Below are 144179 nucleotides of genomic sequence, written 5' to 3'. Positions count from 1 at the left end.
TTTTTAATTTGTCTATTGTTTGTTTGCAGTCAACTTCTATATGAATAAACAAATCTGTCAGTTTCATGAAGAGTGTTGGCGCATTTTCTAGAAAGTGAGATGTTGATTTTTTTCTTTCTTTTTTGATAATAGATCAATGAGGGTGATCAATTAATGTGACAAAAGGAACTCAAGGTCAAAGAGTGTTAGATTTGATCACAGTGTCAGAGGATATTTCAGTTAAAGAAGTAACTATTCTGCCTCAGGTTGGTGACAGTGATCATGTGGCACTCACTTGGGAAGTGACTAAGTTTATGAAAGTTCCATTCCCGAAAAGTTTACATGCTGAACTACAAAGCAGGAAATGATGACCAACTGAGGAGTATATATACCGAATCCAGTGGAATGGGATCGGCTGCTGGATGGGAAGAATATCGACAGTGCATGGCAAGCATTTTAATAACACTTGAATGATGCGATATCAGAATGTGACCAGAGAGTTCGAAGAATAAATAGAGTAGGAGTAAAATGGATGTGCAATCTTATTAAGCAATAGATTCGTAAGAAAACAATGATGTGGAAGGAATACCGTGTGCATAAGAATGATGTCCGTTGTGAAAATTATAAGCAGCAGACTAGAACAGTCACAAGTGTTGTACGGAAAGCAAAGTCTGAGTATGAAAACAAACGATCTGCATGCTGAAGACAACCCAGAAGAATTCTATTAATATGATGCAAGTAATGAATATGAAAGAATAACTCTTCTAAATGCAGTTGGCGTGAGGGTAACAGATGCAGAAGAAGTTGTTCAACTAAGGAGTACCCATTTTGTTAAAAGCTATTAACCTGGTGTACACAACATTGAGCTCACTGCTACCTCTTCACTGGATGAAGAAACAGGTGTATTAGGACGAGGTATTATAGCTGTTGCGCAAACTGAATAAGAATTCAGCAGCAGGAACTAATGGGATATCAGCACGTGTGTTAAAGAGTGTTCAGCTGAACTGGCTATTCCTTTGACAAGGATGTTTAATATTGGTCTAAGAACAGGGAAGATTCTGTAGGAATGGAAAGAATGTATTGTAATTCCATTGCACAAGGATGGTGCAAAGACCGATGTATCCAACTATCGACTAATCAGTATCTCAGGAGTAGTGGCGAATATTTTTGAAAAATTGGTCAGGGTTCGCATTCAGAAATGGGTTGACAGTGAATCTCCACTTTGCAATGAGCAATGAATTTACCAAGGAAATGTCATATTTTATCAGTTTTCTCACATTCTGTAACAATGTTACCATTGAACTAGACAAGGGGAATGAATACTTTTGACAGAATGCAGCATAGTAGACTGTTGCATAAATTGTAGAATTTGGATTATAGAATATTAGCGTGGATAAGAGGAATGGCTGACTGACAGATATGAAAAAGTAGTATACGTGGGATGTAAGTCTGCAAGATTCAAGGTAACCAGTGGTGTACTACAAAGAGCAGACCTTGGTCCACTGTTATTCAATATGTACATTAATGACATTGGGAAGGATTTGACAGGCGATGTACAACTTGTTTGCTGGTGATGCAAAAATAGGTAGGGTAATCAGCAGTGCTGCTGATATGCAGTATTTTAAGAATTATTTGAATAGGCTGGAATTGTGGGCATGGGAAAATGATTGAGAATCCTGATATCATTTTTAACACTCTCCTTTGCACTCTCTCCACTATATCAGAATCACAACGGAAACCAGGAGACCAGACCTGCGCACAATAATCCAAGTGAGGTCTTATCAAGGCCTTGAAAAGAGGCAAAATGACATCCTTACATGCGAATGTTCGTTTCAGCATTGTAATTATTTTTTCAGTTGTATTTGCAATCTTTGCTGAACATCAACTTCTTATCTACTAACACTCTAAGATCGCTAGCCTCATCAGTTTCTTCTATCATAATCAGACCAATATAATACGACATTGGATATATAATCACGCTGAAGTGAATGACTTTACATTTATTGGCATTGAAATGATTGAGATTGAGACAGATTGAGAATTTGTGGACTACAGACACTAGGAAACAGGAGAAAGAGGGATAATATGATTGAGACTTACAAACTTCTGATAGGGTCATACAAGATTTCAATCGATGAAAATTTTCAATTTATGGAGGGTGAGGAAAGAGTGAGAGGGCATCCTTGGAAGGTGAGAATGAATGACGCTAAGGGGGTGAGGGCTAGATTTTTCTCTCATAGGGTGGTGCATGATTGGAATGGATTGTCATTGGATGTTGTGAGTGCAAGCAGTGTGAATGAATTGAAGAACACGTATGATAGCTGGTGTGTGTGTAGTATGTGGCCTCCCTTGATGAGTCCCTGACTCCCTGGAGGTCTCTCTTAATAATAATAATAATAATAATAATAATAATAATAATAATAATAATAATAATAATAATAATAATAATAATTAGAAGTAGAAATAGATGCAAAAATTGCACAATGAAATAATTTTTTCTTACCATTACGACAAAGATAACAGCAAGTGCTACTGGGAAAATACGCAGCTTATTCTTCTGGTAAAAGATAACAATCGAGGATAAAACTCGTTCAACACAGAAGTACTGTTTGCCGTCTTTTGAAAACATTTTCCTTAGACCTGTAGTTAGCTTACTGTGCCACAATGGTTTATGAGAACCTTAAACGCAATAAAAAATTTATTTATATTTCGATTGGAATCGTCCTTAAGTTACATAATACTCTTTTGGGCTGCTGTTACAACAGGTTCATATCGTTCATCCAGAAAAGCGTTATGTAACTAATGGATGAGGCAGCATTAAAATAAAATTTAAAAGAATAATAAACACAGTAGGTTCTTTAAATCATTCAAACAGTTGGAATCCAGATTAACCAATTTGTGAATTAGCTAAAATATCTGATTTTCAAGCGCCTCCGTAGCGCAATTGGAATAACGACGGTACATTGCGCCCTTCGATTGGAATAGGCCTAAGTTCGATTCTCGTCGCGACGGGAGGAATCTTTATCTGGTCTATTTCAATCGAAGGTGAGTTAGCCGATCTCATACAGAGGTAGCAGGGTTTTTCTCCCGGAAACTCGGGTTTTTCATCCCGCATACATACAAATCGGCCCTTCAGAACACACGCAATTTACAGACAAAAATTACTAGTTGAGGTGGTGTTGGAGGTGGGCGGAGTTAGCCGATCTCATACAGAGGTAGCAGGGTTTTTTTCTCCTGGAAACTCGGGTTTCTCATCCCGCATACATACAAATCGGCCCTTCAGAACACACGCAATTTACAGACAAAAATTACTAGTTGAGGTGGTGTTGGAGGTGGGCGTTAGATGGCGTTGATGGAGATGATTCGTAGTAGAGGTTAGGTGTAGAGATAGTTGTAGATGTCCTCCCGCGATGAGTCTTCGGACTCCTTGGAGGTATCAGGAATAATAATAATAATAATAATAACATCGATTGTAATAATAGATATCAATTGCTTAGAAGCAATTGATATCCTAACAGCGTGTATGTAATAAAATTTTACTCACGTGATCTCATCAACAAACCGCTATTATCCATCGAATATGGTAGATGATAAGTTATAGGAAGATTTATATCTACTGTCTCTTTGTCCTCTCTAGATTCCGGAAATTATTTATAGACTGCCAAATGACTCCACAGTTTACAAATTAATTTTTCTCGTAACAATATGTGAATTAGAAGTTTTTGACGATAAGCACAACTCTTACAACATAAATTTCCATATTCAATTGCGATGAATCATTTAATAAAATCATAATTTAGTATTATTTAATAAAATCTAACACTTACTCGTTAAATAAAAATGCCAAATATTGATGGTCTTCCACAGTAAAACCGCGGAAATACAGAAGAGAAATCCAACATAAATTCCTTTAATATAAGAGAAATTAATAAAATTTGAGTTAGAAAGCTAATGAAATCAAAACACATGTAGTTAATTTTTTTTTTCTAAAAATAAACTGAATTTAAATATAATTGACATTTTGATAGTGTTGCATCTCAAACAATAATTCAAAGAAATTTTTTCCATCAGCATTATGATGCCGTCATCAGTGATTCTAAACGATAACTTTATACAAGGTTTTTTTTTTTTTTTTTTACGTCTCAAGCAATTTTGGTTTATTTTGAAGGAATATTTACTGTAGAAAGAGTGTTTATGATGATAAGCACAACATTTGTTTCAGAAGACATTAATTGTGCATTAATTCACTAACATTTACTTCTTCTTAGACAAACCATTGGACAAAACATTTATGCGGAACGTTTGTGAAGAGTGACTCAATATCAAGACTAATTAAGCAATCAAACGTGCCATGATGAAGTTTCATGATTTTATCTTTAAAATAACTATTAATTTATAAATACTATTAAAATGACTATTACCGAGAGAAAAGATGACAAGATATGTTTAAAAAAAAAAGATCATCATCATCATACGTATCAAGGATTTAGGCCTAGTATGGCCTGTTCCGGCCTTCGAAGTCATCGTTGAATCGTTTAAGAGGACGTCCTGGTTTTCTTTTTCCTAATGGCTTGTACTTTAAGGCTTGTTTTGGTAATCTTTCTGTTTTCATTCTTTGAACGTGTTCCATCCATCTATGTTTATATTTTTTAATTTTTTCAATTACTGGTTCTTGGTTTAATTCTTTCATAATATCTTCGTTTCTTTTGTGATCAAATAGGGTATACTTTGCAGTTTTTCTCATAAACTTCATTTCTGCTGTTGTTAATCTTTGTTTGTCTTTTTGTTTTATTGTCCAGATTTCGCTTCCGTACATTAAGACCGGTAGGGCTAATGTATTGTATACTTTTAGCCTGGTTTGTTTTTGAACTAGGTTTGGTTTAAATATAGAGTTAATTACTCCTGTTATTTTTAAATATTTTGCAATTTTTATGTTTATATCTTTTTCATTTTCATAGGTGATCATACATCCTAGGTAGTTAAATGAATTCATCTGTTCTAAGATCTTATTATCTAATACTATTTTAGTTCTTGCTGGATCTTGTCCTTCAAAGGCCATAGTTTTTGATTTTTCCGTTGATATTATCATAGCATAATCTTTGGATATCTCATTTAGATTTAAAATAGCTTTCTGTAAGTTATCTTCAGAATTTGTAATTATTATTTGGTCGTCTGCAAAGAGGAGAGTGTTTAAGTTAACTGTAGGTGAAAGTTTAATTCCTTGATGTAAATTTTTACTCCATTTTATTATTATTTCATTTAAGTAGATATTAAAAAGAGTTGCTGAGAGGGGACATCCCTGTCGGACACCTTGGTTTATCTCTCTTGTATATGATAGCTCATGATTTAATCTTATTTGTATTTGATTATTTTCATATATACTTGTAACAGCTTTTAGGATATTATTTGGTATTTGTCTTTCTTTTAATATGTTAAATAATATGTTTCTTTTAACTTTGTCAAATGCTTTTTCGAAGTCAATAAATGCAATATGTGTTTCTAAATTATATTCTCTTCTTTTCTCTATTATTAATTTTAGGCAGAAGGCTGGGTCTATACATGATCGTCCTTTTCTAAATCCATTTTGTACCTCTAGAATAAAGTTTTCGGAATATTTCATTAGTTTGTTATTTAAGATTCTGCTGTATATTTTGTAACATGAATTTAGTATACTGATAGCTCTATAGTTTTTAGGGTCATCTCTGTTACCTTTCTTAAAGATAGGAACCACAATTGCTTTTTTCCATTCTGTTGGGGGGGGGGGGATACCAGTTGAGTAAATTTTATTTAAAAATAATAAGAGTCTTCCTTTGAATCTTGTTCCTGCGTATTTATATAGTTCTGAACCTAGCTTATCCTCTCCAGGTGATTTTCCGTTTCTTGTTTCTTTCAGGCTGATTTCTAATTCTTCTTCAGTTATTTCCTTTTCATTTTCGTTAATTGTTTGCCAGTTGTCTTTTTTAAAATATTTGTCTGTCCACAGTTCTGTGTAGTAATTTAGAAATTCTTCTAATTTCAATTCAGTGTTTAATTTTATGTTTTCTTTGGCATCTGCATTTAGGTGTTTCAAAATCTTATATACATTGGGTCTTATTTTATATAAATCATGTTCTAAATTAGAAATTCATTCCATGATTCTCTATGTCTTTTTCTGACTTCTCTTTTAGCTATGGCTCTTATTCTTTTATATTCTATTTCATCTTCTAATCTTTTACTGCTTAACCATTTGTGATAGGCTTCTTTTTTCTTTTTGATTATTTCTTTGATTGTATCATCCCAGATCTTCAGTTTTTTTCTTTTATTGAATTTTTTGGTCTTTCCTAAGCTTCCATTTGCTGCTGCATTTAGTATCGTTTTTATATTAAGCCATTCTATTTCTATTTCTTCATTTTGTTTTATTTTATCTAGATACTGGTTAATTCTTTGTTCATATAGCCATTGTACATTTGGGTCATTCAGTAGTCTAGTTTTATAAACAAATGTTTCAATGTTTCTTTCTGTTCTTGTTACTTGTAGCCATTTAGGTGGTAATCTTAATTTTATTTTAACAAGGAAGTAGTCACTGCTTATTTCGTATCCTCTGTGAAAACATCTAGTGAAAATTTTGATGTCTTTTCATTTAATATGAAGTGATCTAATATTGATTTCCATCCTCTTGCTGCCCAAGAATATTTATGTATGTCTTTATGTTTATAGAAGGAATTCATTATTTTTAGGTTATTATAAACTACAAAGTCAATCAATTTTTTACCATTTCTGTTTAGAGTGTGTTCTCCATGTATTCCTATATTATTATTAATTTTCGTGTTTCCAATTCTTGCATTTAAGTCTCCTGCTAAAATTATGTAATCATTTTTATTTATTTTATTATATATGTTTTGTAGCTGATTATAAAAATCAATATTATCCTGTTCTCTTCCTTCTTCTGGGTCATATAAACCAATTATTGTTAAATAGCCTCTATCTATTTTTATTCTAGCTTCTATTATTCTTTCATTCCATAATTTATAATGTTTTAACTGTTTTGAAAGGGAGTTATGAATCCAAATCATGACTCCTTTAAAAAAGATACTACTAGTTTACTAGTTTCGTTACATGAACATCCTCAGGTATCACAATCAAAGAAGTATATAAAAAATTACAGAGACTTAAAATTGTACTAACAGAACAAGTATAAAAAACAGTAGCGTGTTTGAAAAAAATGCAAATATGAGTTCCAAACAAACGAATACTACGCACTGTCGCGAGTGCGCCAGTACTGAACAGAAGCAACGTGTGCATCACAGATATTGTAACTCAGGCTGTTGTTGATATGAGAGGAATCTAGAGAAATTTCCCTAGATTCAACAATCTTTCTTTCGAGTTCATCGTAGCACACATGGATGTTAGCAGTTTGAGTCCAGAATCTAGGGAAATTTCTCTAGATTCCTCTCATATCAACAACAGCCTGAGTTACAATCTCTCTGATGCACACGTTGCTTCTGTTCAGTACTGGCGCACTCGCGACAGCGCGTAGTATTGGTTTGTTTGGAACTCATACTTGCATTTTTTTCAAACACGCTACTGTTTTTTATATTTGTTCTGTTAGTACAATTTTAAGTCTCTGTAATTTTTCATATACTTCTTTGATTGTGATACCTGAGGATGTTCATGTAACGAAACTAGTAAACTAGTAGTATCTTTTTTAAATATATCTTGTCATCTTTTCTCTCGGTAATAGTCATTAAACCTTTTTTTATAATATTCCAACCGAGTAAAAATGAATTTTGAAAAAAAAAAAAAAAAATATATATATATATATATATAGCATGGACGAATATTCCGGGAGTGCGGTGCTCATCCACGAAATATCAGTATTAGCCATATTATATTTATTCCCGTTAAAGATTCCCCCAATTGTTTGCAGACTTCGCGTGATTCCTAAAAGTGAACACAATATACTGTACTAATGTTTCATTATCCTCTTCACGAGGATAATAAAGGTGCTTCATGAATAAGGCACTTTCGGCAGCGTAAACATTGCGTCACATTCTCGTTAATAGCCCGGGTGTGCTTTCGAAATGCATACACCTTTTGAGCCATTCGAACATATGTAAAGAGGGTCAAATTCTTAGTTTTCTAATATTTTTAAACCGCTGAGAAGGCGAGACCAGGTAAGCTAAAATTTTGAGCTCACTAACCAATCAGAGACGCTAGGTGCTCACTCAGCACGTAGCGTCTGTGATTGGTTATTGTGTCAACCAATCCAGTTGAACTTTGTCACATGTCATGAGTTGAGTGCTTTTCGTATCCGATTTATATCACAAACAGTTGTTATGCATTCTTTCTGGAACTGAAAATTTGAAAGTGGATGTTAGGAGAAAAATGCTAATTGTTTTTTCTTTTACTTGTGCAGTATAGCATCTGTTGAGGTTGCAAAGTTTTTTAACGGTATAGAGACATTTTTATTCTAGTCTTCGGAAACAACAGACAGTAAAAAATATCTATTCCTGAATAAAAATGAATATTCTGTGTATTATAAGAGGTTGTTGATCTACAACAAAATACCAGCATATGTGAAATTGATAAGACAGAAGAACTGCTGATACTAAAAAAAAAAAAATAATAAAAATAAAATATAAATAAACTGATGAATTTAGGATTCCCGAAAGTATGGATAATTCCGATAATGATTGGATGTTACGTATACTGAATCTCAGTAAACAAAATAAAATTCTTGGAAAACGGAGCGAAATATACAGAAACCAGAGAAATACACATAACATGTGCAACAAATTAAAGACTTATTGTTACATAGACCATATATTTATAACGTACTTATGTTCTTACAAATTGCCTACCGGTTTCGCTAGTAACTGACTAGCTTTCTCAAGGCTTGCATAGTACAAAAAAAAAAAAAAAGGTAAATGCAAAAAAGGTTTAAAAATACAAAAAACCGTTGGTATCTGTTAGGTAGCTAGGGTGACACGTTCGCGTGACATAACTACTCAGCATCATGAACACGCGTTACATGCAAACGCGTAATATGATTATTCGCGTAGTAGCTCTGTTGAACTGAGGGAGTTAATTAGATTTTTCCAGGTATCGTTCAGAATGGCCCCTTGATTTCTGTTTAGGTTACTTCCCGTACGTAGTACAACTGCCGCTTCTTTAAATACTCGATATCTGTAATCCTCGTCTACGTAGGGCATGGAGCTGTTATTCCAGTCTATAGTGTGGTTCGAAGTTGAAAAGTGATGTGCCAATCCTGAGGTGATCGTTCTGTTGTGATGTGCCAATCCTGAGGTGATCGTTCTGTTGTGATTAACATCGCCTACATGTTCTTTCTGTCTTATTTCCAGGCTTCTCGAAGTCTGTCCAATGTAGGAAAGACCACACGTGCATGGAATATTATACACACCTGGATATTTATAAAATGGCACACTGACTTTAGGAGATCTTAGGACCTGTCTTATGCTATTTGTTGGTTTAAATACCACCCTGATGTTATGTGTCTTTAACAAACTTGCAATTTTTGTGGAAGTTGAACCTATAAAGGGGATGACTGCTGTTGAGATTTGCTGGGTGACTGTTCTTTCTTGTTGGTTATCTTTGTATAGAAATTTGTCGATGATGATGTATCTAGGATAATCATTTTGTGATAGAGTTGTAGCTATTTGAGACAGTTCTGTTTGAACTTCTTCCTCGTCAGAGATAAATTTTCTAGCTCGATTTCTTAGCATGTGTATGATGCTGTGTTTCTGTGACCTATGATGGTTAGAGAGTAATGTAGATATCTTCCAGTGTCCGTTGGTTTTTGTAAATCGAAAGTTTGATACTGTTTCCTTGTCTTTTTACTAGTAAGTCCAAGAAGAGTAGCTGTTCGTTATTTTCTACTTCTAGAGTAAATTTTATTTTATTGTGGAGTGCATTAATTCTGTTAACAAACATATGTAGGCTTTCTAAGTTGTCTTTCCATATGATGAAGATGTCATCCACATATCTCCACCATATAGAAGGTTTAGGAGTAATGGTGGTGAACATTTCATCTTGAAATTTCTCTAGTTAGCTCTACACCGTGACAGGCCCACCCCACCACCGAGCAGAGCTGCTCATTAGCAACAGCCGTGCCTCAGTTAACTTCGCGGGATACAGCATTGCCATTCATCCCCCACACACACACAGACACACACACACACACACAGGATCTGGGTGACAGCAACAGCCGAGCCTCAGTTAAAACTTCATGGGCTACACCCAGGCTTCCAACCGGTTTCGACCTTTATTGAGGTCTCGTCAGTGGGAGACAGACCCAGAAGTGATGATACTAAGGCAGAAGCAATGGAGAAGTCATATTTACCTATACGAGTTGCCAAAAGGTGTATCACCTTATTATTAAATTATTCTGGATTTAGAGAAAGATGTTGGAAGTTTTTCCCCACTTGATTAGACTATAACAAATTTAGTTTAATCCTTTATCCAAGTGTAAGCAAACAAAGTTGCCTCAGTCCTGAGGCAACTTTGTTTACTACGAGTTGCCTCAGTCCTGAAGATACTTTACCTGACTTTACTACGAGTTGCCTCAGTCCTGAAGTATCTTCAGGACTGAGGCAACTCGCAGTAAAGGTGGACCAAGCTCTCATCACTCCTTGTCTTAGTATCTCCCATAATGCAAAGCACATCTCCTTGCGGACATGTATAATGCTATGCATTAAGGGAAGGGCAACTACCCAGCCTCGTTTCGACCTTCATTGAGGTCTCGTCAGTGGGAGTCAGACCCAGAAGTGGTGATACTAAGGCAGAAGCAATGGAGAAGTCAAATTTTATTTTATTTCATTTGTGTAGGGTTCTCCCCGTTCCTCGACCGCCCCTTATGACTGGTTGAGCCCTAAGGGACGGTTGATAAATACTATATCCTATAACTGTAGCCTGTGTGCACACGGGCCGGTTTGCCTGCTTGCGGGATGAAAACCTCCAGATAAACTGGAGGGGGAAACTCTGCTGTTCACGCCCAAGACCGACTAGCTTGGCTATGGCCAAGAAAGATTCTTAAGCTCCTTACATCGTCGACGGATAGCCAGTAGGCTAACCACTCGACTCTTCATAAAATGAAAACATAAAATAGTTCAGCTGCCACGAATTGAAGACAACATCTGTATTATATTATCACACGCAGCACGTGTATAATGTAGAGAATGTGTAACCTTTGGCAGGAGGACGTGTGATGTATTTTTTCATTTTTTTAAAGAATGAGCTGCGAAGGTACAAATGTACCTTAATAGAGAAATAATTGAGACGATCAACAAATGTGAGTATCTGTGATCCAGTATTAATGTGAAGAAGTGCAGTTCAGAAGTCATCTGAATAGGAATGGCCAGAACAGTAGTTAAAGATTTATCTAAAGTCTGAAAGGACAGATCTGTACAGGTACAAAGGTGAGGATTCTGTAAGCTGTTTTTTTCTTCTTCTCCAGTAAACTACCTATGGATGTAAAAAGGATAGCTACTTTTGAGATGTAGTGTTACAGGAGACTATTGAGGATCTCATATACTGAAAGGCGGATAAACATTAGTCCAAGAAAGGGTCAGTAGAACTTTAAGACGGCTTAAGAGCATTGACAGAAGAAAGCCGAAATATTTTGAACACATAAAAATAATGGAAAGTAGACTTCTCAAAATAGCAATAGAGGGTAAAGTTCCTGAGGGGGAAGGGAAAAGACTGATGGATGGATGTATCTTCAGCGACTGGTCGTCAGGAAATTGAAGCCTCAAGAAACCCAACAGTACGACCACTTGGGGAGAATTCGTGTACCACATCACCATACGGCATCTGCTGATGTCTAGTGAAATTGTCATTTGTTATATGTTATACGAATATTTTGACATGATATTAGCATTTTTTCTTTATGTAATCATACCTTGCCATATATTTTTCCTTTTCTTCTTGATATCCGAATAAAGTAACTGTAATGGAAAAAATATTGTTTTTAGGTTAATTTACCGGAAATTGAAATAAACCGTGATTACATAAAGCATTTCAAACGCATTAATTTTATTTATTTCATACAAAATGCGTTAGCGTAGGACTATCAACCTTTCTTCCGTCTCGAAATATGCATTTATAGAAAATATATATATATATTTTTTTGGAAGGCACATTTTTACTTTTCATGTTCAAGTACATATCATATGTATACTGATGTAAACAAAAACAGATGGGCAAGACACTTCCTCACAGGTTTCTTGGTCAGTTTTTCAGTGAGATGAGACTAATAATGAAGGTGGTGTGTAAAACACGCGCGAGCGAGCGGAAACAGTCAAAATTAATAAAGGAATTAAATGAATCAAGCATTTTTCAGTAAAAAGTGTAATGAAAAGGCATCGAAATCGAAGAAGTAAGAAAAATCTGTAAGTATTTAAATTTTTGAATTTACTAATTAGCATATCATTAACAGACGATACCAAAGATTTAAATATGCATCACAAGTTCGATAGAAAAAATTATAGACCATGGTAATAAGGTAATTGTAGAACGTCATAGGCCAAAGACGGCTAGCAAATGTTTGTCTGTGCAAATAAGTTGCACAGACAAATTCTGTAAACGTAGGAAAAACACATCAACGATGTGTTTGAACGATGTTAAACGATGCTTCGTATCGTTTAACACCGTTCCATTTCAGTTTATAGTGAAATGGAACGGTTTTACATTACATACATTTCAGTAAATGTATGTAATGATTTTTGTGACATACATGTATAAGAATGTCACCAAGAAATCAACATAAAGCACTTTAGTATCGCAGATGGGTCAATCGTTTAAATAATCCGAAAAACCCTACCCCAAAGATCACAAAAAGGTACTTTTTAAAGTCGTTTTCTTCTTCATACATCCAATAAACAAATTGGTGGTTAAAGGCAAGATGATGAACATCATCTACCACCTAAAGAAATTCATAAACATGCATGGCATAGTGGGATTTGTATCAACAGCTGTAGCGAAGAGACGCTATCCACTCGCTAGTCAACCCGATTTTATGCTATAGCAGAAATAAATGGATATACATTTAGTAATAAGGTGGAAAATAGATAATTTCATAGTGAAAACTAAATTTTAAGCTAATGTTTGGATAAGAAATCCCCTGTTTATAACATCATTGCTACCTGAGAAGTAGGGGGGGGGGGAAGTGAATTATGTAGCCACTATTAGAACTGCAACTATCACGTGATTCGGGAGGAAGTATCTGAATTTTTTATTTTTATTTTTTTTTTTTTGCTGGGTGAGGATCAACCTTCGCACACAAAAGGTTGTTGAACACCTATAATACAATAGTAGCGGGCGTGAGTCAAGAATGTGATCAGGAAAATCTGTTCCGAAGAACCAACATATATTACCTGCATTAGGTTTCCATTAAGCAATATAGGATTATACTGAGCCATAAAATTATTTGCCACCTAGTTTTTAGCTTATCAAGGGCAAAGCGAATTTTTTTACCTATTGATCCACCAAAGCTGACATTACTGTTGTTATTATTATTATTATTATTATTATTATTATTATTATTATTATTATTATTATTATTATTATTATTATTATTATTATACCAAGTATGTTAAAGACTGCCATAATCACGTCCATATACAAACATGGAAAAGAAATTTAATCACCAATTACAGACCGATAGCAACACTACCAATTATCAATCAACTTATGGAGCAAATTGTACTAAAGAAACTCACAGCATATACGGAGAACTTTCATATTATCCCCAAAACACAATATATTAGTTCAGGCTTTCCAGTTCAGCAACACGTCAAGACATTCCAAATTATCATGTAAGTGTGTGTGTGGGTGTGGATGGGTGGGTGTGGGCGTGTATATATATATAATATACAGGGTGTTCGGGATAAATTTGACATATTTATAATTAATTATATTTTTCCGTAAGTTACATGTATTAACACACACTTCTCTTCATTTAAAAGTTTGGACCCTTCTTCATTCATATACAAGATGTCAGAAAGGATGGATAGCTGGAACCCACCTGAATCATGGAAGAGAATAACTTGTATCATGATGATTCGTGCCCGCCATCAAAATAAGGATATTACGACTGCTGCCCAATGCTCCCTGAATACAGTAAAAACAATCAGGCATGAACTAGAGACTTGCAATGGTGACTACGAGGATGTAGCAAGAAGAAAGATCCCTAGCAGACGATCTGATTGCGTTCGTACAGCAGAATTCCTCGCAAATCTGCAGGAACAGGTGTTGAAGAACCCTGGCATTGGAATTCGGGCTTTGTTCGTGGAGTTGCTAACTGTAGTCAAGCCCTGGATAACAAGGGTAGCCAATGGTAGGCCGTATGTATGGCAGCAGGATTCGGCCCCTTGCCACACCTCTGGGAAAAGTCAAAAATGGTTGTCTGAAAATTTCTACGACTTCACCAGTCCAAATGTTTGGCCTCCAAACTCCCCAGACCTTAACCCCATGGATTATTTTGTATGGGGCGCAGTTGAAAAAGACACCAATCGCACTTCCAGTAATACAAAAGCCCAGTTAATGGATAAAATTAAAACAGTTTTTGCGGCCCTTCCCAGGGAGACTGTAGCATCAGCTTGTTCAAGGTTCCGAAGCAGAATTGAAGCTGTGATCGATGCTAATGGTGGTTATTTTGAGTAAATCTTGTTGATAGTATTGTAATTAACTCTGCCTGTAATGTTTTTTTGTCAATTCATTAAATTTAATAGATACAAAGAAGATTTTCTTTTTCCTTACGAAACTGTCAAATTTATCCTGAACACCCTGTATATATGAAGCTGCAGAAGAAGTTGGCCTGAAGATAAACTCCGAGAAGACAAAATACCTTTTTTATGAGTCGACATGCTGCTCAAGATCCAGAGGGAGCTGCACAGTTTGAGAGGGTGAAGGTATTTAGGTACTTGGGTTCTTTCATGCCTGAAGACAACAAAGTTGAGGCTGATGTCCAGAGTCAAGTAAATGCTGTGAATGTGGCCTATTATCAGGTGCTTCCTCTTTTTTCCTCGCGCTTGCTGTCTTCAACTACAAAGCTGGGACTATACAAGACTTTGATCAGGCCTGTTCTCCTCTACGGTGCTGAAACGTGAACTCCCATGGCGAGACAAGCCGATCACCTGAGAGTATTCGAGAACAAGTAGTAGGGGTGACACTAGTGACCAGATCAAGATAAGAAGAGGAATCGTGACGTCACTGGTTGATAAGATGATGATGTCATTGTGTGTGTGACGTCATGGGTTTGGAATTTCCCTGGGGGTAGATGTGTCAGTGACGTGAGTTCTTGTGTTTTGGTTCGCGTATGGAATTATGGGTGATCTGGATAGTGGCCCTTTGCCTTTAATACATAGCATCATACATCTCCTCAAAGAGATGGGCTGTGCATTAAGGGTAAATATTAAGAATAATGATCAGAGCTTATTCTACCTTTACCATGAGTTGCCTTGACTTGCACTACTTTGAGGGTCAGCTAGACTTGAAAATACGTGCAGGCGCAAACTTAACTTGTTTGTCTGTCTGTTTGCTTACTTGGAAAATGGAGTAAAACCAGATTTAAAGCTTGGCATCTTTAACATATATATATATATATATATATATATATATATATATATATATATATATATATATATATATATATATATATATATATATATATATATATATTATTTTATTACGATTGCGGTTAAATGAATAGAAAATCCTCGACACCGCAAGGTAAAAGAAGAGGAAAGGACTAATAATAAAAATAAGATATATAATATTCGTTAAAAGACGTGGATTTAGAAATATTTCATTTAAAAATGAAGTGGTTATTTTGTTCCTTAGCGTTTCCTCTTCGCTGACAGGTAACAACAATATGTGTGCATCACTTATTATGTCTTTTTCGTAATGGATAAGTCGCTCTAGTTCAGCACACTTTAATGTTAAAAAAAAGGACATAAGATATACAACAATTAATTTAATCTCTCTCTCTCTTCACGCCCATTAAAAAAATAGTAATGCAAAAATTACAAACAGAAGAATTTGAAAAATGCACAATGCAGGCGAATAGTGACATTAAATTTTCATAATTCTTACTTAAAATACTAAGAACTTTTTGTAAAAATATATCCTACCTGCATCCGCTTAATCGTAAACCATACAGTTAGCAACATCGTAATTATCAACGGCATATCTATATGAGACGTCAGTTTTCTGAGAAGAAAATAAATACTGCAACGTATGAAGGAAATTTGCTGACAATCTTTTTCAAAGTCAGAATCAGTTTCTGTCAAAATTTTTTTTAGACAATCATAATTCAAAATATGTCTAAATTTGTGGCAGTATGGTTCGTTAGTAAACATTGTGGACAATTTGCTGGAAATATAATTAAAACGTTTTCTTAGCCATCCTTCTGGTGCTGGTTTTCCCGTTAATTTGTTAAACTGATTGGCTAGAAACAGTGGGATAGAGGACATTATCCGGACTACTTCGCCAATTATTTTTTCTATGTTGCCCTGATCCTTTGTATACCAAATGGAAATAGGTTCAGGACTGCAACATGCCTGCAAGCATTCCATGATCTTCGTAAAACACGTTTTTATCTGATTATCCACAAATTTTAACAGACCATAATCTTTGCGTCCATTATATAAAAAAGATGCCTTTATTTTGGCTATTCGTAAAAAGATGCCTACAAAAGAGAAAATAAAAATGCTTATTAGGAATATTGGCAACACAATAAATTTGAATACTGAATTAAAATTTCAGCTAATAGGGTGTGGGTTCAAATTGCACTATGACATGTGTATCAAAGTTTTATTATTATTATTATTACACGATTAATAAGGACGTAAGTTGGCGTAACGAAATAAATAATTATGAACTGCGGAATAGTTACGTCTTATTTAGCATTTGTTTTATTTTTATTTTTATTTACCTTAATAACTAGAGTATCAGTCGGCAAACTACGGCCGCTCAAGCTAAGGACGGTCTTTAAATGAATTTCCTGACAATCATGAAAGTTTCATTATCCAAAGAGTGGTGTTAATGTGACGCAGTTATTCCCATTCGTTTGTGCATTGTCTAACAGCGACTGTATGTTGCACTGTCGTTGTTGTGTTGCATTAAAAACAGAGCATCTTCTGTATAATGCAAATTAAACAAGTAGAATAGATAACCTGAGTAGTTAGGTACACTGATGGAGAAGTTTTAATTGGGTTAATTGGATTTTTTTATTTGCCCATCCTTATCAAAAAGTAATTAAATCCATCCCCTTTGAGTCATTCTGAACTGGTTTCGTTTTTCAGGACAGCTGATGGCATCATACATGGGACAGCATCATTTTCTAGCGTAGTTTTAATGTATGTTTTATTTCCTCTCTTATTAAAAGTAATTAAATTCATCCCCTTATCAGTCTCTGTGGTTGGTTGTAGTTAGGTCACATGATAGATCTCCATCATGATGTTTCTCTTTTAAAGCGAATAATGTTCTACCTAAACCATGTACCGTTATCAACGTCCTAGTTCTTTTGAAAGCTTTTAGGGTAAGTTATCTACAGTGAATGAATTGTCGGCACCCTCAGGTAACACATTTTGTGTGTGTGTGTGTGTGTGTGTGTGTGTGTGTGTGTGTGTGTGTGTGTGTGTGTGTGTGTGTGTGTGTGTGTGTGTGTGTGTGTGTGTGTGTGTGTGTGTGTGTAGATCTATCATGTACATATATATATATATATATATATATATATATATATATATATAAGTCAAGAGGACTGATATCAGTCATGTACCATTAACAGTGACTGAGTTCTTCTGAAAGCGTTTAGGGTACTCAGGTGGTAATTTTTGCAACCAGTTATGGAACCCTCAGGTAATACATTTTGTATATACAAGAAGTTCCAGAATTTAATAAAATTCGCTTTGCTATGTTAAGTGACAGTTTAACATACTCTGTTAATTTACCTCTAATGCCTGTGATTTCTCTATAAAACGTTTATTGCATAAGATAGAGAAGATAGCCCAATCGAATAAGTCCTTTTTAAATAACTTCACGCTAGAAATGATTACAATGTTTTTTCCCGATAGTAAAGGCCGTATGAAAGCTCCACATAGTTTAGTGGACGAAATCGATCTGTTAACCGGTGGAATAACGCATTTTGTAGCTGTGGCTCCTAAAAATTATGCACTACGTTTACAAAACGGAAACACCATAATCAAATCAAAAGACTTTAGCCTGAGAGGACACGCAACCAATATCATTACTTTTGACTTCATGAAAACAGTTTTAGAAGAACAAAATTCAGTTTCCATTCCTGCTAAAGACCAGATAGTTCGAGATAAATATAGTTCGAAGTTATTAAATAAAGCTTCAGTGAAGAAATTCAGTTATTCATATGACGAACATTACGTCGAATCTACTAGTCACATCACTTATCCGTACAGATGGCAGGGTTAATTCACCCGGCAACAGTAATCGTCTACGGACTAACCTATAGCAGGCAATCAACTCTGATTGCTTCACTACTGCGAAATCGGAATACAATCATCACTCTGAACATACAGAGAATATTTTTTTTTTATACTTTGAAGATCAATCCCTATACAAGTTAATGAAGACAGAAATTCCTCATATGGAACTTTATAGAGGTCTGCAGGACATCGAGTTTTCTCTGGAAGTAAGAAATCTCTTAATTATTGACGATCTGTTCTCCGAAGCAAACGCGTCCTCCACAATAGCAGATTTGTTTACAAAAGGATGCCACCATCGTAATCTCAGCGTTTTACTGATCACTCAGAATTTGTTTCCTAAGGAGAAACAAGCAAGAAAGATACGTTTGAATGCTTCGTACATACATCCTCTGTCCAAAAAGAAACCGAACCTTTGATAGAAAATAAAACACAGACAATTATAATTATTCAAATCATTTATTTCAATCAATATACTCTCCCTCAGCTTTGATACAGCATTTGGCATGGTCAATTAATTCGTTAAATGAGTTTTTTATATCGGTTTTTGGGATACAGTTGAGGGTCATGGCTACTGCCGCTTAAAAGTTTTCAATGGTGTCATATCGCTTTACTTTCATCGGCAAATGAAGTCGGGGGAAGAGTAAGAAGTCACAGGGTGCTATATCAGGTGAATACGGAGAGTGATCCAACCAACACACAAACTTGGTTTTTGCTCAAAAACTGTCTCACAATGTTCGAACGATGAGACGGTGCATTATCGTGCAAAAGTGACCAGCTGCCGGCATCATAATATTCATGCTGCACGCAATTAATTTTCGCTATCAATTGCTTCAAAACTTCGAGATAAAACTCACCATTGACCATTTGGGCAGGCGGAAAGAATTCTTTGTAGATAATGCCCTTGGAATTGTAGAAACAAAACCAAACAGCATTGTCTTTACTTTTGACTTCTCCAAGCGACTTGAGGTCCTTGCAGTGTTCAATTTGATACATTTTTTAGTCGTTGGTCAACTTGTGGGGAACAAATCGTGAATTGAATTTACAAAGGTCCAAACTCTTGGTCAAAATGTTGTGCACAGTTGATTTAGGAATCCCCAATTCATCTTCAATCAATCTCATGGACGATTTCGGGTTTCTTTGATGAAATCATGCACTTTTGGGATGTTAACTTAGCTCAGTCCAGTTTTTGGACAGCCCGGTTTTTCGTCGTCCTCAAGCGTCTCATGACCATTTTGAAATCGCTTAAACCATTATTTAACTTGAGTACGGGATAAGCACTCATCACCGTATGCCATTTGATGCGTTTTGGTAAAACGTTTACCATGTTTAACACAAAAGTCAATTGCAGCTCTCTGTTTGAAACTCATTTTCTGACTGTTCGTCAAAACACACTCTTGGCACTATAACTCGGCTTCTAATGAAAGAAATGTCATAAACAATTGACACAACACTAATTAAGGTTGCCGCTTTCGACAACAAAAAGATACAATAGGCAGCGGCATTAGTTTCTTCTATTTTCGAAAAGTTCGTTTCTTTTTCTACAGAGGGTGTATTTCTTCTATCCAATCCGAGAGATAAGTTTCAGATTTTTTACCTTGCACGACAAATTTAACCCGAATGTCCTTCTATATTAGTACAGACTTACAAAGATGCTATTTCATCAAAACCACATGCATATCTCCTAATCGATCTCAAGAAAATGTGCGCAGAAGTTTTGCGATTACGGTCAAATATATTCCCTGAAGAAAAACCTGTAGTCGTTTATTGCCGGGTGGAAAGAATATCGACAGTGCATGCGGAGCATTTAAAAATGAGTTAAATCATGCAATATCAGAATATGCCTCAAGAGTTAATGAAGAATAAATAGGGTAGTGTCAAATGGACGTATAACCTTACATATCGAGAGATTGACAAGGCCAGGGATTTGGGAGTGTTGGTGGATAGGGAGTTGAAGTTTAGGGGCGCACATCGCAAAAGTGGCTAAATCAGCTCATCAAATCACTTGGTTGCTGAAAAATACTTTAACAAGCAGAGACAAACAGGTTATTGTTACTCTGTATTGAGCCTTGATAAGACCCCATCTACACTACTGTGCCCATATATGGGCGCCAGGATTTCTTCTAGGTGGAGAGGATCCAGAGACGAGTGACCAACATGATAAGAGATCTATGGAATGAACCTTATGAGAACAGGTTGAAGATTTGTGGGTTGCAGAAATTGGTTGATAAGCAGAAAAGGGGTGATATGATTGACACATTCAAATTACTGAAGAGTTTCTATAAGATTAATTCAGAAGCTGAGAATTTAGCTGTAACGAATATGACCACGTTGCCACCAGTTGGTGAGAATGATCACAGGGTCGTGACTTGGGAGGTAGCTAAAGGTGTGGAATTTACAATTAAAACAGGGTACATGTGGAATTATCGGGCTAGTAAGTATGACAAGCTTAAGAGATTGATTGGTTCATGCCATGAAACAATCAATCAGTGCCATGAACCTTGCAGTTGTACATGCCATGGCATGTACAACTGCAAGGGCTAGAAGTTGATACTGCATGGGAGGCGGTTAAGAAGTGTTTGCATGAAGCAGTGGCTGACTGTATACCTAGAGTCCGAATAATAAATCAAGTAGGGGTTAAATGGATTAATAACACCATTAAGCTTGAGATGCAGAAAAAAAAAAAAAGAAACAACTATGGAGGGAATTTAAGGAGAAAGGTGACTGACATGAATGGTATAAATAAAGCGCGGGCCAGAAGGGTAACGAGTGTGGTAAGAAAAGCAAAAAAAGGATTATGAAAGAACATTGGCCATGCAGGCTAAAGAGAATCCTAAAGAGTTTTTTCGATATGTTGCAAGTAAAAGAAATAATGTATATGGCAGAATGATTTTAAAGAATGCCGATGGCAGGAAGGTAACCGAATCAGTTGATATAGTTGAATTACTGAGCGAGCAGTTTGCAGGAATATATCTTCCAGGTGGTAACATTGCAGAAATGAATGAACCAATAGATTATATGGGAATTGTGGTGAATGAAGTGGAGGTGAGTAGTCTATTGCAAAACCTCAATGTCAATACATCTGTGGTATTGGGTGGTATACCAGCTCGCGTCGTACGTGAAGCGGCTAAAGAATTGTCAGTACCCTTGACCATTTTGTTTAATTTGAGTCTCGGGTCTGGGTTAGTCCCGAGGGGATGGAAACAGGGGGAAAATAGTTCCACTGCATAAAGGAGGTTCCAAGACTGCTGTTGTAAACTACCGACCGATTAGCATATCAGGAATCGTTGTCAAGGTCTTGGAGAAATTAGTCAAGAGAAGAATACAGGATTGGATAGATGAAAATGGGATACTATATGGGGACAACATGGTTTTTTTGAAGGGCATGTCATGCCTCAGTAACTTGCTCACGTTTTATAACACAGTGACGGCTGAACTGGATTAGGGTAATGGGTTTACAGTGATTCTACTGGACCTTGCCAAGGCCATTGATAGGATACCACATGGAACTCTAATCAGTAAACTGGAGCAGATGGGAATGGATATAGGGTTAGTGAGATGGATAGGAGGGTGGTTGATGGAGAAATACCAGAGAGTGGTTTATTCAGGAGTGGAGTCCAAAAGACGGTTTGTGACTAGTGGTGTGCTGCAGGGTTCTGTTCTTGGACCACTACTTTTCAATTTGTTCATCAATGATATAGGAAAGGATCCGAGAGGAAGTGTTCACTTATTTGCTGATGCAAAGTTGGGTAGAGCAATTGTGAGTGCACAGGATGTAAAAATTTTGCAGAATGATTTGGATAGTTTGGAGGACTGGGCTAGGGAAAATGGATGTCAATTTAATGTGGCAAAGTGTAAGGTTATGCATTTTGGAGTGAAAAGATTAGCAGCAGTATATCACATTGGTTTAACCGTACTCCAGGAGATTGATGAGTCCAGGGATTTGGGAGTTGGAAGATAGGGAGTTGAAGGTTGGGGGGGGGCACATCGCAAAAGTGGCTAAATCAGCTCATCAAATCACTTGGTTGCTGCAAAATACTTTAACAAGCAAAGACAAGCAAGTTATTGTTCCACTATATCGAGCCTTGATAAGACCCCATCTAGACTACTTTGTCCAGATATGGGCGCCAGGGTTTCTTCTTGATGCGGAGGAGGTGGATAGGATCCAGAGACGAGTGACCAAGATGGTAGCAGGTCTGTGGAATGAACCTTATGAGAACAGGTTGAAGATTTGTGTGTTGCAAAAATTGGTTGATAGGCGGAAAAGGAGTGATATGATTGAGACATTCAAATTACGGAAGGGTTTCTATAGGATTAATCCAGAAGATGTTTTTGAGAATAGGACTGGCGGTGGGAGAACTAGGGGCCATACATGGAAGCTGGGCAAGAATGTGGTTAGCAGGGGTGTTAGAGCTAGGTTTTTTAGTTGGAAAGTGGTGAATGAGTGGAATAAACTGCCAGAGTCTATTGTAGGTGCTATGACCGTGAATGAGTTCAAGGCGATGTATGATAGATACTGTGTGAATGTCGAATAATTGTTCTTGACATGATGTTAGGGCCTCCTTCGATTAGTCTGTCGACTCCTTGGAGTTGCCCGAAATAACAACAACAACAACAACAATAACAACAATAATAATAATAATAATAATAATAATAATAATAATAATAATAATAATAATAATAATTTTGAGAATAGGACTGGTGGTGGGAAGACTAGGGGACATACATGGAAGCTGGGCAAGAATGTGGTTAGCAGGGGTGTTAGAGCTAGGTTTTTTACTTGGAAAGTGGTGAATGAGTGGAATAAACTGCCAGAGTCTATTGTAGGTGCTATGACCGTGAATGAGTTCAAGGCGATGTATGATAGATACTGTGTGAATGTCGAATAATTGTTCTTGACATGATGTTAGGGCCTCCTTCGATTAGTCTGTCGACTCCTTGGAGTTGCCCGAAACAACAACAACAACAACAACAACAACAACAACAACAATAATAATAATAATAATAATAATAATAATAATAATAATAATAATAATAATAATAATAATTTTGAGAATAGGACTGGTGGTGGGAAGACTAGGGGCCATACATGGAAGCTGGGCAAGAATGTGGTTAGCAGGGGTGTTAGAGCTAGGTTTTTTACTTGGAAAGCGGTGAATGAGTGGAATAAACTGCCAGAGTCTATTGTAGGTGCTATGACCGTGAATGAGTTCAAGGCGATGTATGATAGATACTGTGTGAATGTCGAATAATTGTTCTTGACATGATGTTAGGGCCTCCTTCGATTAGTCTGTCGACTCCTTGGAGTTGCCCGAAACAACAACAACAACAACAACAACAACAACAACAACAATAATAATAATAATAATAATAATAATAATAATAATAATAATAATAATTTTGAGAATAGGACTGGTGGTGGGAAGACTAGGGGCCATACATGGAAGCTGGGCAAGAATGTGGTTAGCAGGGGTGTTAGAGCTAGGTTTTTTACTTGGAAAGTGGTGAATGAGTGGAATAAACTGCCAGAGTCTATTGTAGGTGCTATGACCGTGAATGAGTTCAAGGCGATGTATGATAGATACTGTGTGAATGTCGAATAATTGTTCTTGACATGATGTTAGGGCCTCCTTCGATTAGTCTGTCGACTCCTTGGAGTTGCCCGAAATAACAACAACAACAACAACAATAACAACAATAATAATAATAATAATAATAATAATAATAATAATAATAATAATAATAATAATAATAATAATAATAATAATAATACTTTTGAGAATAGGACTGGTGGTGGGAAGACTAGGGGCCATACATGGAAGCTGGGCAAGAATGTGGTTAGCAGGGGTGTTAGAGTTGGGTTCTTTACTTTTAAAGTGGTATATGAGTGGAATAAGCTGCCAGAGTCTGTTGTGGGTGCCATGGCTGTAAATTAGTTCAAGGTGAAGTATGATAAATAATGTGTGAATGTCGAATAGTTGTTCTTAACATGATGTTAGGTCCTTCCTCGATGAGTCTATGGACTCCTTGGAGTTGCTCGTAATAATAATAATAATAAATAAGCGATTTGTAAGAAAAGGGTGATATTGAAGAAATACCGTAAGGATTATGCCCGTTATGAAAATTATAAGCAGCAGGCCAGAAGAGTCAGAACAGTCGTATGGAAAGCTAAGACTGAGTATGAAAAGAAACTGATTCTGCCAGCAAAATATAATCCGAAACAATTCCATGGATATGCTGCACGTAAAAGAAAAAATAAATATGAAAGGGCATCCCTACTGGATGCCGATGGTGTGAGGGTGACAGATGTAGAAGAGGTTGTTCAACTAACGAGTGCACATTTTGCTAAAAGTTATCAACCTGCTGGATGCAACATTGAGTTCACTGCTACCTCTTCACTTCACTGGATAAAGAAACTCAGGTGATGAGCAGGAGGTATGAGAGTTGTTGCACAAACTGAATGAGAATTTAGCAATAGGGACTGATGGGATATCAGGACAGGTGCTAAAAGAGTATTCAGCTGAACTGGCTATTCCTTAAACGAGGCTGTATAATCTGAGTCGCAGAAAGGGGAATATTCTGCAGGAATGGAAAGATTGTATGGTAATCCCATTGCACAAGGGGAGTGCAAAGACCCATGTATCCAACCATCCACCAATCAGTATCTCAGGTGTGGTGGTGAAGATTTTTTTTGGAAAAGTTGGTTAGGGATCGCATTTAGAAATGGGTTGACAGAGAATCTCTATTTTCCAATGAAAAGCATAGGTTTACTAAGGGAACATCATGCTTTAGCAACTTGCCCACATTCCATAATAATGTTACCATTGAGCTAGACAAGGGAAATAGATGCACCATGATACTTTTGGATTTTGCTAAGGCTTTTGACAGAATACAGCATGGAAGATTGTTGCATAAATTGGAGAATGTGGGTTTGGATTATAAACTATTAGCGTGGATAAGAGGATGGCTGGCTGACTGACAGATATTAATAAAAGTGGTTTACGGGAAAGTTAGTCCGCAAATAAGGTTACCAGTGGTGTGGCACGAGTATCACTACTTGATCGGCTATTATTCAATTTGTACATTAATGACATTCAGAAGGATGTGACAAGCGACATGCAGCTATTTGCTGATGATGCAAAAACAAGTTGGGTAATCAGGAGTGCTGCAGATATGTAGTACTTGCAGAATGATTTGAATAGGATGGAATTGTGGGCATGGAAAATGGATTTCAATTCAATGCCAGTAAATGTACAGTCATGAACTTTGGAATAATTAGATATCCAATGCAATATTATATTGGTGGCAGTTTGCTAGAAGAAACTGATCAGGATAGGGATGTTGGAGTGTTAGTAGATGGCAAGTTCAGGGGCCGTGTAGCAAAGATTGCAAATACAACTCAAAAGATAATTACAATGCTGAAACGAAGGTTCACATGTAAAAATAAGGATGGCATTTTGCTTCTTTACAAGGCCTTGATAAGACCTCACTTGGACTATTGTGCACAGGTCTCGTCTGCTGGTTTCCGTTGTGATTTTGATATAGTGGAGAGAGTGCAAAGGAGCGTATTAAAATTATATTGGTATTGTGGAATACTGATTATGAAGGAAGTTTGAGAAATTGTAGATTTCAGAACAAAAAGGCATCCTTGGAAGCTGAGAATTAATGCTGCTAAGAAGGGGGGTATGATCTAGAGTTTCTATCATAGAGTGGTGCATGGTTGGAATGGATTGGATGTTGATTCAATAAACATATCAAATGTGTCAGTAAAAATAAATGACTAATATGAAGTGCAAATAAAGAGAAATGAATTTCAATTTCTTTGATATTGATTGGAGATTTTGGAATGGGCCATAATAGCCTTTTTTACTGATTCAATTAGACTTTGCAACTAAAAACATGCCAGAGTGAATGTACTGGACCCAGGTACTCGCCGTGGAACTTTTTGATGTGATTAAACTTCAGGTTAAATCACTAAGAGGTAGATCATAATATTCTACTTTGGAATATTTCTTAAGAATTCGCAAGAGTAAAAGGTTAACGAAAGAAATTTATTTTTCCCAACTTTTATGCTGGTATCAGGGAACTAAACTGGACGAAGTAATCGAGTGGGTTAAAAGTAATGTTAAGTGAGGGGTGTTTAAGGAAATTATGCTTTCTACTGCCAGGAGCGTAAAAAGGTATTTCACGCGAAAACATGTGAGAAATTGAATGATTTGTCTATCAATGTTTGCTTACATCACAGCTCAAGATTACAGAAATAAACACCACTTATAAATGTTGTTACACAGCAAAAAACACATCTCACATTAGTCCGGTCTTTCCAACCAAAGGGCATCATTGAAACCGATTGAGCTACTGACGCTCCGAAAATAAGGCAAAAAATATACTTTTTAAAACGTACAAACGCTAACGCAGTTGGCTGGACTGGGATTAGAGTCAACGTGAAATCCTAGCAGCGCGTGATCGATCTTTGGCTCTTTTTCTTTTACATGGAAAGAAAGCTGAAGATACAGACAGGTTTATGTAATTCATTAGATATTTTATGCTTATTTAAATATTTTTTTTCTTAGAACCTCCGTACCTCAGTCGGTTTCGACGATACCCTTTGGTTGGAAAGCATGGGTTCGAATCCGTCCAAGACGCAAAAGTCCTTTATGAAGGCTTTTCAATTGAAAATGAGTTAGCCGGTCTCACACAAAAGTGGAAAGATTTTTTATCCCGGAAACTTGGGTTTTTTCACTCCACAGCTAGCAAACTGTCCAGGAGAACACATGCAATTTACAGACAAACATGCATTACGACCAATAGTTTTATATTGGTTTCACAGCATAGTGCCGTATCTACCTATGGGACAATTGTATCACTACCCTATTTTACTAAACATCTGAAATTTATTCATAATTATTCTTTTATTTATTTTGAATATTTTTGTTACTCTTCTGGTTTCAATGCATTAAATTATCAGCGAAAATAAGCAATTCAGTTAAGATCATTCAAAATTAAACAAAAAAAAAAAAACCTATTTGTGAACGTCCTTGTCAATTTCGATTCATTCAAAATGACAAAGGTGTTCACTAATCCTAATTTTCTGTGCTGTAAAAATAATTGCATTCTTTATTTTTCAGTTTTCACTTAAACATTTATGAGAAAAAGTGTGGATAGGATGTCCTGTATATCAGTGTCTACTTACATCAGCGATTATATAAAATTCGTGTACTCGAAGTTTCCTGTAATGTTGGCCTGGTTCACCAAGTGAATAGCGTCAGTACTCTCTAACCAAATAGTTGGCTGAGGATTCGAATCCCGTAGTGGGTGATTGATACATGAAGTGACTTGAAAAAGTTCTAAGTTCGGTCTCTAGAACAAGGTTTCCAAATTATCTAAATTTAGCCCACCCAATGTATTACAGGCTTACACCTTTTATTATTATTATTATTATTATTATTATTATTATTATGTGACACCTCCAGGGAGTCCAAAGACTCATCGAGGGAGAGTGTGCCAACAGCATCGAATGATTGAACTCCTTCCAACTACTAACCTCGCTCAAACTTGCTTAACTTTTTGCATGAGCCATTAGTAGCAGAGGCTCTTTTTTGTGGGTACAATTCACATTAAAAAAAAAATAATAATAAATTAATTAAATAAATTAACATATGCAATTGCACGTGTGCAAAATATTACAAAGATTAATTCTAAACGTTTTGTATTTAGAATTAATCATTTTATAAAATTAATCAAGCATCTGACTTCAATTAATTCACGGAAAATTACTCAAATATCTTCAATAAACGGTTTCCTGCTTTTGTGAGGGGGAAAAACTTAAAGGGAAAATGGAAAAATAACAAGCAAAGTTTTTTTTTTAATTTTTTTTTAATGGAACTATAATTTAAACCAATTACTCAGCAAGATTTGATAAATTAGCGATGACCCAATGACACTTTAACACTTGAACTTCATCTCCCCATAATGCATTTTTGATTTTAAAAAGTATACTAGTCCATTGGTTCAAAACACCTGGATTAGATTTGTCTGGAACAAAGAAGCATATAATTATAAGCTGAAAAGCTGAATAACTCCTCAGCTGGTTTGTTATGGAGGGGGGGGGTCCTGTTTATTTAATGTCAGTGGACCAGACGTTAAATAAACCGGACATCGCGCTACAGATCAAACGTTATAATGTTTTTTTCATGACTCCAATAAGCACTGAAGAATTTTACACTGAGCGACGAAAGTCATTTACAGTGTGAAGACCTTCACAACATTAATACCACCAGGAATTCAAACCCATTGGTTGGAGAGTGGAGATGCCATCTATTCATTGGTTCTTAGATTTACAAGTCATTTACAAGCTATACGTATATGAAGATGGGATGGGGTGAAAAATCTAGTAGTTGTATCAAAAATGCAGCTACACACTAATCTGTGGATAAGATGTATATAGAATAAGATAATCTTATTGATTCTCTTCATAAATGACCATTTATAAAGAGATGATAACTTACATGCTATTTTGTATATTATATGAATATATACACTAACTGTCACACATACACACACGCATAATATTTTTACAAATATATCTATTATTTAAATATCTTTTATGTATGCCAACCAAATGCGACGAACAAGTACAAAAAAGTGTCACCCGGTGTAGAATTAGCTAACTTACGCTATAAGCTGTCGATTGCAGTTTAGCGTAATTTATTTGATTTGCGAGTAAAACTACAGAGTTTTCTTATTTCGTTTTTTTTTTTTTTTTTTTTTAAACCATGTTTGTTTTGAAATGGGTTAAATGATTTATTGAAAATAACATTTTCATAGAAAATTACAAACGATCTACAATGCTATTCGCTGGAACGATTCTAATTAAACTCAATGGGAGAAGCTATTTTGGGTAGAATTTGCATTAGTGAGATTAAATCTGTTATAAAGTAAACCAAAAATGCTACAAAACCTGAGTTCTTGTATCCCCAAGTAAGCTGGGCCAACAGTAGTAGGACAAGAAGAAACTTCAAGATTTTTTTTTTCATGTCGAAGCTGCCAAAAAAAATACAAATAATATTTCTAACGAACTCTGATGACTTCGTTGCCAATGTTATTACAGTGACAACATGCCATCTGCTGAATTTTATAAACAATTATTAGTTAACCACTGTATTCATTTATTTAGTAATATTTTTGTTAACTTAATATACTGATACAACAATGTACAGATTATTATAATTATTATTATTATTATCCACACACACACATGTCAAAACAGGATTATATCATCATTCAAAAAGCAATTTGACTGGTAATAGAGAAATTCAGTTTCTATCCAAGAATCTAAGAACAGTCTGTCAGGTAGCGTCGTAAAATATGGACTGTTCCTAGCATAACATAACATAACATCATTGGCCAGAAGGGTGAAGCAAGATGCTTTTATTCCCCGTTGTCTGATAAGGAGGATGAATTGAAGGAAAGATTTATGAGCTGAGAGCTCGCCCTGGGGGGCACGGAGATTAGTCATTGTTGCAAGTATTTAGGATGGCTTTTGGCCTCTTGTATTTGAAGAGGTCAGTCTCTTCATAGTTTGCTGCTTGTTTAACTAGATCGTTGGGGTGTGTAGAGATCTTTGAGAAAAAATTTTCTGCTGTAGTTAATAGGAAGGAGTAGATGTAAGGGATGTTTGTATCTCTATGCAGTTGCACGTTCCTTACAAACCACGGCGCGTCCAATATCATGCGTAAACACCTATTTTGCACTCTCTGCAGTCTGAGGATGTTGGAGTTGGATGTGTGGCTCCAGGCTGGAGAGGCATATGTCAACATTGGGCGGATCGTCAACAGGTAGAGGAGCACTTTGATTCTGGTATTCAGTCTACTTTTTCTATTTATTAGAGGGTAAAGTTGTGCAATAGTTTTAGATGCTTTCGTACATAAGGCTTTGGTGTGTGGGTTGAACGTTAATCTTTTGTCCAGAATTACTCCAAGATATTTTGTTTCTGTTTGCCAGGGGATTTTGATGTTGAAAAGATAAAGGTCCCCCATGGGAGTTGCCATTCTTCTGGTGAAAAGTATTGCTACACTCTTCTGGGGGTTCACTTGTAATCTCCATTTGGAGAACCAATGTTCTAGTTGTAGCAGGTTTTCTTGCAACTTTTTAGTGACAAGATGAGGTCGTAGAGATCTGGCAAGAACTGCTGTGTCGTCCGCATAAAGTGCTAAGATGGATGACATTGGGTTGTGTGGGATGTCTGCCATATATATTGAGAATAAGATCGGAGCCAATAGGGAACCTTGAGGAACTCCCGCAGAGATCCGTCGCTGACTTGAAACTGTACCATTTATTTTGACTTGTATGTGTCTGTCCTGGAGGCAAGATTTAATTAGGTGGACGATACTTGATGGTATACCTGCTGAAATGAGTTTGTGTAGTAATCCCAAGTGCCATATTTTGTCAAAAGCTTTCGCTATGTCAAGGAAGACTGCTCCGGTGTGCTGGTGCCAATTGTATCCGGTGGTGATATACTCAATTATCCTATAAATTTGTTGAGTAGTACTGTGATGTTGTCTGAATCCAAATTGTTCCTTAGGAATGATATTTAACTCATTTACTGAGGCGTGGAGTTTAGAGAGAATGATTTTTTCAGCAATTTTGCCTAAGTTTGAGATTAGGCTGATGGGTCGATAGCTTTCAGGCAGGTGTGGATCTTTACCTGGTTTATGCACTGGGACTACATCTGCGACTTTCCAATAGCTGGGGAAATAGTTAAATCGGAACATGGCGTTGATTATGGTGGTGAGATGTACAACAGCTCTTCGGGGCAGCAGTTTTATTACTCTATTTGTTATGCCATCTGGGCCAGGGGCTTTTTTATTCTTTAGCTTCTTTAGAATTTCATAGATTTCTGCTGGTGAGGTGTTTGGAGGTATGTTGTTGCAGGTATCGGTGACTTTCAGTGCATGTCTGACATGGAGGTGGATTTTATAGACATGTTTGAAGTCCAAGTTGTCATATGTAGGGCTACATTGTTTTTCTAGGTGCTTTGCTATCTCTTCAGCTTTTTCTGCGTCCGTGTGTACTAGTCCCGTGTCTGACTTGAGTGGGGGAAGAGATTTGCTTTTGTTTCTGAGACTTCTTAATATGTTCCAGATGGAGCGATCGCCGGGTGATACAGAGGCTAGTTTGGCTTCCCAGTAGTGCATTCAGGATTTCATCTTGGAGGGGCGGGGTCCAATTTGAGAATACACACTGCGCATCGCATAAGCCCTATGATTGAGCATCTGCAATGATCGCTAATTCATAAGTAGTATAGAAATAGAAGACACAACACACAACATAAATTTTAAATACTTTTCCTATTTAAAATGAATTTAAATTAGGAAAAGATTTTTGGAAAATTTTCTAGTGTTTTTTTTTTTTTACTTTTCTTCGGGAGGGCAGGGACCGTGCCCCCCCCTGGGTGCGCCACTGGGTCCAAGCAATGCTGTTTTTTGTAGATCATATGTGGTCACTTCGTTGATGTTTAATTCTTGTAAACAGTTAGAGCTTTGTGTGGTATTCTTTCTTGACTATTATGCATATAAACTATTACACTTTTTTATAATGTTAGTCAAGTGGCTTTTAATTTATCGTCCTACATGTTTCGCCAATTTTTCTATCGGCATCTGCAGAGAATACAAATTAGTAAGTTATATGAAGGTTCACAGACTAGGTTATAACTGAATGGTTCTAATTCATACAAAAAAAAAATAGTATTATGCGAGACAAACTAATCTCGCATAATACTAATTTTTGTATGAATTAGAACCATTCAGTTATAACCTAGTCTGTGATAGCAGGTCTATTGTGTTCCATATGCCGATCGGTTTGTGTTCTCAAGTCCCAGAGAATTTTTGCTGTTTCGTTTTCCGTTACTGTCTCTATTTTATGCTGCCATCAGTTATTAGAAGTAGGAAAACCATATTTTTTGCCTACACGACATTGAATTATTTTGGCCACTTGATCATGGTGGTATTTATAATCAGTTTGAGCTATCTTGCTGCAGGCACTAATTAGATGCTCTACTGTTTCATCTTTCTGATTGCATAATCTGAATTTCTTGTTATTACTGATGTTCAAAATTTTAGCTTTCATTGCATTTGTTTGTAAGGCCTGTTCTTCAGCTGCTGAAATAAATCCTTCTGTTTCTTTTTTAATATATTCATATCCATATCCATATTTAATATATCCATATTGTAGGCCATTGCCACGTCTTGTTTGCATCAATTTTTTGAGGAAAAAATTGATGTGAAGAAATTGACCATGCAAGGGTTTATTTTTCCAGCTCATATATGAGTTATTTTGCTGTTCTTTTTGTACTTGGATTTGTGTCCTATTGCTTTTACAAAGCCCTCTTGAGAAATGGCTTGAACCATTTGCTCAGAGCTATTGTCGATGTAACTTTTTAAACTAATTTCTTCTTTTTCCACAGTCTGTCTCACTTATAGCAGACCTCATCCGCCTATTCTTCTTAGTGGTACAGCCGGTCAACATCACTTCATGAATGTAATGCATGATGCATAGTCATTAATTTTCTAATTTTGCGGTCGAATTTGTCCAGGTTATCTTTTGTCTAGTCTATTATACCAGCTGTGTATCGGATCACTGGTATAGCCCAAGAGTTCATTGTTCTAAGTGTGTTTAATCCATTGAGTTTTGTTTTCAGAATATTTCTATCTCTTTTCGTGTATTCTGCTGCCTGTTGTTTAACTTTCGAGTGAAGAATATCACCGGCTTCTAATATTCATAGTATTTATAGTGTTCGTTAACTGATTGTTTTTATTTATTTATCTTTATTAAAATTGATAGTGTCATTAATTTTTCCTCGTTTAATTGCACATTTATTTAAACCTAATTCCATTTTCATGTCGTGACTGAAAATATTAACTGTGTTCAGTAAAGAGCCTATTTGCTGTGTCGATTTTCCATATAACTTTAAGTCATCCAATAAACAACAGATGAGAAATTTTAATATTATATTTAGGAATTTCATATCCAAGTTTTGTTTTCTTCAAAGTCATAGACAAAGGTATTTCAAAGGTATGCCAAATGTTCTTCAACATTTCTTTGAAATGCTGAAGAACAATGGTGGCAAGGAATCACCTTGGAAATTTCCACGTTTAATGCTAATATCTCCGAATCGTTCATTATTGATTATTAAAATTGTTTTCTATAATTTCATAGCAATAGCCAGAAAGGAACGTTTGTTTATGCTAATTCAAAATATTTGTAGAATCCAAGAGTGTGGGAGAGAATCGAATGCTTTCTTATAGTCTATCCATGCCATGTTTAAGTCAATTTTTCGCCTTTTTGAATTTCTGAGAATCATTTTCTAAATACAGCTCTCGGCTTTTGAAAATTCCAATTGTGTTCAATCAGATAATTCTGATTATCTGATAAGTAGTGGTATATGGAATTTGCTATGATTGCAGTGAACAGCTTAGGCATAGTTGGTAGACATGTTATTGGGTCCGCACCCCTATCCTTATCTTTCATGAAGAGAAAAGTGCGCCGAGATATCATCCAGTCTTCAACTGAACCTGTGCAACAAATACTGTACTTAAATTGTTGTGCCATTCAATCATGTAGACTGGATAGATGCTCTAACCAAATTCCAGGTAGTTCGTCTTTGCCAGGTGCGCTCCACTGTTTTTAATTTTTTAGCTTGTGTACACTGACTATTTCTTTAGTGATAATGACATTTTGCATTTGTTTATGTTTCATTTCTGATTCTATTTCCTTAATCCATGGGGTATCTTTATTATGTTCAATACGATTAGCCTAAATTGACTTCCAAAATTTGAGTGTTTCTTCTTTTTCTAGTGAATGATATTTTGTGTTCGTATTTCTCTGGAGAGACTGAATGAAGTGACGTTGTTTCAGTCGAAATTGCATATTTTGCACATATTGGTTTATTCTTGCTTCATATCTTTTAATTTTCTGTCCAGTAGCTATAATTCTTTGCTTTAGCTCTTCATTGACTACAGCAATTGTTTTGTTCGCCAAATTATGTGTTTAGGAGTTTGTTTTTGAGACCTTCTTTAAGACGCTTTAAATTGCTCAGATCAGATCGAAGTTTGTTGACTTTTCTTTCCAAACGGATTTGCCATGGTGCAGATTGCTTCGTCCTCAGCTTTTGCAACCAAGTTTCATTTTAATGATATATGCTGTTCTGTATAGGAGCTGATTTGTTTCCTTTATACTGTTATTTGTGATAGTTTTTTTATTTATACTGTTAGTTGTGATAGTTTTTTATCACACCATTGGCGTCTAAGAGGAGCTGTTTTAGCTTAGATTTATATGAAGTTTTTAATGGAGGTAGTCTTATATGGTCATTTATGGAGTTTATATCTTCCAATATCCCTGATTTTTTTAAACCCCACTTCTGTCAAAACATTCCGAGATATGTCGTCAGCTTGATGCTCACTGAGTTGAATTCCAAAGTAAGATATAGTTATCTCCTGATGATTTGCTGTTACTGAAGTTGTTGGTTTATTACGTAACTCTTGTAGCTCAAGTTCAGTAAATATTTTGTTGAGGAAAATGAAATTCTTTTGTTTCTATAAAAACAATTCATAACTTCTCTGTCTTCTTCTACAGGTGATTTTTTACGTTTGGTTTCTTCCAGTCGCTTTTCAGCTTCCTGCCCTAGTTGCCCAGCAAGGAGAGCTGGGTCCTTTAGCCCACTTGTCGCCTGATGCCCATGATCTCCAACATCGGATGCAGTTCTTGATGATCCATGCACCGGCTGACTCAGTATGGATTTCTTCTTGCTTTTCACCATTAAGTTGGGGGAAAGGAATTTATTATTATTATTATTATTTTGATAGACTGATGTACTTTTAAGCTTCTTTGAATAACCACATTCAATTTTTATTAGTTTGATGGATTACAATCAGATTTTTTAAAAATGTGTGTGTTTGTGTGTGGTTCGAGCCCCCCTCCTACTGGGGTAGTTTATATTTCACATCTATATGCGTTCATTGTATGCAATGCATACATTACATTTGTTTGCATAAATTTTAATATTTTTGTTTATGTATTTTACACATATAGAATTATGATATTATTAATAATGTTACTTTGCTACTAATGTATTTATAATTTCCCATTTAATTTACTATATGCTATGTTAATTGAAAATCGATGCGACTGGCAAAGATGAAATATTTTAATAATTATTTTTGATAAGTTTTTGTTATGAAACTGGCCATTGAGTGCCTAAAGTCATTATACATTATATCAGAGGAATTTGGATAGATTATAAATAGCACAGTAAAATATTTGCTGATCAACTGATGTTCACCATGTGAACAACAAAAGTAAGATTTTGATTCCGAATGTGAAATCTGTGTAGATTACCGATTTTTTTTTTTTTTTAATATCCCGTTAGTAGCATGGTTAATCCTGAATGTGTCTGCTTTCGTCTGGAATCTGCTTCTGACAAGTGGTAGAAATTATTTTGCTTGACCTATTTCTAGACTTTCTTCATTCTTCTTAGTCGATCTCTGGCACGGGCAAGCGTTTTTCTTCAGAAACTCGGGTTTTTCGTCCCGTAAACGCAAGAAAATCGACGTTCGAACCCACACTAGTTTCAGACATTAAAACTATTGTGGTAGGGTTAGGGACCATGGGATGACGGCACTTCTTAGCCGTCTCTTCACTGCGTGGCAATTAACTTAGTGATAGCCTTGGGCCAGCTATCTCTGATTGGGTAACAGTGGAAACTGAACTGCCCACTCAGTTTCCAAAAGTTAGATAGGGCTAAAACGACCTCGACTATTCTCTTACGTGAATAAAAGGTCAGTGATTTTTTTCCTGCATTCTTCTTCCCAGAAGGTTAGTCTTAATTTTTCTGCATGTGTTTTATGGCTAGTTTTGAAAATTTTCCATAGATTGTTTCTAACTGTTCATTAATACTTCCATCTGACATTTGCTCTGTCATTTCTCATTTTGGTGTGTGCTTTTATTCACCAGAATTCAATTTCCTTTCCTATAGAGTGAAAATCCTCACCAGCTTTCTTGGTCTATTTAATGCTTTTGTTTGGGTTTATTACCTCATATATAGTGATCCGACTGTCAATATAAATTGCTACAGTGTTTTGTTCAGAAGTACATCTCTAATTCCCGGAGATATGAAACTGAGTGTAAAGAGCAAGCTTTTCTGCCTGATTATTTGAATAGGGGAGATGTAATTTAAAATCATCGTTTTTTACAGTGGTTTTTCCACGATAGACTGTAAAATAACTTCCGACACTTCCCTCTGTTTTGTTCCCATCAGTGTAGATGCTGCATTCTTCGTTGCTTTCAGAGTTTTCCTTCTCCTTAAATGTATATCTGGTTAGTTTGGTGAGTCCACTTGGTGTAGCGAAGCGGAAATTCGTACAGTTTTGGATGAATGATGAATGCTAGCATTTCTGTCGTAATGTGACCAAGCGATGTTATATTTAAGGCAGAATTCTTGCGTTTTCAAACAGATCGGTGTCAAACCGACAATATGGCAACCTGCTTGGAAATATATTTTCCTATATCTTCTAATTGTACATAATGCAATAACGGAGGTTCTAGGTTTTTGTCGATTGTTCTTAATGCGTCTTTCTATGCAGCAGTTGCGGCAGACATCAGTAGTAAAATTGTTTACAGCGCCTGTTGGCCTAATTCCCAGTTAATCATTGCCGATTTGGCTAGAAGATTTACGACTCGCAAGCTTTTGTCAGCATCATATGATATGAACTTGTTAAAGTTAAGTTTCTTGTCAATATAATTATCTCCAAGTATTTAATTTCATCGACTACTTCTAGAATCTCACCGCTTAAGAAAATTATAAATTATCGTTTTGATTCTTAAGTGAGATATTGAACACTTTGGACTTCGTGCTGATAAATATAACTTTCCTTCAAGCCCCCATTTTGAAAGTTTAAAAAAAGTTCTGTTCTTCATCGATCATAGGTTCCAATGGTTCTAATTGGCAAAAGCTATAACGTTTGTTTGCGAAAGTTCCAATAAGGAATCTTATTGGATATTCCAGAATCCAGGTCTACTACGTCTGCCTTGTGGATAGCCTCGTTTGAAGGTTTCATTGCTAATGTGGTATATGGTGTTATAGTCAGGCATAAATTCGTAAAGGTATAATTTCATCAACTGTGTCTAAATGATAGCATTCTTTGTCTGCATATGTAGTGAATTTCTTCCTCTACGATTCGTCATCAAAAATAAACTTGTTCATAATAATGTCTGTTTCCACTAGATTTTGAGTATATGAGTGGTGTGTACACATATATATATATATATATATATATATATATATATATATATGGACAAAATATTGTTTTTATTTAATAATAAAAAATAAATAAAATAAAGTGACTTCTTAGACCACGGTACAACACTTATTAATCATTTTGTGGAACGCCTGTTGATTCATTGTCATATAATTAAAAATGGGGTCTATTATTATTATTATTATCATAACACCTCCAAGGAGACCAAGGACTCATCGCGGGAGGGTACTGTACTCTTCTCCCCTACGCATTCTCAGCACTTAATTCTCGCTACACACAAAGCCATCTACCACCACCAACAACAACATATTTTGTCTGTAAACTGTGTGTGTGTTCTCACGGCCGATTTGCCTATACGCAGAATGAAAAACCCGAGTTTCCTGGAGAAACTCGAGTTTCTCCAGTTATTATCAGTTCATTTTTTCCCTCATTTTTAATGGGTGGTCAGTTTCATTTCACTTGCCCGTTTACAACCACCACTTGATTTCTTGTAAACATTAATTTTATTAATGATAGTGCAGTTGATCATATCTCCACAGTTTATTGTTTTCCAATGCATATAATCTCTGAACTGGTTTCCGTGTTTGTTAGGGAAGGTGGGGATGACCAAAAGTTCTAGGAGAAGAAACTGCCATCTACGTATGAGGTTAGCGCTTATCTGTGAAAAATAATTTATTACGATACCCATCCAAGCCATTGCAAATGCAGTGTTGCTCGGATGGGTATCGTTCATTGTTATACTAAGTCACAAATTAAAATTTTTATTATGCCTTGAAATCAAAGCAAGTGATTGATTAATATCGAAGTGGTGAATTAGAATATGAGCTTAAAATATATCCGATCACTCTATGGTTTTTCAGGAATGAATAAATAAAGTGCAAATAGGTTAGGTATTATAGTTGGCATAGTAATTGCATTTTACATGAAACTACTGTATATGCGAATTTACTTCGAATTTACAGTTTTTCTTGAAGCATGGGCATCCACAGAAAATTTTCTAGAGGGGGGGGGAGAGCAAAGCTTGGAGAAAAATAATTACATCAATAAATTTTTATTTAATTTTTGGGTGTTTTTTTTTTTTTTTTTTTCACGAATAGATCCCAGGGGTGGCAGGTGCCTCGTTTGTTCCCCTCTGCGAACGCCCATGTCTTGAAGTATTTTGCTAAAAGCTGACACAAGTGGTTTCTGTGATTGGGAGTCGACAAAAATCAGAAAGCATACTGGACTTCAAGCATTTGCCTGAGTACCATTGTTATATACAAGAAACCCCCTAATGGAATCTTTCGTCACTAGCAGCATTTATGTCCAGAAGGAAGAAATCCAACTGTGAATACAGGAAGTAAATATTTACTGATATATTGCATTCCGTTGATATAACAAGCTTGTATAGCCCTGATTGGTGCTAGGCCATTCAAAGAAAGACCACTACAAGTTGTATTCCAGTTGCCAACTATAGAAACTTTTTTTTGACTGGTTACTGTGTTAATCGATCTATGCAACGGTAAAAACAGGATTTAGTTCCAAGAAATTAAAGTTTTTAATCCAGCATCACAAGAAAATCTACCGTAGAATTGCAGACGATAATCGACTGTTATGGTTCAAGCCATGAAATTGCAGCAGTTGTCTGTTATCCTCTCTCTCTCTCTCTCTCTCTCTCTCTCTCTCTCTCTCTCTCTCTCTCTCTCTCTCCCCTAGAAGGCTTTGAATCATCGACAGCCTTTGCTCACTTTCAGAGAATCGCTACCAATCAGTCTTCAAAAAGGTCATTTTGAAAGGCGCAGGTAGAAGCTAAAGAACTTCCATCTGTTCCCTTTGGGAAATAAAGACTTAAAGGTTTTTTTTTTTTTTTTGCTTTGTATACCTATAAGATATAATAATTGTAATTTTAAAAGACACTAAATAATTTTACTTGACCATGGTGGTTCACTTTCAGGTCCATCGGTAGTTCTCTTCATCCAAAGTCCATATATGAGATGAATTAGAAACTGGTACCGTCTAATCAAGAGATCATGGTTGATAGCAAATATGTGTGTATATTATACTGAATGTTTTGACTTTCCAGAAAAGACGAAGATGCTTGTTAAACAGCAGTAACACTGGCTTCATACCACTGGACAACAAATGACATTTCAAACGATCCCCCTTTGCATGATCTATATCTGCCATTTTATGTCCAATATACATTTACTATGTTATTTTGTGGAGGGAATGCTTGTTTCGTAGAATTTAACGACACGTCGCCATGCACACTGGAAAATGAGTGCATTGTTCTTACATTTAGGAGACATCCTACAACTGCAACTTAGACGGCGGTCAAAATCATGCAGTCTACCCTATTGTGTTCCGAGAACTAAGCAACCACACTACACAACACTTTAAATGTACAACATTGGTTAAAAAGAAAGCAAATTCTGAATCATGCATGCGAGCAAACAAGACATAACACTCAGAGTGTGCGACATGTTCTAGCTCCTCTTGGTATATGGTATAGAGAGAGAGAGAGAGAGAGAGAGAGAGAGATCAAGGTTAATTAAGGAAGTCTATCTCATTGTACAGTATCACATACACTGCTCGGAAAGAAATCAATGAACACCATAGTATGAGTAACAACAAGCCATGGTGCCCACCTTAATAAGATGTAGGACCTCCTTTTCCTGCGATGACTGCAGCAATTCTACGGAACATACTTGCCACAAGCATGCAGTAGTGATCTATGGGAATTTTGGACCATTCTCCCCATAGGCATGTAATGAGGTCCTGAACTGTTGTGGAGTGGTCACTCAATTTCATCCCCTAGATGTTCAATCTGGGTTGACATCAGGACTCTATGGAGGCCAGTCAAATGTGGTGACGTTCATGTTCACAATCCACTCAGTTATAGCAGCAGTTTTATGACGCGGTGCATTGTCTTGCTGAAAGAGACAATGGTCAGTTCCGTAGAAAGGCCACGAAGTAGGAAGCATTGAATTGTCCAGAATGTTCAGATACCTCTCGGAGTTCAATGTTCGTGGTACCATAAGCAGAGGTCTGAGGCCATACCAGGAAAAATAGGACCATACCATCACATCACATCACCACCTCCGAATTTCATAGTTGGGGTTACGCACTCTGGTAACAGGCGGTCACTGGGTGTAGCGTGATTCGTCTCCATAACACAGTTTTCCATGATTTCATCTCCCAAAGTACATACCATTTGCACCACCGAAGACGACGTACATGTTGGTTCAGGTTATGCGGGGCTTGCCTGTTGCGGTCCTATCATGGCAACACATGTTGTGAGCTTCGGTTCTGAATGTTTTTGTGCGGATTCGTGTTCCAGTCGATGCAGCCATTCGTCGGCCGACGAATGGCAATTTTTACATATTATCCTTCGTAGCACCGTACAGTCACGTTCAGTGAGTGTGGTGGATTCGTCCACTGCGAGTAGCACTTGCAGTTGGCTCCCTGAGCTTCCATCTCAGTATAGTATCACTGATTGTTGACCTGGGATGGCCCAATATGTCAACAATTTGCCGAATAGATAGGACTGTAACATGGCATCCTATCACAACGCCCCTTTCAAACTTTGTTGGTTCCCTTCTCGCAGCCATTTCACCAGCACTGATTTGGGAGCCTCATATTCTTCTAGTTTATACTAGCTACAAATATGTGACTCGTTACATGGCACGATGCACCTTGTCCAGGAGCAGGGGGGGGGGGGGTGTCCGTTGAATTCTTTCCAAGCAGTGTATACCTGTTATGGTGTCTGCCAAAAAAATTGTTTCATAACCAACAGCACTTTATGGGCGATGGAACAATATGGTGTTATTTTTGTATTCGACGTACATAATTATATTTATATAATTGTATGTGCCATAAGACAAATTTCAGTATTGCACAGTGTTATCAGGATATGAGCAGGCGCTGCGATTAAGAGCTAAGCCACAGTCACAGAATAATATTTTGCAAGAAATGTATTAACGGGGACTACATTAGTAAAGATTTCCTTATTACTTCTAGTTGATCACACTGCCATCGCTTTCTTTCTCAACACAAACCCAGGTTTTCCACAGCTTCCTAGAAATTAAGTTTTCTCTTTCGTTTATGACGTCATTTATCTATGAACGACTAGTAACTATCCGAATCACACATCTCTAAATCTCGCATCTGGGCGGACCCCTAAGAGTTCCCTTTAAATGCTTGACTCAGTAGATAAGAGGGAAATTAATTAATATAAGCCATATGTCACCAGTTTAATCTACTCTTTCACACATATGTTGTTCATTTGCTGCTGCTTGCATTTTATGCTGATATTCTCATGGCCTCGTGACCTGTTCATCAGAACCGCCATCAGTAAACCCCTCTCTCTCTCTCTCTCTCTCTCTCTCTCCACTCTCTTCTAAATCTGTTAATACACGTGCTAAACTACTTCTCTTTATATCTCTACACTTCTTCACACAACTTCAAATTCACAGAACAAATATTTCTTCCTTTACATTCCTTATTCCGCTACTTCTTTTATAACAGCCTAGGTTTCCTAAGGAATACATCATCTGTAGGTGGTTTTATAATCGAGTGTGCATACGTTTCTTCTGCTTCCGCAATTCTTACTCATTCACGATACTACTCTCCATATTCTTACCAGAATTTCCTTCACACAGTTGGTGAAAAACTTGAATGGAGCAATCCCAAAACAACGATTTTATGCTATAGTGTGATCATCTTAACATTAGACACTTCGCGATATGTAGTAGCATGGGTGTGGGAAGGGATGAGTCGGATTTCTTTCTTTCTTCTTCTTCTTATTTTTTTCTTTTGTGTGTGTGTGTGTGTGTGTGTGTGTGTGTGTGTGTGTGTGTGTGTGTGTGTGTGTGTGTGTGTGTGTGAGAGAGAGAGAGAGAGAGAGAGAGAGAGAGAGGGGGGGGTTCTAATATTGAGGAGTAATTTTTGTCCGTGTTAATTTACGAAATATATCAAAAATATCGAACTATATCAGTAACAAAATGTTATTGACAGTAAACACGTTGGACACAGTGTTTATTCATTGGACTATTTATATACTAGATATCAATAAGATATAATAGAACCTCCATAGCTCAGTCGGTGTAGACGAAGTCCTTTGGTTGGAAAGAAATGGGTTCGATTCCCGTCTATGACATGAGGAACCTTTATCTGGTCTTTTTCGACTAAAGGTGAGTTAGTCGGTCTCATACGGAGGTATGAGACCGGGTTTTTCGACCCTCAGAAAAAGCAAACCGACCCCGTGAACCCACACATGGATTTACAGTTATAAATATATTTACCTAATCCCTCATTAGGAAGGCTCAACTCCTCTCCCCAAAAAGAGGAGAAATTCTATACCAGTAATTAAATAAATGATTAAGATATAATGAAGACATTAGTAAACTCCAATTTCTATATGATTTTTAATAATTTATTACTAATATACTATAATATGTGTATACATTTTTTAAATATTTAATAACAAACATTAATTATTAATTTAAGAATTTAATTAATAATGAACGAGTAGCAAGTTTATGAATAAAAGCATCTCTGTTCATACAAGTTATTCCACCTCTACTGAAAATGAGTACTGCAAAACAATGACTTCCTTGTTAAAGCCCAGGAAGTGACTGTCTTCCCCTCCCCCACCCACACACATTCATTTCGCTCTTTTCTATTTAACAATATCTTTGTTCAGCGTTATGTTGCACTGACTACTTCCTATTCGTTTCTGGCTGTAATTTTCCCTGTCGTTTTTAATGGCACCCAGTTGCAAGCCATCCACCGCTACCTCATCATTTTCAGTAAAGTACAGAACAGTACTAACCAGACATCCTTACAGGAAAACTGGTAAGTTTTTCTTATATATTCTTTCTTCCAATAATCCTAGTTCGAGAACAGAGGTGCACTTCATCCCCAAGCTTACTACTTGTTATTCGGTAATTACTTTAAAATGAAAATCTCATGCTAGAATAAATACCATAACATATACCATATGAGATCCGACGATTTTCTATGAATATATCGAGCTTTTACTTTAAACGAAAAAGGGTAAAACAGAATTTCGATATAGTGTTAGCTATATCGAAATTCTGAATCGCTAATATCAGTTTCCCTCCCTACTGTCGAAAAAAAAAAAAAAAAATCAATGAATCTAAAACTATGCCTTCTAATAGGCAAAAAATGAACTAATGAAAGACAATCATGCAGACACTTTTGATTTGTCGTCTCTTAGGTGTTATGACTGCGCATGCCTAGGCTGGAGCGTCTGTAATAACAGGATTTAACAGCTAATATCTGTTCGCAGAAATTTCTAGGATCTCAAATGGAATGTTAGTGGAGCGGCAAGCAACGAAGGTGAATCCGTGTACAACTGACACCAGTAGCGCACTCAGAGTTTAATCTTGGGGGGGGGGGGGGGGGGAAGAAGCCCAGCCCGAGTTGAGTAGACGATTTGAGTATACACACTACGCATCGCACACGAACCATGACTGAGCATCAGCAATGATCGCTAATTCATAAGTAGTATAGAAATAGAAGATATGACACAACATAAATAAAAAAAAAGAATTTTAATTAGGAAAAGGTTTGTTTGGAAATTTTTCTAGTGTTTTTTTTTCCTCTTTCTTTGGGGGGGGGGAAAGACCCCTTTCTCCCTCTCTGGTTGCGCCACTGACTGACACGGTAACTTCATCATGAAACAAATTAATTTTTTATATTATAAATCCAACATTTGAAAACAGCATCCTTTACTCTTTTTTTTTTGTTCGTTTTTTAGTAAACATATAAATCATGAAAGATGGGGATACTTTTCCCATGAACAATTTTCGATAATAATTTTTTTGAAGATTGATTGTTCTTTGCGGAAATTTGTGACAACGAGTAAAGGTGTAAAAATTCCGAAAATGGAAACGTGATTCCGAATGTGACCTTAAAACAGATAATGTTGTAAGTCAACTTTTCATATTCTCAGAATATGAAAACGCAAGTCGTGTGCTTATTTCATGTGCTGATTGTTGCTTGTGCTAAGGTAAAATATGGATGAAAACAAGAACACTTTCTAAACAGTGTTCAAGTATAATCTAAACTGAATTTATAAAATTCAGTAGTAGTATAACATGTCATTAAGTTTACCGATAAATAAGTGACTTTTTAAAAAAACAACTTGCTGTTTATTTTTTTCCCATATTTTAATGCGGTGCAAAGACGACGAACTGTTTTTAAGATTGTCAAAATTACTGATAGGTTTATGGAAAAATACTGCTGCGTACCTGCTGAAATTCTGAACAGCAATTATTTTTTATTCTTAAAATCAGCACCATTTTATTTTATATATATGAGAGAATAAAATACTTGAATGTTCAATTTCATACCTAGTAGGGAGAGTCTTGTTCCGTTGTATAAGGCTTTGATTAAGCCACACATGGACTATTGTGCCCAGGTTTGGTCACCTGGTTTTCAGAAAGATGAAGAGATGTTGGAAAGGGTCCAAAGGCGACTGAATAAGGTAGTTTCTGACCTCTGGAATGTCGAGTATGAGGAAAGATTGAGGAGATGCAATTTGCAGAGTCTGGTGGACAGGAGGAAGAGGGGGAGATATAATAGAGACCTACAAATTGGTAAGGGGGTTGTTATAAGATCAATGCTGGAGAAGTTCTACAGAAAATAGTGGGAGATCGGGAGAGAACCAGAGATCATCCCTGGAAACTATAAAGAAGGTGTGAGTAGGGGAGTGAGAGGCAGTTTTTTTTTCGTGCAGAGTTGTAAATGATTGGAATGCCTTGCCTGAGAGTGTGGTGTCTGCAGGGAGTTTGAATGTGTTCAAAGCACGGTATGATGAGCTGTGTGCAGTAGCGCACTCAGGATTTAATCTTGGAAGGGGCCGAGCATTCAATATTTAATCGGGGGAGCACTCGTGATTTAATCTTGGAGGCGGGGGGGAGAGTTGAGTAGACGAATTGAGAGTGCACACTACATTGCATACGACCTATGACTGAGCATCTGCAGTGATTGCCAATACATGATACCCGTGATCTCCTCTGGCCCGACTCGGGCAAACGAAGTAGCGCTCCGTCCGCAAGGGCACTACTTCTTTCGCCTTGCGTTCACAGCGACTGGGATTCCCGTGAGCTATAGGGTATTCCCACTTTATGTGACCGCTAATTCATAAGTAGTATAGAAATATAAGACACAACATAAATAATTTTAAAAAAATTAATTTTAATTAGGAAAAGATTTTTGTAAAATTTTCTGGTGTTTTTTTTCTTTTTTTTTTGGGGGGGAGGGGCAGGGCCCCTTGTTCCCCTCCTTGTGTGCACCACTAGCTGTGTGCATGATAAAAGGACCTCCCAGATGAGTCTTTGACTCTCATCTGGGAGGTCTTGGGTAATAATAATAATAATAATACCTTTATTTAAAAACGATAAAACCTCTGATCTAAAGTACAGTAGCAGAATGAAATCATTGCTAATGCCTTTTTATTCCCCTATAGGGAGCAGGCAAGGCCTATTAAACCCTATCTATTTTTTGGAGACTGAGTGGGCAGTTCAATCTCCGCCGGCATCCAATCAGAGATTGCTGGCTATGATTAGTGATAGAACGTAGAACGTTACTGATTTGTTGGGTGAAGCATAAATGCTTTTAGCCAATTTGGGGCTTAGAGATCTTCCTAATAAAGAAGTATCATCTGCATATAATGCAGTGATTGGAGCTTGGGTTATGAGGGATATCAGCTATGTAGATAGAAAACAGCAAGGGGGGGGGGGTCAGAAGTGCCACAGGGTTCACTTCTGACCCCATTCACTTCTGAGAGAGAAGTTCATTGAGTGGAGAGTTGTTGAGCTTTAAGTTCTCCCTGGTAGTGAGATTAGCTGTGTTCAGCTGAGCATAGAATTGACTTGGGTCTTTTGTATTTGTAGAATTCTGCTTCATTGTAATCTGAAGCTTGTGTGATCAGCAATTTAGGATGATTGCTTGTCTTGCTGAAGAATGTTTCTTCTAGATCATGAAGGAGGGATGTGATGTAGGGAATATTGACTTCTCGGTGAATCTGAGAGCTTCTAATACCATGGGACATCCAGAGTCATTCTCAGGCATTTATTCTGTACTCTGCAGCTTTTGAATATGTGTATTCGAGGTATGGCTCCATGCAGGAGATGCGTAAATGATGACTGGGCGTATTACCATCCTGTATATCAGTAGTTTGTTCTGAGTATCTAGTTTGCTTTTTCTGTTGATCATGGGGTAGAGTTGCGCGATTACTTTGGATGTCTTCGAGCTTATGTGTTTTATGTGACTGGTGAAATGGAGTTTTTTGTCAAGCATCATGCCAAGATATTTGACCTCAGTCTGCCATGCAATGTTGACTCCTAGCAGGTGTATATCCTCCTTAGTCTGGACCTTCTTTTTGGAGAAGAGTATGGCTTAACTCTTCTGAGGGTTTGCTTGAATCCTCTAGTCCATCAGCCACTTCTCCAGTGTATGAATACTGGTTTGGAGAGTCTTGTGATAGCCAATTTGGGGTTGAGAGATCTTGCTAATAAAGCAGTATCATCTGCATATAATGCAGTGATTGTGGAGCTTGGGTCATGAGGGATATCAGCTATGTAGATAGAAAACAGCATGGGGGGGGGGAGCAGAAGTGAGCCCTGTGGCACACCTGCCAGGATCTTGTGACTCGTTGATACAGTTTCATTATTTTGACCTGCATGTATCTGTCTGAGGTATGTGTCAATTATTTTTACTAGATTAATTGGTATATTGAATTTGATGAGTTTGTAGAGAAGACCCTGATGCCACACCTTATCAAAAGCCTTTGAGCATCTCTAAACCACAGCTGTGTGGAGGTCCCAGTTGAAACCTTTACTGATATATTCAACCAGCCAGTGTATTTGTTGTTCAGTGCTATGGTTTCTTCTGAATCCGAACTGCTCGTCCGGAATAATTCCTAACTTATCCGTTGCTGTCTGAAGCCTTGTAAGGATGACTTTTTTCTGCTACCTTTCCGAGGCTGGATAGAAGACTGAGAGATCTGTAGCTTTCGAGGAGTTGAGAGTTCTTTCCAATCTTTTTGATTGGCGTGATATCCGCCGTCTTCCATGTTAAGGGAAAATACTTGAATCTGAGGATGGTATTGATTATATTGACTAGATGCACAATGGCTTTTCTGTTGAGTAGCTTGATTATTCTGTTTGTGATTCCGTCAGGACCTGGAGCCTTGTTGTTGTTGTTCAAATGGGTGATGATATTTATAACTTTTGCTGGAGAAGTGGGTGTGATAGGTTCTCAGTTATCCTTTTGTTGGGTTATGACCTGACTTGACTCAATCTTATCTTGTAGATAAGATTGATGTTCAGATTTTCATAAGAGGGGTTGCATTGAGTTTTCAAACTGTCATCTAGTGCTTCTGCTTTTTCTTTGTCAATGTGGGCTACTCCCTTCTTGGTCTGAATTAGGGTGTAAGTTGCCTTTTAGTGCGGAGGGTTCTCAAGAATTTCCAGACGAAGTTATCCTCTTGGTTTAGTGATATCAGTTTGGAGTCGTCAGTTTGGTTTCCCAATTTTGGTTTCGATGTTTTTGTAGAGCATCACGGACTTGTCTATTTAGATTATTCAGAGTTTTATCTTGTAGGGCTCTTGTGCCATGGTACTTCTTTCTGGTTTTGTTTTTCAATCTGATTAGATCCATGATATCCTGAGGGATCTGACCACTAGGGTGAAAGACTGTGGTTTGTGTGACTCATATTAATGGTTTTTAATTTGGTTGGTAAGGTTGTTACGGCTATGTCTATCTCCTCTTTATTATGGATAATAGTTACTGTGCCTATGTGGTCTGACAGAGTTCTGAGGAGAGAATTGCTCTTGTGTACTTAGCTTAAGCAGAATGGGGTTGTGATCAGATGATAATTCGTTTAACATTTCCAGTTGGTATTGGTATCTGATGTTTCCGAGAATTGCGATGTCGAGTACATCTGAGCTTTCAGCTGGACTGTGATGGGTGGGCTCTGTGGGTCGGGCTATAACAATAGAATTTTGCGTTGAGTAATGGTTTAGAGTACGGCCTTTGTCATCGATTGTGGACCAAGTTGTATTCTTGGCGTTAAAGTCTCCAGCTATGATGATGGGGTCTGTGGAGCCGAGAATGGAGTTCAAGTCAGATACTAGTAATGGAATGCTGGTTGGATTGTATACAGCATAGATCTAGATACTGCCAGCGTTGTTTGTATGAACTTCAACGCCTGTTATCTCTAGGTTCTTGGTTTGCAGATTGGTCAGGACATTGTGGCTTAGGTAGTTTTTAATGTATACGGCTGTTCCTCCTCCACTGGTAGTGAGTCTGTTTGTTTTGTACAATATGTAGCTCCATAATTTAGGGTTATTAGTTGGCCTGAGATGTGTTTCATTTATTAAGATGATATCAGGAGTGTGTCTGTGAATAAACTGTTGCAATTCCAGGATTTTGTTGCTTAGTCCATTTGCATTCCACGCAGTGATCATGAGAGAGTTAGGCTTGTATTTTCTTTTATTCATTATTGAGGGCTGTCAAAATTGAATGGGTACCTTGCAGAAATCTTTTCGTGGAGGATGGTGAAGGATTTGTCATGCTGAATTCTTGTAACATAGTAGCTAGTGAGGCAGTTAATACTGACGTTAGATTAGAGCTTATTTGTTCATGGGATGGAATAACCTTAGTTCGGCCACTGCATAAGTTTTGGTCATTGCTGCAGGTTGTTTTCTTTCCTGAGTTGTCGAACTGGAGATTGTTTGGATTGGGGTGCAACCTGCATGACTGCCTTGAGCGTCGATGTAGGGTGTTGGAAGGGCAGCTTTTGCTGACCCGCGGTTCTTTGGGTATGCAATGCGCCCCTTGTAGCTGGCAGGGTGACGTCCTCCCCAGTTGGCGCATTTAGCTGGCATGTATGTTGGCTTGGTGCATATGATGGTCTGGTGGCCCTCGTTGCAATTTAAACACCTGAAATTGACCTTGCATAGTTTTTGAGCATGACGAAAACTTTGGCACCCATGGCACTGCCCAGCTGACGACTTTTCCCTTAGCAGCTCAGTAGAAATTCGGAGGCCACAGATAGGGGTCAGTTCATATATCTTTTTCTGCATTTTGTCAATCTCTACCAGCACCAGTGGCATAGGCCGTTTATCTGACCTGAGCATCCTTCTCACTTTGACTTGGGTCAGGCCCTGACTCATAAGGTCAGCAGTGATTTCTTCAGAGGTGACACCTTCGGTGAACCCACGATACCACCTTCAGATTCTTTTCACTGGGTAAAGCAAATGTGTGGTAAGGAAGACTTTTGTTATCCATTAGCTTTGTCATTTGTCTATAGTCAGTTACTGAGGCTGGTTGGATTTTGACTCCTTCATCTTGGTTTTTAGCCCAAGAATATGAGATTTTATGTTCCCTAAGAGCTGATGAGACAGTGGTCCATTTGTTCTTGTTCCTTAATATAACAGGTGGAACCTTTTTAGTGTTTCCTCGTGACATCCGGTGTTGGTGAGTCTTCATCCATCTGTTCCTCTGTAGTTCTGCATCTTTTGTAAGAATACCCCCCCCCCCGTGAGTTGTTTTGACAGGGGGATTTTGGTGACAGAACAGTAATGAATTCTCCTTGTGATACCTCCTCCTCTCCATCCTGGTCATTCCAGTCGGATTCTAGCTTGTCCACTATGAGCTTCAGTATCTCTAGGGACTGCTCCTTATTAAGGAATCCGGATCTTCTCCTTGATGTTTTCCATATCGGGGAAGGTTCTCCTGCTGGCTGAAAATGTTTGAGAGCAGTAGAGAATATGGGAGACTTCAGAGTAAAGTGTGCCTGTTGACTTACTAATATAATCCTGCAGGGCTAGGGGACCTGCCAGCAAAAAATCCTGTAGACCAAGGTAATCTACTAGCAATATTTAAACTTGTATTGTCTTACTAAATGAGGAAAGGAGTGTCAAGAATTCGCTTGGCCACAGATTGAAATCCTACCTCCCTAAAATATCGTAAATCAACCATGATCCTCATAGCGGATGGAGCATACATGGCTATCAGGCCTCTTGCATGTTTCATGCAGAGGGGGGAGACAGTTGGAATCAAACTATGTCAGTGCCAGTGCAATGTGAGATTCTTGAAAAACTTTGTATGAAATCTAATCAGGCTCAATCTAAAATAATACGGCTGTTCTCGTCAAAAGTCCAAAGCAAACTCAAATTTTAATCCCTCTTCCATTCATTTGTGATAAACATGGGTCTATCACTAATTATAGGCAGCCACCAATGAAGAAACCCGGAAACAAGTGCTGCCATCTCTTGATACCTAACCCTAACAGGATATGTTACTGTCTAAAATACTGTCCGTCGATAGTGTACGGGATGAAAAACTCGAGTTTCCGGGAGGAAAAAAATCCAGCTTGCCCGTGTCAGAGATCAACTAGCTCGGGAACCGATGGAAGAAAGGCTTAGAAAAACTTCCCCCAGTCGGCAACTGGACTCGGACTATAAGTCTATCTTCGTGCAGCTTAGTGCAGAGGATGTCAGCTTAACTTCCACTGAGATACACAGGCCTCAATGTGTACAATACAACAGCATGTCTGTACGTTCTGTATAACATATTCGAAATTTTAAACAGTTAGGAAAAATGTTAGCAAAGCGTGTAAGATATGACACGCAATGCTAACTTTTTTAACAGCCATATAAAACCTTCTTCTTATTATTATTATACATTAAGTGCGGATATAAACCTTATAACTCTTCGGATCTGATAGAGCTTCTTTTGGGGTCTACCCGTTCTTCTATTGCCGTTTGGTTTATATTATATTAATTATTTAGGATAACGAATGTTGGCCATTCGGTTTGTATGTTATATCCAGTTTTGTTTATTTTCATTTAGTTTTTCTTCTATTGATTTTATGTTTTTTCCTTTTAAAATATCTTCATTCCTTTTTTTGGTGACACACACACACACACACACACACACACACACACACACACACACACACACACACACACACACACACACACACACACACACACACACACACACACACACACACACACACACACACAAAGAGGTCTAGAGGAATCAATAAGCACGTCAGCGCCGTGTGTAGGGTACAAGTGACTACTGAGATAATAGAAGTCACGATGACTTTTTTTTAAATTTTTTTTTGAAAAGTTTAGGTTGTAGTTGTTTAGAAATATTTCATGAGGAAGGCTGTTTCAGAGGATGGAATAAGAGGAAGCGGAGAAGCAGGTTCGGTGTATTTGTACTTTGAGAAGGGACACTGGGCAGCCTGCTGCTCTTGTTTTAACTGACCCAACAGAAAGTGGAGGAATGATAGTTGCCATTTCGGTGGAGGCAATGACCATTGAAGTACCTTTAGAATAGACAGTGCCAAGACATTGCGTCTGTGAGATAGAGGTTGAAGTGGATCTGTAATTAGAGGAATCATCTATAAGCCAAACTGCTCCCCTATTGACAGTATCAAGAATTTTTATGGAAGTTCTAGGAGCACCACTCCCAGCATGTGAGCAATATTCTAAGGATGAACAGATTTGGGATTTACGAGGAATGTGCGGGTGTAAAATAGCATCTTAAACGAAAGAGAGAATCCCTAGTTTTTTGGATACTAAGGAAGCTATTGATGTGATATGTTTATGCCAGGAGAGACTGGAGGTAAATGTTAGCCCAAGGAGATATCTGATCCTGTCTGGTAATTTGTGATTATTGAGAGTACGTTTAGTTGAGCCGAGGTCTCTTTTGCGAGAGGAAAGACATGACTACGTTTTGGTGGATTGAACATGATAAGATTGTTCTCTCCCCATTGAAGGATGATACGTAGATAAATTTTTAAGGCATTGGTAGTAGATGATCTTGAAGCTTGCAAGGTCTGAGCACTGCATGATTTGTCAGATGAGTAGGATGAGAGTATCTTCCTTTGCAAAGCTGTGAATATGATTAGTAGTGATTGAGAGTAAGTCATTTATGTACAGAAGAAAGAGAGTGGGCGGTAGGACAGAGCCCTGAGATACTTCTGCATTGGTAGGGAGCGAAGCGTGAAGACAGGGGGGGGCATCCATCATGTCAAACAGCGAGCGACCAAGCAGAAAATAAAGAGGGTAGCGAGTAGACCAAAGGAGAGCAATTTGTTTAGCAGACCTCAATCCCACACACGATCAAAAGTTCTGGAATTGTCAAGAATAAGTATTTCGTTAATGCTCTTGAGTCAAAGAATTCGAAGGAGGGAATTGAAAATTAATTGCATCATTATACAATTATAGTCTACCCTGATGTACAGTCTTATAGTCTACTACAGAAAGTCTACTCTCCCTGCCACACATCCACATACCAAATCTTAAACTCATTCACACTCAGCATTCACAACACATTCAGGCAATGCACTCCACCAATCCCCTACACTTGACGTGTAAATATCTATGTGTGTGTGTGTGTGGAAAGTTTTTTAACTTGGGTGATACTATGTTAAAGATACCAAGTAATTTTATAAGCTAGGTTTTAATCCTTTTTTCCCAAGTAAGCAAACAGACAAGTCAACTTTGCGCCTGCACTTAGTGCAAGTCTGAGGCAACTCGTGGTAAAGGTCAAGTAAGCTCCAATCACTTTCCTTAGTATTTTCCCCTAATGCAAAGCACATCCCCTTGCGGAGATGCATGATGTTATGCATTAAAGGCAAGGGCCACTACCCAGACTGGTTTCGACCTTTATTGAGGTCTCAGCAGTGGAAGCCAGATCATAAAAATGCCAAGGGTGAAGTAATGCGGAGCTTATAAATTTTACCTAAACAAGTTGTCACAAGGTGCTTTGATCTTATTAAATAAAAATCTCCGGATGAGAGTAAGATGTAGAAAGTTTTTTAACTTGGGTGTACTATGTTAACTTTCTAACTTTGTATGCAAACTTTCTACATGTTACTCTCATCTGGAGATTTACAGACAAAAAATACTATTGGTGGTGGTTGTGTGCGGTAGATGGCGTTGATGTAGGTGATTGGTAGTAGAGGTTCTTAGTAGTGGAGATGGAGAGTTGTACACTAGGTGTCCTCCCGCGATGAGTCTTCGGACTCCTTGGAGGTGCACGCATAATTTTTTTTTTTTTTTTAAACATTTTATTATGTCTCAGTATACGTTACATACAATAATAATATTTACAGTATTTACAATAAGGATTATATAGAATTTTTTTTTTTATGTCTCAGATGAATTGCATACATAGTTGCTGTAGTAATTATATATATATAATATTTATAACGCATTACAAGTGTGTATAACAGATACTTGCAAGTTAGTAATTTTCTTCCTCGAAGCTTAGCAGAGCTTATCTGAGGAAGATAATAGATGACAGAGGGTGGTTGTGTTCCTATACTGGTCACAAGCCAGGTGTTGATTTTACTGTTTGTTGGTACGTGCTTGAAAGACTTCGACTGCTATTACAGTTTAACTCTTTTTTTTTTGTGTGCAAATAGGGTTGGATTTAGACATGGTGTGTTTGTTTCTTTGTGTTCTTGTAGTGATAGTTTTTGAGAGGGGAAGGGGGTTGTCATAGGTTTGTGTGTGGTGGGGGAGAGAGAAACAGGAATTGCTCTAATTTTCATTCTCGCTATAATATTTATATAGAGCCTGTTTCAGCTCTCTGTATGTTCCTAGGTTTCTGTTGTCGAATGGCAGTTTGTTTATCATGTCAGGTACATAGAAGTGTCGGGTGGCTTTGCCGTGGTGATTGTTGTACTTATATGTTATGTAGTTTGTTGACTGTGGTCTTGTTATTTGATATGTTGTTCTGGTTACTCTATATGTTGGGCTGTAGTAGTGTTTTAACATGACTGTGTAGTGGCGTAAGTGTTTCACCTTAAATATTTTGTGTTTTGCCCGTGCTTCCTGCATAAGAGTGGGTTGTTCCCAGAATATCAGGTTTATCATTTTATCTTGCAACCATTGTAGCCTGTCAAGTCTGTAGTCTGCGCAGAATGCGTATGATGTGATTGCATATCTTAAAATGTTTTCACATAATGCTTTATAGATTAGTATTTTTATGTGGGTTGGGGCAATATCTTTTAATCTGTATAGTTTGCTTGCTATTATCCTAAGCTTGGTATGTTAGGTAGTTTGTATGGCTATTCCAACTTTGATCAGCATCGAAGTGAAGTCCAAGGTAGCTTGTTGTTTTCACCTGTGTGATGGTTGTGATTTTAGGTTCTGCACTTTGTGTATAGGAGGATGAATGTTTGATAGTGAGATATTTAGTTTCTATGAGCAGGGTTTATGGGGTTTTGAATATCATTAGCTTTGTTTTTCCAGGGTTTATATACATGCGATTTTCGATTAACCAGTTAGTGATTTGATTGATGTCGTGTTGCATATTTTTGTAAGCGATATTTGCATTGTTGTGAATGGATACTATGGCAGTGTCGTCTGCATACTGGAAGATTTTACTTTTTAGGGGGAGTTGGCTTATGTTGTGTGTGTATATGTTAAATAGAATGGGAGATAGGACAGCTCCTTGCGGTACTCCACAGGTTACATGTACCTCTTTGCTGTGTGCTGATCCTATACGTGTGATGTGCTTTCTGTTTTTCGTGTATGCTTTAGACCACTGGAGTAGACGACCTCCAATTCCGATATAGGTAAGTTTCGTTAACAAGGTTTTATGTGTTAGTGTGTCAAATGCTTTTGTTAGGTCAATGAATACCACTAATGTTATTCTGTTTTTATCCAATGCAGCGTTTATTAGATCTGTGAAATCTTCCAGGAGTGTTACTGTTCCTTTATTTTTTTGAAAGCCATATTGTGTTTTGGGTATGATTTGAAATTTTTCAACGTATGTGGAGAGTTTCTGATGTACAATGCGCTCCATGATTTGGTTGATTACAGGCAGCGCGTGGCGATAGGTCTGTAATTACTTATTATGTTTCTTTTTCCCTGTTTGTGTATGGGTGTGATTAATGCAGTCCTCAGTGTTTCAGGTATGTGTCCCGTTTCGAAGATTTTATTTAACAGTTTTTGTATAACTGGAAGTAGATCGGTTGAGTGTTTCTTGATGTCTTTTGGTCTGATTCCGTCTATCCCCGGTCCTTTGTTAGGATTAATTTGTTGAATTGCCAGTGATAGTTCTTCTTTTGTTACTGTGGGGAACCACATCGACTGGGTTGCTCGTGGACCTAGTGGAGAATGTTCGTTTGTGTGAGGAAAGGTTGTTTCTTGTAGCTTTTGGACAGAGTTCACGAAGTGCTGATTAAAGTTGTTTGCCAACTGTTTGAGGGATTTGGGGTCGCAGGCAAAGCTGTGTTTTATTGTTTCTGTGGCAGTGGTTCTGTGTATATTGTCCAGCATTTCATTAATCATTTAAATTTCAATAATAATAATAATAATAATAATAATAATCATTTTTGTAAACTGTGCATTCTAACAGCGATTTTTCCAAGTTGTGAGGCTTAAAACTTGAATTTCCAGAAGAAAAAAATCTCTTTACTTGTGCCAAAGCTGGTTAACCTAAGGTTAACCTGATTAGAAAAAAAAAGGAAAAAAAAGAACTCAATAAAAGGTCCTCTAGTCGGCAACTAGCACCAAACTAATAGCAACTGTGGTTTAGCATTTAAGTGCTTGTGCAGCCTCATGGTGATTACTATGAGGCTACTCAGATACCCTAAACAACAACAATAATAATTGGTCATCAACATATTAGGCTTAACTCTGGCTAATATTATATCTGTCAGTGGTGAGTTTAGGGAAAGGCTATCAAAACCAAACTAATTCAAATTTTCTGTTAAAATAAAAGGAACTTATAATATATACCTGGAGTTCTCTTCAATGTGTGCGCATATGTAGAATTGTACTAGAAATTTGAATAAATATTACTGGTAAAAAAAATGAGGTAAATTATATACTCTCATTATTATTTGACACCTCCATGAAGTCAGGCGGACTAATCACGAGAGGCCCCTCTTCTAATTACCCAACTCCATTTCACTCATTAAATGCATTTTTGTATATTGTGGAAGGAAAATTTCCAGAGTTTCTGGAAGAAAAATTCTTTTTATCTCCATGTGAAGACTGGGTAACTTGCATTCAGTTGCAAAGCTCTTATGAAGATTCTCACACTATGACAAGAAGTGAACGGAAGTATTTTCCATTTCAAGGATACCTGCTAAATTGTCTTTTCACCTCCTCGGGTTTTTCATCCGGTAAACTTCAGAAAATCTACCATAGTACCGACATTATTTCAGACAGTAACATATCTTGTTAGGGTTAGGTATCAAGAGATGGCAGCACTTGTTTCCCAGCCTCTTCATAGGTGGCTGCTATAATTAGTGATAGACATGGGCTAGCTATCTCTGATTGGCAACCGGTAGAGACTGAACTGCCCACTGAGTCTCTAAAAGCCAGATAGGGTATAAAGGCCTCGCCTACTCCCTATAAGGGAATAAAAGGCGTTAGCTGATTTATTTATTTTATTTATGCTGAAATAAGTGATTAAGGAAATAACTGTGGATGGGACTATAATAATAATAATAATAATAATAATAATAATAATAATAATAATAATAATAATAATAATTATTATTATTATTATTATTATTATTATTATTATTATTATTATTATTATTATTATTATTATTATTATTATTATTATTGAATGACAAACAATTCCAAAGAGATCAAGCTGAACACCTATACTGTCCGCATGTTCCTTCCTTCCCTCCCCCTTCACTCGTTTCACGATCACACATATAATACTAGAGAATGTAAGAAAAGAATGTTCTCATTTCTAAAGTTGGCTACTGTATACTAAGTAAGTGTATTGTGGCCAAATTTAAAATTTTTTGGGTGTCAGTATAGGCACAGGACTACTTAGACACAACAAATAAATTATGTACATGCTACGGCTGTGTTGGTAAACGGAATGGATAAACTATGAGAGTGTTGGACTTTGCTAAGGCATTTACTAGAATACCACATGAAAGATTGTTACACACATGAAACTAGAGATTACAGGATTAGAATATAAACTATTGGCTTAGATAAGTGGACGGCTGATAGACAGGTATCAGAACAGTATTGGGCATGTGAATCTGCCAAATTTAAGTTAATCAGTCCTTGGACCATAGTTGTTTAATCTATACATTAATCATATTGGAAAGGGGTTGATAGGAAATCTTCAGATGTTTGCTGATGATGCAAAGCAATCAGAGATGCTACTGATATACTGCATTTACATAGTGATTTGAATAGGCTAGAAGTGCGGACAAATGATAATGGCCATGAATTCCGTGTTAGTTAAGTGTAAAGTTATGCACTTTGGCATGATGCGATATCCAGCAGCATATTTTATGGGTAGAGGAGTTAGTCTGCAATAAAGGAGTAAAATAGTCAATGATGTGGGAGTGACGTTTAGGGCTGGAGAGGAGTAATATCAGTGATGATAGGTAGGAATGGACGTGAAGAGTGTGGAGGAGTCATATCCGAAAAGTGGTGTTATTGTGACCAATGCTAGAAGTATTCTACACAAGGGGAATGAAATTGAAGCACAGATAGAGTTCATTCACTCAAAAATTGTTGGTATAGGATGGTTGAACGAAGATGGTATTCTGACAGGAAGAGAGAGATGAAGAGATATGTAGTCTTTCATGCAGACAAAGGAAAAGGGAAAGAGAAGTGTTATCGATGAAGGCAGAGAAGTTGTTCCCACCTAGGATGGTGATGCAAGCAGCAAATACTGATAATGGTTTTGAAGCAGTATGGTGTGAAGTGCAGGTAGACAGGATGAAATGTTTAATAGGGTGTTGATATAGACCTGGTAATGTGGAAGGCAATGAGATGGAAATGTTTAGACAAATTGGTCTGACTAATAAGAAAATGATAATCATTACGGGCGATTTCAATTAGGGTAACATAGACTGGATTAGAGAGACGGCATCAGGAACCAAACAAGACTAATTTCTTGAGGTTTTTTTTAAGGGACAACTACACTGAGCAGTACGTAACAGTGTCCACACGTGGATCGATGGTATTAGATTTGCTTCTCTAATCAGAAGATGTTGTAAATGAAGTGTCTCATCGTCCTCCAGTGATGATAGTGACCATGAAGTGATCACTTGGGTGGTGACCAACCATATCAGGACTTTTGTGAGAAAGAGCTATATGTGAAACTATAAGTGAAGTGATTATGATAAACTCAGGGGATAACCTGGAGCAGTAGAATGGAATGAGGAACTGCATAGGAAATCAATGCTGCTTGGCCTCTACTCAGGAATTATGTGGCAGAGGGAATGACTCAGTGTATTCCAAAGGTAAGCATATTAAATATGATAGGTGGAAAATGGATGGCTGAAGTGGTGAAGCATGTAGTTTGGGGATAAAGGCATTGCAGAGGCGGTACAAGATGAGTATAGATAATCAATTATATGAGGAGTACAAAGAGCAAGCATGGAAGGTGACTCACTTAGTAATGGTAGCAAAAGTACAGTTAGCAAATGACACTTAAAGAAATCCTAGGCAGTTTTGTTTTGATATGTGGCCAGGAGAAGGAAGAATGATGATGGGAGGATGATGTTGGTCGGTGATAATGGAGAACAATAAACACTGAGGACGATATGGTGGTGTTTAATGAACAGTTCATTAAAGTATTCCATCCCTCTGTTTATAACATAATGCAGAACTTGAGAGCAGTACGAATGGGGAAGAACCAATGATGGTGAGTGAACAGAAAGTATATGAGGAATTAATAAACTCGGTGTCAACAAGGCCATGGGACTTGATGGTATACTACCACCACCACCATCATGTGTCTTGAGAAAATGTTTGTTCCAAGGAGTTAACAACAGCTTTAACTTACCTTTTTACATGAGTCTGAGATTAGCCCAAGTTCCAAAGGAGTGAAAAGATGGCAAAATTGTTCCACTTCATAAAGGGGATGATAAGCTTATGGCTTCGAATTATAGGTCAATCTGCTTGTCTGGAGTTGTGGTCAAGGTGTTGGAAAAGCTAGTGAGGACAAAAATGGCCAGCATGGGCTTGCTAAATGAAGATCATGTTTTTTTGCAATCTGCTTACTTACAAGTATTATAACAAGGTGATGAATACATTGGACAGGGGAGATACATATAGAGTACTGTATTTAGATTTTGCAGTCTTTCAATAGATTGCCACATGACAAACTAGTAAATTGGAACAGACGGGACTGGATAGTAATTTAGTGCATTGGATTGGAGAGTTGTATGATAGATATTAGCAGTTGTATAGTGGATTGATATTCCAGAAGAGGAAAGTCATTAGTGGAGTGCCCGAGGGGTATGTTTTTGGACTATTGTTGTTGTTTAATTTTTATGTACAGTTGTTTGCATATGATGCAAAGTTGGGGAAAGTTATTAGAAGTAGAGCTGATGTTGTAGCTTTGCAAGAGAACCTAAATAGACTGTCTCAATGGGTGAGTGTATTGAGATGTCCGTTTAATGCTGCAAAGTGTAAGGTTCTAAAATTTGGGAAGCAAAGGTGGGATGATGAGTATAGGATTGGTTGGCAAAATATAGAGGAGGTAGAGGAGATAAAAGATCTGGGGATGATAGTGGATATGAACATGAAATTTCGTGGACATTTCGCTAAAATTCTGAGGATGACACAGCGGAGTTTAGGAATGATGTGGGGACTGAAATGGATTAAAAAACATCTTACTTCTGGTATGTAGAAATAAGAAGCTCTGAACCCACTCCAACAATCATATGTTGGAGTGGGTTCAGAGACGATAGACTAAGTTGATTTCTGATCTCTGGAATATGGAATATAACAGGACAGATTGAGAGAATGCAAATTACAGAGCATAATAGATAGGATGAAGAGGATTGAGACGTATGAGTTGGTAAAGGATAATTAACAGATTAACGTCGACGAGATTTTTCATTTAAGTCGAGGTATGATGAGCCGTGCGTGTGAGTGGGACCTCCCATGATGAATCTCTTGACTTCATGGAGGTCTGTTGATAATAATATTAATAATAACAAAATTTGCAAATACAACCCAGGGGATAATTGATGCTGAAATGAACATTGATATGTAAGGATAAAGAAGGCCTTGTTACGACCACATCTTGACTACTGTGCACAGATTTAGTATCCTGGGTTCCATAGGGATAGAGCTGTGGAAAAACTGCAAAGCAGAGTTACAAAGATGATATTGGAGTTATGAAATGTAGATTAAGAGATAGATTGAGTATGTGGACTGCAGACTGGTAGACTGAGGGGAGATGTGGTAGAGGTCTGCAAACTTTTGAGAGGACATTATAGGATATCAGTTGATAAAATCTTTCATTATATGGAAGGTGGGGAGAGCACAACGGGCAATGATAGAGCGTGAGTGGAACAGTTTGTCTGTTCAAGTAGTGAGTGAGTGGGTTAAAGAAAGGCATGGGAGCTAGTGTAGGTGGTATATGGACTTGCTCGATCAGTTCTGGACTCCCTGGAGGTCTAAAAATAATAGCAATAATAATATACACAATAAATAATGTATTACGAAACGTTACAAATCAAATGCCGATTCTCTCCAATTAAATATGAAAATTGAATTCGTTACTGACATGATTATGATAATTCTAGTTACCGTGACGTTTTGTTCCCGCGATATTTTACAAACATGAGGTACTATCATTAAATGCATTTAACAGGTGGTTGTTGCTGTGAAAACAGAGTGGTCTATCAAAATACTCGAGATTTAGATTATGGATTTTTAATATTTATTTGCAGTTTGTTATTTAATATTTGCTTTAATTGAGGAGTAATTGTAAGTCTTCATCGACGTCATAAGCAGTTTTAATTTTTTAAAAAAGGTGAAATGATTACCGCCACATTATAGTATAAAAACTAAGTAGATAAAAAGAAAAAGAAAATATATGAGTTAAATAAAGATTATTGGGTTTTCAAGATCTCTATTCAAATAAAGAATGGATCTTTTGGCTTTGTGGAGATAGCATAACTGCACATCTTCCAGAGTAAATTGCACGTATCGAATGTCCCTACCCAAGTAACGAAATAGTTGGGTTATAAGCACTAGTTTTTATTAGAGCTAGGCTACATCTATAGCGGAGTTTTTTTTTTTTTTCGCATTTTGCGAGACTGAAATTTAGCATTGGAATTATTGCCATTTTATCTCAGTATAACTACTTGGGTAAATATTTACAAGTACAATTCTAGGAATTGTACGGCGCGGAGGTTGAAATCGGCTTCAAGGAAATTGTGGAGCCTAAAAGGTGTTGGCTTGCAGGTTTTTCTCCCCTTTTTTTTTAAGTATGACCACATGTTCCTTGAAGCCGATTACATAGATACAGGTCATCATACCATGCATTAAGCACATTGAAATTCTCTGCAGACACTACACTCTCAGGCAAGGCATTTCAGTCATTCACAACTCTTCATGCAAAAAACCTGCTTCTCATTCCCCTGCTCACACTATCCTATACAGCTTCCAGGGATGTCCTCTGGTTCACCCCTGATCTCCCACCATTTGCTGTAAAACCTCTCCAACAATGATCCTATAACAACTACTTACTAACTTGTAGGTCTGTATCATATCACCCCTCTTCCTCCAATCCACTAGACTCAGTAAATTGCATCTTCTCAACCTCTCCACATATTCGACATTCCAGAGATCAGAAACTATAAGCTGTGTCGTCTCTGGCCCCTTTCCAACATCTCTTCATCCTTTTGAAAACCAGGTGACTAAACCTGTGCATGAAATCCCTTATACCTTAATGCCTAATACAATGGAAAAATGCCTTATACAATGGAACAGGAATCTCCTTACTTCTACAAATCAGTGTCCTCTGCATCATTCCCAGAATTCTTTGTGTTGTCTTCACAATTTTGGCAATGTGTTCCCTTAATTTCAGATCTTTATCTGCCATCACTCCAAGATCTCTAATTTCCTCCACATCCAACAATATATCCCCACCAAGCATAAATTTTATATCCCATCTTCGTTTCCCAAATTTTAAAACCTTACATTTTGCAATATTGAACTCACATCCCCATTTCTTTGCCTATTCACTCAATTTATTCAAGTTTTCTTGTAAGTCCACAACATCTTCTCTACCCTTCATAGTTTGTCCGAACTTTACATCATCTGCAAACAACTGAATATCCCCATCCAAATCTTTGCCAATATTAACATACAGGTTAAACAGCAATGGCCCTAAAATAGACTCCCACACACACCACTAGAGACATTCCTCTTCCTGGATATTGCTCCCCCACACCCAACTTGCTGATACCTATCAGATTGCCAGTCTCTGATCTAATATACTAATCTAATATTCAACAACATCTGCTCTAGTTTGACTATCAGCTTTTCATGCAGTAATCAATCTAAAGCCTTTGCGAAATCTAAGTATACTACTGTGTATCCCTCTCCTCTGTCCAAGAAAGCCATCACCTTATTGTAATAAGTAAGTAGATTACATGATTTCCCTTTAGCAAATCCATGCTGTCCATCAAAGATAATATCATTGTTGTCAACCCACTTCTGGATTCTAGTTCTCACCAGCTTCTCCAACAACTTAACCACAATACCTGGCACACAGACAGGCCTATAATTTGATGCCAGAGTTCTATCACCTCCCTTATGAAGGGGGCACAATCTTGCCCTCCTTTCCCTCCTTTGGAACTCAACTCAGTGCAAGACTCATATTAAAAAAATATGCCAAGGCAGATATCAACTCCCTGGCACATTCCTTCAGAACACGTGGTGATATATTATCAGGTCCCACATCCTTATTAACGTCAAGTTTGCTCAATTCCCCAAGAATTCACCAAGAATTCACCTCTTGCTCACTTATAGTCAGTCTCTCCTCCTCATCATCAACTGCTCTCAATCTCTCCATGATGTCACTTCACAAGAATGAAAGAACTTTATGAAGTGCTCATTAAGTATCTCCTATAACACAATATCTTCTGCAGCAGTTGTCCTTATACCATTTTCTGAGTCAATATCATCTTTTCATAATCATCCTTTTTTTTTGCTGGCTACATATCGAAAGAACTCCCCAGTATTTTTTTTTGGCTTCATTAGCTAACTGCTGCTTATACTGCACTTTTTGTACCCTTACCAACTAAGTCACGCTCCTTGGCTGATTTTTGTAATCCTCATGGAATTGGTTATTTCCACTTCTCTTATACCTCCATAATGCCTTTTTTCTCTGTACCACATGCTTAATCTCTTCATTCATCCATTTCACACCTACCTTGTTTAACCTTCTGATCCATGGAATACATTTAGACATTGATTCTACTAGATAGTTCTTGAATATCCCCAAAGCTGCATGTTTCAGTTATGTCTCAGTTATGTAACCATCTTATCTCCTATCTACATATTCTCCTTAGCTGGCCTTGTACTTAGCATTACATAGACTCAAAACAATTGCTTCCCTCTAGACCTGACTTATCATTCCAAAATCTAAGTTATCAGATCTGTACAAAGATCTGTGTTGCCATATGGCCTCATATAGGAAAAGTACATCAGATTTCTCTGCCATTGTATTCCGCAATTTCAATCTTCTGCAAATAATTGAATATCTCCTTTCAGACTTTGAACTATATAATCAGTATATAAATTAAAGAACACTCCCCCCCACCCACACCACCACCAATACATTTCCTCTCTATACACTATGTGCTGGCTTTTATCAGCCAACCATACCTGTATCTATGCTACAAAGTGACTATGCATCTCCATTCCATCAATAATAGTTTTTAATAATAGTTTTATGTGATATTCTATTGAATGCCTTTGCAGAATCTAGAAAAACCATGATATAACCACATCCTCTGTCCAACACAGTTGTCACTATTATAAAATATAACTAGGTTATATGTTATAATGTGTTGTGTGTTGAAACACCTCCATACTGCAGTTGGAAGAATGATGGTACATTGTGTCCTTCAATTGAAAAAGGTCTAAGTTCGATTCTTATCATGACATGAAGACTCTTTATATAGGTTTTTCATTTGAAGGTGAGTTAGCTGATCTCATACAGACGTAGCAGGATTTTTTCCCAGAAACTTGGGTTTTTCATCCCACATACAGGTAAATCAGTCTTCAGAACATGCAATTTATAGATAAAAAATACTGTTGGTGGTGGTGGTGGCGATAGGTGATAGGTGACTTTGATAGTAGTTGTGTGTAGTAGGAGAATTAAGTAGCAGGGGAGACAGTTAGCTGTATGTAGCAGAGTGGAGTAGAGTCCCTTCCTGTGATGAGTCCTTGGAGGTGTTACATAATAATAATAATAATAGAGAATAAAGAGACAGAACTTCATAATAACAGATGAATACTGCCCTTCAGAAGGATTCCTATTTAACAATCAATTTAACATTCTCTTCCACTTTAGCTTTTGTAGATGATTCATTCATTTCACCTCCATTTTATTTATTTTTCTGAATCTAGAGATAGAATCTGACATTGACATTCTGATCTTGATTGAAGTTCCTGGCAAATACCAGTTTTACTTCCCTTCAATTGATCATGCATACAATAGTTAATGTTCTACTTGTAAAAATAAAAAATGAACTTGATCCTTGTTAGATATTATTTCTTTAAATGTTTGCATTAATAGTTATTAATAAATTATTATTATTATTATTATCAGGCCTCCATGGAGTCAAAAGACTCATTGTGGGAGGTCCTTTCTAAGAAACACAAGTCTATCAAGACTCATCAAGGGAGGTCCCTCCTAGGAAACACAAAGTCTATCATACCACTCCTTAAACGCATTGACCGTTCTCGATCTCACCACTCCATCAGGCAATGCATTCCATGGTTCAACCACCCTCCATGCAAAGAAACTACTCCTCACCCTCTTTCTCACAGTTTCCTTTCATAACTTCCAGGGATGGCCCCTTGTCCTGACTCCTTCCCACTGTTCAACCAAGCGAAGGAACTCCCCAGTGTCAACCCTGTAACCACCTCTCAACAGTTTAAAAGTCTCTATCATATCGCCTCTCCTTCTATCCACCAAACTCTGCAGACCACACTCTCTCTCTCAGCCGATCCTCATAACTAACATTAGACAGTCTTGACACCATCTTTGTTATTTGACTTTGTACCCTTTCCACAGTTAATTTATCCCCTTCAAATCCTGGGGACCAGATCTGAGAACAATAGTCTAAGTGTGGTCTGATCAGAGTCTTATACAACGGAATGATAACCATTTTATCTCTGCAGGTCAATGTCCTTAAATTTAATTTAATCCTTTATCCAAGTGTAAGCAAACAAAGTTTGCCTGAAGTATCTTCAGGACAGGTGCAAACTTTGTTTGCTTAACTTGGATAAAGGATTAAACTAAATTTATTATAGTCTAACCAAGTGGAAAAAAACTTCCAACAAATAACAGATAATCCTGTAAAATAACAGGATTATCTGTTATTTGTTGGAAGTTTAAAATAAAATTTCAAGTACATTTCCAGTTCAGATAGAAACTAGGCATTAGTTGGAAATAAACATGTACATAAAGTAAAACTACTTAATTTTTGCAAAATTAAAAGAATTAGTGAATGGAGAAGGAACACCGGGCAGGTTGAGAGGCCATATGCGATGCTCGCTTGTTACTGACTATTTATGTCATTTTTATTCCTGAAATAAAATGACATAAATTCCTATCATTTTTATTATTACTATTATTATTACAATTGCACCTCCAGAGAGTCCAAAGACTCATCGAGGGAGGGCACCTACTCCACAACTCTGTCTCCACCAATTACTATGAACTGCAACTACCATCATCATCATCTACACGAGCATTTCCCAGATTTTTCCTATGACGGAACACTTCACAAATCCTGAAATTTTCACGGAACACCTTGGTTATATTGTAATGTATTAATATTTAATAATGGCATTATTATTATTATTAAGCCAAAACCTCATGGAGTCAAAGAATCATCTGGGAGGTCCTTTTATCACTCACACACACACACACACACACACACACACACACACACACACACACACACACACACACACACACACACACACGCACACACACACACACACACACACACACACAGCTCATCATACTGGTTCTTAAACACACTCAAACACCTTGCAGACACCACACTCTCAGGCAAGGCATTTCAATCATTCACAACTCTGCACAAAAAAAACCTGCCTCTCACTCCCCTACTCACACCCTTTTTATACAGTTTCCAGGGATGACCTCTGGTTCTCCCCCTATCTCCCACTATTTTATGTAGAACTTCTCCAGCATTGATCCTATGACAACCCCTTACCAAGTTTTAGGTCTCTATCATATCCCCCCCCTTCCTCCTGTCCACCAAACTCTGCAAATTATATCTTCTCAATCTTTCCTCGTACTCGACATTCCAGAGGTCAGAAACTACCTTAGTCAGTCGCCTTTGGCCTCTTTCCAACATCTCTTCATCCTTCTGAAAACCAGGTGACCAAATCTGGGCACAATATTCCATGTGTGGCCTAATCAAAGCCTTATACAATGGAACAAGAGTCTCCCTACTTCTACACGTCAGTGTCCTCCGCATCATTCCCATAAGCCTTTGTGTTGTCTTCACAATTTTGGCGATGTGTCCCCTAAATTTTAGATCCTTATCCACTATCACCCCCAGATCTCTTATTTCCTCTACCTCCAACAATATATTCTCACCAAGCATAAATTCTGCATCCCGTCTTTGTTTTCAAAATTTTAAAACCTTACATTTTGCAACATTGAACTCACATCCCCATTTCCATGCCCAATAACTCAATTTATTCAAGTCTTCTTGTAAGGCCACAACATCTTCTCTACTCTTCATGGTTCGTCCCAACTTTGCTGCATCATCTGCAAACAACTGAATATCTCCATCCAAATCTTCACCAATATCATTAATATACAAGTTAAACAGTAATCCTAAAACAGTTTCCTTCCCTTCAGTTGATCATGCATACAATGGTTAATGGTAATGTTCTACTTGGTAAAATAAAAAATGAACTTGATCCTTGTTAGATATTCTTTGTTTAGCTGTTTGCATTCAGTTGTTCCATAGCTAAATCTCTATACTTCACATACGGATTCAGTTATGGATTGACAGTGTTTGCTGCTCAGTTCCATAACTAAATCTGTATACTCAGTATACCATTTCAGGTAAAAAAATGACATAAATAGTCAGGTTAGGAACATCAGACCAAAGCTGTTGGCTTGAATTGTAAGTGCAATCGTATTTATTGTCTACGGTAATATCCACACTGTTGCTTTCCTAACACAGATTTTTAACTATATATTCAATGAATATTTCATTAAGGCGCTACTTATTATTATTATTATTATTATTATTATTACTCAGGCCTCCATGGAGTCAAAAGACTCATCGTGGGAAGGTCCCCCTAAGAAACACAAAGTCTATCATACCACTCTTTAAACGCATGGATATTTCTCGCTCCCACCACTCCATCAGGCAATGCATTCCACAGTTCAACCACCCTCCACGCAAAGAAACCATTCCTTACCCTCTTGCTCACAGTTTCCTTTTGTAACTTCCAGGGATGGCCTCTTGTTATCACTCCTTCCTGCTGTTCAACCAAGCAAAAGAACTCCCCAGTGTCAACCCTGTAACCACCTCTCAACAGTTTAAAAGTCTCAATCATATCACCTCTCCTTCTTCTATCCACCAAATCCTGCAGTCCACATTCCCTCAGCCGATCCTCATAACTATCCTTGTACAGTCCTGAAACCATCTTTGTCATCCATCTTTGTATCCTTTCCACAGTTAATTTATCCCCTTCAAATCCTGGGGACCAAATCTGAGAACAATAGTCCAAGTGTAGTCTGATCAGTGACTTATATAACGGAATGATAACCCTCTTATCTCTGCAGGTCAGTGTCCTTCTCATAATTGCAGCAATCCTCTGTGTTACCTTCACCACCTTTGCAATATGTCCTCTAAACTTCAGGTTTCTATCAATCATCAACCCCAGATCTCTTGTCTCCCCTACTTCCTCCAGTATAACTCCTCCCATAGAGTATGCAGCATCCAATCAATGTTTCCCAAACCTCAAGACCTTACATTTTGCTGCATTAAACCGACATCCCCCATTCATTTGCCCATCTGTCTAGCTTATTTAAATCCTCTTGCAGGGCTTCCACATCTGCACTATTATTAATAATCCTTCCCAGCTTCACATCATCCACAAACAACTGAATATCCCCTTGCAATCCACTGGCAGTGTCATTGATATGAAGGTTAAACAATATAGGACCTAATACTGAGCTCTGTGGGACCCCACTTGTAACCCTCTGCCTCCTTGAAACTGCTCCACCATACACAACTCTCTGATACCTATCAGACAGCCAATCCTGAATCCAGTTGACCAATCTGACATCCAGACCCATGTGCTGCAACTTAAATATCTGCTTATCATGTGGCACCCTGTCAAATGCCTTCGCTAAGTCAAAGAAAATTGCAGTATATGCCTTTCCCTCATCTAATGTTCTTGTAACTTTATTATAAAAGGCTAGCATATTGCTAAAACAAGGGTGCCCTTTCACAAATCCATTTTGACTCTCACAGATAACATTACCCTCATCTGCCCAATGTTGTATAAGGTCCCTCACTACTTCCTCCAAGATCTTAACAACTACTAATGACACACAGACTGGCCTATAATTAAACACTTCCAGTCTGTTACCACCCTTATGTAATGGCACTATCTTACCTTCCTTCCATTCCCTGGGCACCTTTGCCGAAGCCAGACTTTCATTGAAAAGCCAGGTTAAAGGCAGTGTCAGTTCCCTAGCACATTCTCACAAAACTCGTGGTGAAATGCCATCCTGTCCCAAAGCTTTACTGACATCCAGAGTACGCAGTATCTGAAACACACTCTCCTCCTGTACCTCTAAACCTCAAACCAGCCCTATCCCTCTAGCATTAAAACTGACTCCTCTAGGATGAAATACTCCAATAAAGTGTTCATTGAACAATTCCACTATGTCCTCTGCATCAGTCATTCTATTCCCATTTTTATCCCACAATATCATTCTTCCACAGTCATTTCTCCTCCTACTGGCCACATAGCTAAAAAATTCCCCAGAATTTTCTTTGGATCTTAGGGCCAATCTCCTCTAATATTCCAGTTCTGCTTTCCTTACCACACTAGTAACTCTTCTGGCCTGTGTTTTATATTCTTCATGCATCTTCTCTTCACCTGTCTCCTTATTTCTCTTCCATAGCCTCTTTTTCGCATGCAATTCCTGTTTAATATTATTTGTCATCCACTTTACTCCAAATTGTGTCCTCTTGTTCACTCGTGGTATACAACTTACCATTGCTGCTAACAAATATTCTTTCACAATTTCCCACGCACTAATGATATCCCGGCCTTCCAATTCCTCCCTCCATGAAACTTCCTGAAGTTGACGTCTAAAACTATTATAATCACCTGCATTATAATGCCACATATGTTCCCGTCTTGTTGATACTCCTGCATGTCTATTAATTTTCCAAGTCAAAACTATATGGTCACTCTCTCTCCAACTGGTGGGAGAGATGTCAACTCAGTTATTATCAACTCTTCTGATGCTATAACCAAATCCAAAAATCTTGAAACTCTTGTTCCCTCTGTTACATGTTGCCTAAGACATTTGTCCCTCAAGAATTCTAGAAATTCCATTCCCCTATTGCTACGTGTATCTTCCTCTCTCCAATTTATACTACTGTAGTTAAAATCTCCCATAACAATCATTCTTCTTGCACTTGCCAAACTTAGCTGTCTAAACATTTCCTGGTCCCCATCCTCTGTGCTCCTGAGTCTGTAGCAACACACCACTAAATATCCTGTCTTGCCTACCTCTACCTCACACCATACGCTCTCAAAATCATTTGTCTCACTTCCTTCCAAAGCCTCCACTCTTAGAGGACATAGGTCATTACTTATCATAAGCAGTACCCCACCACCACCACGCTTTCCCCTCCTATCCTGACGAAAAATGTTATATCCAGCGACTTCTATTCCTGTTGTTATATCCCCTTCTGTCAACCACGTCTCAGTGATCACAATAATTTTTACTTGTTTGATTAATTTTGTGTAAAGTAAGGATGGAATGACGAAGAAGGATGTAGAGGTCAGTAAACAGTTGGTATATCTGGTATTAGTAAACCGAATGTTAATGATGCAAAAGGACTTCATGACACAACACTGTGTGTGTTTTCAGAATTTCAAGATATTTAAAGTGCTTTGGACAGTATGCTTGTTTAGGGAAGGTCTCAAAAAAAAAAAATTCAGAAGAAAGTGAAATTGTTCCACTGCACAGAGAGCAGGGTGCAAATTCAAATTATAGGCAGTCTTTGTGTATATATCTGGAATCCTAATTAAAGTGTAGAAGAGAGAGAGAAGTTGACAAAGAAGAATTGGGATATGGGCTTCAGTTATTAGTAGCAACACTTTTGTGGGTGTAGGTAGGATTTTTTATGGATAGTAGATCATGTTTAGCTTTCACCTACATATTAGTGTGTGGAGAAAGATTGATGCTCCGGAAGAATCTCAATAGATGTGCAGACATAAAGGGGGAAATAGCCTGCACGGTAGGGAAAACAGTTGGATTCGAAGAAGGTTCTGAGATGAGTAAGCAGAAAAATAAATGGTTCAAGGAAGATATGTGCCCAGATAATGGAAATAAGGTAAGATAGTGCCATTGTATAAGCGCAGTAGCAGACTGGAAGTGTCTAATTATAGGCCAGTTTGTGTGTCATCAGTAGTTGTTAAGATCTTGGAGAAATTAGTTAGGGACCGTATACAGCATTGGGCAGATGAGGGTAATGTTATCTGTGAGAGTCAACATGGATTTGTGAAGGGACACACTTGTTTTAGTAATATGCTAGCCATTTATAACAAAGTTGCAGAAGCAGTAGATGAGGGAAAGGCATATAGTGCCATTTTCTTGGATTTAGCGAAGGCATTTGACAGGGTTCCACATGATAAGCTGATATTTAAGTTGCAGCACATGGATTTGGATGTCAGGTTGGTCAACTGGATTCAGGATTGGCTGTCCGATAGGTATCAGAAAGTTATGTATGGTGGTGCAGTTTCAAGGAGGCAGAGGGTTACAAGTGGGGTCCCACAGGGTTCAGTACTGGGACCTATATTGTTTAACCTTTATATCAATGATATCAGTGGATTGCAGGGGGATATTCAGTTGTTAGCAGATGATGTGAAGCTGGGAAGGGTTATAAGTAATAGTGCAGATGTGGTAATCTTGCAGGAGGATTTGAATAAGCTAGATGGATGGGCAAATGAATGGGGTATCAGTGTAATGCAGCAAAATATAAGGTCTTGAGGTTTGGGACACATCGATGGGATGCTACATACTCTATTGGAGGAGATTTACTGGAGGAAGTAGGGGAGACAAGAGATCTGGGGTTGATGATTGATAGAAACCTGAAAATTCAGGGGGCATATTGCAAAGATGGTTAATGTAACACAGAGGATTGCTGCAATAATGAGAAGGACACTGACGTGCAGAGATAAAAGAGTTATCATTCCGTTGTATAAGACCCTGATCAGACCACACTTAGACTATTGTTCTGCATTTAATAAATACAGTTTCAGGACTGTACAATGTTAGTTATGAGGATCGGCTGAGGGAATATGGACTGCAGAGTTTGGTGGATAGAAGAAGAAGGAGAGATGATATGATTGAGACTTTTAAACTGTTGAGAGGTGGTTACATGGTTGACACTTGGGAGTTCTTTCTCTTGGTTGAACAGCAGGAAGGAGTAATGACAAGGATCCATCCCTGGAAGTTATGAAAGGAAACGGTGAGCAAGAGAGTGAGGAGTGGGTTCTTTGCAATGAGGGTGGTTGAACCGTGGAATGCATTGCATGATAGAGTAGTGAGAGTGAGAACAGTCAGTGAGTTTAAGGGTGGTATGATAAACTTTGTATTTCTTAGGAGAGACCTTCCATGATGAGTGTCTTGATAGACTTGTGTTTCCTAGTAAGGACCTCCCGTTATGAGTCTTTTGACTCCTTGTAAGCATAAATAATAATAATAATAATAATAATAATAATAATAATAATAATAATAATAATAATAATAAAAAGATATTTAGAAGTCACATCAAATGAGTGGTATCAGTGAATCTTATAGATACAGGAATGAGCTGTTATGCTTGGTATGAATGCTAGAAGCAATGAAATGGTTGCATTGAATGACTTCATTCATCCAAAAATTGTTGGAGTAAGCAAGATATAGTTGGATGAAGATGACAACCTGACAGGAATAGAGATGGAAGGATATGATGCACTTTGAAGATAGAAAGAGTAAAATGTGAGTTGGAGTGCTATTGATGATGGAGAAAGAGTTATATCCATAAAAGGTAGAGATGCAAGGGGGGAAACAGTGGCAGTGGTTTTGAGGAAGTATAGTGTGAGATAGAGGTGAATAGAATGAAATACTTAGTTGGATGTTGTTGTAGACCTGGTAATGTGGAAGGTAGTGATCATGAAATATATAATCAAATTAGCCAAGCAAATAGGGAAAAGGTAATAATTATGGGTAATTTTAAATATAGCAATATAGACTAGAATTACGAGATAGCAACTAGAAGTAAAGAAAATTAGTGTCTCGAGTTTTTGAGCAACTACCACAGTCAGTATATTGACAGAGGGAATACAAGGGATCAGGGTCTTGGATTTGATTATCTCATCACAGGATATTATTATAAATAAGGTGTCAAGTTTCCTTCCAGTTGGTGAAAGTGACCAAGAAGTGATTACCTGGATGGTTGCCAACCATGTGAGAAATTCTGTGAGGAAAGGGTATATGTGGAACTACAAGACTTGTGATTATGAAAAACTCCAGAGACAGCCTGTAGCTGTGGCATGGAATGAGGAGTTGAGTGTAAAGGAGATCAATGCTGCTTCATTTATATTCAAGAACTATCTAGTAGAAGAAATGACTGAATGAATTCCGAAAGTCAGAAGGTTGAATAAGGTAGATGTGAAATGGATGAATGAAGAGATTAAGCATGCAGTACAGAGAAAGAAGGCATTATGAAGGAAACATAAGACAAGTGATAATAATGAATTCCATGAGGAGCACAAAAAACAGGCAAGGAGGATGACTCAGTTGGTAAGGGTAACAAAAGTGCAATATGAGCAGCAGTTAGTTAATGAAACCAAAAAACCTCATAGGGAATTCTTTTGTCGTGTAACCAGCAAAAGAAAAAAAAAGGATGATTTTAGTAGGATGGCATTGATTGGAGAAAATGGTTATAAGTACAACTGCTGTGTAGGATACAGCTAAGATACTTAATGAGCTGTTCATAAAGGTCTTTCATCCTTGTGAATGTGACATCATGGAGAATTTGAGAGCAGTGGATGATGAGGAGGAGAAACTGACTGTGAGTGAGCAAGAAATATATGGGGAATTAAGCAAACTTGATAATAATAAGGCTGTGGGACTTGATGATAATATTGCCATGTATTTTGAAGAAATGTGCCAGGGATTTGACATCTGCCTGGGCACATTTGTGATTTTAATGTGATTCTTACATTGGGTCAAGTTCCAAAGGAATGGAAGTAAAGCAGTACATATAGGAGATGACAGAACTCAAACATCAAATTTTGGCCAATCTCTGTGTTAGGTGTTGTCGTTAAAGTATTGGAGCGGCTTGCAGGATCTAGAATTGGGTTGGGAACAATGGTATTATCTTTGACAAAAACCACAGATTTGCTAAAGAGATGGCATGTTTTAGTAAACTACTTACTTATTACAATAAGGTGAGGGCTTCATTGGACAAAGGAGATGGATACATAGTAGTAAACTTAGATTTTTCAAAGGCTTTTTTGATAGATTAATGCATAATAAGCTGATACAAATTGCAGTAGTTCTATATTAGACTAGTGCATTGGGGAGATTGGCTGTCTGATAGGTATGAGCAAGTTGTATATGAGAGTGCCATATCCCAGAAGAGGAAGTCACTAGTGGTGTGTGTGTCTCAGGGGTCTGTGGTGATTGCTGTTTAATCTCTATGTTAATGATATTGGGGAAGATCTGAATGAGGATATTCGATTGTTTGCAGATGGTGCAAAGTTGAGTCAAACTATAAGGAGTAAAGCAGATGTTGTGGCCTTTCAAGAAGACTTCAAGAGATTGAGTGAATGGGCATGGAGTGGGAATGCCAGTTCAGTGTTGCAAAAATATAAGGTTTTAAAATTTGGAGAACAAAGATGGGATGTAAAATTTACTCTTGGTGGAGATATATTGTTGGAGGTGGAGGAAATAAGAGATCTTAGGGTGATAATGGATAAAGTTCTAAAATTTTAAGGACAACACAACTAATTCTGGCAATGATTTGAAGGATGTTGACTTGTAGAAGTAAGAATATTCTAGTTCCATTGTATAAAGCTCAGATTAGGCTACATTGGGACTCCTGTGCACAGATTTGGTCACCTGGTTTGCAAAAGGAGATGAAGAAATGTTGGAGAGGTTCCAGAGGCAATTGACTAAAATAGTTTCTGATCACTGGAATGTTGAATATGAAGAAAGGTTGAGACAATGCAATTGCAGAGTCTAATGGATAGGAGAAAGAAGTGTAAAATAATTTAGATGTATGTGTTGGTAAGGGGTCATTATAGAATTAATGTTGAACAGGTTTTGCATAAAATTGTGGGAGATCAGGGAGAGAACAAGAGGTCATCCCTGTTAGAAGCAGATTTTTGCATGGGCAGTTGTGAATGATTGGAATGTATTGCCTGAGAGCATGGTGTGTGTGCAGAGAATTTAAGTATGTTTAAGGTATAGTATGGTATAGTAAGCTCTGTGTGTGTGTGCGCGCGCGTGTGTGCACACACACTTCTCAGCTGCCGGTGTTATTGTACACTTAGCAAAGTGTAGGGTGATACCAGTTCAGTGGAACAGACTTTTCTACAGGAAGTACCTGCACTAAAGGCATAAAGCGAAACAAATCATCTCTGAGACTGTATTTGAAGTCAGTCCATTAGAGAGGGATCATTAGTTGAACTACTCTCTTCTAGACAACATCAAGCATTTTTACAGAGACTTTGAGTGCACACTTCAAATCTAAGTGTAGTAGTAGAGATCACATCATGTCTGTCACTTCCTCGTTCTCCAAGTTTTTTGGAGACAGGAATTGACAAACGTGATGTGATGCGTTTGGCATAGGAAAGATTAAATGTCTCAAAGAAAAGAGAGCATGATCTTGTGGATGAGCTAAGGTATTATCATTGGAATGTAAACTATCTTTTTTTATGACACAAAAAAAGGCATGACTGTTGTACCTAGTTTATTGAACATTCTTATGATGTCTTTCTAACGAAAGGCCAAAGGGGTTTCAGGAAATGAGAGAGCGGATCAATTGGCTAAAGAAGCAGCTAGAAACAAGTTACCAAAAGTACTCGAAACCTGCTATAAAAACACTTGCAGAAGAAAGAAGCCTAGACTTGTGGGAAGAAGAATGGAAAGCATCAAAAAACGGATCATCAACAAAAGAATTCTTTCCTAGCATCAGAAGCAGACTCTGGCTGAAAAAACATGCCATTTCTTCAGGTTTAACCACGCTAATGGGACATGGGAAAACTAAGACACTACTTACACAGATTTCATATCCCGGAATCACCATCATGTATTTGTCGTTCACAACTTCAACAGACTGTTGACCATATGCTTTACGACTGCCAGCTACTTGACTCCATACGAATGCCCCTAATGCAACACGTCATTACTTCTGGAGACAAGTGGGCAGTGTCAAAACAGAGACTTATTGAAAAGTATTACTCAGAACTAATTAAATTTGCCAATAAGATCAACTACCAGTCATTGTAAAGTAACATAAATTACTGATATTGTATGAATTGTATAGTGTAAATATATGTATATATAAAAATATAAATATGGATGTAAAAGTCGGAATATGTAGATGTTAAAATATAAAGATAAATATGAATATTAATACAAAATTAGAAATGTAAATGTTAATCAGTACTTGGAAGCTACATGTAATATATGCATTGCATGCAATGGAGCATGTAGGAATAAATTACCTCCTGGTAGGGTTTAAACACGCACGCACGCACACAGAGTTTTCTTTTGCTATACAATCTCAAGCATGAATCTCAGATCTCTTGCCACCCAATTCATACTGCCTGTCAAGTCATTCCTGCCCACCTTCACAATCATCTCATCCATCCTTTCACTCCCACTTAATTTCCATAAGCCACTTTTTATCGTTCTTCCTGGCAAACACTCCTCAGGCCAGGCATCCTATTTTGCACACCATGGATCATTGAGTCTCCATTCAAGACACCTCTTATCACCCTGTTCCTTTAGTGCTCACTTGCATCCCTTACTCTCTCCTTTAACACTTCCTCTCTTGGTTCCACTACTTACCTGTCATCCTAGCATCTCTCTATCCCTAGTTCCAGCACTCCATCATATTACTCCCATTCCCTCTCTTCTGCTGTTTCTATTTTCTCCTCTTCTATGATTCCCATAACACTCACTCTCTCATTCCCTCTCTTCTACTGTGTCTATTCTCTCCTCTTCTATCATTCCCATAACTCTTTCTCATTCCCTCTCTTCTACTGTTTCTATTCTCTCCTCTTCTATTATTCCCATAACTCTCTCTCACTCCCTCCTACTCTGATTTGCCTTGCATTCATTGCTTCCATTTGCTTAATCTCATCTTTCACACTTCTCAACTCATTCCTGAGACATTTCACTTCCCCTTTCAGTGCATCTATCTCCTCTCTACAAGCCACCCACTCTTGCTTGACATTCATCCTCCCAACTAAGACCATCTCTGAAAACTTCATAATGATTCAAATTTTCCACACTCCCCACTTTTATTTTTTCATTTATATTTTTCTCGTTATCCTCACTCTCTATCACACTACTCATCTCTCTAGGTCAATATTTTCCCACCTCTGATGCAATGCTGCCAACGTCCGTTATGCTAATCTCCAACTCACAAAGTTCTTCCCATTTGCTACATTTTCCGCATATATGTATTCCCCTATCTCTCACCTGCCACATATCCAACTGCCAGGATTGCTAAAACATGACCTTCTTTTAGTAAACCCATGCTGCTCCTTGCAGAGTATAGCTTGTTTGTCTACCCATTTCTGTATGTGAGTTCTTACCAACTTCTCTAAAATTTTCACTATCACACCAGAGATACTGATAGGTCGGTAGTTAGACACATCTGTTTTTTCACCACCCTTGTACAATGGAACTATCATACATTCCTTCCATTCCTATGATATCATTCCTGAGCTGAGACTCAAGTTATACAAACATGTGAAAGGCCTAGTCAATTCAGCTGAACATTCCTTTAGCAAACAGGATGATATTCCATTCCATCCCTATTGATAATTTCTTATCCAGATTTTGCAACAGCTCTTCAACCTCATTTTTATGCATCTCTAACTTTTCATCGAATGTAGCACTTCCACTATGCACCATGTTACATACACCTGGTTGATATATCTTAGCAAAGTGAGCACTCATTAATTGAACAACCTCATTAGCTTCCGACATTATAGTACCATCTCCATTCATTAAAATTATTCTTTCACATTCATTCTTTCTTTTGCTTGCAGCATAACGATAAAATTTTGTGGATTGCATTTAGCTTTTTGATTTAGCTTTCCGCACAGTACTCGTTATTTTTCTGGCTTTATATTTTTCATAACTCCTCTCACTCTTATTCTCACGATATTATTTCCACATCATCTTCTTGTGGATCTCTTGCTTAATAAGGTTGCACATCCATTTCACTCCCAACTTATTTATTCTTTGAACACTAGGGATATGTTCAAATACCACCTCATTTAAGTGCTTTTTTCAAAGATTCCCATGCATTGCTGTCATTTTTCCCATTCATTAACTGATACCATGGGGCCAAAGATAGTATTCTCCTTTGCTGATCATAATTTCCAGCTTTGGAAATTATTATATTATTATTATGGAAATAATATAGATACAAAGCATATATTTTTGATATATTTTATCCATGTGGCCATTTGAGTGGTTAATCCTTTATCCAAGTGTAAGGAAACAAAGTTTATGCATGAAATATCTTCGTTACTAGGCTACTTGTATATAGAGGCTGATAACTTCACATCAGTTGCCTTAGTATTCCATAATTCCAAGCACGCTTCCTTTTGGAAGTGCATAATGCTATGCATTAAGGGAAGGTCACTCCCAGACCAGTTTCGGCATGTACTGAGGTGTTGTCAATGGGAGCTAGACTCAAGAAGAGCAAGGAACAGGGAAACAGTAATAAATTGAGAGAGAAAGAGAGATATATACTTTATCAGCTAGAGTAAGAAGGGATAGCGTTGGTGGGTTAGTCTCAAAGAGGGAGTAAGACTGAGTTTGTGGTATAAAACATACAGACAAATTGGCCTTGAGAACACATGCGATTTACAGACAAAAAATAATAGTGGTGGTGGTGGACAGTAGATAGTGTTGCTGTAGTTGGTTGATTTAAGTGGTGAGACAGAGAGTAATAGAGTGGATACCCTCCCTCGATGAGTCTTTGGACTCCTTTGAGGTGTCACATAATAATAATAATAATAATAATAATAATAAGTGAAACTTGGTTGATTGAGGATGAAATACTGTTGTGAATAGAAATAAAGGTATATAGGATCTTCCTGAAGGATAGAAAGGAGAAACTTAAAATTTCTCTTTCTGCACTCCCAGTCTAATACTTGCTAACCCAAATACTTTTTGTATTGTTATCAGCTTTAACAGAGTCAAAATACAAATCATCTTCACTATCAAATACAGCAATCATTAAACCAACTCCCTTATTTGCTGTTTCTACACTCATCACTCTCTCTCAAGCAATATATTCCATTCATGTATCACTTTCCATGCAAAAAATTTGTTATTCCCATTTCCCATCCCTCTTGATACAACATCCAGAGATTTTTTTTTTTTTAATATCATATCGCATCAGAGTTGTGTACAGTTGGAGATTGAAGTAGGAATAAGGTGATGTTTTTGAATGGCTGAAGGCTTGGGGGGGGGGGGAATGAATGCTGTTCCACGTAACAGCAGATAGAAAGAAGAGGCAAAAGTGAAGTTAGTTTGCTAGGTTTGAAGCTGGAAAGTAAATGGAGATTCACTTGTAGTTGTTCATGCTCTTTACAGTTTTAGAGAAAAGTTCTGGAATGATGGTGACCAGTTAAGTAGAACACTGCACATGAAAATATCTGTAGAATAGTCAGAAAAGAAAGCAGGAGAGGGAGAAGAATAAATGGAATGAAAGAGGAGTCATTTAACTAAATTATCCTTTTTCTAGATGTCATCAAGTATTTTTTAGGGATTTTTTTGATGCACTACCCCAAACATGGTAACAGTATTACAATATCAAGCAGATTTGGGATTTATATAGTGTTAGCAGTTGTAGAGGTTAGGTTCTTGAGGAAAAAAGGACAGCCAAATCTATTGGAGGAGGAAGAAGTGGATGGGATGTATTTGCAGCAGGAAAGCCTAGAGATATTAAGTCAGCCAAGAAGACAAACATCTTTTTCATCAGCAAAGTTATTGATATATTTTGTGGCCAACAAGAAAAAGGTCTTTTATATCTAGGAAGGAAGGAGAGAGAGAAAGCAAAAGTACAGATGCCTGAGGTGCACTGGAATTGGTTTGGAAATCTGAGGAGATGAAGGAAGACATCTGTTCATTCCCATATTGAATAACCAGAAAGAAAGTCGGCAGCTCAACTGCAAAGGAAAACCTAGAGATATTAAGTCAGACCAGAAGACAAACGTCTTGTTCATCAGCAAAGTTATTGATATATTTTGTGGTCAATGAGAAAAGGTCATTTGTATCTAGGAAGGAAGGAGAGAGAGAGAGAGAGAGCAAAAGTGTAGATGCCCTGAGGTGCACTGGAATTGGTTTGGAAATCTGAGGAGATGACTGTAAAACCCAAGAATATATATATATAAACACCTCAAATGAGATTATGGATCTGAGTTACCAAGAGAAATGATGCAGAATTGTGAGGTTATTGATATTCTGCTGAATAGATGGACAATTTGAGTTAGGGCATTATTGACAGCTCATGCTTCAGCTTCTCTTTTATGTTGATCATTGAAAATGTGAACTTTGGAAAATTGAGTTGAGTGATAAATTAAAGAGGGTGGAGTGGCTGTCCTAATTTAGATTGATAAAGACAGTGCACAAATGCTACAAAATACAGTAAGGATACTGAGAGAGAAGATCAAAAAGAGTGGGAGGTGGATTCCAGGTTTGGCATTCTCTGACATAGGATGTAAGATTTGACAAACAGAAATGTGGCAAATATATTTAGGTAGTTGAGGTGTATGGTAGTTGTTGATGCTACCAGGTGATGTTCCATTATGAATGATAGGTCAGGTTTGGATAATTGTAAGTGGTGATCTCAGTAATCTCAATCATGATCTTAATACCAGCATCATATATGTTGGTATAAAGACCATGAATGTTGGTGAAATGCATGTGGAATTTTTTTTTTTTTTTGTATACATATGGGTTTTGATTGGATTTTTATTTTATTTTATTTTGGAGGGGGGGATTTTTTTTTTTTTTTTGTTTAAAAGATTCTTTCTGATTCACAGAATAATAATAATAATTATTATTATTTTTTTTATGTGACGTGACACCTCCAAATAGTCCAAAGCATTCATCAAGGGAAGGCACCCACCCACTACTATACAACTCTCCATCACCACCACTCAATCCCCCAACTACAGCAAACTACCCATCTACACAAATGCCATCTACTGCCCACCACCACTAGTATTTTCACAGACAATCACAAACATCCATGCCCCTGTGGGATTCAAACTCGCAGCCTTTTGGCTGGAGAGCAGATATGTTAACCACTCAACCAACCTGGTTGTCTTGCATGGTTAATGGAAAAGAAGAATAGTTAAATAATAAGTAAGAGCATACAGTGGGTGGAGAGACTCAAGAACATATTGTCTGCACAAATGGAACATATTCTCCTTTCCATGTGTGGCCTTAGCATCTCATGTATATCCTCGTAGTCGGACATTTTTCTGGCATGATCTGGCGTGAGTAAGGATTATTTGCTAGTCAAATGGTAAGATTGATTCATTAGCATTAGAGGACCAATGTGTGGAACTGTTTTACTGCTGTATCCTTGATTGATGAAGAGGTTTCTTAAATTGCATGCAATTTAAGAAAAGCCTGCAAAATTTTAAACATTATATATATATAATACATATAATATTACATATAATAAATGTATAATGTTATTATATATAATATATATATTCATTTATTATCTACTCTATATGTATAAAAAAGATAAGCCAAAATTTGAAGTGTTTTTATGTCACGTTTTTTGTCTTACCGGCTTATCAGCTGGAACTCGGGCGGGGGGGGGGGGGGGGGCATCATAGGCGCCGGGGGGCGGATCCCCCTAGTTTATATATATATATATATATATCATCAGCCATTGTCAATCCACTGCTGGATGAAGGCTTTCCAAGAGTCCTCCAAAACTGTCTGTCCATGGCTCTCCTTTCCCATGACACTCCTACAAATCTGTTGATATCATCAGTTCACCATGATTTAGGTTGGCATCGTGGTCATTTTTCCTCTTGTGGAATCCAATAGTACATCTTTTGTCCATTGCTGATCTCATCTTCGAGCAGTATGCCCAATCCATTGCCACTTCAGATATTTCACTTTTCTTATGATGTCAGAAACTTTGATTTGATTTCTTATCCACATAATCCTTTTGTGATCCTATCTTGTGATACCAAGGATACTTCTTTCCATTCTAAATTGTATTATTCTTAATTTTTTGAATTTCCTTTGCATTTAGTGTCCATGTTTCGCAGCCATATGTCAATATAGGAAGAATACATTGATTCAAAACTTTTCTCTTCTGTTATAATTGCACACTTCAATTGGAAAAGATCTAAGTTCGATTCTCATGGTGACGAGCAGAATCTTTATATGGGTTTTTTCCAATTGAAGGTGAGTTAGCTGATCTCATACAGAGGTAGCAGGGTTTTTCCTCCCAGAAACTTGGATTTTTCATCCTGAATACAGACAAATCAACCTTCAGAACACATGCAATTTACAGACAAAAATACTTGTGGTGGTGGTAGGCAGTAGATGGTGTTGGTGTAGATGATGATGATAGTTGTGGTTTGCTTTAGTTAGTGGATTAAGTGGTGGAGAGTAGGTGCCCTCCCTTGATGAGTCTTTGGACTCCTTGGAGGTTTCATATAATAATATTAATAATAGTAATAATAATAATAATAATGGTAGTTGTCTTTGTAATATTGACTGTAATTTTCTAAATGCTTTCGACCCATGCATCGTGTTGTCTTTTAATTTCTTCCATGATATTTTGTTTCGTTGATATCTGTTGTTATTATTTATTTAAAATTATTATTATTAATTATTAGTCATTATCGATTTTTATTATTTCTGGTTGGACATTGCTATTGAACATAACTTGGGTCTTCTTTAGGTGTATCTTTAGGCCATCTGTTTTGCTAGCAATTTGTAGTTTATGGATACAAGTCTGTAATTCATGTGCAGTTGAAGTAAAGATATCTATGTCATCTGTGAAGTGTAAATGGCTTAAATATCTTCCATTTATTTTCGGATCTTTCCCTTCTAATCAAGAAGTTTGAATACTTCTTCTAGGCATGCGTGAATAATTTTGGAGATATTGTATCATCCTGTCTTATATCTCTCTGTATTTCTACAGTAGAGATGTTTCCATAGAAATTAATTGCTGCTGTTGCATTGGTGTATGCTGATTTGATGGTCCTGACATATGGCTCCTCTACTTGTTGGTTTTGCAATGCTTTAAATATTGCATAAGTTTTTACTGAATCAAAGGCTTTCTCATAATCAATAAAACCAAGACATAATGGTAACTGATATTCATTATGCCATTTGATAATCTGTTGTACAATTTGAATATGGCCCATTACTAAAGCCACTTTAAAAGCCTGCCTGTTCTTTTAGTTGTGCTAGGTCTGGAATTGTACAGAGCTTATGGGCCAAGACTTTTGTGAACACTTTGTAAACTACTGATAGTAGACTGATGGGTCGGTAGTTCATCAAGTCTTCTACTTAACCTTTTTTATGTATCAGAATTAGGGTAGTGCTTTCTTCAGTGTTCTTGGTACATCATTTTTCTTCAGATGTAAGGTAAATAGTTTTGCTAAGATTTTGTAGGTCATTTCTCCATCTGCTTTCTCTACACACACACACACACACATATATATATATATATATATATATACGAGGATTGTTTGAAAAATTTGGTAAATTTCCAATAGACGGCAACACAATTCGTTCATTCATACTAGTGTTGGCATGTATCATCTTTTTCATGAAACCTGGCAAAATTTCAGCCATGTGTGACGCGTAGTTCTCATTTGGCAAACATTTAAAATGACTGTGTTCTCATTTTTCATAAAAATGGAGAAAAACGAGTTTCGTGCAGTGATAAAATATTTTTGTTTGAAGAATTTGACGGCTGAGCAGATCAAAACCAAGTTAGATGCAGTTCATGGGGACTCTGCACCAGCATTAAAAACTATTTATTTTTGGATAAATGAGTTTAATCGTGGTCGTAAGTCCATCAAAGATGAAGCGCACTCTGGACGCCTGACTAAGGTCACTACAAAGGAAATGATTGACTATATCCATGGTATCATTATGGAAGACAGCAGAGTGAAAGTGCATGAGATTGCTAAGATTGTAGGCATCTCAACTAAATGGGTGTATAATATTGTGCATGAAAAATGCACATGGAACAGCTGTGTGCGCGATGGGTGCTGCAATTGTTGACTGTCAATTAAAAACACATGCGAAAAGACATTTTAATGCAGCGTTTGGCGATGTTTAATCACAATTTACAGGATTTTTTGTGTCGATTCATGACTGTAGATGAAACTTGAATCCACCACTACACACCTGAGTCCAAGCAGCAGTCAAAACAGTGGACAATGCCTGGTGAAAGAGCACCAAAAAAAGTGAAGACCGTTTTGTCAGCTGGGAAGGTGATGGCCACTGTTTTTTGGGATACCCAAAGAATTATTATGATAGACTATTTAGAAAAGGGTAAGACAATAACAGGAATCTATTATGCGTCATTGTTAGACCGTTTAAAAGAAGAACTGAAGAAAAAACATCCAAGATTGGCATGCAAAAAAGTGCTCTTTCATCAAGATAATGTATCATCCCACACATCAGATATCGCAATGGCAAAATTGCACGAATTGAGGTTCGAATTGGTTCCGCATCCACCATATTCTCCGGACTTAGCCCCGTGTGACTTCTTCTTGTTCCCAAACTTAAAAATTTGTCTCAATGAGAAAAAACTTTTCTTCGAACGAGGATGTCATCAAGGCTGTCAATGACTATTTTGCACAGTTTGACAAATCCAATTTTTTAGGTGGGATGAAAAAATTGGAAATTCGCTGGACCAAATGTGTAGACCTCGATGGAGACTATGTTGAGAAATAAAGGTGATTTTTTAACAAAAAAATGTGTTTAACTTATTTTTTTACCAAACTTTTCAAACTACCTTCGTATGTTCATACTCCAGATGTTGATCTTATTGGTCAAGATGTTGGGAAAGGTAATTATTCTTATCATGGTACTAGTCTCCATAATTTATCAAAATGAATACTGATCACCATACGTTAAAAGATAGTATCATATCTATGGAATTCTTCCTATGAGGATAGGAAGCATTCTGTATTCTATGCCTATCAACCAGTTTGAATTAAAGCAGCTTGTCAGTAGGCAGAAAGGAATGGATATGATAAAAACACATATGTTATTATTATTATTATTATTATTATTATTATTTAGGCCTCCAAGGAGTCAAAAGACTCATCGCAGGAGGTCCTACCTATGAAACACAAAGTCTATCAAGACTCATCGTAGGAGGTCCCTCTTGGGAAACACAAAGTCTATCATACCGCTCCTTAAGTTCATTGACTGTTCTCGCTCTCACCACTCTATCTGGCAATGCATTTGCATTCCATGGTTCAACCACCCTTCATGCAAAGAAACCACTCCTCACCCTCTTGCTCACAGTTTCCTTTCGTAACTTCCAGGGATAAAGGAGGATTATTATTATTATTACCGCAACCCTCATGGAGTCAAAGACTCATCTGGGAGGCCCTTTTATCACACACACATCTCATCATGCCGTGTCTTAAACACACTCAAACTTTTTGCAGACACCACACTCTCAGGCAAGGCATTCCAATCATTCACAACTCTGCATGAAAAAAACCTGCCTCTCATTCCCCTACTCGCACCCTCTTTATACAGTTTCCAATGCACTAATCTAATATACAATCTTGCCCTCCTTCCACTCCTTAGGAACTTGACCAAGTGCAAGACTCGTATTAAAAAAATATGTCAAGGCAGATGTCAACTCCCTGGCACATTCCTTCAGAATATGCGGTGATATATTATCAAGTCCCACAGCCTTGTTTACATCTAGTTTACTCAACTCCCCATACACCTCTTGCTCACTTACAATCAGTCTCTCCTCCCCATCATCTACTGCTCTCAATCTCTCCATGAAGTCACATTCACAAGATTGAAAGATCTTTATGAACTGCTCGTTAAGTATCTCCGCCACACGTTCTGCAACAGCTGTCTTTATACCATTTTCTCCAATCGATGTCATCCTTCCATAATCATTCTTTCTTTTTCTGGCTATATATCGAAAGAACTCCCTAGGATTCATTTTGGCTTCATTAGCTAACTGCCGTTCATACCCCTCTTTAGCTACTCTCACCAACCAAGTCACCCTCCTCGCCTGGTCTTTGTAGACCTCATGAAATTGGTTATTTCCACTTCTCTTATGCTGCCTCCACAATGCCCTTTTTCTCTGTATCGTATGCTTAATCTCTTTATTCATCCATCTCACACCTACCTTATTTAACCTTCTCACCCTCGTAATACATTTAGACATTGCATCTACTAGATAGTTTTAAAATCCCCCAAGCTGCATTGATCTCTTTTCCAGCTAACTCCTCATTCCATGCTACACCCACAAGCTGTCTCCTGAGCTCTTCATAATCACTGTCTTGTATCTCATAGGGGGTCCTCGCACTGCTGGCAGCCACCCAGGTAATCACTTCATGGTCACTCTCACCAATTGGTGGATGATTTGACATCTCATTTATAATTACATCCTCTGATGAGATGACGACATCCAAGAACCTTAATCCTCGTGTGCCCTCTGTTACATACTGTCTGAGGTAATTATCCCTCAAAAACTCAAGAAACTCATTTTCTTTACTTCCAGTTGCTATCTCATCATTCCAGTCTATATTGCCATAATTAAAATCACCCATAATGATCACCCTTTTCTTATTTCCTTGGCTAATTTGACTATACATTTCGCTATCACCACCATCCACATTACCTGGTCTATAACAACATCCCACCAAGTATTTGATTCCATTCACCTCTATCTCACACCATACTGCCTCAAAACCACTGGCACTATTTCCGTCTTGCATCTCTACTTTGTATGGACATAACTCTTTCTCTATCATCAATAGCACTCCCCCTCCCTTTTTACCCCTTCTATCCTCACGAAATACATCATACCCTTCCATCTCTATTCCTGTCAGGATGTCATCCTCTTCCAACCATGTCTCACTTATTCCGACAATCTTTGGGTGAACAGACACAATTAGTGCAACCATTTCATCTGCCTTGTTTCTTATACTTCTTGCATTGGTATACAAACACAACAGCTCATTTCTGAATCTACAGCTAGTTCCACTGATACCACTCACTCGATGTGATCTCTCCATGCTAGACTGGGACTATTCCCTTTCTGCTTCTTCATTTTAGAACCCTTTCCAATTCCGACTGTTTCCCTGCTCCTCTTGCACACCCATTCTCTCATTTTCTATACTCATACCTCTCACTTCCCCATTCATATCCACTTCTTCAATCTCTCCTGTCTTACTCTCCTGCTCTTCCACATCACTCCCCCCCCCCCCTCTCGATCTCGTTCATTCTATCTAGTCACTTCTCTACCTTCCAGCAGCAGTCTCTCGAAGCGACTCACACCATGACCACTCAAATGCTGTCCGTCGCTCCCATACAGCTCACTTCATCCCTCAAACTCATTCCACACATTAACAAACTGTACTCCCATCTCCTCACACATTTCAGCCAGCATATCATTTATAATCCTTGCTCTCTGCCTCATTTCACCACAGTCATACCTAGGCAACACACTGACTACCCTTCCTGTCACACTATTTTCTTTTATCCTTCCAAGTAGATGAGAAAAATTTTTCCAGTACATGATTGGAGGTAAAAAACAAGGATTCACATCTGAAAGTTGAGTAAGAGTGGGGTTGTCTGGAAGATATGAGAAATTTTTTGCTTGGTGGGTTTTCTGAGTTTAACGTATGATAGGGCCATTTTGAGTCTTGGGACTCCAAGGAGATGCTGGTTAATAATAATAATAAATAGTAGCTTCTATTGTTGTAGCACGCCACACCACACATACAACCCACCATCTACGCTACTTAATCCTCCATTTCCATCAGTTTTAGAGAATAACTCTATTAATTAAATGTTAACTCTGAATATTAATCACTATGTCATGGTCAAACTTCAGAATGAGCATTTAATCGAATCCTGGTTTAATACACAACATGATAGCATAATACAGTCTACTCTTGCTATTTCAAACTTGCTCACTCACCCTCTATAAAGTGAGTGTCACTACTTATAACAAACTCACTCACTACTGAAAAGTCCCTCAAGTATAATACTGTGCTAAAAGAAATTCACTATAACAAACTATTTCTGTGATTCATGTGAGTTTACTACATTGAGAATCAAGTTTAACTTTGTGTTTCCTGGATTAGTACACACTAATCCTATGTTCCACTACTCCTGAGAATAATCATGATATAATGATCAAAATGTGAAGCCAACAATTAATTAATAAATTGTTCTATAAATTAGTGTAAGTACCATTAAATCAATTTCTATGATACTATTCACAATGTATTCTTTTTTTTATTTAAAATTTTGATTAGATTGTTAATATTCATTCCCTATCATCTCTAGCTCCCATAATATTATATTTATGGCTATGGCAATGGTCCAGTATGTAACCAGTATTTTTCTTATTGGGATATCAAATGTTTTAGGTAAGTACCTAAGTATTTATATTTTGGTCATCTAGAAATTTTTTTAAAAAAAATGTTAAATTTAGCCCTGCTTAATTGCCTTAAATAGATCATTATCAAATGTGTCCTCAAGGGGTGTACAGGATACTATGACAGTACTATTACTGGAAAAGTTGTTTACATTATTACTAACTTCCTATCAGCAATTTCCCTCTAATTAATCTGTTATCTATCAAGATTCCAATATTGTCAGTACTAATTTATTTTATTTCTGCAAAACCAAATTTTGGTTTTGCAAAAGGGATGATTTCTTATTATCAAATACTCTTGTTTTTTGGTGGGCAACACACTAATGACGTTATCTGCTGCAACAACTTCCTTGAGTCTCTATCAACATTCGTTTTTTCACCATCTAAGTCATTTGTGTCTGCAACCACCACTAATTCTGATGTTCGCTCTTTCCTTCTCTGCAAAGTCAGTTACAGTGGTATCTCGTTAATCCGAACTAATAAAAAACGTGCTCGTTCGGATTAGCAAATTTTTGCATGTATAACTGCAAATCCAGCCCTTGCAGTTATACATGCCATGGCACTGATCCAAGCAATCTCCTAAGCTTGTCATACTTGCCAGCATGGTAATTCCACATATACCCTGTCTTAATCGAAAATTCCACACCTTTAGCCACCTCCCAGGTCAAGGACCTTATGATCACTCTCACCAATAGGTGGCAACATGGTTATATTCATTACAGTCAAATTCTCAGATGCTATTACCAGGTCAAGCACTCTCACACCCCTAGTATTTTCAATTACATGCTGTCTCAGATAGTTATCCCTTAATAATTGAATAAAATCCTTTTCCTTCCTCACATGTGTCCTCTCCTCCTTCCAATCAATGTTACCATAGTTGAAATCCCCCATAATAATTACCCTCCTTCCACTCATTTCATCAATTTCCCTATGCATACTATCTCCACCATCTATTCCATCACCTGGTCTATAGCAGCACCCAACTGTATATTTTATTCTGCCAGTCTCAATCTCACACCAAATAGCCTCAAATGAGCTCCTTTCACTATCCTGCGATACAACTTCAATTCTCCTTGGCTGCAGTTCATCAGCTATCATCAATAATACCCCTCCCCCCATTTTATTCTCTCTGTCCCTCCTAAACACACTATAACCTACACATTCTATCCCACTAACTATATTCATGTTTTACTTTTTTTTCTTCGAGTTCTTTATTGTCATCACTGTCTTCTGTAGCGTCATTCTGTAGCGTCATATTTATAATTTCAGCATCTGATTTGATTTCGAATTCACTTCTGGTTCTACCTGTAATCCATTCACCGGCAAAGGTTGGTTGATTGATAGAGCCTCTGCTACTAATGGCTCAGTTAAGTAAGTTTGAGTGCGGTTAGTAGTTGGAAGGGGATCAATTGTTCGATGCTGTTGGCACACTCTCCCTTGATGAGTCTTTAGACTCCCTGGAGGTGTCAGATAATAATAATAATTCCGTAACATCTGTTTGACATTTCAACATCTGGATTTATATTTTTAACCAAATTATGCACATTTTGAATTTCCTCATTTTGCATATCACTGTAGTTATCTTGGTAAATTCTAGAAGGCCACAGTTCTTTCCATAACGCTCGAATTGCTTCAGGCTTGACGGCTTCCCAAGCAGCAGCAATTGAGCATGCTACATCCTTCAAATTTATATTTTTGTATCGATGTGGTAACATCATAATCGCAGGAAATTACATTTATAATAATAATAATAATAATAATAATAATAATATGTAATAATAATAAAATAAATAATAATATTTAAAATAATTATTAAATAAAAATAATAGTACAAAATAATAATACGTAATAAATAAAACTTTTTTTTCTTTCAAACCAGCAGTTCTGATTACTGGAGGGTTCGAACTAAAGAGTTTCAGATTCAGATAAAGAGGCTCAATTCTAGCTCCCATTTCTAATCACTTTAATCTATCAATACACTTTTCACATACACAAAAAATGCTTTCCTTTTTTTTTTTTTTTTTGTTCACTAACAGTCAACAAATCTTACACATTTTTCGGTGCAAACATGAAGCAATTTTCGCAATTCATCCACTGGGAAAAATTCAGGGCAGAACTTGACTTGCATGCCAAAGTTTTCCTTGCCACTGACGTGTGCCTCTTTACAGATTCCATTTTCAGAAGCAGAAGCAGTAGGGACAAGTAGCAAAAAAAAACACAATGAACAAACTAAACAAACATTTTTTCATGCTGGATACAAGTGTATCCAGCATGAAAAAATGTAGTACAGTTTATGATAAAAAGCCATACTATACACTTTTTTAGCACAGCCCAAATATACTGCTGTGTTCAATCGTGACACTTTTATCATTTTATCATTAGCATTAGTAATGTTGTATGTCTACTTACAACATTATTACTTAAGTTAGCCTGATTGCCAACTTTATTAATTAACATTAGTAAAGCTAATGCTAATTAATAAAGTAAGACTAAGTAAAGTGAAGCTAAAATCTAGCAGGTTTTAGAGCAGTTAATTCCTGCTCTAAAAATCAAACATAGAATTCAGATCACCACCTAAGGACATAAGACTCATATGCATTGTGGTGGGATTTGAAGTGATGGCCTATTAGTATCAGTGCAGATACATTATCCACATGCCAAACAGGCTGGCCAATCAATGGCCCTCTTACCGATTCACTCCAGTCACTTTCTTCAATTCTCTTTTTTTTGTCTTATGCCTCATCTGTAGGTATTTTCATGGACACTGTTCTGCTGAACATGCACTACTTTTCATTAACCCTGTAAGACTGACTACTAATGATCAACATCCATTAACTGCCTAGCTTCAGCCTTACTGAATCAGCTTCTTGTCCTATTCTTTCATTCTTCTTCAGACTGTTTTTCCCAAGAACTCAACTGCCAGCTATTCAAGAATTATATCAACAAAATAACATTGTGCTGTATATATTTTTCAACCTCTGTGTGCTGGGAGGGAAGGGGGGGGAGACACACACACACACACACACACACACACACACACACACACACACACACACACACACACACACACACACACACACACACACACACACACACACACTAAACAAAATTTTGGCTTGCAACGGGTAATCTGTTGTCACCTGTAATTGTGAACATCTATTTAGAAGATCTGGAAGTTAAAGCTATCTCTTCTTATCCTTTAAAACCAAGAATTCGGAAAAGATGTATTGATGACATTTTCCTGATTTGGAGCCATGGTTGTGAATCTCTCCAAAACTTCCTAGAACATCTAAATAATCAATATCTGAACATAAAATTTATGGCTGAATTTGAAGCTAAATGGTTCTCTTCCTTTTTTGGACATCAAACTGACCTGTTCCTCAGAGAAATTAAAAATCTTGATTTACAGAAAAGCTACCCACACCAACAGATATCTCCATGATCACTCCCATCATTATCCTCTTCAAAAGTTTGGATCCATTTCTACACTAGGACATCGTGCTCGCTCTCTTCTTGATGATGAGATAGAACTTAATAAAGAACTCAATTTTCTCAGGTCTACTTTTCAACTAAATGGTTATTCACAAAGCAATTGATAAATTCCTATTAAATCCACCCACTCGCAATAATGAAGAAAGCAATAGGGTGAAAGGTAATATTGCTATACCATACATAAGTTCTGTCTCACCCAAATTGGAAATACAACATAAGAACTTTATTTACTCCTCTTCCGAAAATCTACTCCTTAGTGAGCCGTCCAAAACCTAGACATCACAATCTTAAATATCCCAGTATGTATCAGATTTGCTGTGATATACCATACTTTGGCCAAACAGAGAAATCGATCGAGTTACCCATTGAAGAACATAAGAGAGGTGTCAGTTACAGGAGAATGCGAGCCAGTGCTTTGTCTAGTCATGTTCTGTTCTCAATTTTGCTGATTCTAATGAAGAAAACCTTAGCCATACAGTCCTATGGGACAAGTCTGATAACATTTTCTTGTTGCCAGGATGAATTAGAAAGAAAGATATTAGAATCAAAATAAATCATTCTCAATCCCACTACATCTCAATAACATCCTGAGTTACAACCTATCAGACTGTCATTGTGCTACAATCAAATACTGGCATTCACGAGATGATATACGCATGCATACGCCCAACAATGAAGCCAACGAGAGAACAGTTTTGAACGTGCAGACTTCAACAGTTCTACATTGAATATATATACACTAACTTTCCGTTTTGTTTACGGTTATTTCCTCTATGTTTTACTGGTTATTTCTTTTTTAATGTGCACCTGAAGAAGGCTGATACAAGCTGAAACTAGTTGTGCTATTAAACTTTGTTTTTTTTTTTCTCGGTTTCTAGTGATTCAATATTTTTTAAAAATAATAATAATAATATATATATATATATATATATATATAAATAAAAGGAATGAATATTGCTGATTATAATCAATTAAATAACCGAATTAATAATAGCTTGAATAACAGTGGTATAAATTAATATTCATTCAATTGGATTTGCATTCACATAACTTACTATGGTTATGTTTGCTACATTCCTTGTCTAATGGTATCCTATGTCTACAGACATAAGATACTGTTAGACAAGAAAGGCAACAAGAAACTGTCTTATTCTATAATAATTCCCTAGTAAAGTGGCATTGCTACCACAACAGCCATTAGGTTGAGGGAAAACACACACAGAAATAATAAACAGAGACTGGAGACCACAGATATGAGAAAAATTAGGTAAGTGAGCAGATGACATCAATGGCAGAATCGTAATAAAATTTATGATATTAGGAAAGAACTTGACATTGTTAGTATTCAAGAATGTGTGAGCAGAGCTAATTTAAGATTGCATAGTCACTTAAACAGAATGAGAGAGGAAAGGTTAATAAAATAGGTGTTTAATGCCTAGATGGCAGAAAAACAACCAGAGGAAGCCCAAGATATGCAGGTGAATTGATGCAGTCCAAAGTGTCCTAGAACACGTTCGATTCCCGTTGTAGATGTGAGGAATTTGAGGATCTTCCTCAGGCATAGCCAAGTTAGCCGGTCTTGGGCGTGGTCAGTAGGGTTTTTTCCGCCAGTTTATCTGGCATTTTTCATCCTGCAAACAGGTAAACCAGCCCATGAACATACGCCTCTACAGTCAAAAATATATCCCACCAGCGGCAGACCAGGCGACGGGTCGGTTGGGAGTAGTACTAACAAAGAAGTTGCATCTAAAGTAACATGCGGACCCTGCATGGGAAGCGGGAATAACACGTAGAAGAAGAAGAAGAAGAAGAAGATGTCAGTAAGAAAATTAAAATCCATTTATAGTGATTAAGGCATTGGATATGAGGAGTAACCGACTTGGTAGTGGTAGTAGAAACAACTGACTTGACTGGAAACAAGGAACACATAAGACTGAATATCAGCAGGGTGTTGAGATGGATAAAAGATAATAGTGTGATAGGAAAGGTAGTCAGTGTGCTGCCTAGGTATGACAGTGATGAAATGAGGCAGAGAGTAAGATTGTGATTGTGAATTGTAAGATTGTTAGAAAAAAACGTGTGAGAAGAAAGGAGTGCAGTGTTAATGTGTGGAATGAATTTGAAGGACGAATTGAACTGTATAAGAGATGGACTGCATTTGAATGATTATGATGTGAGTCATTTAGAGAGACTGCTTCTGGAAGGTAGAGAAATGAATAAAGAAATTGAAGAAGTATGGAAGTAAAGAAAATGAGTTTCTCGAGTTTTTGAGGGACATCTACCTCAAGCAGTATGTAACAGAGAACACATGAGGATTGAGGGTCTTGGATTTGATCATCACATCAGAGGATGCTATTATAAATGAGGTATCAAATTACCCTCCAGTTGATAAGAGTGACCATGAAGTGATTACCTGCGTGGTTGTTAGCATTGTGAGGACTTCTGTGAGGAAGGGTATATGTGAAACTACAAAGCTGGTGATTATGAGAAGCTTGGGGAAACAGCTTGCAGTTTCACAGAAGCAATGTCTAAATGTATTACAAGGGTCAGAAGATTAAATAAGGTAGGTATGAAATGGATGAATGAAGAGTTTACCCATGCTATACAGAGGGAAAAAGGCATTATGGAGGCAACATAAGAGGAGTGTTAATAATCATTTCCATGAGGTTTATGAAGAACAGGAAAGAAGGGTAATTTGTAACATATTGAAAGAACTCCCTAGGAAATCCTATGTAGCCAGCAAAAAAAAAAAAAATGATTATGGAAGGATTGAGCAGTTCATAAAGGTCTTTCATTCTTGTAAATGTGACATCATGGAGAGTTTGAAAGAAGTTGATGATGAGGAGGAGAGACTGAATATAAGTGAGTAAGAGGTATATGGGAAATTGAGCAAACTTGATGTTAATAAGGCTATGGAACTTGATAATATATCACTGCATATTTTGAAGGAATGTGCCAGGGAGTTGGCATCAGAATTGACATATTAGTTTAATATCTCAGTCTTGCACTGGATTGAGTTCCTTTGGAACTCAATCCAGTGCAAGACTGATATTAAGACTGATATTATTCAGTGCAAGACCGATATTATCCAGTGCAAGACTGATATTATTAGGAAGGCAAAATTTTGCCACTTCATAAGGGAGGTGACAGAACTCAGGCATCAAATTATAGCTTATTTGTGTGTGTCAGTTGTTGTGATTAAAGTGTTGGAAAGGCTGATGAGAACCAGGATCCAGAATTGGGTTGACAACAGTGCTATTATCTTTGATGGACAGCATGGATTTGCTATAGGGAGGTCATGTTTTAATAATCTACTTATTACAATAAGGTGATAGCTTCATTGGACAAAGGAGATGGATATACAGTAGTATACTTAGATTTTTCAAAGACTTTTGATAGATTACTGCATGATAAGTTAAAAGTCAAACTATAGCAGATATTGTTGGATTGGCTATCTGATGGGTATCAGCAAGTTGTGTATGGGGAGCAGTATCCCAGAAGAGGAAAGTCACTAGTGGTGTACCTCAGGGGTCTGTTTTATAGTAATTGTTGTTTAACCCGTGTGTTGATGAGGATTTAGATGGGGATATTCAGTTGTTTGCAGATGATGCAAAGTTGTGATGAATTATCAAGAGTAGACAGATGTTGTGCCCATTGAGTGAATGAGCTTGAGGAGGGATATCAGTTCAATGTTGTAAAATGTAAGGTTTTTGGAGAAACAAAGATGGGATGTATAATTTACGCTTGGTGGGGATATATTGTTGGAGGTGGAAGAAATAAGAGATCTTGGGGTGATGGTGGATAAGGATCTAAAGCTTAGAGGACACATTGCCAAAATTGTGAGGACAACACAAACAATTCTGGGCATGATGCAGAGGACCCTTACTTCCACAAGTCAGTGTCCTCTGCATCATTTCCAGAATTCTTTTTTTAACATACAGCAATTACCCTAAAACACACCCGTGAGGTACACGACTTGCTGTTACCTATCAGATAGCCAATCTCCAATCTAATGCACTAGTATAATATCCAACCCCATCTGTTCGTTTGGCTTTCAACTTATCATGTGGTATTATATCAAAAGCCTTTGATAGATTAAATGCATGCACAGTAGCCACATATGGACTACTGTGCACGGATTTCGTCACCTGGTTTTCAAAAGGATGAAAAGATGTTGGAAAGGGTCCAGAGGGGACTGACTAAGGTAGTTTCTGATTTCTGTACTGTTGAATGTGAGGAAAGGTTCCGAAGATGCAATTTACAGTCTAGTTTATAGGAAGAAGAGGGGATGATATTATGGACATACAAGTTGGTAAGGGATTGTTATAGGATCAATGTTGAAGAGGTTTTTCATAAAGTGGTGGGAGATCAGGAGTAAATGAAGGGTCATCCCTTTTAGCAATCTTTAATGTAATTGCTTGAGACATCTGCAATATTTATTATTGCAGATGTCTCAATTGGGGTGCTAGTGTCGTTGGTGAATGTAGTGGTCGTGTTCAGTTAGGCTAGAAAACATGTTTTTAAATTTAAGTATAGTGTGGCTTTTTTTCTCAAATTGTGCTGCAGTTTGGATCAGTTAGATACAAGTGTCCTTCAGTGGTGTTATTGTTTGAAACTTTGTTGTATATATTGTGTTTTCGCTGCTGTTTGTTTCACTACTTCAGTGTCTAAAGATGGCGTCCAACAAGAAGCATCCAGCGGCGCGCAGGACTTCTACACGAAAGGCTGGCTCATCGTTAGATTTTTCGCAATGTAGCAGAAACTGCTACATGTATGTGCCAAAGAATGTGAAGGATCTGCGGACGGTCTGGCTAAATAAAAAGAATGAAAATGTCAACATATGTGAGAAATGTTGGGATAGGCTGGAGCGTTTAGGAATGGAAGTAGACATCGGGACCGTAGCAGACGAACTTCGGTGGGAGTTCATGAAAATGAAAAGTGACCTCACCATCTGCAAGAGGAATTGGAAGTGCTCATTAAGGTGGTACTGGAAGTTAAAACTGAGTTAAATGTGTTGAACAGGGAAATTAGGACTATAGAAATTACTTTAGCTGAATTAACTAGAACAGGATTACATATGGGAGAGTCTTTGGTGAATGATGAAGTAATAAATAGTATGGGAGTGATTGGGAGTCAACAAAATAAAAGCACAAGAGGTCTAGAAGAAACGAGATGTCGTGAGAGTGAGGGGGTAAGTAAAAGAGCATTGAGTAATGAAACTGGGAGAGTCATGCTGAATAGCATAGAAAATGAGGTCATGAGTAATTCTTGTTTGGACGTGAATGAAGTTAAGAGTGGTAAAATATATGGTGATTCTATGATTAAGGGTATGGAGAGCAGTATGCCTGAGGAGTGCTTGGCTGGTGGGACAATAGAGAGAGTGGCTTTAGCAATAAAAAGAGGGCATGTGTAGACAAGATGATAGTTATGGTGGGTACAAATGACCTGAGTGGTAGTATAAATTGGGTAGCAAAAGATTTAAGAACATTGTTAGATATTGTGAAGAAGAAATGTGTTGGTGGGAAGATAGTGTGTGTGTGTGTGTGTGCTGCCTCTTTTTGACAATTATGAGTTAAGTAGATGAGCGATGATAATGAATGCATATGAATGCAAGAATGTGCAAAAAAAGAGGTCTGGTCTGGAATTTGTTGATGTCTGGAGTGTTTTTGAAGGAAAAAAACAATTGTATGCTAGAGATGGGTTGCATCTGAACATGGAAGGTCATAAGCGATTGAAAAAGTTAATGTTTTCTGAACAAGTTGAAGTAATTGGGCACGGAAACTAAAATGGAAAAGGTTGAGTAAGAGAGAAAAACTTTAGCAGTGATTGTATATTTGTTGATCTTTATTTGCAGAATAGAGGGGATAAAAATCGGCATGGGACTACTGAAATTAGTGACATGTATATCAGTTTTAAAGCCAGTACAAGAGCTAAAGCGAATCTGCAATTTTTGTATACCAATGCAAGAAGCGTTCAAAATAAGAGAGAAGAATTTTTGGCATAAGTCAGTACAATCTCACCAAAAGTTGCAGGTATTAGTGAAACTTGGCTGTCAGCAGAAGATGTGGTCACTGGAATTGAATGTGATCAGTACAGTATTTTCAGGGAGGATAGAGAAGATAGAATGGAGGAGGAGTACTGTTGATGATAGCTGATGTGTTGCAGCCAAAGAAAGTAGTATATCAAGATGATAGACATGTGAATGAGAGTTCATTTGAGGCGGTCTGGTGTGAAAGAGTGACCAACGCAACCAAATATACAGTTGGTTGCTGCTATAGGCCAGAGGGTACAGGGGGTGATATTGAATTCATGCATCAGCAAATTAGTGTAATGAGTGCAGGGTGTGATTATTATGAAGGATTTTAATTATGTTGATATCAATTGGAAGGAGGAAATATCACATGGCAAAATGGAAATGGAGTTCATCAATGAGAGTTCATTTGACACGGTCTGGTGTGAAATAGTGACCAACGCAACCAAATATACAGTTGGCTGCTGCTATAGGCCAGGGGTTACAGAGGGGGGATATTGAATTCATGCATCACCAAATTGGCGCAATGAGTGCAGGTTTAGTGATTATTATGGTCGATTTTAATTATGGTGATATTAATTGGAAGGAAGAAATATCACGTGGCAAAAAGGAAATGGAGTTCATACATCTTCTGCGAGATAATTACTTGAAACAGCACATAACTGAAGGGACACGTGGTGTGAGAGTGTTGGACCTGGTCATTGGTTCAGAGGATATATGCATAAGTAAGGTGTCCTCGTTACCTCCAATTGGTGAGAGCGATCATGTGGTATTGATCTGGGAGGTTGCAAAATCTGTGGATTTTTCTGTTAAGGGTATATATGGAACTACAGGTTAGGCAATTATAACAAGCTTCGGAGTGAGCTTGCAGCCATCCCATGGCCGAACATATTGCAGGGGGAAGATGTTAGCAGTGCATGGGACAAAATCAGCGGGTATCTGAGAAAGCAACATCAGATTATGTCACCCATGGTCAGGAAGACAAACAAGGTTGGCGTTAGATGGATGAGCAGTAGTATCAAGCTTGATCTGCAAAAAAAAAAAAAAATGTTATGGAGAATGTACAAGGAGAAAGGTGATCAGTACACCCATGAGCAGTACAAGGCTCAAGCTAGGAAGGTTACCAGCATAGTAAGAAAAGCTAAATCAGATTATGAGAACAAGGGTAATCCCAAAGAGTTCTTCTGCTATGTGGCAAGTAAAAGGAAGAATGACTTCGGAAGGATAACTTTAGTGGGTGCTGATGGTATCGAGGTGACAAATTCCGATGTAATAGTCGAGTTACTGAGTGATCATTTTTCAAAAGTCTATCACCCAAGTGAAGATATTTCTGTACTTGTAGCAAATGTGAGTATTGAAGTTTAGAAATCAGAGGTATTAAATATATTGCAAAATTTAAATGCAAACACTGCTGTAGGTTTAGATGGAATATCAGCTTGTGTGTTGTGTGAATGTGCAAAGGAATTGTCAATGCCTCTTGCTTGATTATTTAACTTAAGTTTGAACTCTGGTATGGTCCCTAGGGAGTAGAAGGCAAAGTAGTTCCTTTGCATAAAGGTGGCTCTAAAACTGTGGTCGTTAATTACAGACCAATCACCATCTCAGGAGTGGTGGTAAAAGTATTGGAAAAGTTGGTTAAAGACAAAATTCAAGAATGGGTGGATCAGGATATGATAATCTATAGGGGTCAACATGGTTTTGTTAAAGGTAGATCCAGCCTTAGCAGTCTATTAACTTTTTATAATAGAATGATGACATCTGAGTTGGACAAAGGAAATGGATACCCCATGGAACGCTGTTACGCAAATTGGAACAGATGGAATGGATACTAAACTGGTGATATAGATAGGAGAATGGCTCAGGGAGAGATACCAGATGGTGATGTATGGAGGAATAGAGTCCAGGATGAGACAGGTGACCAGTGGTGTGCCTCTGGGCTCTGTGCTTGGGCCATTGTTGTTTAATTTGTACATAAATGATATAGGAAATGGCTTGAGGGGAGATATTCAGTTGTTTGTCAATGATGTAAAGTTGGGTAGTGCAATAGAAAATCAAGCTGATGTTGAGAGTTTGCAGGATGATTTAAGTATGCTGGCAGCATGGGCAAAGGATAATGGATGTCAGTTCAACGTGGAAAAGTGTAAGGTTATGCATTTTGGGATTAAAAGATTACCGGCTGTGTACTACATTGATGGAATGGTACTCCAAGAGATTGATGAGATGTTGATGCATAGGGAGATGAAGTTCAGGGGACACGTTGCTAAGGTGTCCAAGATTACACATAGGATTACGTGGTTATTGAGGAACATACTAACATCCAGAGATAAAGAGGTTGTTATTCTCCTTTATAAAGCGTTGATACTTCCACATTTGGATTACTGTGCTCAAGTCTGGTCACCTGGATTCCTTGGAGATGAGGAGGTTATGGAGAGGGTTCAGAGGATAGTGACTAGGTTGGTGAGTGATGTAAAAAATGTTCCCTACATTGATAGATTAAGGGCTTGTGAATTGCAGAGGTTGGTTGATAGGTGGAGAAGAGAGGATATGATAGAAACATTTAAATTACTAAAAGGTTTTTATAAGATTGATTCAGGGGAAATGTTTCAGCTGTGTGATAGTGATGGAAGAACAAGAGGTCATCCCTGGAAATTAAAGAAAAGTGTGGTTAACAAGGGTGTGAGAATGAGGTTTTTTACCTGGAGGGTGGTGAATGAGTGGAATTCATTGCCTGGCTCAGTTGTGAGCTCTTTGTCTGTAAATGAATTCAAGAAGAGATATGATAGATATTGTTTTGCTAGTTTGGGCCTGCTGCGATGAGTCTACTGACTCCATGGAGATACCCATAATAATAATAATATCATTATTGTCAAGTTTTATATCACCTTTATCATCTCTGATCTTTTCTTTTTCCAGTTTCATTTCCTTCAATTCAAAACTTCTTCAATGGCCTCCAGAATATTTTCTCATATTCATGATATTTGTTTTCTATATTTTTACCAGTCTTCTGTTTTTACCAGACTTTTGTTTAGCTACTTTTACACCTAACTTAGATCTCTTACATTTTTCTCTTTACTCTTTACTTTTTCTCGAGGCATCTGGAAACTTATTTGTTAGGAACTTTCAGTTTACTTTCTTCTTTTCCCGACTGGCTGTCTAACTTTTTGTGTCTACCAATGCAGTCATATTTTTTCTGTCCTAGCAAACTTCACCACATGCCTTCCTATCTGAATCAATCAATGTTTTCTTCTAAGTTTGCCATCAAGACTGTATGGTCTCTGTTTTTTTTTTTTTTGTTTTTTTTTTATATATGTATAGTTGAGTTTTCAGATAGCCTCTAAAATACCTAGCTTTCCTGTTAACTTTTTTTTTTTAATTGAAGTTTGTCTGTTTTGAATTAGCCATTAGGTCATGTGATTTTCATTATTTTTGTGTGTAGAGATAGGGTTAACCATAGTTTGATACTCTGGCAATCTGAGAATATAAATTGCTGTGAACATTGTATGTATTGACCAGAACATGGAAATTTTGAGCACCATTCTTGTTTAAATTTGGTTGTTTGTTGAAAGTCTCTCTCACAGGCCTCTTTAAATTTTCTTTTGTATTAAGTTCTTATCTGATGGAAGAGTTGTGTGCTCTTCCAATCAATCCTATGAAATGTCTCCAGAGCATGATCGGAAAGGCCTGTTTTCCCATGGTGGATTAGGTGGATGTGGTTTTTGAGTTCTTTTTTTATGATAAATACTGTGGTTCCATTTCACCAATGTATGGAAGGGAACATTTTATTTGGTATACACCTGGATGTGAGAGGGGGTGGGGACTCCTATCTAGGAGCAACTTTCTCTCCCATCACCATAATTCTTTATTTCCTCCATCCAACATCTTTCTGCAGTCATTAATTCACTCTCTGTAGCATACTTTTTGCCTTCATTTCTTTGCTTGTTTTGTTCATCTGGTCCCTCATGTCATAATTTCTCTCATCCTTGTGTCTCCCTCCTTTCTTAGTCTTCTTTGATTCTTTGACTTTCTTGGATTTATATAAGTGAATGAGAGAGAGAGAGAGAGAGAAGATGAACAGAGTGATTTTTGATATCCACACCCTATATCCATTTCTCTGTCCATCTTCTACATCCATACTAACTTTAGCCATCATCTGTATGTTCTCTCTCAACAATAGTGGCCCCAAATGCCCAACACCAAGCCCATTCAGATGCAGCACATCTCTCCTAAACTACTGCAGCTTACCTTCAAGTTCATTCATACATTTACAAACTAAACACTTTTTTCTTCATACTGTTCAACCATCTTGTCATCCACCATCTATGCTCTCTTCCTCAGTTTGCTACTCTCATATCTAGCAACATATTTGAATGTCTATGTTTCTTTGCTGGTGGTTGTGACATCCTGTAGAATGTGTAAAGGGTAGGAAGGAAATAAAAATATGTAATAATGGTGTGCATGCGTATGTGTAAAGGTAGGAAGGAAATAAAAATATATAATAATGGTGTGTGTGTGTGTGTGTGCATGCATGTGTGTGTGTGTGTGTGTGTCATAAATATGAATAGAAAAATAGGATGTCAAGAAGGGAATAAATCGAAGGAAAAAAGTAAATTACAACTGAATGACCAAAGTTGTACAACCACAAGGTACATACAAAAAGTAACTGTTTTCTTCATCAGCTTCTAACTTTAACGAAAATCAGATCATTGGATAAAAATGTGAACAGAGATGTATGGACACAGACAAAAATTTTAACTTGTACTGAAAATATCATTATAATCACTCTCTGCATACACCTACCAAGTTTAAGGAAACCAAAAATTAGTAAAGTTATAAGCCTACCTACACACATGCAAATGAAAGAGAAGTGTATGCATGCGATCTAATGATGTGCAGATAACACGTCATAATCCTGAATATTGATAATACTTTTCACATAGCTTTAACAACAATAACTTATGTTTATGGCAATGTAAAGAAAATTTGCATTTATATCTAATAAATTAAACATATTAATTGACAATAAATACTTCCAATCCATATTTTGATGACTTACGATTTAATTAAATCCAAATCCACATATATACACACTTTAGAAAAATGATATATTCTTTACAAAACACGAAAAAAAATATAAAATGATTATAAAGGAGTCACTCCAGATCTTGCTGCCTGGCGAATGATGCAACAACTGAATAGGACAAAACTTGTACGTCAGTATATTGTAGAGATAGCCTTGGAAATAGGTTGTTTTGTTTCATTTTCTTATTACTTGTTATTATTACCAAAGCAGTTGATAGTGTTTATTTCTTTATTGCATTTTTATTTGGTATTGCTCTACTTTATAAAATTGTATTCTATTAAGTTGAAATATGCAACTCAGCAAAGATGTTGGATATGTATTTTTTTTATTTAATTATTTTTTAAAGTGAGCCCTGGGTTGCATGCCGGAAAAAAGTCATTTGTGTGCCACGTTTGGCACACGTGCCAAGGGTGTCCCTGGTATATCATTTCCTGTATCCCTGGTATAGAATGTAGTAACATCGTTAGAAGCATTAACATAGACAAAGAAGTGCAAAGGCAGAAACAAGTAGAAGAAGAAAGACATTTTAAGATGAGAATACAGCAGGATTTAGCAGATAGCCCTTCAGTAGCATTCTTCAATAGACAGTTCACAAAATTTCGCAAAGAAAGGACTATCACTGAAATCTGGGTTGATGGAGAAGACATGTCCACCACTCAAGATATCCTTGACTAATTTCAAAAACACTACAAAAATCTGTTTGAAGACAATAGTACTGTTGGAAATTATAACTCTTGAAACATTAATGGCTTTCCTGTTCATATCCAAGATGAGCTTGACAGACCCATTACAGTATCTGAAGTTACCACAGCCTATGAAGAATGCCAGACAAGAAAATCTCCAGGACCTGATGGTCTAGAGATAGAACTTTATCGCAAGGCATGGGATTTTATTCTTCCCATTCTAGTTACACTATTTAATTCCTTTCTCTCATTAGGACACATACCAAGTGAATTTGTAGCAAGCCATACTGTCCTCATTCCTAAACCTAATAGAGATCACACCTTAATCAGCAGCTGGAGACCTATTTCTCTAATACTGACTACAAGATATTTTTCCACATTATTAATAATAGGCTCAAAGTGGGAATGAAATACATTATTAAAAGCACACACAGGTGTATGGAGTACCAGGTCGAGCAGTAGAATCTAATCCGTTTCCACTATGTGATCTAATCTGCTTAGTTAACACAAAAAAAAAGCAATCAACAGCAGTGCTATCAGTAGACCTTACTCAAGCATTTGATAATGTCTGGCATCCCTTTCTATTCCACATCTTCCTGCCATACATTATCAAAGGAGTCTATGACAATTCAACCACCCTCCTCCTAGTTAATGGGTTCCTGTCAGACCCGGTAAAAATTCGAAAAGAAGTCAAGCAAGGTTGTCCTCTTAGTCCACTGGTTCTTGAACCTTTCTTACAGGAAGACAACAATACACATGCTGTGTGAGAATAACAGTTCCTTCAGGTATAAAGGAAAATAAGGTATTAGCATATGCTGATGATGTAGTGGGAACTTTGAAGGATAATGATTTCATATATATATATTTTTTTGTTTTGGAAAAATTCAGCAAAAGCAGTGGATTAATTATTAATGCAGACGAAATAAAATTAAAAGTTTATGGAAAGTGGGATCTTGTAGGCATTCCTTTTGGACTAACCCCTCATTATATTTGGAATTCCTTTCTCCACTTATCCAATATTACCAGTCCAAGAACTTATACACAAGAACTTTGAAATGTTAGAAGACTGGAAAATAGGGCCACTCTCCTTTTCTTCGAACGCCATTGTACTCAAAATCATAATCTTTCCTGCGTAGTTGTATATAATAAATATTACAGACATTAAAGAAGCTGAAGAAAAGCAATTATATAGTAACCTTTGCAATTTTTTTGGTCCAGCCAATACCAAGAAGTTAAAAAGGAATTTCTTCAACTATCAAAGAAACATTGGGTTTTCATCTTCCCCTGTTTGGAGTTAATGACTATAAAGGTCCAAAAGCTAAGATTGTTCCTGAATACTACAACACTCTGTGCTTAACTCTAAGACTGTTAAAACACACTGGAATTGACATTTTTTCCATTTAAAAAAGTAAAATTTGGTATAAAGAAATCTTTAATCTCTTTTGCTGCAAAGTTCCACAGTTGGGTACCGACAACAATATTTTGTTTCATAACTTGATGAAGTTCCAAGGGTACCCTAACAGGAAGGATCTTGCTTGGAGAATTGCATATGGCCGCCTTCTATCAAATGGAGATACTTTAACATCGGAGATCCAATATTATCCGGAGATCCAACGGAGATCCTGTGACATCTGTTACTGATTGGAAACAGTAGAACATGCATTCTACAGCTGCCCTCTTGTCCTGCATATTCAGAACAGATTATGTAATGTGTTGCGCATTCTATTACTTACAACAGAACAGGTTATTTTTTTGCAATACCCACCACCTGTCAGCAATGGGAAGAGAATTTTGATTTTTATAATTAATGAATTATAAAAATCGTATAGTCAATTGCAGGGATGACTGGAGAGTAATTCCGGCAGAGAAGGCCAACAAGGCAGTTTACCCCAGATGGGGCTAACCACCTGGGTATCATTCATCTTTGCGCTTTAGTTTCAATTGGTCTTTTGGTTGTTCATCTATATGAGATTGGTGAAAAAGGAAAACTGATAGCCTTTGGCTATATGATGATATAAAAGAGCTGAGGTATTTTCTCTATCTCTCATGCTATCTATCTGTCTTTTTTTTTTCTCCTAATACTATTTAGGCCCTCTTGCAGGGGGCCTAATAGTAAAGGGTTGCTCACCATAGGCCCTCTTGCATAGGCCTATGGTGAGCAACCCTTTACTTTTTCACCTCAATAAAGGTTGAAACCGGTCTGGGTAGTGATCCTTCTCAATAATGCATAACATTATACATGTCCACAAGGATACATGCTTTGCATTATGGGACACTAAGGCAAGTGATGTGAGGTCATTAGCTTCTATATATACGAGGTGCTCCAGTCCTGAAAATACTTCAGGCACAAACTTCGTTTGCTTACACTTGGATAAAGGATTAAACCAAGTAAAGGTAGTTTCTGACCTCTGGAATGTCGAGTATGAGGAAAGATTGAGAAGATGTAATTTGCAGAGTCTGGTGGACAGGAGGAAGAGGGGAGATATGATAGAGACCCACAAGTTGATAAGGGGTTGTTATAGGATCAATGGTGGAGAAGTTCTACAGAGAATAGTGGGAGATCAGGGAAGAACCAGAGGTCATCCCTGGAAACTGTATAAAGAGGAGTGTATAGGGGAGTGAGAAGCAAGTTTTATTTTTGTGCAGAGTTGTGAATGATTGGCATGCCTTGCCTGAGAGTGTGGTGTCTGCAAGGAGTTTGAGTGTGTTTAAGACACATATGATAAGATGTGTGTGTGTGATAAAAGGACCTCCCAGATGAGTCTTTGACTCCATGAGGTCTTGGGGTAATAATAATAATAATACTATTTCTTGTTGTCTTTAATTTATAGTATAATCAAGTGGAAAAACTTCCAACAAAAATCAAACTTAAGCCTTTTCAAATTAAAGGGTACAATGTATCTTCATTCTTCCAGTTGCACTATGGAGATGCTTATCTTTCGGCAGTCATTAATGCACTTTCTGTAGGACACACTTCTTTCTTATTTGCTCACTTTTTTTTTTTTTTTTGTATCCAGTATTCTAGACCAAAAATGTCACTAAATTCGTTTGTGGTTTGTAATGTGGAAAATTAATCATTAATACATCCTTATTCCCTTAAAAATTTGATGATCACATCTTCACAGAACTTTCACTCACTTGCTCACTTTCTACTATCTACTAGTTGCTTTTTTTTAATCACCCAGTTTCATTTTCTACATACTTCATTTTGTTCATTAGCACCAAATTCTTGTTTAAAATCATCAACATCATATAACTTTTTTTTTCTCTGCAGCTTCTCCATTTCATCATCACTTCTCACATACTCTAATGCATATATTCCTTCCCACAATCCAAGACGTTTTATATTTTTAGATGTATAGATGTCACAGAAGCACTTCCAACACTGCAACAATCAGTTACTGTGGTTTTTCTGAATTTTTTAAAATGTTTCATTGCTAAGTTGTAACAAATGTAGTTTATGAACTAATATCAAATTCTCAAATAATTGCAATACACTATATACTTATCAACATTTAAGAAATGCTAATTACATAGAGTGTATGTATTTGAAGGGAGAGATGAAAGTGCTATGAGAAGTGGAAGGGGTGAAAAATGAGTTGAGAGGTATGAAGAGAGAGAGATTAGGAGTGTTGAAAGGCTAGCTGATGTGAAGCTAACAAGAATAGGAGTGAGAGAGTTATGGAAATGACAGGAGAGATTAGGAGAACCAATTAAGGAAAAGAAATGAGAGAAAGTCGAGAAAGTACAGGAGTGAGGGATAGAGAGATGAGAGAACAGCAAGTAAATAAGAGAGAGAGAGAGATGCAGGTGAGCAAAGAATGAATGGATTTGTGAGAAGTGTGATGTATGGAGATTCATGATGTGTTATATAGAATGTGAAAGGAGTGCTTACCTTGAGGAATGATTGACTATAACAATTAAGTGAGGTGAGAATGTGGATGAGATGATAGTGATGGTTGATGAGATATCTGATTTTAATGTTAGAGATTGTATAAAAGAATGTGAGAAGGAAGACAGTAAGCATATTGCTCAAATATGATGATGCAGAGTTGAAGTGAAGAGCAGCAATTAATTGAAAGATAGGTCTGGAATATGTGGATACTTGGAATGCATTTGATGATAGAAGAGAGCCCTATTTTTTCCAAAATCTTAAAAAAACTACAGAAGAAATATAAACTGGTCTATAGTTTGACTATCTTACTCTTGTTCCACTACCTTGGACACCTTTTCCATAGCTAGACTTTTGGTGAACATTTTTTATAATAAAGTAACAAGAGCAGTTCATGAGGAAAAGACAAATACTACCATTTTTTGGATTTTACAAATTCAGAGGACTGCTTGTGAACATGGAGAGATTGCTGTTTTCTGAGTGAGTGAGAGTGTTAAGGCAGGGAAACTACAGTTGCCAGAGTGGATATAGTAGGAATAATTTGGAATAATTTTTGTGGGGATAGTCACTTGGGAGATGGAAGAATATAAGATATGTTGCAGAGTCAAATGAAGTCTGTGAAGGAAAAATAATAGTAGGTATAGTAATATACTGATAATGCACTGATGTTTTAATAGCAATAGCATATCCAAAGATTATTGTAATCAGGAAAATGTCATTGCAGAAGAAAATGTACAGGAATAGAAGAGTATAGCATATTTCCAGCAGGATAGGAAGGATAATTATGGGGAGTATTACTTATGATAAGTGATGAGTTATGTCTTCTCAAAGTGGAAAAGTTGGAGGGAAATGGTAATGTTTTGTGAGCATATGGTATGAGATGGAGGCAGACAGGACAGGATATTTAGTGGGATATTGCTATAGGCCAGGGAAAATGGTGGGGGGGGGGAAGAACTGGAGATGTTTAAGCAGTTTGGCAAGGTAAAATGAGTAATCACTATGGGAGGTTTTAATTAAAGCAGTATAAATTGGGAAGAGGATACAGCATATAGTAAGGGAATAGAATTTCTGGAATCTTAAAGTATAAATATCTTAGGCAACATGTAGTAGAGTGAACATGGAGTTTAAGAGTTTTGGATTTTGTCCTAGCATTAGATGATCTGATGTATTTGATGCAGAGGGTTCAAGGTTTAGAAGTGCATGGGGAGAATGTGTTTCAAATACTCTGGAAGTCAATAAGCAGTGAGATGGATTTAAATTTCAGTACATGTTTTTAGAGAATGTGCCAACGAACTTAAAGCTTCATTGACTTAGATGTTCACCAAAAGTCTAGTTATGGAAAAGGTGTCCAAGGCAGTGAAACGAGAGTAAGATAGTCAAACTATAGACCAGTTTGTATTTCTTCTGTAGTTTTTTTATGATTTTGGAAAAAATAGTTAGAGATTGCATACAGAAATGAGAAGACGAGGGTAATGTTATCTGTGAGGATCAGCATGGATTTGATTTGTTAAGGGGCATTCTTGTTTCAGTAATCTGATTGATTTTTATAATAAAGTAACAAGAGCAGTTCATGAGGAAAAGACAAATACTACCATTTTTTGGATTTTACAAATCAAAATGATAAGCAGATAAGTGGATTATTGTGTAACATGATAAGCTGATATTTAAATTACAGCATATGATTTTAGATATCAGGCTAGTGAACTGGATTAGGGATTGACTTCCTAATAGTTTAACCTTGGTTTAACCAGCTTCACATCATAATGTGAAGCTTTGAAGCATGATAGTGCCAGTGTTATGACCCCTTAGGAAGATTTGAATAAGCAGCACAGGTAGGCAAATGAATGGGGAAGTCAGTTTAATGCAACAGAATATAAGGTTTTGAAATTTGGTCCATCAATGGAAAGCTGAATATTATATTAGTGGAACTATGCTAGAGGAAGAAGAGGAGATGGCAATGGATCTTGGGAGAATATTCAATAGAAATTTGAAGGTTAAGGAACATCACAAAGGTGGTGAAGATAACCCAAAGGATCCACAATGTTAAGAACGTTAATCAGCAGAGATAAAAGGGTAATTCCATTACATAAAGTCCTGATTAGATCAGATCTGGATTATTGTGCTCAGATTCTGTCATCAGGATTTGAAGATAAATTGACCTCAGAAGAGAATACAGCAGAAGGTACAGGGGTGGATGCATAAATGAAATCAGGATTGTGCAATGTTTAGTTATGAAGATAGATTGGTGGTATGCAAACTACAGAGTCTGGTGGATAGATGATGAAGAGATAACTTATTTTTGAGGAAATGAAGTATGATATAATTGAGACATTTAAACATTTGAGAAATAGTTACAGTATTGACAATGGATAGATTATTCATATGGTAGAAGAAGAAGGGGAATGAAAATGGCCATACCTGGAAGTCGTGAATAGAAGTGGATTTTTTGCATAGAGGGTAGCTGGATGTTTAATGCGATATCTGATAGGATGGTGAGAGCATAAATGAGCTTAAGGAATAGTATAATAGACTATGTTGTCTAAGATTGGCCTCCCACAATGAGTCTTGTTACTCCATGGAGGTCTTGAATAATAATAATAATAAAATTCTTTTTACTTTGAAAGTCTTTTAATTAAGCTGTGTAAACAGTTGCTACAAAAATTCATTCTTTTCCCTAGTGTCTTCTGTAGATAATGAAACTGAGGAAAAAGCTGAAGATTATGTTGGAACATTTGCTAAAGGTAATAATGTAAAAGTATTGATTTATGTTGTTTATTAAAACTGCTTTCAAGAAACAAAGCTTTTATTTAGGATTATCAGAATGATATTTTAATAATGTGATATTTTCCTTTATATGATGACGTGATGATAACATTATGTTAACATTGGAGAATGCAATTGTGAATGCAGTGTCAGTTTTGCCAGTAGCAGTGAGAAATGAGTAGGCATGTGGAGAGCTCAAGAAAGAAAGCAAGATATGTGAAATTATAAGATAAAACAGAACATTGCTCCCTTTGGTTGGAAAAAGCCTCGGTTCTCTTCTCATTAAGAAGAGAAGATTTTTATATTGGCTTTTTTCAACTGAAGGTGAGTTAGCCAATCTCATATGGAAGTAGTAGGGTTTTTTTTTCTGAAAACTTGGGTTTTTCATCCTGCATACAGGCAAATCAGCCATGAGAACACACAAAATTTATAGAAAAGAAAAATACTGTTGTTGGTGGTGATGATGATGGGCAGTAGATGTCATTGATGGTAGTAGTAGTAGTAGTGTTATTATGTGTAGTTGGAGAATTAAGTAGCTGGGGAGATGTGTGTAGCACTGTAGAATAGACTGCCCTCCTGTAATGAGTCCTTGGACTTCCTGGAGTACAGTGCCATCAATGTGATACACAGCTTGTAATCTATTTATCCCAAAATGCATAACTTTATATTTCTTTGACTTTAAACAGATATCCGTTATCTTTTGCCCATATTAATTGCCTATTTAAATCATCATGTAAGCTCTCCACATTGGCTTGATTTACTATTACTCTATCTAATTTCACATCATCAGCAAACAACTGAATATTTTATTTCAGGTTATTTCCTATATCATTTATGTACAAATTAAACAGAAATGGTCCTAGCACTGAACCTTGCAGCATACCATGCCGCTATTCACCTTCTTTCACCGGGATTCTGCTCTTCCATATATACCATTTTTTTGATATCTGTCTAGCAGCCACCTTCTTATCTACATAACCATTGTCATATGCATCTTCATTTGCTCTAATCAGCATAACAGAGTTCCACGTGGTGTTATGTCAAATGCCTTTGCATAATCCATCAGAACCGTCATGTAGCCATTTCCTTTTTCCAACTCATCTGTCACTTTATTAAAAAAACTGAGTAGATTACTATAGTATGACTGACCTTTGACAAACTCATGTTGCCCATCATGCAGTATCATATTCTTATCCACTAATTATTGAATTCTCTTTTTGAACAATTTTTCCAGTAATTTTATCATCACTCCTGAGATACAAATTGGTCTATAATTTGCTGCAGTCTTAGAACCCCTCCTCTTTTGCAAGGGAATTATTTTGTGCTCTTTTCACTCTCTTGAAACTCTACCAGAGCTGAGACTTAAAGAGCTTAGCCCAAGGCATTGCCAGTTCCATTGTACATTCTCACAAAACCCGAGCTGATATCCCATCTAATCCCACAGCACTATTTACATTGAGATTTTGCAATATCCTAAAAAATATCCAATTCATCTGCCTCTATTCCCACATCAGTCTCTGTTGCATGACATTAACCTCACTTGGATGATATATAGCCTTGCAAAGGGTCACTCAGTAACTCAACTATTTTATCTACTTCTGTCACCTCATCATCATCAGCACTCATTAAGGTTTATCTTCTATAGTCATTTTTCCTCTTACCTGCCACAACAAAAGTACTCTTTGGGATTTTCTTTGGTTCTGCTTGGCTAGATTCTTTTAATCTGATTTTGATTCATAATCTGATTTTGCCTTCCTTAACATGATGGTCACCTTTTTTGTCTGACCCTTGTATTCTTCATGAGTTTGCTGTCACCTTTCTCCTTATACAGGGTGTTCGGGATAAATTTGACATATTTATAATTAATTATATTTTTCCGTAAGTTACATGTATTAACACACACTTCTCTTCATTTAAAAGTTTGGACCCTTCTTCATTCACATACAAGATGTCAGAAAGGATGGATAGCTGGAACCCACCTGAATCATGGAAGAGAATAACTTGTATCATGATGATTCGTGCCCGCCATCAAAATAAGGATATTACGACTGCTGCCCAATGCTCCCTGAATACAGTAAAAACAATCAGGCATGAACTAGAGACTTGCAATGGTGACTACGAGGATGTAGCAAGAAGAAAGATCCCTAGCAGACGATCTGATTGCGTTCGTACAGCAGAATTCCTCGCAAATCTGCAGGAACAGGTGTTGAAGAACCCTGGCATTGGAATTCGGGCTTTGTTCGTGGAGTTGCTAACTGTAGTCAAGCCCTGGATAACAAGGGTAGCCAATGGTAGGCCGTATGTATGGCAGCAGGATTCAGCCCCTTGCCACACCTCTGGGAAAAGTCAAAAATGGTTGTCTGAAAATTTCTACGACTTCACCAGTCCAAATGTTTGGCCTCCAAACTCCCCAGACCTTAACCCCATGGATTATTTTGTATGGGGCGCAGTTGAAAAAGACACCAATCGCACTTCCAGTAATACAAAAGCCCAGTTAATGGATAAAATTAAAACAGTTTTTGCGGCCCTTCCCAGGGAGACTGTAGCATCAGCTTGTTCGAGGTTCCGAAGCAGAATTGAAGCTGTGATCGATGCTAATGGTGGTTATTTTGAGTAAATCTTGTTGATAGTATTGTAATTAACTCTGCCTGTAATGTTTTTTTGTCAATTCATTAAATTTAATAGATACAAAGAAGATTTTCTTTTTCCTTACGAAACTGTCAAATTTATCCCGAACACCCTGTATATGTATATATTTCTATATATATATATATAAATATAATTCTAATTAGATATAATTAGATATATTCTAATATATATATATATATTTCTCCTTATATATGGTGTCGCACTGATATGATCGTTGGCTTGTCGAGAGCTCCTGAAAAAATTTTATTTTATGTTATCATTGGCAATTTTACTAGAATTTTACATAGTATTGTTTGCTTTTTGTTTCTTGGTATGTCTGTGCGATTTTTGTGTTTTCTGCGTTATTTTAATTATTATTTTTGATAAGATAGCGTACATATGGCACTGATAAAAAAAAAAAATGGCGGCCAGGTTGCCATGTTTGTTTAAGAGTTTTGATATAAAAGAGTTTCTGCAATGTGCTGTCTGTGAGATGTATGCTTTGCAAAGAGCAGTGGGAGTCTGGTAGGATGATGATAGTGGAGTTAATATGTGCAGAAAGTGTAAGGAGAATGAGGATCTTAAGCGTGTTTCAGGTGGTGAGAGTGATATCATTAAAGATAGTCAGAATATAGAAATTAGCGATGTGATAAGGAATTGGGAGGTAGTACCAGATAGGTGTGAGAGTGTCGTTGAAAGTGTAAATGAAGGTAGAAATATAGAATGAATGGATGATTTAATTGATAATGAAAATGGTGAGATAGATGCAAGTAGTAAAATCGCTCGGTTGAGCGGAGCGATACACAGAGCAAAGTGGCAACTGGAGCATATGGAAAAATGTGAGCTGAACGTACTGACTAATAAATGGCAAAAGTCTGTTATGAAAAATAATAGAATGTTCGTAAACGTAAATAAAATGAAGGAGCGAATGCTGTATGGAGATTCGCTATTAAGAGGTGTGATAGTTGAGAATCTGATGAAATCGTACCAGCTGGGTGCGAACATAAAGGACGTCAGCGAATCTATTCGAGTGCAAAAACAGAGCGTGAAAGAGATGATAATCGTGGCAGGAACAAATGATTTGAAAGAAGACAAAATGGAAATGATAGAGGATGTGAGGGAATTACTTGAGGTAGCAAAAGAGAAGAGTGAGAGAGTTAGGATGGTGAGTATTTTTCTGTGGTATTACAGTGAAGTGTTTAGAAGGAGGGCCATAATTGCCAATGACTTTATGCGTGGGTTATGCATGGAGAGTGGTGTGGAATTTGTGGATGTGTGGAGTGAGTTCGATGGGCAAAAGGATTTATATAAGATGGATGGGTTACATTTGAATGGAATTGGTGTACGGAGGCTTGAAAAAGTGTTGATGAATGAAGTGGAAGTGGATGTACAGACTCAGGGAAACTAGATTTATTAAGGGGGGGGGGGGTAGTAGATATGCAGACTTTAGGGAGGCAGTTGAGTGTATGAATGAATATAATATGCCCTAGCGAGTATGAAGGACAACAGATCAGAATGGGATAGTTAGTATAAGGCATCAAAGTAGGGATGGGACTAATGGGCTTCTGCAATTCATGTACACTAATGCCAGGAGTATTAGGAACAAGAAGGAAGAGTTTTTGGCCTTGGTTGGCACTTCCAGACCACAGGTTGTTGGTATTAGTGAAACATGGCTGACAGAAGATGATAAAGCTAGTGGGATTGAATGCGATGGGTATGGTGTGTTCATTAGTGACAGGTAGAATAAAAAGGGGGAGGAGTTTTATTGATGATAGCTGATGAGTTGCAGCCAAGGAGTATAGAAGTTGAACTGCAGGAGAGAGAAAATAGCACATTTGAGGCTATTTGGTGTGAGATAGAGGCTTGCAGAACAAAATATACAATTGGGTGCTGCTATACACCAGGTGATGGAATAGATGGTGGGGATAGTATGCATAGGCAAATAGAAGAAATGAGTGGAAGGAGGGTAATTATTATGGGTGATTTCAATTATGGTAACATTGACTGGAAAGAGGAGAGGGCACATGGGAGGAAGGAATTGGATTTTATGCGGTTATTAAGGGACAACTATCTGCGACAGCATGTAGTAGAAAATACTAGGGGGCAGAGAGTGCTTGACATAGTAATTGCATCTGAGAACGTGGCTGTAATGAATATGACCATGTTGCCACTAATTGGTGAGAGTGATCATAAGGTCATGACTCGGGAGGTGGCTAAAGGAGTGGAATTTGCAATTAAGACAAGGTACATATGGAATTACTGGGCTGGTAAGTATGACAAGCTTAGGAGTGTGCTTGGCTCAGTGCCATGGCATGTAAAACTGCAAGGGCTGGATGTTGATAGTGCATGGGAGGTGGTTAAGAAGTGTTTGCAGTAGGCAATGGTTGACTGTATACCAAAAGTCCGAATATTAAATCAAGTAGGGGTTAAATGGATGAATAACACTATTAAGCTTGAGCTGCAAAAAAATAAACAATTGTGGTGGGAATTTAAGGAGAAAGGTGACCAGCAGGTGCAGGAACAGTATAAAGCTCAGGCCAGGATGGTAACAAGGGTGGTAAGAAAAGCAAAAGTGGAGTACGAAAGAAAATTGGCCATGCAATCTAAAGAGAATCCCAAACAGTTTTTTCAATATGTCGCAAGTAAAAGGAAAAATGTTCATGGCAGAATGATTTTAAAAAATGCCAATGGTAGGGAGGTAACCAAATCAGTCGATATAGTGGAATTACTGAGCGAGCACTTTGCAAGAGTATATCACCCAGGTGGTGACATTGCAGGAATGGAAGAACCAACAGCTTATACAGGAATTCAGATGAATGAAGTAGAGGTATATAGTCTATTACAGAACCTCAATGTCAATACATCTGTGGGATTGGATGGTATACCAGCTCGTGTCATATGTGAAGCGGCTAAAGAATTGTCAGTGCCCTTGACCATTTTGTTTAATTTGAGCCTTGGGTCTGGATCAGTCCTAAGGGGGGTGGAAAGAGGGGAAAACAGTTCCGCTGCATAAAGGTGGGTCCAAGGCTGCTGTTTAAAATTACCGGCCAATCAGCATAACAGGAATTGTTATCAAGGTCTTGAGAAAATAGTCAAGAGGAAAATACAAGATTGGATAGATGAAAATGGGATACTGTATTGGGGACAGCATGGTTTTGTGAAGGGTAGGTCATACCTCAGTAACTGCTCACGTATTATAACACAGTGACGGCTGAACTGGATAAGGGTAATGGGTTTACGGTGATTCTACTGGACCTTGCTAAGACCTTTGACAGGATACCACATGGAATTGTAATCAGTAAATTGCAGCATATGGGGATGGATATAGGGTTGGTGAGATGGATAGGAGGGTGGTTGATGGAGAGATATCATAGAGTGGTTTATTCAGGAGTAGAGTCCACAATACGTCCGGTGACTAGTGATGTGCCACAAGGATCTGATCTTGGACCACTGCTGTTTAATTTGTTCATTAATGATATAGGAAAGGATCTGAGAGGAACAGTTCATTTGTTTGCAGATAATGCAAAGTTGGGTAGGGCAATAGTGAATGCAGATGATGTCAAAATTTTGCAGGATGATTTGGATAGACTGGAGGTCTGGGCTAAGGAAAATGGATGTCAATTTAACGTGGCAAAATGTAAGGTTATACATTTTGGGGTGAAAAGATTAGCAGCAGTTTACTACATTGGTGGAACTGTACTCCAGGAAATTGATGAGGCACGAGATTTAGGAGTGTTGGTGGATAAGGAGTTGAAGTTTAGGGGACACATTGGAAAAGTGGCCAAATCAGCTCATCAAATCACTTGGTTGCTGAAGAATATGTTAACAAGCAGTGACAAGCAGGTTATTGTTCCTCTGTATCGAGCTTTGATAAGACCCCATCTCGACTACTATGCCCAGATTTGGTCACCTAGGTTTCTTCTTGATGGGGAGGAGGTTGAGAGGATCCAGAGGCGAGTGACCAAGATGATAGCAGGTCTGTGGAATGAACCTTATGAGAACAGTTTGAGGATTTGTGGGTTGCAAAAATTGGTTGATTGGCAGCGGAGGGGAGATATGATTGAGACATTCAAATTTCTGAAGGGGTTTCTATAAAATTAATTCAGAAGATATTTTTGAACAAGGCTGGTTGTGGGAGGACTAGGGGATATTCATGGAAACTGGGCAAAAGTGTGGTTAGTAAGGGTGTTAGAGTGGGGTTCTTTACTTTTAGAGTGGTGAATGAGTGGAATGGGCTGCCAGAGTCTGTCGTGGATGCTGTGATGACAGTGAATGAGTTTAAGGCGAGGTATGATAGATACTGTATGAATGTCGAATAGTTGTGATGAACATGATTTGGGGCCTCCCTCGATGAGTCTAAGGACTCCCTGGAGTTGCCCGTAATAATAATAATAATACCCTTCACCCCGGGGAAGAGCTGACTACTACCGGGTGCGGCCCCAGGTGGCGGATCGGGGAACAGCCTTCAGATATGGAGGTTAGCTGCGATATAAGCAGAGCATTCTGGTGAATAAGCAGCCGTCGACCAACAGCAACTGAGCTATCAGGGCGTGGGGGAGCAGAAGTGGCAACTCTGTCTCACTTAAAACCTCACAAAGCCCAATGACAACTCGGTGACATGGCGAGTAGTGCCGCCATTAAATAAGCACCTGCTGAGGTCACTGCCCCTGACATTGGGAAGCAGCATTGTCAGTATTGACACAAGGTTGAAGCCAAATGATGATGAAAAAGCTTGTGATCAGAGATTTGCAGATGACAATATGATTATATTGTGTACGTCTATAATACTGCGGAGCAGAAAGCAAATGGAGAAACTACTGCTCTACCTTATCTCCAGAACAACCACCATGGCGAGCAAACCCTTACAATTGGCCCCAAGTTCCCAGCGTCCCTTAAATGGGATAGGGGTGCGAAGAATCTCCAGGCTCAAAATGGTGTCCACTTTTAAAATTGCAACTTGGAATGTCAGAACTCTGTATGAAGCTGGCAAATTAAGAAATGCCACAAGAAAAATGAAGAGGCTGGGCATCTGGATTTTGGGAATTTGCGAGACAGGATGGCCAGGATCTGGAAAGCGTCAACAAGATAATACGACAATGTATTACTCTGGGAATGATGAGAACAAACATCGACATGGTGTAGCTGTAATAGTAGATGAAGAAATCAATAAATCAGTAATAAATTGGATTCCATTTTCTGAAAGGATAATGCTGTTACAACTTAAGGGAAACCTCGTTAACATAAATATCATCCAAGCTTATGTACCCACAGCTGACAAAAGTGAAGAAGATGTTGAAGAGTTTTATGAACACCTAAAAGAGATTAAAAACCTAACAAAGAAACATGATATAAACATAGTGACGGGTGACTTCAATGCAAAAGTGGGAAGAGGGGTGATGGAGAAATTGTTGGCAAACATGGCTTAGGCACCAAAAATGACAGAGGAGATTGCCTAGTCCAGTTCTGTCAGGAAGAAGATCTAACAATAGCAAATACCTGGTTTAAACTTCCACTCAGAAGACTGTACACTTGGAAATCGCCTCAAGATAACCAACATAATATTGTCAGAAATCAAATTGATTATATACTGATAAATAAAAGATTCCACAGTAGTGTAAAGAGTGCAAAGACTTATCCCGGAGCAGATATCTCATCAGACCACAATCCCATAGTTACAGAAGTACGTCTTAGATTAAAATCAGCTAAAAAATCACAAAAGAAGAAAAATAAAATTGATGTAGGAAAACTGAAAGACCCGAACATAAATAAAAGTGCCAAGACACAGCTTAACCTGCGATTACAACAGATTAACATAGAAGAAAATAAAAGTGTGGAATCTCTTTGGAATAGCTTAAAGAATGCCATTGTAACAACAAGTATCGAAGAAGTAGGTTATGTGAATAATATAAAACAACAGGAATGGGTGACAGATGAGATTCTTTCTCTTATTGATACAAGAAGAATGTATAAAAACAAAGACCTAGCCAGGTATACAGAAACACATAACATCATCAAGAAAAAAATAAAAGAAGCCAAGGAAAATTGGATGAAAAATTTATGTACTGAAATTGAACTGCTTCAGAAGAAACATAATAATTTCAATCTGTATAAGAAAATCAACGAAATTTCCAGAAAACTGAGAAAAAAGCAAATAGTGTCTCTAAGAGACGAAAATGGAAAAATAGTTCTAGAAGAAGAGAGAATAAATCACAGATTTGGATAAAATATGTAACAGAACTTTTCAACGATACTAGACAGAAGCCTATAAATATAAAAGATAACATTCAAGGACCAGCAATCATGAAATGCGAAATAGAGAAGAATGCTATACGAATAAGTAAAACAGGAAAAGCCAGTGGACCAGATGGTGTGCAAACAGAATTTTTAAAATTAATAGAACCAGATAACATCAAACCTCTTGAAAAACTATTTAATAAAATATATGAAAGTGATGAATTTCCATCAGATTGGCTCAAATCTACATTTATCACTATCCCAAAGAAACCCAAAGCGAATTCCTGTGGTGACTTCAGACTTATTAGTCTAATGAACCAAACATTAAAAATATTTTTGAAAGTAATTCAGAATCGTATTTATAGAAAAAGTGAAGAAACTCTAAGTGAAACACAATTCGGCTTTCGGAATGGTTTTGGTACTAGAGAGGCCCTTTTCTGTACCCAAATATCGATACAAAAATGCATAGAAAAACAGAAATCTGTCTTTATGTGTTTCATAGATTTTGAAAAAGCATTTGACAAAGTCAGACACACTAACTTAATAGAAGTCCTTCAACAAATAAGGCTAGACGAACAAGACATAAGATTAATAACAAATCTGTATAGGAATACAGATTTGTTATTAATCATATGAATATATCAGCTACCGTTCAATTAGACAACATTACCACCAGTGATATTAACATCAAAAGAGGAGTGAGACAAGGATGTGTGCTCTCACCACTCCTGTTCAACATATATGCAGAGGTAATCTTTAAAAAAGCATTGGAAGAATGTCCAGAGGGAATCACAATAAATGGAAAGATTGTTAACAACCTACGATATGCAGATGACACCGTGCTAATTGCAGATAACATTATGGATCTCCAAAAACTCATTGACAGAGTATACATAGAAAGCCAAAGAATGGGAATAAATATAAACATCAACAAGACAAAATACATGATCATCAGCAAACATCCAGCCTCATCAATGAAACTGACACTCAATGGGAAAAATATTGATCAAGTGTCAAGATATAAATATCTTGGTTGCTGGCTTAATGAACGGTGGGATCCAGAAATAGATATAAAGACAAGGATTGAAGTTGCACGGCAGTCCTTCATGAAAATGAGAACACTATTCTGCAATAAAGACCTAAACATGGAAGTCAGATGCCGAATGCTGAAATGCTACGTGTGGTCTATTCTGCTCTATGGAGTTGAAACATGGACATTGAAGGCAACAACCATCAAGAAAATCGAAGCCTTTGAGATGTGGCTATACAGAAGAATGCTAAAGATATCATGGACAGAAAAAATTACCAATGAAGATGTCTTAAAATCCATTGGCAAAGCTAAACATCTTGTACAAATAATCAAGAAACAAAAAACATCATATCTTGGCCACATCATGAGAAACAGCAAATACCAACTTCTACAAACTATTTTGGTAGGAAGAATTGATGGCAAAGGAACTAGAGGATGAAAAAGAATATCATGGTTTGACAACATCAAGACGTGGACAGGAAAGAGCAGTGTACAACTGCTCAGATTAGCACAAGAGCGCAGTTTGTTCGCCAAGATGGTTGCTGACCTTCGATAGAAGATAGCACAATAAGAAGAAGAATACCCTTCACAGCATTTTCTTCTTCTGCTTCTCATGCTTAATTATATTACTCATCCATCTGACACTTACCTAATTAACACTCCTTCCCTTAGATTATACAATTTAATATTCTTCCTCTATATGCCATTTATCGAGGAGAGGGCGCTAGTAGGTCTTTATTGCAGAATAGTGTTCTCATTTTCATGAAGGACTGCCGTGCAACTTCAATCCTTGTCTTTATATCTATTTCTGGATCCCACCATTCATTAAGCCAGCAACCAAGATATTTATATCTTGACACTTGATCAATATTTTTCCCATTGAGTGTCAGTTTCATTGATGAGGCTGGATGTTTGCTGATGATCATGTATTTTGTCTACAAACTATTTTGGTAGGAAGAATTGATGGCAAAGGAACTAGAGGATGAAAAAGAATATCATGGTTTGACAACATCAAGACGTGGACAGGAAAGAGCAGTGCACAACTGCTCAGATTAGCACAAGAGCGCAGTTTGTTCGCCAAGATGGTTGCTGACCTTCGATAGAAGATAGCACAATAAGAAGAAGAATACCCTTCACAGCATTTTCTTCTTCTGCTTCTCATGCTTAATTATATTACTCATCCATCTGACACTTACCTAATTAACACTCCTTCCCTTAGATTATACAATTTAATATTCTTCCTCTATATGCCATTTATCGAGGAGAGGGCGCTAGTGAGCCAAGCGTGTGGACGTACCTAAGAAGAGTTCCTGATTCAGATAAGTTATTCTAGGAATAATTAATTATATATGCGTAATTGTTTGAGTAAGAGCAGCTGTAAACGTTGTGCGCTACCGGTATTATTAGTGTGGGGGATTTTTCTTGCCTAAACTTAATTACGAAATCGTTATTATTAGACCTAGTAACCTGCAGGGGGGGGGGGGAATGCAGCATTGTCATTCCATGATTTTAATTTAGATTTCAGTCGTTTCGTTAGGTGTGAGGGCTGTTATATGTATTCCTTTGATTACATAAATGATTTGTGGATGTTTAGCACGGATGGAAGAAGGTTGTGTGCGAAGTGTGACCCAAATGAGGAACTGATGAATGCAAATACGAAATTGATGACAGAAAGTGTTAGTAATGATTGTGTCACGAGTTCACGTTTGAAAGAGAAGGATGGTAAGAAGAGAGGCAAAAAAATGTTAAAAAAAAAAGAAAAAAAGAAAAAGAGTGATTTGAAAACCGTAATGGATGTTAAAAGGGACGAAAGTGAGGCGAGAGTGGCGGAAAGAAACGAAATTGAGAGAATAAATGAAAGTAGAAATGGCGTGACACAGAAATCACAAGTGAAAAAAATCAAAAGAATAAATGATAGCGAAAAAAGAATGAATGATGGTGAAAGTTGGATGCATGTTGGGCTGAAAGTACTGAAACAAAGAAAGATGAATGAGAGTAAAAGTGAGAAGAATGATAGCGAAAGTATGGAAACAAAGAAAGATAAATGAGAGTGAAAGTGAAAAGAATGATAGTGAAAGTTGGACGTATGTTGGACCGAAAGTACGGAAACAAAGAAGGATGAATGAGAAGGAAAGTGAGAAGAGGGGATCGAGAGTTAGAAAGTTAGAAAGATTTCATGATAGAGAGAATCTGTCGTGAGTTTCGGAAAGTGAATTGGATTGGATGAGGCAAGAAATGAAATGGATGCGGAATGAAATTAAGAGAATTCAGGTCAAAACTATTAAAATAAATCATGATGACACGAAAGAGTTAATGAAAGATGAGCGAGTGGTGTTGTATGGCGACTCCATTATTAAAGGTGTGCTAGAGGATAAAATCACAAGGTAAGTTTTCCAGGCAGTAAAATGAGTAGAGTGATTGAGCCATTGGATACGAGACAGGAGTGAGCAAAAGAGTTAATTGTATTAATTGGTACAAATGATTTGAGAGAGAACAAAGAACATGTCAGAATGAATGTCAGGAGGCTGCTTGGAAAGATAAAAGAGAATAGTGTGACAGGAAGGGTAGTCAGTGTGTTGCCTAGGTATGATTGTGGTGAAATGAGGCGGAGAGCAAGGATTATGAATGATATTCTGGCTGAAATGTGTGAGGAGATGGGAGTATAGTTTGTTAATGTGTGGAATGAGTTTGAGGGACAAAGTGAGCTGTATGGGAGCGATGGACTGCATTTTAGCGGTTATGTTGTGAGTCACTTGGGGAGACTGCTGCTGGAAGGTAGAGAAGTGAATAGAGAGAATGAATCAGATCGAGAGGGGAGTGATGTGGAAGAGCAGGAGAGTAAGACAGGAGAGATTGAAGAAGTGGAAATGAATGGGGAAGTGAGTGGTATGAGTATAGAAAATGAGAGAATGGGTGTGCAAGAGGAGCAGGGAAACGGGGAGGCTCAGGGTGGACAGGGGGTACACAGCATGAGAAAGGTGGATGCTCCAAGAGGAGGTGAGAGCATGTGTAGGCAGGAAAGGAATGGGATGACCAGGGATCAAGAGGAAACAGATGAAATTGAAAAGGGTTCTAAAATGAAGAAGCAGAAAGGGAAATGGCCCCAGTCCAGCATGGAGAGATCACATCGAGTGAGTGGTATCAGTGAAACTAGCTGTAGATCCAGAAATGAGCTGTCGTGTTTGTATACCAATGCTAGAAGTATAAGAAACAAGGCGGATGAAATGGTTGCACTAATTGCATCTGTTCACCCAAAGATTGTCGGAATAAGTGAGACATGGTTAGATGAGGACGACATCCTGACAGGAATAGAGATGGAAGGGTATGATATATTTCGTGAGGATAGAAGGGGTAAAAAGGGAGGGAAAGTGCTATTGATGATAGAGAAAGAGTTATGTCCATACAAGGTAGAGATGCAAGAGAGAAATAGGGCCAGTGTTTTGAGGCAGTATGGTGTGAGATAGAGGTGAATAGAATCAAATACTTGGTGGGATGTTGTTATAGACCTGGTAATGTGGATGGTGGTGATAGTGAAATGTATAGTCAAATAAGCCAAGGAAATAAGAAAAGAGTGATCATTATGGGGGATTTTAATTATGGCAATATAGACTGGAATGAAGAGAAACTGGAAGTAAAGAAAATGAGTTTCTTGAGTTTTTGAGGGATAACTACCTCAGATAGTATGTAACAGAGGGCACACGAGGATTAAGGGTCTTGGATTTGGTCATCTCATCAGAGGATGTAATTATAAATGAGGTATCAAATCATCCACCAATTGGTGAAAGTGACCATGAGATGATTACCTGGGTGGTTGCCAGCAGTGCAAGGACCCCTGTGAAAAAAGGGTATATGTGGAACTACAAGGGGGGTTGATTATGAAGAGCTCAGGAGACAGCTTGCGGGTGTAGCATGGAATGAGAAGTTAGCTGGAAAAGAGAGCACTGCAGCTTGGGGATTTTCAAAAACTATTTAGTAAATGCAATGTCTAAATGTATTCCAAGGGTGAGAAGGTTAAATAAGGTAGGTGTGAGATGGATGAATAAAGAGATTAAGCATGCGATACAGAGAAAAAGGGCATTGTGGAGGCAGCATAAGAGAAGTGGAAGTAACCAATTTCATGAGGTCTACAAAGACCAGGCAAAGAGGATGACTTGGTTGGTGAGAGTAGCTAAAGAGGGGTATGAACAGCAGTTAGCTAATGAAGCCAAAAAGAATCCTAGGAAGTTCTTTCGATATGTAGCCAGCAAAAGAAAGAATGATTATGGAAGGATGATATTGATTAGAGGAAATGGTATAAACACAGCTGTTGCAGAATGTGTGAGCAGTTCATAAAGATCTTTCAATCTTGTGAATGTGACTTGATGGGGAGGAGCGACTGACTGTAAGTGAGCAAGAGGTGTTTGGAGAGTTGAGTAAACTAGATGTAAATAAGGCTCTGGGACTTGATAATATATCACCGCATATTCTGAAGGAATGTGCCAGAGAGTTGACTCCTGCCTTGACATATTTTTTTAATACGAGTCTTGCATTTGGTCAAATTCCTAAAGAGTGGAAGGAGGGCAAGATTGTGCAACTTCATAAAGGAGGTGATCCAACTCAAGCATCAAACTATAGGCCTATCTCTGTGTCAGGTGTTGTGGTTAAGTTGTTGGAAAAGCTTGTGAGAACTAGGATCCAGAGTTGGGTTGTCAACAATGGTATAATCTTTGATGGACAGCATGGATTTGCTAAAGGGAGTTCATTTTTTAGTAATCTACTTACTTATTACAATAAAGTGACTGCTTCCTTGGACACAGGAGAAGGATACACTGTAATATACTTGGATTTCGCAAAGGCTTTTGATAGAGTACCTCATGATAAGTTGACAGTCAAACTAGAGCAGATGGGGTTGGATATTAGATTAGTACATTGGATTGGAGACTGGCTATCTGGTAGGTATCAACAAGTTGTGTATGGGGGTGCAATATCCAGGAAAAGGAAAGTCACTAGTGGAGTGCCTCAGGGGTCTGTTTTAGGGCCATTACTATTTAACTTTTATATTAATGATATTGGCGATTTGGATGGAGATATTCAGTTGTTTGCAGATGATGCAAAGTTGGGACGAACCATAAAGAGTAGTGAAGATGTTGTGGCCTTGCAAGAAGACTTGAATAAATTGAGTGATTGGGCAAGCAAATGGGGATGTGAGTTCAATGTTGCAAAATGTAATTTTTTAAAATTTGGAAAACAAAGATGGGATGCAGAATTTATGCTTGGTGAGAATATATTGTTGGAGGTAGAGGAAATAAGATATCTGGGGGTGATAGTGGATAAGGATCTAAAATCTAGGGGACAGATCGCCAAAATTGTGAAGACAACACAAAGACTTCTGGGAATGATGCTGAGGCACTGACGTGTAGAAGTACAGAGATTCTTGTTTCATTGTATACGGTTTTGATTAGGCCACACATGGACTATTGTGCCCAGATGTGGTCACTGGTTTTCAGAAGGATGATGAGATGTTGGAAAGGGTCCAAAGGCGACTGGCTTTGGACCCTTTCCAACAAGACTAAGGTGGTTTCTGACCTCTGGAATGTTGAGTATGAGGAAAGATTGAGAAGATGTAATTTGCAGAGTCTGGCGGAGAGAAGGAAGAGGGGAGATATGATAGAGACCTACAAGTTGGTAAGGGGTTGTTATAAGATCAATGGTGGAGAAGTTCTACAGAGCATAGTGGGAGATCAGGAGAGAACCAGAGGTCATCTCTGGAAACTGTATAAAGAGGGTGTGAGTAGGGGAGTGAGAGGCAGGTTTTTTTCGTGCAGGGTTGTGAATGATTGGAATGCCTTGCCTGAGAGTGTGGTGTCCGCAAGGAGTTTGAGTGTGTTTAAGACACGGTATGATGAGATATGTGTGTGATAAAAGGACCTCCCAGATGAGTCTTTGACTCCATGAGGTCTTGGAAAATAATAATAATAATAACTATCTTCAATTCATTATTTACATCCCTCCCTTTATGATGGCACTGATTCATGCGACCTTTTTTATGCGATGGCACTGATTCATGCTTCCTCATAAGCTTTTCATAATCACCAGCCTTGTAGTATCACATATACCTCTTCTTGACAGAATATTCCTCAAGTTTACAATCTCCTATGTCAAGACTGCATGATTACTCTCCCCATTTGGAGGCAATGTGGTCACCTCTTCCAATCTTATGACCAGGTCCATTACTCTCACAACCCTAGTCCCCTCCATCACTTGCTGTCCCTTAAGTAATTATCTCTTAGTAGGTGTATAAATTTTATTTTGTTCTTGCCATGTGATCTTTCTTCATTCTAGTCTATATCTAGATAGTTGATGTCTCCCATAATCACTTGACCTGTACTCATTGTACTAATTTTCTCTGTAAAATACTCCCTGGCCTATAGCAACAATCAACTGTATACTTTGTCTTACTGGTCTTAATCTCACACCAGATTGCTTCAAATAAACAGCCACCCTCCCACCAGTCTCCTATTTTGGCTATTCTTTTTGGCTGCAATTCATCTGCTATATCTGCAGTACTCCCCCCCCCCCCTCCCCACATACTATCTTCTCTATCTTCCCTGAAAATACATAACCTTTCACATTTATCCGTGTAACTTGCATCATCTGCTGTTAGTCAAGTCTCGCTAATTTGTTTTAACTAACAACTTTTGGCTATGAAACTTAGACAAAAATTTTACAAATAAAGACATTGAAATTAAAAGTAAGTGATTCTGGTAATTTTTTTTTTATGAAAAAAATAATAATATACATAATAATGCCTATAACTTTTGGCAAAGTTGCACTAACCAATGCCAAAAATTCCTCCTTCTTGTTCCTGATACTTCTCACATTAATATATAGAAATTGCAGCATCCCTTTAGAAACCCAATCACCCTTACTTCCTGAATTGACTACCTTATCCAATATTTTTGCTTGAAAGGCTAGATCAGCACTTATCATTCTCACACTTACTTGCCTCATGGGTACCTTCGCATGCACTCATCTCTTCTACCCTAATTACTTCAGTTTTTCTGAATTTTGAATTTGCTTCATCATGCTCTGTGAACCAAAGCTCTCTCCAGACACCAAATACCAAAACCATTTAGATGCAGTCCATGAGCATTATACAAATCTTTCCCATCAAACACAGATCCACAAATCTTATGTCATTTTTTCTGCACAACCTACATATTGATTCATTTGCTATCAGTGCTCTCTCCTCAGTTTGCCTTTATCATAACTTGGCAGGAGACTTACAGTCTTCGCCTTCTCACTCTTCATTTTTGCTTCATCTAACAACTCCTTGACATTCTCCTTCATAGAATACTTCTTACCTCTCAGATCATTAGTGTCAGCCAAGACAATTAATTTTGCCTTTTGCCTTACCTTTTTTTGCATCTGGATGGATGCAAAAAAAAGGTAAGGTGAATATTCTTCCATATATTAAAAGGGAAATAAAACTGAATGTGAGAATAACAGAGTTATTTCCCTGATACTTGCAGGAATATTCTTCCATTCTTTGCACAAAACTCTCCCCATTACTGATGCTATGACAGCTGTTGTGATCTGGAGCAAAATCCGTGTTCTAATTTGTTTAATGTTCCAAATATGTTCAATGGTATTGAGATGTTGAGATCTAGATGCTGAACTGGCACCAGTCCAACAGTTCAACGTTGTTTTTGGTAACCACTCTCAGACACGCAGCACAGTATTGTAAGGGTCACTGCCAAAATACTTCCCAAGTGTTGGAAGCAAGAAGTTGTCCATGATGTCGATCAGATGTCATTGTTTTTGACACATCCACCAATGGACCAAGCCCCCACCGCCCACTTGAAACATCCCCATTACCGAGACTCCACCAAACTTGACATTTGCAATGATACAATCCTGCCAGAACCATTGCAGGCTAATCTCTAGATCCAAACACAACCATTAGGTGAAACATTTGGAAGCGTGATTCGTCACTCCACAGAACCCTTTTCCAGTCATCTGCCAGGAATGGTGTGAATGAACAGGTCTAAACATCATTTGGCACTGATGTGTTTGTGTGTGTGTGTGTTGGGGGGAGGAGATGATGTGTAGCTTGTTCACAGCAGATCTGCCATGATAACCTAAAGCATACAATCTCTACAGACAGTTCTAATGTTCTCACAGTTCACTTTTCCAAGTGGACTGTGAGGTCTGCAGTTGATGATGTGCAGGATGCTCCAACATCCCAAGACAGAGCTCATTGATCTCAGTCACTGAGTGTAGGTGGCCTCCCAATGTGTTTTGCTGCTGTGGTAGCATCATCAACTTCATAAAATTGTCATCCATAGATGGAAATCATAAGCAAAGGTGGATTTTGGTATACTGAGATGAGCATCAATGTCATGGATAGAAAGATGACTGATGCGACATCCAACAACCATCCCACACTGGAAGTCTGTCAGTTCAGCTGATTGTGGCATCTTGACATTGCAGCACAAATCATGCAGCACATCCCACTTTTAATTACCAGACTTATGCAGACACTCCCTGAATATTTGCATGTGGTAGGATCAGAAATTTGCATGGTACGTAAAGTGTCCAAATACGTTTGTCAACGTAGTGTACTTATATTTTGTAAAAGCTTTTGATAACCTGAAACAGTCGCCACTGGATAACAGATTAGTGAATTGGATCTATGACTGGCTGTCAGATAGGTATCAGAAAGTTGTGTATGGGGGGGGGGGGGTGCAGTATCCCAAAAGAAGATAGTGACTAATTAGGGCCATTCTTGTTCAATTTGTATATTAATGATATTGGGATAGGTTTAACTAGTGATATGCACCTGTTTGCAAATTGGGGAGAGCAATGCACTAGTCATACAGAAGTTGTAGCCTTACAGGGTAACTTGAATAGATTGTATGAGTGGACAACAGCATGGAACTGTCAATTCAATATTGCAAAGTGTAAGGTTTTGAAATTTGGTAAGCAACAATGGAATGCAAAGTATACATTTGGTGGAGAAATTTTGGAGGAAGTTGAGGAGACAAGAGACCTTGGAGTAGTGTGGGACAAGGACCTGAAATTCAGGGACCACATTGTACAAGATGGAAGAAATTTTTTATACAATGGGAGAAGGGGGAGTAGAACAAGAGGCCACTCCCAGAAACTGTATAAGGAGGATGAGAATAAAGGAGTGAGGAGAAGGTTCTTTGCATGGAGAGTGGTTGGTGAGTGGAATGCATTGTCTGAGTGTGTTGTGAATGTAGACACGTTGAATCAGTTTAAGGCACAGTTGGGTGAGTTTTGTATGTGCTAGTGTGTACCTCTGATGATGAGTTTATGACTCCATGGAGGTTAGATGTTAATAATAATAATCATAACTAGCAAAAATCTTAAATAGATACAACCTTCTAGCCACTTACAGACCATATAAAAAAAAATTGCCATCCCTTATTCGCTCTCCCAAGACCAACAACACTCCCTAGACCTGCCAGATGTGTACCAGATACTATGCAGTTATAAGATGTCCTATTATGGCCAACATCAAAATCATCAGACACAAATACCACATCCAATTACTACAGCCACTCACGATCAGCTAACCACACCTTGGACACCCACCTCAAGCTATGATAAAAAAAGGCCACTTTGCTCCATAGAGCAAATTTAAATATGAACAATCTTCCTAGAGGTTGCCTCAGGCTTAAGGAGCTACCCAAATCTGAACAGATTTGGTTGTGTGAAACGACTTCAAATCTGGGAAGCATTCATCCTTAGAACTTAAGCCCAACAACCAAGAACACCCATTCTAGCCCACTAGTGGACAATAGACTTCTTTTGACTTGCCTTTGTTTCTGCTTCGGTCATACTTCCCTTATATAGTGCCTGCATGTACATATCAATTTCTTCATTGTTTCCTGATTATGGCAATTTGACTTTGCAAGAATATTGGAAATATTGATTAAAAGTTTCTTCTAACTAATATATAGCATATGTTGTAGCTTCCTTAATATCATTATGAATAACCAACATATATGCCTTATTACCCGAATGCATCTCCCTTATTCAGAACATTTGTCAGCCTTTTGTGATGCATGAGTAAATTGCTAAAACACAATCTCTCCAAACCCATGTTGATCATCTCAGAGAATCTATAATCAACCTAATTTAGAATAATAATCTTCACCAACTTCTTCAACATATTAACTGCAACTGCAGATACACAGATGAGACTATATTTTGAAGTTCATTGCTATCACCTCTTTGTGAAGTGGAATTGTTTTATCCTCTTTCCACTTCTTTGGTTTTTTTCCCCATTGCTAGGCACTTCTTAAACAAGTAGTCAAAGCTGCCTTTGACTACACATTTGCTTAAAACATGAAGGTAGAATGTCATCAAGTCCTAATAGTCTTATTAACATCATATTTATTGAATTCTTCACATCTCTTCTTGCTGACTAACTTCTGCCTACTTCTGCCATTCCTTCTGTACTCATGCTCTGTAACATGTTACACTTATGAGTATGAAATAACATAATGAGTTGTTCATTAAATATCTCAGCTATGTTTCCCACATTGGTTACCAGATACCATTATCATCAACCAGTATTGTCCTTTTCTAATCATTCTGTCTTCTATCACATATTGGGAAGAACTCTAGATTTTTCTTTGTCCAGTTGTTCAGTTGCTTTGATACTGCACTTTTGTTATCTTTATCATCCAAGTCGCCCTTTTTATACACTTCATGTATAAAAAGCTTATGTATCTCAGCTACATGAAAATCTCCATAAGTTTTCACATAGCTGAGATGATTACTTCATGCTTACCCTTGCCAGCTGGAGGCAGATTCATTCTCATTCAGAATAACATCCTCTGAAAATGATAAAATCCAAGCTTCTCATTTCTTGTGTGCCCTACATTAAATATTACTTAAGATAGTTGTTCTTCAAAAACCTTAAGCAATTCATCTTCCTTACTCTAAGATGTCATTTCTTCATTCTGAACTATATCACTGTAACTAAAATAACCCATAATGATCACCCTTTTCTTATTTGCTCAGCACATTTTCCTGTATATTTCTTTGTCACCACTCTCCACATTTCAGGCCTATTGCAACATTCGACTAAATATCTCATTCTGTTCACCTCCACCTTACACCATACTGCTTTAAAAACCACTATCACCATCTGTACTGTGTGGTCACAGTTACCTCATCATCAGTACTCCCCCCTCCCTGCTTATCATCCTAGTCTCACAGAAAACAACATACTACTCCATCTCTCTCTCTCTCTCCCCATCAGGATGTCATCTTCATCCAACCATGTTTCACTTATACCAATAATTTTTAAGCAAACAAATTCAGTCAATACAACAATTTCATCCCCTTCTCATTCTCCTGGCATTAACAAACACAGTAACTTATCTTGGGGTCTATAATCAGTCCTATTCACATTACCTCTTAGCTATGACTTCATATTTGACTCCTCCTCTTTGTCACCACCTATCCCATTCTGTGCATACCCCAGTACTTCCCTCACATCCTATTCTTATGTTGACCACTCATATACACATTCACTACTGCATTTACTTTCCTTATGGTCTCTCTTCCCCCCCTGCATTCCACCTGATTCCCATCCTTCCATTCTCTGTTTATCTTGCACTATCAACAGCATATTCTCATCTTAATAATTTAATTTTGGAATGATTTAGCAACTCATGACAGAAGAATGCATATGGTATATCAAGATTCTGGAATGCTGAGCATACGGAAAAATGAGAGAATGTTATTTGCAGAGTCTATGAAGAGGATGATATGATACAAACATATGGAGTTATTTATAAGGTACAAAAATAAATTAATGAGGGAATAAGAAGCTATATCTGTAAATTGAATAAGATGTGTAAGAAAGAGATTTTTTTGTTTGTCTGTGGTCTACAAAGACCAGGCAAGGAAGGTGACTTGGTTGGTGAGAGTAGCTAAAGAGAGGTATGAACAGCAGTTAGCTAATGAAGCCAAAAAGAATCCTAGGGAGTTCTTTCGATATGTAGCCAGCAAAAGAAAGAATGATTATGGAAGGATGACATTGATTGGAGAAAATGGTATAAAGACAGCTGTTGCAGAATGTGTGGTGGAGATACTTAACGAGCAGTTGATAAAGATCTTTCAATCATGTGAATGTGACTCCATGGATTCATTCCTGTGGTACTTGATAATATATCACCGTGTATTCTGAAGGAATGTGCCAGAGAGTTGACACCTGCCTCGACATATTTTTTTAATATGAGTCTTGCACTTGGTCAAGTTCCTAAGGAGTGGAAGGAGGGCAAGATTGTATATTAGATTAGTGCATTGGATTGGAGACTGGCTATCTGATAGGTATCAACAAGTTGTGTATGGGGATGCGATATCCAGGAAAAGGAAAGTCACTAGTGGAGTACCTCAGGGGTCTGTTTTAGGGCCATTACTGTTTAACTTGTATATTAATGATATTAGCGAAGATTTGGATGGAGATATTCAGTTGTTTGCAGATGATGCAAAGTTGGGACGAACCATAAAGAGTAGTGAAGATGTTGTGGCCTTGCAAGAAAACTTGAATAAATTGAGTGATTGGGCAAGCAAATGGGGATGTGAGTTCAATGTTGCAAAATGTAAAGTTTTAAAATTTGGAAAACAAAGATGGGATGCAGAATATATGCTTGGTGAGAATATTATTATTATTATTATTATTATTATTATTATTATTATTCAGGCCTCCATGAAGTCAAAAGACTCATCATGGGAGGTCCTTCCTAAGAACATAAAGTCTGTCAAGACTCATCGAGGGGAGGTACCCCCCTAAGAAACACAAAGTCTATCATACCACTCCTTAAACTCATTGACCGTTCTCACTCACACCACACCATCAGGCAATGCATTCCAGGGTTTAACCACCTCCATGCAAAGAAACCACTCCTCACCCTCTTGCTCACAGTTTCCCCTCATAACGTCCAGGGATGGCCTCTTGTCATCACTCCTTCCCACTGTTCAACCAAGCGAGAGAACTCCTCAGTGTCAACCCTGTAACTACTTCTCAACAGTTTAAAAGTCTCACTCATATCATCTCTCCTTCTTCTATCCACCAAACTCTGCAGTCCACATTCCCTCAGCCGATCCTCATAACTAACATTGTACAGTCCTGAAACTGTCTTTGTTATCTGCCTCTGTACCCTTTCCACAGTTAATTTATCCCTTCAAATCCTGGGAACAAAATCTGAGAACAATAGTCTAAGTGTGGTCTGATCAGGGTCTTATACAACGGAATGATAACTCTTTTATCTCTGCAGGTCAATGTCCTTGTCATTATTGCAGCAATCCTCTGTGTTACCTTCACCACCTTTGCAATATGTCCTTTGAATTTCAGGTTTCTATCAATCATCAACCCCAGATCTCTTGTCTCCCCTACTTCCTCCAGTATATCTCCTCCCATAGAGTATGCAGCATCCCATTGATGTTTCCCAAACCTCAAGACCTTACATTTTGCTGCATTAAACTGATACTCCCATTCATTTGCCCATCTATCTAGCTTATTCAAATCCTCTTGCAAGGCTACCACATCTGCACTATTACTAATAATCCTTCCCAGTTTTGCATCATCTGCTAACAACTGAATATCTCCTTGCAATCCACTGGCAATGTCATTGATATATAGGTTAAACAATATAGGTCCTAATACTGAGCTCTGTGGGACCCCACTTGTAACTCTCTGCCTCCTTGAAACTGCTCCACCATACACAACTCTCTGATACCTATCAGACAGCCAATCCTGAATCCAGTTGACCAATCTGACATCCAGACCCATGTGCTGCAACTTAAATATCTGCTTATCATGTGGCACCCTGTCAAATGCTTTCGCTAAGTCAAAGAAAATTGCAGTATATGCCTTTCCCTCATCTAAAGTTCTTGTAACTTTATTATTAAAGGCTAGCATATTGCTAAAACAAGGGTGCCCTTTCACAAATCCATGTTGACTCTCATAGATAACATTACCCTCTTCTGACCAATGCTACATATGGTCCCTCACTACTTTCTCCAAGATCTTAACAACTACTGATGACACACAAACTGGCCTATAATTAGACACTTCCAGTCTGTTACCACCCTTATGCAATGGCACTATCTTACCTTCCTTCAATTCCTGGGCACCTTTCCCGCAGCCAGACTTTCATTGAAAAGCCAGGTTAAAGGCACTGTCAGTTCCCTAGCACATTCTCTCAAAACTCATGGTGAAATACCATCCAGTCCCAAAGCTTTACTGACATCCAGAGTACTAAGTATCTGAAACACACTCTCCTCCTGTACATCTAAACCTCGAACCTGCCCTATCCCTCTAGCATTAAAACTGACTCCTCTAGGATGAAATACTCCAATAAAGTGTTCATTGAACAATTCCACAATGTCCTCAGCATTAGTCCCTCTATTCCCATTTTTATCCCATAATTCCACAGTCATTCCTCCTCTTACTGGCCACATAGCTAAAAAAAATGTTGGAGATAGAGAAAATAAGAGATCTGCAGGTTGATAGTGGATAAGGATGTAAAATTTAAAGGCTACATTGCCAAAATTGTGAAGACATCACAAAGGCTTCTGGGAATGATGCTGATGACACTGATATGTAGAAGTACGGGGATTCTTGTTTCATTGTATAAGGTTTTGATTAGGCCACGCAGGGACTATTGTGCCCACATTTGGCCACTGGATTTTCAGAAGGATGAAGAGATGTTCGAAAGGTCCAAAGGTGACTGACCTCTGGAATGTCGAGTATGAGGAAAGATTGAGAAGATGTAATTTGCAGAGTCTGGTGGACAGGAGGAAGAGGGGAGATGTGATAGAGACCTACAAGTTGGTAAGGGGTTGTTATAGGATCAATGGTGGAGAAGTTCTACCAGTGAGAATAGTGGGTGATCAGGGGAGAACCAGAGGTCAGCCCTGGAAACTGTATAAAGAGGGTGTGAGTAGGGGAGTGAGAGGCAGGTTTTTTTCGTGCAGAGTTGTGAATGATTGGAATGCCTTGCCTGAGAGTATGGTGTCTGTAGTTTGAGTGTGTTTAAGACACTGTATGATGAGATATGTGTGTGTGTGTGTGTGTGATAAAAGGACCTCTCACATGAGTCTTTGACTCCAATGAGGTCTTGGGGTAATAATAATAATAATAATAATAATAATAAATAGGTTATTGGAATGCACTGCCAAAGAGTGTGGTGAGTGCAAGCATAGTAACTGAGTCACAGAATAATCATCATATAGGGATAATTTATATGGATCTCCCAGTGTAAGCCTTATAGTTCCATGGAGGTCTTGATAATAATGATTTTAATTTTTAATTTACATTTTTTGTTATTTTACTGGTATTTATATATTTTTGTTCTTTTTCAGGTGTTGGCACTGATATGTGGATTACAGTAATGATTGTTGCTGGTGCCACATTTATTATTACTTTTGGAATATATATGGCAAGTTCTATTATACAGTGTTTCATTCAACTGCTTCATCACCTAAAGATATGAAATTCTGAAACCCTGTTTGATTCTTTAAATAAGCAAAAAAAAAAATGAATATATGATGTGTGATTTTAAATTATTTTTGAATGTTCTGAAGCTTTAAATGTTTTAAGGAGGATTATCAAACTATTTTTTCTGTAACCACCTTAGACACATTCATCATAATTTTACAGCATCTTGTAAAGTGCAAAACCCTGGGGTTTTACACTGCTAAAGTAGTAAAACAAAAAGTGCCAAACTTTAGGATACAGTATCTGTCAAAAGTTTCAAATAATGTATCTGTTGTATGTAAATAATAGGTATTTTATATGTCCAACATTCCATGTGCATATTATTATGATTTAAATAAGTATCAAACATTCTATGGAACTTTAAGATATATCTTGACTGCCATGCACCATCTGGTAACTGTATTAAGAACTGAACATGCCTTAATGTTATGTATAAGTAAACAATATTAACTTTCAATAACATTTTGAAATAATATAAATTTTTATTCTAGTAGTATAGTATGTTAATATAATAAAGCACACTATCATACAAATACTTGTGTAGATGTGTAATAGTGCATCTGTAACATTAGAACTAATGCAGACAAATAAGCCTATAATGTTTATTACAGTATTATGATTATTAAAAATTATAGTTATTAAATATAATAGTAACAAACATTCACTTGTATGTAGTAACCTTAATTTATTATTAATGATAAAATAATTTTATCATTTATAATTTAATTTTATTATTAATTAATGATAAATTAATGATTAATTAGCATTAATTTTACCATTAATGATAAACCTCCATAGAGTTCGAAGACTCATCATGGGAGAGCCGATAAACCTCCATAGAGTCCGAAGACTCATCACGGGAGAGCCAATCTATCATACCTCTCCTTTGGCCCATTAACAGACAAATCACTCACAACTGACTCTGGCAATGCATTCCACTCATTCACAATTCTCCAACCAACTCTCTTATAGGCTACCTATTTTGTGGAGTACAGTGACATCAATGTGATACACAGCTTGTAATCTGTTTATCCCAAAATGCACAACTCTACATTTCTTTCTCCACATTGAATTGACACCGATTATCTTTTGCCCAAACTGACAGCCTATTTAAATTGTCCTGCAAGCTCTCCACATCACCTTGATTAACTATTACTCTATCTAATTTCACATCATCATCAGCAAACAACTGAATATTTCCTTTCAAGTTATTTCCTATATCATTTATGTACAAATTAAACAACAACTGCTCCAGCACTGAACCTTTGTGGCACATCACTAGTCACTTGTTTTCACCTCAGTTCTGTCCATCCATATGCCACTTTTTGATATCTGTCCAGCTGCCACCCTCTTATCCATATAACCAGTATTATATCCATCCTCATTTGTTCTAATTTGCATAACAGAATTCCATGTGGTATTCTGTCAAATGCCTTTGCAAAATCATCATGTAACCATTTCCTTTATCCTATTATAAAAAGTTAGTAAATTATTAAGGTATGACCAACCCTTCACGAAGCCATGTTGACCCTCATACAGCAGTATCATATTTTTATCTAGCCATTCTTGAATTCTCTTTTTTTGTCAATTTTTCTAGTACTTTTACTACCACGCCTGAAATACTGATTGGTCTATAATTTGCTACTGCAGTCTTAGAACCTCCCTTATGCAAAGGAATTATTTTGCCCTCTTTCTACTCCCTTGCAACTCTACCAGAGCTGAGACTTAAATTATAGAGCCTAGTCAAAAGCATCGCTAGTTTCCTTGCACATTCTCACAAAATCTTATCTGATATCCCATCGAATCCCACAGCTGTATTTATATTGAGATTCTGCAATATCCTAAGAACCTCCAATTCATCCATGTCTGTTCCCATATTAATATCTTTCACATACTATAAACCAGTAACCTCACTATACTATTTTTCAGGCTATCTTGGAAGTAGCTACCTTCAGAAGCGGTACAGCCTATAATATATCCTTGCAAAGTGGTCACTCAGTAACTCAACTATTTTATCCACTTCTGTCTTATCTTGACCATCATCACTCAACCAACCAATATAGTAATGATTATAATCTAGTCAAGTCGTTTTTGATTTTATAATAAGCTTTATCATCCATTAAATAAAATTGTATCTTGCTTTGGTTGTATTTATTCTTCATTAGTATATTTACATCACTAATATCATTAAAAGCAGAGTAGAGTTCAATAGAGATCTGGTAATAAATGGAGTATCCCATCATGATGAAATGATGATTTTCCTTATAGGAAATATATGACAGGACAGTACAGTGAGTTATGCCATCTTTTCCTTTTAAGAGGTGCTCTTTCATCTCATAATTTCTATTTAAGTATTTGGCTTAATAGTCTGTTATTTTTCCCCACCTGATTCCACACACTTGCCATATGCCATGAGAAGCACTCAGACCTTACCTAACCTGCTTCCAGGAATGATCATTTTTCTTTTTGTTCCCACCTACCATAATCTGCAAAAATCTCACTTATGTCTATGCTGTAATGACACCTTTAAAAAATGATTTACACATGTAAAGGAAATTTGATTGCAATTCAGTGCAACTCCTGTATATTTTACTCACTGTAACATGAGCATCGTTCGGGGGGGGGGGGGAGAGATTGCAAAAGAATTGGTTATAACATTCAAAATATTAACAGAAGAATGAGTCAAACAGCACAAGTCATACTTTCATGTGTCTTGGCTGCAGCTAAGTGAGCAGGCAGAAGACAACTATCAAAGTTCCAAGAAACCAGGCCAAGTATAGTTGTGTAATTCAAATGGGAGATAGATATCATTGCCCAATGTAAGACCATGATCTGTTTATTCAAGTCCTAAAGTGGCTTAAAAAAAATAAGTTTGGTCTCTAGAGCAAGGCTTCTGGACTTGGAAAAAATAAATTTTTAAAGATATATAAAATTAATAAATATAGAAAAAAAAAAAAAACTAAAGCACCGACAATACAATATAAATTTTAAAAAATTATGAACAATTTATGGTGATTACTTCCCAACACTTGGAGAAAGACATGCAGTCTGTTTGATTAAGATTAATTCAATGGCATAGTATTTCGTGTTTCAAGAAATAGATGATCAAATTTAAATCTATTACAGTGTCTTATTCATTGAATCTAGTGGCAGTGGCATGAGAAGCAAGCCCTGAACCATCTGATTCTAGAAATCTTATGTAATCTTCGCATTCTTTGATTCTGATCTGAGCAAAACAGCTAGTTTGCCCAAAATAGCAAAGTCAGCATGAATGGGGTACTTGTTAGAGGCCAGGTAGAATAGGAGAGGTAATTTAGTAGGTGATATCAAAGAAAATGACTTTCATGCAGAATTGAAAGTAGTATACAGATTATATTTGTGGAGAATCCTTGCTATTTGTTTTCATAAGTCCCTTTTAAGGTAGGGTATGGAAATCCTCTTCACCATCAGATTGTAGTCCTGAAGGATTATTATTATTTAGGCCTCCAAGGAGTCAAAAGACTCATTGCGGGAGGTCCCTCCTAGGAAACACAAAGTCTATCATACCACTCCTTAAACTCATTGACCGTTCTCGCTCTCACATTCTATCAGGCAATGCATTCCACGGTTCAACCACCCTTCATGCAAAGAAGCTACTCCTCACCCTCTTATTCACAGTTTCCTTTCCTAACTTCCAGGGATGGCCCCTGTTCAACGAAGCAAAAGAACTCCCCAGTTCTTTTGTAACCACCTCTCAACAGTTTAAAAGTCTCAATCATATCATCTCTCCTTCTTCTATCCACCAAACTCTGCAGTCCACATTCCCTCAGCCGATCCTCATAACTAACATTGTACAGTTCTGAAACTGTCTTTGTTTTCTGCCTCTGTACCCTTTCCACAGTTAATTTATCCCCTTCAAATCCTGGGAACAAAATCTGAAAACAATAGTCTAAGTGTGGTCTGATCAGGGTCTTATACAACGGAATGATAACTCTTTTATCTCTGCAGGTCAATGTCCTTGTCATTATTGCAGCAATCCTCTGTGTTACCTTCACCACCTTTTCAATATGTCCCTTGAATTTCAGGTTTCTATCAATCATCAACCCCAGATCTCTTGTCTCCCCTACTTCCTCCAGTATATCTCCTCCCATAGAGTATGCAGCATCTCATCGATGTGTCCCAAACCTCAAGATCTTACAATTATCAGTTATTTTCTGAATTATGGTTTCTTTATTAGACAACAAAGTGATTTGTATTTTATTTAATTCTTCTGATAGAAAGGCGTCAGAAGAAAAAATTACATATTCCTTGTGTACAAAACTTTTGATAAACTTGTCCTGTGTGAAGACTGAAGAACATGAAGAATGATGTGAAGCTAGATGGATATACATGCCAAGTGAAGAAAGGCTTGCTATAGATAGAAAATTTAATATTGCTTGTAGAGATATGGATTATGAAGGCTATCCTAAAAGGGAAGAAGAATACTGCTCTTAGATTTATGTTCAGTAATGAAATTGATGTGGTTTTATAAGGAGTTTATTCTGTTTAAAAACTGAAGTAAAAGATGCTAAAAAGTTGGCTTTAAAGATGCTCCATGAAGTACACAGCTAAAGCAGATGAGATAGGATTGCCCATGACTGTTCCTTCTACTTGCGAATATAATTTGTTCTGCCATGTGTGAAGTATCCTATATTGAGGATAAATTTAAACATTTTAACAACATTCTCAGCAAAATCATCTTATAAAAACTGTATAGTTTCTTGGAGAGGTATGTTTGAAAATAGAAAAACCACATCAAAATAGACCATAATTTGGAAGTATGAGGCTGGTGATTATGACAACCTTAGCAGACAGCTTGGAACTTGAGCATGAAATGAGTAGTTGAGAGCTATGGAAATAAATGACACTTGAAATGATAAAGAAATATGTAACAGCCTCAATGTGTGAATGTATGCTGAAGATCAAAAGACTGTATTCCAAAGTCAGATGGATGAATGAGGGGGGCTTCAGCATAAAATCTCAAAGAAGATGATAATGGTAATAATCAGTTATATGAAAAGTATAAAGAACAAGTCAGGAGAGTGACTCAGTAAGGACAACAAAAGTGCAGTACAAGCAGAAATTAGCAAATCAGTCAAAAAAAAAAAAAGAAAAACCCTAGTGAGAGTTTTTTAGATAGATTTATTTTAGAAACTAGAAGGGAGAAGAATTATGAATGACATTAATGGATGAAAATGGCAGAATAGTAACTGCTACAGAAGACATTGTGGCTACAAATTATAGGCCAATCTATATATCTGGAGTTGTGATGAAGGTACTACTAGAGAGATTGGTGAAAAGTCAGATTACTAACTGCTGACTTACAACTCAAATAAAGACTAAGTATGGCTTGATATAATGCCCCTTTGATGCCATACAACCGTATGGTGTCAATTGGGCATTATATCAAGCAATAATACTTAGTGTTGCTTTTCAAAACACTACAATACAACTGTAGTGTTTTGAATAGCTTTTCTCTTGGCACCTTGTCACATGCTTTTTCCTGATCTACAAATCAGGAATAATTTCCCATGATTTCTCAACTGTTTGTCATAAAAGGAAAATCTGATCCTGATTCCTTCTATTTGGCCTGAATCCAGCTTGTTCTTCACCAAGCTTTTCTTCCACAATCCTTCTCAACTGTCTCTCAAGGTAAGATTGACAGTAGGGATATACCTCTGTAAATCTCACATTCAATTTTATTTCCCATTTTATATATGGGTACTATGAGAGCTCTACTCTAATCATCTGGAATTCATCTCTCTGTCCATACCTTCTGAACTATGCAAACCTCTTCATGTGAATTTATATACATTTTTATGTTGGAACATTGTTTCTGCAAGACTTTTATACCACAATACTTTAGCATTTCTGAACGAATATCATCTACTCCAGCTGCCTTTCCACATTTCAGGCTTTTGATAGCTTTTTCTACTTCAAGTATGGATATGTATTCTTGATTGCCTGCCTGTTGACTGCTTTTTACCACTGTGCTATCACTGCTTGCTTCATTTAGCAATTTTTCGAAGTAATTACTCCATACTTCAAGGATTATCTTTTTCTCCTGTTTTCATGTCACCTTTATCATCTGTAATTCCTTTTACAGCACTCTTTCCTCATTTCTGTGCTTCTTCAACGACCTCCAGAAGATCATACCACCTTCTTGATATTTATTTTCTATGCTCTTAGAAGTCTTCCCAATTTTTGTTTAGCTAGTTTTACACAGTGTTTAGCTTTCTTACATTTGTCTCTATATTCTCTAAGAGCACAAAGTGACTCATTTGCTAGGAACTTTTGATATGCTGTCTTATTTTCATTCACTGCCTCTTTAACTTCCTGTGTCCATCAGGGAGTTCTGATTTTTCTATCCTTGCAGACAACCTCGCCACATGCCTCTCTGGCTGAAATAATCAAGGTATTCTTCAGGGCTTGCTAATGAACCTCCAAAGTTTGGTTCCTGTTCTCAAACTCATTTTTCTTCAATAATGTTTGTGTATTTTAGTCTACAGTTCACATCTGAGAGCTGCTCAACATTTATTCACTTTAAAACTTTCTTACATGTTCTTCTTTTCAATATGAAATTCAATTTTATCCTGCTCAAAACTAAATGGTGATCACTTCCAATTTCAAATCCTCTGTACACTCTAGTGTCCTGCACCAGTGAGAAACCATCACTATCAACAATAACATAGTCAATGAGACTTTTCTTATTCCTTGCCTCTTCTCTTCATGTGAATTTATGCACATTTTTATCTTGGAACATCATGTTAGTAATAACCAGTAGAAAGTCCTGAGTAGAAATCCAATAGTGCCATTATTATTAGCTTGGCTCTTTTATCCAAATTTTCCAAAAAAATATTTTTGTATGACTGACAATCATTTCCTACTCTGCTATTTAGATCCCAAAGAAAACCAACTTTTCCTTTTTCATCGTGTCACTTGCTTTCTCTAAAGCCTCAAAAAATTCCTCCACTTCTAATTTATTAGAACCTTCTGTGCGACCATAGGCACAAGTAAGTCTCAAAATACTAGAAAATACTAGACAGCATTTATTATCTGCGACAGCATATAATGGAAAATACTAGGGGTCAGAGAGTGCTTGACCTAGTAATTGCATCTGAGAATATGGCTGTAATGAATATGACCACGTTGCCACCAATTGGTTAGGTTGATCGTAGGGTCTTGACCTGGGAGGTGGCTAAATGTGTGGAATTTTCAATTAAGACAGGGTACATGTGGAACAGAGTAAGTATGACAAGCTTGGGAGAATGCTTGGTTCAGTACCATGGCATGTAAAACTGCAAGGGTTGAATGTTGATAGTGCATGGGAGGTGGTTAATGAGTGTTTGCAAGAGGCAATGGCTGACTGTATGCCTAGAGTCCAAATAGTAAATCAAGTAGGGATTAAATGAATGAATAACACCACAAAGCTTGAACTGCAAAAAAAGAAACAACGGTGAAGGGAATTTAAGGAGAAAGGTGACCTGCAGGCACATGAACTGTATAAAGCTCAAGCCAGAAGGGTAACAAGTGTGGTAAGAAAAGCAAAAGTGGATTATGAAAGAAAATTAGCCATGCAGGCTAAAGAGAATCCCAAATAGTGTTTTTGATATGTTGCAAGAAAAAAAAATGTATATGGCAGAATGATTTTAAAGAATGCCGATGGTAAGGAGGTAACTGAATCAGTTGATATAGTGTTGATATAGTGGAATTACTGAGCGAGCACTTTGCAAGAGTTTATTATCCAGTTGGTGATATTGCAGGAATGAAGGAACCAACAGCTTATACTGGAATTCAGATGACTGAAGTAGAGGTATATAGTCTATTACAGAACCTCAATG

At 37.4% G+C, this 144179-nt stretch overlaps 1 long non-coding RNA gene across 1 annotated transcript; it reads left to right on the top strand.

The window, feature by feature from the left end:
• Window positions 1–43432: 43432 nt before the first annotated feature.
• On the top strand, window positions 43433–136906 carry LOC150097463 (uncharacterized). Its single transcript, XR_016549698.1, has 4 exons — window positions 43433–43579; window positions 88871–88953; window positions 110818–110880; window positions 136185–136906. It is a non-coding gene; the product is annotated as an uncharacterized LOC150097463 (long non-coding RNA).
• The last annotated feature ends 7273 nt before the right edge of the window (window positions 136907–144179 follow it).

Source organism: Typopeltis vanoorti, chromosome 17 (assembly GCF_054136105.1).
Source record: "Typopeltis vanoorti isolate ZY-2024b chromosome 17, IOZ_Tvanoo_1.0, whole genome shotgun sequence".
Classification (NCBI taxonomy): domain Eukaryota; kingdom Metazoa; phylum Arthropoda; class Arachnida; order Uropygi; family Thelyphonidae; genus Typopeltis; species Typopeltis vanoorti.
Note: the sequence above shows the minus strand (reverse complement) of the source record. Positions and strands in the feature narration are given on the sequence as shown.